Genomic DNA, 144,179 nt, shown 5'->3' with positions numbered 1-144,179 from the left:
AAAAATGCACTCACGAAAAAATGTTCTCTGAGCTCATGCAATCCTCCCACACTGAAAGAGCTCAGCAGAATGCATGGAGGCAGACACTGTCAGAGTGCAGGAAAGCACAAAATGAACACGAGGACATGTGGCAGGATCGGGATGATAGGTGGTGTCTGCGTGATGAGAGGAGGCAGGACACAATGCTGAGGCTATTAGAAGATCAAACTGATATTCTCTGGTGTATTGTTGAGGTGCAGAAAAGGCACAGGAGCACAGACTGCCGCTGTAGCCCCTGTGTAACTAACCACCCTCCTCCCAAAGTTCCATAGCCTCCTCACCCAGACGCCCAAGAACGTGAGGGAGGGGCCTCCGGGCTCCCAACCACTCCACTCCAAAGGACTGCCCAAGCAACAAAAGGCTGGCATTCAATACGTTTTAAAGTGCAGTGTGGCCTTGTCCTTCTCTCCTCCACCACCCCATTCGGTGCTTCCTTCCTCCCCCATCCTCCTGGGCTACCTTGGTAGTTATCCCCCCATTTGTGTGATGAAGTAATAAAGAGTGCATGAATTTGAAACAATGACTTTATTGTCTCTGCAAGTGGTGATCAAAGGGGGAAGGGGAAGGTGGTTGGCTTACAGGGAAGTAGAATGAACCAAGGGGGCGGGTTTTCATCAAGGATAAACAAACAGAACTTTCACACCGTAGCCTGGCCAGTCATGAAACTGGTTTTCAAAGCTTCTCTGATGTGCAGCGCGCCCTGCTGTGCTCTTCTAACCTCCCTGGTGTCTGGCTGCGTGTAATCAGCAGCCAAGCGATTTGCCTTGACCTCCTACCCGCCATAAACATCGCCCTCTTACTCTCACAGATATTGGTTTTGCTGAAGTCTAACTGAGCCAACGTGCTTTTAAACATCCAAAGGCACATTCTACCATCATTCTGCACTTGCTCAGCCTATAGTTGAACACCTCCTGACTACTGTCCAGGGTGCCTGTGTCATAAATACAAAGGAAGGGGTAACCACCTTCCTGTATACAGTATTATAAAATCCCTCCTGGCCAGAGGCACAAAATCCTTTTACCTGTAAAGGGTTAAGAAGCTCAGGTAACCTAGATGCCACCTGACCAAAAGGACCAATAAGGGGGCAAGATACTTTCAAATGTGGGGAGGAGGGAAAGGCTTTATTTTGTCTGTTCTTTGTCTGTCTGTTGTGTGTGCTTGCTGGAGACAAATCAAGAAGGCAAGCAATCCAACTCAGTTAGAATTAGTAAGTAATAATAAGGGAATGCGTTAGCTTACTTTTATTTTGGCTTGTGTTTTTCCTTGTCTAGAGGGAGGCTTATCCTGGATTTGTAACTTTAAGGTTTTATCTAGAGGGGAGATCCTCTATGTTCTTGAGTCTTTTGTTATTCTGTAAAGTACTTGCCATCCCGATTTTACAGACATAATTCTTTTACTTTTTCTTTAATTAAAATTCTTCTTTTAAGAACCTGATTGACTTTTTTCATTGTTTTAAAATCCAAGGGTTTCGGTTTGTGTTCACCTGTACCAATGAGTGAGGATATTATTCTCAGCCTCCCCAGGAAAAGAGGTGTAAGGGCTTGGGGGAATATTTGGAGAAGGTAGGGCTCCAAGTGGCACTCCCTAAATGTTTGTTTAAATTACTTGATGGTGGCAGCATTACTTAATCCAAGGAATAGGGGAGTTTTTAACCTAAGATGGTAGAAATAAGCTTAGGAGGTCTTCATGCGGGTTCCCATGTCTGTGCCCTAAAGTTCAGAGTGAGGAGGGAACCCTGACAGCCTGTGTATGGCTTCATGAGCCATGGCATTAAGGGGTAGGTTGGGTCCCCAAGGATAACTATAGGCATTTCAACATCCCCAATGGTTATTTTCTGGTCTGGAAAGTAAGTCCCTTGCTGCAGCAGTTCACACAGACCAGAGTTCCTAATGATGCGAGCGCCATGTACCTTTCCCGGCCATCCCACGCTGATGTTGGTGAAATGTCCCTTGTGATCCACTAGTGCTTGCAGCATCATTGAAAAGAACCCCTTGCGGTTTATGTACTGTTGCCTTGGTGCTCCGGTCCCAAGATAGGAATATGTGTTCCGTCTATTGCCCCACCACAGTTAGGGAATCCCACTGCAGTAAAGCTATCCACTATGACCTGCACATTTCCAAGCGTCACTACCCTTGATAGCAGCAGCTCAGTGATCGCGTTGGCTACTTGGATCACAGCAGCCCCCACAGTAGATTTTCCCACTCCAAATTGATTCCCAACTGACCAGAGCTGTCTGGCGTTGCAAGCTTCCAGAGGGCTATCGCCACTTGCTTGTGAACTGTGAGGGCTGCTCTCATCTTGGTATTCTTGCACTTCAGGGCAGGGGAAAGCAAGTCACAAAGTTCCATAAAAGTGCCCTTACACATGTGAAAGTTTCGCAGCCACTGGAAATCATCCCAGACCTGCAACACTATGCAGTTCCACCAGTCTGTGCTTGTTTCCCGGTCCCAGAATTGGCATTCTACAGCATGAACCTGCCCCATTACCACCATGATGTCCAAATTGCCAGGGCCCGTGCCTTGAGAGAAGTCCGTGTCCATGTCCTCATCACTCTCGTCACCATGCTGCCATTGCTCCTCGCCTGCTTTTGCAGGTTCTGGTGCTGCATACACTGCAGGATAATGCACGTGGTGTTTACAGTGCTCATAACTGAGCTGAGCGGGCTCCGTGTTTGCCGTGATATGGCGTCTGTGCAGAAAAAAGGCGAGAAACAATTCTCAGCCATTGCTCTCACTGAGGGAGGGGGGCCTGACGACATGTACCCAGAACCACCCATGACAATGTTTTTGCCCCATCAGGCATTGGGAGCTCAACCTAGAATTCCAGTGGGCAGCAGAGACTGCAGGAACTGTGGGATAGCTACCCACAGTGCACCGCTCCAAAAGTCAGCACTAGCCACAGTACTGTGGACGCACTCTGCCAACTTAATGCACAATCGACTGTATCAAATTGATTTCTAAAAAATCAACTTCTATTAAATCGACCTAATTTCATAGTGTAGACATACCCTCAATGTGCAGTATGCTACTGCAGGGTAACTTTACACCCCAGCTTGCCACAAACTAAATGTTTGTGTAGACAAGTCCTTAGACAGCCTGAGCTGTGGAACATTTTCCCTCCTTATAAAAAAAAGCCAGCAGAAGCCAGCATTTAGTCCCCCTGCTCCCTCCGAAAATAAAATAATAATGGCTTTAAAAAATGAATAAAAACTTCTCCAGTGCTGGAGAGAGGCTGCTATCATCACACTTTTCTTATTCTATAATACATAAATGAGATGCATGGGAACCAAAAAAAACATTAAAACTATTTTAAAATAGAGGTAATCAGACAATTCAGGCAGAAGGATGCTTTCACCAGTTGCCAAATAGCCGCCAAATAAATCTGTTGTACATTCACACCAGCAGTATGATGTTCGTATTCTCATTCACATGCTGTAACTCTGCTGAAACAATCCATTAGTAAATTACAGAATTTATGACCTAATCTTTATTAATAGGCTTAAATGTCACATTTAAAACCAATCAAACTATTAATGTGATATCACTCCAAAGCCTAATGTGAGAACCAAAGACTAAATGGGTGGAGGTGGTCAGGTTTTTAGGTAGACCAGCTAGTATACATCCAGGTCCTCAAGCATTGCCCCATGTTGCTTATTGAAAGAAATATAATTCATTATCTTTTAATAAAATTTATGAAAACTGTTAAACAAAATCAAGCAGATCGAGGGACATGATCATTCCCCTCTATTCGACACTGGGGAGGCCTCATCTGGAGTATTGTGTCCAGTTTTGGGCCCCACATTACAAGAAGGATGTGGAAAAATTGGAAAGAGTCCAGAGGAGGGCAACAAAAATGATTAGGGGGCTGGAGCACATGACTTATGAGGAGAGGCTGAGAGAACTGGGATTGTTTAGTCTGCAGAAGAGAAGAATAAGGGGGGATTTGATAGCTGCTTTCAACTACTTGAAAGGGGGTTCCAAAGAGGATGGATCTAGACTGTTCTCAGTGGTACCAGATGACAGAACAAGGAGCAATGGTCTCAAGTTGCAGTGCGGGAGGTCTAGGTTGGATATTAGGAAAAACTTTTTCACTAGGAGGGTGGTGAAGCACTGGAATGGGTTATCTAGGGAGGCGGTGGAATCTCCTTCCTTATAGGTTTTTAAGGTCAGGCTTGACAAAGCACTGTCTGGGATGATTTAGTCGCGGATTGGTCCTGCTTTGAGCAAGGGGTTGGACTAGATGACCTCCTGAGGTCTTTTTCAATCCTGATATTCTATGATTCTATGAAATGTACATTAACATTTGAAACTGGCCTGTAGATCAAATATCTCCTGAAGTTTCACCTTGATAGAGGGAAATTACTGTAAAGCTTCATTTAAATTATAAGATTGTCAATTTATATAGGGTCTTTATTCTCAGACAGGCTATTACTCTCACACTAGTGAGAATCAGGGCCCTCGTTATCCCAGGTGCTATAAAAAGACAGTCTAATTTGAAACAAGATGCAGCAGGAGTAAAGTGCGAGGAAATTCACGAGGATAACAGCAATAAGATCATGCAGTTATGGAACTCAGCTATATGCACAAGTGGATGGTTCTGAATTGCTTGAAAGTTATTTTAAAATAAATCAATAAATACCAGCTATCCCTGAGTGCTATTCAACCAAGCCATTATTAGTTGGTTGATTTCTGGTAGACCTCCCTACAGAAGTGGGTCTAGAGGAGGGATCTGAAGGAGAATATAGTGGCCCTGTGGATCAATTTAGGGAAAGTGTTCCAATGGACAGAATGGAAGAAAGAACAGATTAGTTTATGGAAGAAGCAGACAAATAGTTGTCAAAAGTCCAAAGAAGCAAAAATGGAAGCCTAGTGATTTCCATGAAAATCCGGAGTAAAGGAAAATGTAGCATTTCTTAAACGGTAAAAAGAGTTTATTGAAGGAATTGCACTGGCAGCTCCTTTCTGTGTGTGCAGCCCTTTCCTTTTTTTGTTTTGACTTCGGTGTTTGGGTTTGTTATATAGTTCAAGAAAAGCAATTTTGTAAACACAGATTTAAAAAAAATGTACCCAACCTTTCTGAGCTCAAAAAAGTTGAGTTCAAGGGACAGATGAAATTTTAGAATAGTTCTCACTAACTTCATCCAGACTGGCTAAGCCAAATGTTGCAATAGCCCTGGCGAAACCACATTGATCTTTAAAAATGTGGTTCTACTCTGAAATATGATTATATTTCTTCTTATTTTACTACTCCATTTGAAACATTACTATTTTTGCTTGTTAGCACTGTAGAGCCAATGCAGTGAATTAGATTCTACAGGCTCATGTCAACAGAATTGTTAAAGGCCCTAACTGAGCAAAGCAGCTAAGCTATACTTAACTTTATGTTTTCGTGGGTTACAGCTCACTTCATCGGATGCATGTAGTGGAAAATACAGAAGAAAGATATATATATACACACAGGGAACATGAAACAGTCCAGTTTTTGCTTACAGACAGCCCCCAAACCTGAAGCAAATACGCACCAGCAACCACACACCACACAACAAAAACACTAACCCATGAACCTATCCTTGCAACAAAGCGCGTTGCCAATTCTGTCCACATATCTATTCAGCGGATACCATCATAGGACCTAATCACATCAGCCACACTATCAGAGGCTCGTTCACCTGCACATCTACCAATGTGATATATGCCATCATGTGCCAGCAATGCCTCTCTGCCATGTACATTGGCCAAACCGGACAGTCTCTATATAAAAGAATAAATGGACACAAATCAGACGTCAAGAATTATAACATTCAAAAACCAGTTGGAGAACACTTCAGCCTCCCTGGTCACTCTATTACAGACCTAAAAGTCATGATATTACAACAAAAAAACTTCAAAAACAGACTCCAACGAGAGACTGCTGAATTGGAATTAATTTGCAAATTGGACACCATTAAATTAGGTTTGAATAAAGACTGAGAGACCATTACACAAAGTAAAACTATTTCCCCATGCTTATCTTTCCCCCCCACTCCTCCCCAGTTCCTTATATCTCCTTGTCAAGTGCTGGAAATGGGTCATTTCCATTACCACTACGAAAAGTTATTTTTCTCTCCTGCTGACAACAGCTCACCTTAACTGATCATTCTCCTTATAACGTGTATGGTAATACCCATTGTTTCATGTTCCCTGTGTATATACATATCTTCCTCCTGTATTTTCTACTACATGCATCCGATGAAGTGAGCTGTAGCCCACGAAAGCTTATGCTACAATAAATGTGTTAGTTTCTAAGGTGCCACAAGTACTCCTATTCTTTTTGCAGATACAGACTAACACGGCTGCTACTCTGAAACTTAACTTTGTGTATGTGCTTAAGTCCTTTTGAAGTCAATGGGACTTAAGTACGTGCTTAAATGCTTTGCTGAATCAAGAACTTTGGCCCCAATCCTGCAAAGACTTTCACATATACTTTAATTCAAGCACAAATAGTCCCATTTACTCCGCCTTTGTAGCATAAGTGTCTTTGTTCAGAATACAGAATTTTTTTGATGCTGATGCATGAGAAAAAAGAACCCGGCTTCACTTTCAAGCTCTAGTTTCAGCAAGCTGGCAATTAGAAAAAAATCTTATTTATAAGGTAAGTAAATTTGATATGGAGCTAGAGAGACAATACTACTACATTTACAAACCGGCTGTTCAGAGTAGAATTGTAGTTTAATAAAGATACTAAAACTGGCACTCCTAAGTCTTCAGTGCACACCACTGAGGATGTTCTTAAAAAGCGCTAAAACAGGTGTTGTACCATGTAAAATTATACACTTACTTTGTTAAATATCCAATGTATCTATTCTTAATCACCTGAGATTCCCAGTCCTGCTCACTGGAACTAGTGTGTCATTCTCTTTAACATGCACTCAACTAATTGATTTAGGCCCTGCACCACTACAATATTACAGCATTTCAGATTTTTTTTAACTCAAATTGAATCTTGATTAACATTTTTCTCCAGCATTACTGAACTGAAATATATATATTTACCTACCAAGCAGACATAGATGACCTATTAGGCCAGGGAATCAGATTTCATAGTAACATTTGTTACTATAGAGCATTTGTTAAATTTATGAAATGTTAATCCTTTAATAGTAATTTATAATTGTATTCTTTTATAGGCATTAGCTATGATCTACAACAGTAATAGAACCACTAAATCAGATAAAGTCTTGGACCTTGTCTACACTACAACTTATTGCGGTATAATTTATACCGATTTAAGCACGGGTGGAGACAGTGCTATATCAGTCAGAGAGCTTCTCCTGCTGACATAGCTACCGCTGCTCATGGGAGGTGGAGTAAGTAAGCCGACAGGAGAGCTCTCTCCCATTGGCTTAGAGTGTCTCCACCACAAGTGCTACAGTGGTGCAGCTACATCGGTGCAGCTGCACCACTGTAAGTGCTGTAGTGTAGATGTAGCAGTGTTGTGACAGAGTGCTGGGAATCAGCAACTGAACCAGCAGTCTGGTCGCTGGTTAACCAATTAGGCCCCAGGCAGGGCCCGATTAAGGAGAGGAGTTCCTAATCACCAGATTAGATTGGGACTAGGAAGCTAATGAACTAGTTAGCCCATTAACAAGGAGATTAGATAAAAGAGCACAGACAGGAAGTGAAAGAGGAAGGGGAAAGCAGGAGAGAGAGAGAATTTTCTGGGCAGAGACATGTTTACTCAATTGTGCTGGAACTAGGGATGTGGGGGTGCTGCTGCACACCCTAGCCTGCAGTAGTAATAACCCAAGTACATAGTTTCTGCCTTCAGCACCTCCACTACAAAAATTGTTCCAGCACCACTGCCTTTACCTTCCTTCCCCCAGACCCCCTTAAGGAGAAGGGGTAGTGAAGCTGGATAACATTGGAAATACTATAACTTTCGTAGTATGTAAAGGTGGTGGAGGGAAACACTATAAATAAACTGCACGGTGGTGTCTACCAAAAGGAAGATCTCTGAGCGGTCTGTGGGAAGCAGAGAAGACTGGAACAGTGGTGGCCCCCGGTTACACTTGTACCAATAGGTGGATTCTTTATTACTTTTCACCCTTAAAATGGTACTTTTTAGAAGCAGATGAATCAGTAAAGAATTTGAATATCTTCTTCCTGCACTATTGGTGAAAGGTTTTCAAGTACCTCACAGAATTTCTCTGCTCTAGCTTCTGAAGTTATAAAAGAAAAGGACAAAATCAGACCTAGAGGAAGATTACATTTAAAACATGCATTGTTTTCATTTTAGATTGCTGTAATTTACAAATATTTCATGCCTGATTAGTAAATGTTTACTGAAAATGATAACGAAATGCTTTATTAAGCAAAATGAACAGTGAGTATCTCCAGTATGGACTTGGGGATATGAAATAATTATGATTTATTTCATTTTAGATTCCCCTTACAGTTTTATTCCTAAGACACATCTATAATGAGATAACAAAATGCTATAAAATAAATACAGAATGCAGAAATCTAAAAATAATGTAAATATTTCTATATAAGTTTGCAAACAAGATATGATGTGGAAGTAGGAATTGAGCCAGAAGGCTTTCAATGAAATTAATAGTGATTGTGTGGCTAAGTCTCCATGGATTGCTTTGCAAACATATTCATTAAATTTATAATAAGCTATTAGAATGTACAAGGACTCAGTCACTGCTAGAACTTGAACTAACTGGATACTAAACAGCAACTCTGCCATTCGGGGTAATGGGAAGTCTCCCTCAGCTGTCAGAAGGAGCAGTAGCAGCTCATTCCCTTTCTACTAAAGGCTGAGAGAAGTCTATACCCCAACTTAGCAAGAGGCACAAGCTGAGAAGTTAAAGTAGAGCATTGTTTTGGGAACTCCCACAAAAGGAACTGCCACCCACCTGCCTCAACGAGTGGGGAACTTGGTGGGGCTAGCAATAAAAGGGGACAGTCCTGCAGTGAGGAAGGAGACACGTGCTGAGGGACACCAGACAGAGACTCTCAAGAGGATGGGGGAAGAGCTGGCACCCATTGGCCAGCTTGGGGAAGGGGTGCTGATTGGCCAGCATTCTCCAGCTCCAAGGATTTAACCTGGCACAGGGGCCATGTGGAGCTCTTTCATTAGTTAAGTCCTGGGGGGTAGATTGAGGAGACCCTAGCCTGAGTTACAGGTTATATGGTAAGAGCTCTGTATCCCCTGCTCTGGAACCAATAAGATGCCTGTTATAGGACAGTATGGGTGATAGGTATTTAGTGCCCCTCTCCTGGGATAAAGTTTACTAAAAGTTGCAGCCTGCCACTTAAATCCATCCATATGTCTGTCTTCATTTTGATGCTGTGTCTGCATCAAGGATGTAGGGATAAAAGGGAAAGAACCATTCCAGTGTTTACAGTCAGTTTCTGACCTCTAACACAAAGTACTTTACTGAAGTCTCTAGGAGTTGGCTTGAGTAAGGGCTTCAGCACTGAGTGACAAGTGTTTAAAAACTGTCCTTATTATAGTAGTTTACCTGGCAGCCTTTCCTCCTAAAGGATTTTGGACATTTCACTGGCTTATTTTCAGATCAGATACTATATACGTTCCACATCTCCTCTTTTTGGCCATATTCAGCAAACCACTTAAACATATGCTTAGATTTAAGCACATGAATAGTTCCACTGGAGTAATGCGACTGCTCATGTGACTACAGTACAATTCTAGAATCAGGACTTCTGATATTACACAGATTGTCACCCCATTGTAACACCCTCCAGAAGATCCATATTTCAACATATCTGTGTTTCACAAAAATGTATCAGTAATAGCACTTCTGTCCTAGGAGAGAGACTGGTCAGAAAACCAGGAATACAGAATTCTGAAGACAACAATTGTCTAGTCATCAGCTATTTACCTAGCATATTATTTTTCTGTCAGGCACAGTGTGGCGGGCTTGGCACCTTGCCGTCCCTTTGGGGCAAGGGTTAGGGGGATGGGGAGTTGGAACCTTGCCACTCCCAAGTTCACGTGCTCGCCTCTCTGTGGGCAGCCTGATATGTCCTGATGGTCTCCCTCCATGCAATCACCCTCTAGTCAGGGTAATAGGCCCTAGCAGCTGGAGTCCATATAACTCACTCCCAGCATCAGAGCAGTGTGGCCCAGTGGCCAGAGTCCATATAATCCCCCTCACAAGCAGGGCAGTGTGGCTTAGTGGCTGGAGTTCATATAATCACCCCTCACTGGCGGGGTAGCATGGCCTAGCAGCCAAATTCTTGTGATGATCCACCCTCCCGACCAGGGGAGGGGGCAAGTGACAGGGAGGCTAGGGAGACCCGGGTCTGCCCTCTCCACCAGGTCCCGACCCATGGCCATGGTTGTGGCAAGTTCCCCTTCCCACTGGCTAGGCGGGGATCCGCCCGAAACATGCCGAGCCCCTGTGCTGCTCTAACGCCATTTTCCTCTAAAGTTCATCTGAGTCACTTCTGGGCCCTCCGTGTCGAGGAGTCCTCTGCTCTGTTCCCCTGAGGCAAAATGCTCTGTCTGGGCATCGGAACGGGTCCCAGCTTAACTGGCTCCCAGATCCTGGAGCGTAGGCTGTCCTTCCCAAGGAGCTGGTGGTGTGCCTCCTTCCCCTCCGGTGGTCAGCCCCAACTAAGCAGATCCAAAGGCTTTTATACCTGTTCTCCAGTTGGAGCATGCCCAGCAAAGCCTCAGGGACAGGGCTTCCTCTGCTGGGAAGGAAGAGTTAACCCCTGCGGTACCAGTGTGGGGCCTCTCCACTCCTCCCTTTTAAAAAAAATACCAGGGCCGGCTGATCGTTGACCGTTCCCTCCCCTTCCTCTTCTCCTACTAGGGAAAAGAAGTCTGCATTCCTATGGGCCTCCCCTGGCCGATGTACCATGTGGAAGGAATAGGGTTGAAGGGATAGGTACCACTGCATGATTGGTGCATTTGTTTCCTTCATGCTATTAATCCATCTGAGGGTTGCCTGGTCAGTCACCAAGGAGAAGGGGTTCCCTAATAGGTAGCACCTCAGGGCATCGACCGCCCATTTTACCACAAGGGCCTCCCGCTCTGTAGTGGAATACTGGGTTTCTCGGGGGAACAGCTTAGGTAATAAATGGGGTGCTCTTCTCCTCCCACTTCTTGCGACAACACAACTCCCAGTCCGATCTCTGAGGTGTCAGTCTGGAGGATAAAGGGCTTTGTGAAGTTGGGCTGTGTAAGTATTGGCTCCTAGGTCAACCATTCCCACAGGGCGCAGAAGGCATTCTCACAGTCTTCCGACCACTGGACCTTCCTTGGCTGGGAGCATCTCGTCAGGTCTGTCAAGGGGGTGGCAAAAATAGCAAAATCAGGTACAAATCATTGATAGTATCCAGTTAGCCCTAAGAACTGCCATACTTGCCTTTCTGTCATGGGGGAAGGATAGTTCTTCAAGGCTTCCATCTTATCTACCAAAGGGCGTAGTTTCCCCAGTCCCACTGTATAGCCCAGGTAGGTCACTTCTCGTTGGCCCAAGTGACATTTAGATGGGTTTACAGTGTGACCTGCCTTGCCCAGAGCTTGTAGTACATTGGCAAGGTGCTGGAGATGTTCCTCCCAGTTGGCACTGTAAATGACGATGTCATCGATGTACGCCATGGCATACGAACTGTGGGGGCTCAGCACTTGATTCATGAACTACTGGAATGTAGCTGTAGCCTCATGCAACCGAAAAGGCATCATCGTGAATTGGTAGAGACCAAATGGTGTTGGAAAAGCTCTCTTTTCTCTGGAGGCAGGTGTCAAAGGGATTTGCCAATATCCCTTTGTCAGGTCTAGGGTGGAGATGGATTCTGCCTTGCCTAGTCGCTCCAGCAGCTCGTCCAGGGGCATGGGATAGGCATCAAAGCAAGAGACTGTGTTTACCGTACAGAAATCAATGCAGAACCTGACAGTTCTGTCCGGCTTGGGAACTAGCACTATCGGGCTCCGCCATTCATTCCTTGACTCTTTGACCACTCCCAGAGCCAAGATCACGGGGGGTGGTGGCAATATCATGGCTGGTCAGCATGGTTTTCCTTGGCTGGGATGACAAGACAGTGGGGAAGGCTGATATCAACTGTCATACCTGTTCCTGCTTTACTGGGCTGAGCTCTTGGCCTATGGCTGCCTCCCCTGGCTCCACCAGTTCACCAGCCAATGGCCCCAATTCAGGTTCTGGAGGGTACGAGGCAATTAGGCCTTCCCAGTCTCTCCAAGCCTTGAGAAGGTTCATGTGGTATACCTGAGTGTCTTTCCTTCGCCCCAACACCCAAACTTCCTAGTCAACAGGCCCTATTTGTCTGGTCACCTCGAAGGAGCCTTGCCACTTTGCTAACAACTTAGATTCGGAGGAAGGTAGCAACAAGATGACGCAGTCCCCAGGCTCAAACTCCTCATCTTCACACCCTTATTATACTGAGCCTCTTGACGACGTTGGGCCTGCACCAGGTTCTCTTGTGCCAAGGCTCCCAGCTCCTGGAGCCACTCTCACAGGTGGAGGATATATTGAATGGATCCTCTGATCTGGGTCTCCTGTTCTTCCCATGTTTCTCTTAGGAGATCTAAGATTCCCAGAGGTTTCCTCCTGTAGAAGAGTTCAAAGGGGGAGAACCCTGTGGAAGCCTGTGGCACCTCTTGCACAGCAAAGTGGAGTGCTGGAAGCAACTTATCCCAGTGTCAATGGTTGTCTTCCATGAATTTTCTCAGCATGGCTTTCAGGGTGCCATTAAGTCTCTCTACCAAACCATCCATCTGAGGGTGGTAGACTGAGGTGTTAAGAGTGTGGATATTTAACAGTCAGCATAGCTCCAACATCAGGCTAGAAGTTACGTTAGTCCTTTGGTCCATCAGTATCTCCTGTGGCAGACCAACACGGACAAAGATCTGCAGGAGCACCTTGGCAATGACTGGGGCCGTGGTGGTTCGTAAAGGTACTGCCTCTGGGTACTGCATGGCATAGTTGATCATGAAGAGGATGTACTCCAGGCCAATCCACTCAAAGAACCTTCCAATCAGTGGCAAGAGCACAAGGGGGGCTTTTGGTGCCCCTTTCAGATTGCCTTTCTGGCACTTGGAGCAAGAGGTGCAGTAATCCCACACCTCTTGATGGATGCCCGGCCAGAAGAACCTCTGGGCAATCCTTTGCAGTGTTTTCTCCCTCCCCATATGCCCTGCTCAAGGCACTGAGTGAGCCAAGTGGACTAAATTCCGCCAGAACCGCCATGGGACCAACAGTTGGTGCAGGTCTTCTTTCATTTGAGGATCCTGGGCCACCCGATAGAGTAAGTCGTTATGGATCTCAAAATGGGGGCTTTGCTGCTGGTGTTGGGGCAGGTCTCACTCCTCTGGGGAGCCCATCGCCTGCTCCCAGGCCCAGCTGAGGGTGGTGTCCCCCCTTTGTTCTTCCAGGAAATCAGCATCTACATCCAGTCATCCCTGGATCTCGCTTATGAATGCTTCAGCAGGCGCTCGGCCTCCTTCAGCTATCTCAGGATTCTCTGAGGGCCCTTCCAGGGGGTGGTCCAGCACTGGTTGGCCTAGTAATTCATGTCTCTCAGCCCACATCCCACTCTTCCTCCCAGGCCCAGGTACCCCACGCCTGCAGGAGCTCAGCGAAGCCCAGCCAATCGTGTCCCAGAATCACTGGGTAAGCTAACTTTGGGCAGCCCAAATAGGCACTGCCCGCCTTGCTGAGCAGCCTCAAGCTGCACCCAGATAGTGGGGTAGGGTTTCATGTCCCCATGAATATGCTGCAGGCACATGGGAGCCCCGGTGGGGCCAGTGGATTCTACCAGCCCAGCCCATATGACTGTCTGGCTACATCCTGAGTCCAGCAAGGCCATAGTAGACATCCCATCCACTTTCACTAGTACAATGATCTTACCCAGTTCCCACTTCCAGGAGCATTAACCAGCAGCCCACAAATACAATCCATGTATGGGCAATCCCTCCGGAAATGCCCTATCTGTCCACACTCCTAACACTGGTCTCACTTTCCTTCTCTGGGTGGGGTGTTTTGAGGGGTGGTCTGCATTCCTGACAAGTCATCTTGGCCCTGCGTGAGGTTTGCCCCTGTTGTTGGTGGGGTCCTCGATGGCTGGGTATACAAACGAGAGCTCCCCCCCACATCTACCTTGCATGCCCCCCTTGTGCCAGGGTTGGGTTCCGTTCACCCAAATTCCCCAATTTGGAGCCGGTCTTCTCCCCTCCCTCCACTGCCATGTAATCCTCCACTAGGGATGTCGTGTCGGCAAGGGTTCTCAGGTGGTGCCACTGCACCCACTCTTTCCCCCAGTAGGTAGGGTCTGAAGGAACTGCTCTAGGGCCAAGGTCTCGGCTACTTGAACACTTGTCCAGCATTCTAGTTCTAGCCACCACCAACAGAGGTTGCAGATTCGCTGTGCCACAGCTCATGGCCTGGCCCCTGGTGGGTATGGCTCTTGACGAAGTCGCTGGCAGTAAGTCTCAGGGTTGATGACTGTTTGGTCCAAGGTGTCTGCCTTGATCTTAGAGTACTCCAGTGCCTCCTGAGGCTCAAGGTTGCAATATGCAGATTGCACTGGGCCAGTTAAGTAAGGGGCTAAGATAGTGCCCCAATGTGCGGTGGGCCATTGGACGGCAATTTTGCAACCCACTCAAAAGTCACGAGAAAGGCCTCAGGGTTGTCCCCAGAACCCATCTTTGTTAGTCGCACTGGTAGTCCTCCAAGGCCATGCACAGCCCTGCCCTCAGCCGAGCATGGGCTTAGCAAAGTTGCTATCTGTTGAAATAGTCGCTCCTGGTTTGCTTGTTGGGCAGTCAGCTACTGAATCAGCTGCTGCTGCCGTTCTTGCACAGCGAGCTGTTGGAGCAACTGTGCTTGCCACTATTGTGCCGCCTGCTGCTGTTGATTGTCCAACAGCCATTTCATTAGCTTCTCTGACTCCATCTTGGGTGTCTGGGTCCTTATTTCAGGCCTTGATCATTACCCGCATTCTCCACCAGTTGTAGTGGGCCTGGCACCTTACCGCTTTTGTATATTGCCATTCCTAATATCTGACTTGTGTCCATTTATCCTTTTATGTAGGGACTGTCCAGTTTGGCCAATACACATAGCAGAGGGGCATTGCTGACACATGATGATGTATATTACATTGGTGGACACGCAGGTGAATCAACTGGTGATGTTGTGGCTGATCTGGTTAGGTCCTGAGATGGTGTCGCTGGTGTAGATATGTGGGCAGAGTTGGCATCAAAGTTTGTTCCATGGAAGCTGATAAAGGAGATACTAGGAGAACACTTCAATCTCCCTGGACACACAATAGCAGATTTAAAGGTAGCCATCCTGCAGCAAAAAAAACTTCAGGACCAGACTCCAAAGAGAAACTGCTGAGCTTCAGTTCATTTGCAAATTTGACACCATCAGCTCAGGATTGAACAAAGACTGTGAATGGTTAGCCAACTACAAAAGCAGTTTCTCCTCCCTAGGTGTTCACACCTCAACTGCTAGAAGAGGGCCTCATCCTCCCTGATTGAACTACCTCATTATCTCTAGACTGATTCTTGCCTGCATATTTATACCTGCCACTGGAAATTTCCACTACATGCGTCTGATGAAGTGAGTATTCACCCATGAAAGCTCATGCTCCAAAAAGTCTGTTAGTCTATAAGGTGCCACAGGACTCTTTGTCACTTATTATGTTTTGAGTATCTCCTGCCACTGTCCCTGATCTTGTTTCATAAAACAGTTCTTGAGTTACATACCTCTGAATTCCTGATTTATAAGAAAAAACAAACAAACCTAGCAACTAAGATGTACAAAGCCAGCTGGACAGTCGTTAGTGAATTATAGGTCTATTTTACCGTCTCTTCATTCTTACCTATTGTAACACAATTGGCTTCAATGGAGTTATTACTAATTTACATTGGTGTGAGAGAAAAAAATCAGACTTGTAAGTGTTAAAGTGACACTCTCAACCCTATACTTTATTTACGTTTGTTTTTTCTTCACACTCCTTTTGAATTAGTATCTCTAATCATTATTAATCTCTCTGTTTTGGGGCCTTATCTTCCTACCTATTATGATGCATGTATATTTAAATCTGAGTTTCAATAAAGGTATTTTGTTTCTTCTCTTAAAAAAATGAAATTTATATATTAAGGCCTTAATCCTGATCTCAGAGATATTATCATGTTACTTTTCAAAATGATGCCCACAAGTGCAGGAACTTAATTATATGAAATATGGGAAATATGCAAGCTCAGAGCTGAGGTCTAAAGAGAAGTTAATGAAGTTCACAAATCAAGTTGCGCAACCCTCTTAATAACTGGCCATCTGTATTTTGCAGGAACTGAGAGTGAAAGAGCACTCTCAGTTCCTGCAAAATACAGTCATGGCAGTGACATGAGTAGCCCAGCAATTACCTAAAAATGGCTACACACAAGAGTGAATAAGTGTTTCGGCATAATCTTAGTGGAGAGGGTACGACCAAGCTTTTGCAATATTGCATAAATGTTAATAGATGGCCATTAATGTGTCAGATAAATTGGTTTTAAAATATAAAATATTATCTGAGTGACTCCATGGGAATGAAGGCTGAATATATTTCAACATAAGTTACAAAATGACTCTATTTTACAGGAGTGAGTGAAGTTACATAGTAAATTAAGTCTTGGAATGCATTAAGATGTAGAATAATATTAGCAGTCCAGTTCTGCATGGTTGGGAAGCAATTCTGAAGACTAGCAACCAATGAGATGCCCCTTTTACCCAAACTAGAACTATGAGTCATTTGCACGAAGATGGAAATTCATCCCAAAGCTCTCAGTAAGGTTACCCCGGAGAAAGATGGAGAGCAAAGCAGGGCACTAGTGCAGTGTCTTAGATTTCATAGAATCATTTTCAGGACTTTTCTTCTTCAGGAAATCATTTGGCTATTCCTGAGAGATCAGACCATAAACACTGAATGATCTTTGGGTCAAAACCATAACTGTAAGCTATTCAACATTATGTCAAGGTTAGCAATACTAAAGGCAATTGAAATAACTGAAAGAAAAGGATGTCACATGACTATGAGTTAACTAATGCCAGTAACAAATCATTTGTAAAGCACTACAGTCAGTGCTACAGTATGTACACATAGGCAGTAGATGTCTAGGGCTAGAGAAGGCTCAGGCCCCCAAATCTATTTTCTGAGCCACTCTGCCAGCCCCATGTCTATTCACACTAGGGACAGGAAAGGAGTGGGGCTGAGGTAGGGCCCTACCTGTGCATTGATGCAAGGGTCAAGTGATGCTGCAATGGGGTCTTCCAAATCTGCAAGAGGCAAGAGTCAATGGGAGAGTGCAAGGCTGACTCAGCTCGCTGAAAGAATATTTTCACCAGCTGCCATTGTATATATACACATCAGAGGGATAAATACCAAGGAAGGAGAGGAGTATTTAAATTAAGTGCTGGCACCGTGCCTCAGTGGGTCACAACTGAGAAATTGCTCTAAGGACAAACGGCTGAGAAATAGGGCAGAAGTCAGAAAAGCAGTTTCCTTGGGTATTCTAGTCCTTGCATCACCACCAAAAACACTGGATTTAATGATCAGTGGTTCTTTAAAACCAATTTCATCAACCAAAGGCTTCTTCTGATCCCAAAGGACCAGCCACATACCCAAGTCAATATATAACTCAGATCTTACCCAATACTCACACGGTTGACAATCCTTTAGTAAAAAACAAACAAAGAAAGAAAGAGTTAAAATTGGTTAAACGAATCAAATATATACAATAAAGGCAAGGTTCTTGGATCAGGCTTGTAGCAGTGATGGAATAAACTGCTGGCTTGTTAAGTCTCTGGTTGCTTCCAGATCATTAGAAGGTCCTCAGTCCTTTGGTTAGTATAAGTCCATAATCCAGAGGTTGGAGCTGGAAAGAGGCAAAATGGAGATGTTTCCAGGGCCTTTTATAGCTTCTGCCAAGTGAAGGGAAACCCATTGTTCTAGTTTGTGGAAAATTACAGGTAACAAGATGGATTTTGGACTCACCTGGGCAAGTCACATGTCTTTGCCTGCTTCACGTAGTCATAGCAAAGGCCATCACCCATACTCTAGTTAGAATATTCACAGGAAAGTCCTTCGGGTGTGGATGGGCATCTTCCATGGTCCATTGAGAGTTTAAGTGTTCCCTTATGGGCCATTTAACTTGAATAGTCCCTTCACGATGTGCTGGCTAAATACCTTGTGGGTGTTACTACATGAGCAAACACATTCGAAATATAGGTATATAGTTAATATTCATAACTTCAGATACAAAAATGATACATGCATACAAATAGCATAATCATATTCAGCAAATCATATCCTTTCCATAGACACCTTATTTAATTATTTGTTGCAATTATATAACGGGGTAGCAACAATGATCTATATGCTCATATTTAACCTGATAATGTCACAAGTGCCAATCGGAACTCAAGAACAAATGGATATAAACCCACTCCAGAGCCCATACCCTCAGATGGAGCCCTCACTCCCTCCCACACCACAGCCCCCTGAGCCAGCCCATGAAAATGAGCCAGTAAATGAGGCTGGGGAGTGCAAACAATGGGGGGTAGGGGGAGGTGGCATGAGCGGGGCCTCAGAGGAGGGGTGAGGCATGGGTGTTTGGCTTTGTGTGAGTAGAAAGTTGGCAACATTAAATGTAGACATAGCCAAAGAGATACTCCCTTCCCCCAAAGAGTTGAAGAGCTTATAATCTAAATATGGCGGTGTTGGGGTGTTTGATGTCCAAGACCAGCAGTATCACCTAGCGGCGAGGGTCCATAGCCATAGCACCAAGCCATAGGGGATCCCTGGTGCTCCCTGCTTCACTGGGTTCCAACCCAAGGTACTATGACTGGCTGGTCAGACATGCAGCCTGAAGGGCAGACACCACCAAGCCTGTTCCCTGGGTCACTTCCTAGCACGTTCTCAGCCCCCTCCAAAGTCGCAACAGGGGCCAATTTATGAACTCACTGGGGTAGATCTCATTGACCCAGAGGTTCTTCTCTGTTAGTAACAGTCATCCATTCCTGGTCTCCACAAGGGTCAGTGGTAGCTCTGCAGCAGGGTCTGGTCTAGGCAGTGTGGAGCTCCAGCAGCCTTTCTGCAGGAGCTACCAGCATAGGAGTTCTGCCTTGCTCTGTCTACCCTGACTGAGATGGGCCACTCCCTTTTGAGCTCTGCCTCCACTGACAGTGTGCCCAGCAGGTGTGGCTGGGCGGGGCCTTACTAACCCTTGGTTCCCTAGTGTGAGGTCTATACAACCCATTACAGGTGGATACAACAGATTGATTCAGACAGCACAAGTTATACATAGATCATATAAGTTAAGGGTGCTAAGTATAACTGCTATGTTCTTGAATACAAAAATAAAACAAAATAAATAAATACCCAATGCAACATTGTGTTTGAGATTTTCCATGACTGCTAATTCATATTAATGGATATCAGATGAAACCAAACCAAATAAATGAGTACATTTATTTTAATGTGATTATTATTGTGTGTCATGTTGTCTGGAATGGCTCACCAGCATGACTGCCTATCTCAGGGCAGACTATCAAAAACAGGGCAGACATCCCCACACTAGTGGTATGTTCTATCTCTCTCTCTCATACATATATACACATACACATACATACACACATACATACATATACATACATATATATATACACACACACATAAATACATAGATATAGATATATAGATATATAGAAATATATAAAACAAAATGTGAACTCCTGGATCACTATAACAGTCTTACCATGGAGTCACAGACAATCCTGTTACACTCTCCAGTCTGTCTTGCCACCCAGGCAGCTGAACTTAGTGACAAATGATCACTTACACCAAAAATCACAAAACATTCAGGTTGCTCCAGCCCCAGGAGACTAGTTACTTACCCGAGATCAACTGATACCCTAGACCTTACACCAAAGACAACACCTGTAGCCAACTCTGTAATAAATTATCTAATGGTTTATTAACTAGGAAAATGAAATAAGAGAATTATTTACAGGTTAAAGCAAGCAAACATATATACACAATTTTGTAAAGATAAATTTGCTTATTTTTGATAAGATCTTTAAGGCATTGTGATGTTCACAAAGGGTGCTACTTTGCCAGGTATGCTGTGGAAGGAAATATTTCAACAGCAGACTGGAAATCAGTTTTTATGTATAATTAGTAAGAGCAATGCTTCACCCATTTACTGACAGTTAAAGACTGTGCAGGGTAATAAATAAATCTTTTTGATTTTTAAAATGAATCTTCACAAATGAATCACACAAGATTAAAGATTATCATGACACCTAAATTCAAATAGAAGTGTCTCGATTTTCAACAGTTCTTTATGTGTCTTGGCAATTTATTGGGTGCCAAATAGTGATGGCTGGAGAGTGAACTTCAAAAGGCTCAAGAACACATAACCAAATTACTTTGGCCTGGGGAAAAAAATCAATTTTTCAGATTAAATAAATATGATAAGAACAGATGCTCATACGGGATTTCCTATACATCCTAATGTTGAACAGGTAAGAACAATGATGACAATATCTTCTCCTGGTATTTAAAGATTGTCACTTCCTGTCCTATTTTACTCCAAGTAATGCAAAAGTTTCAAAAGCGTTTTTGAATAAAGTTTACTGAACTTTTTGGAATCTCAGAGAAAGGTATAGTTGGTCTGAGATTTATGTGAAAATTAATGCCAGCTCTTTTTATTAAAATCTGAACCAATTCAGCCATCCTGAGGTCCAAAGCACATAGGCAGTACTGCCAACCCCAAGTATTCAAAATTCATGAGTCAGGTCCTAAAAATCAAGAGCTTGGCAAACAAATCATGAGATCTTAAAGATAAATCATTTTCATTTCTTTTTATTTGCCTGCTGTTTTTTGAGCCTTTTGGAATAATGTTTTCAAGCTTTTTCTCTGCAGTCATAAAGGCTATAAAATTACCTTTTGAACAAAAAAAATGAAACCTGAAATTCTCACATAAACATAGGACTGAAGGAGCTGGCGCTTTAAGAAAAATACCAAATATTGTAAGACTTGGCAACACTGCATAGGATACTTGAATCAAGATCAACAATGTCTCAGCAACATTTGGGATATATATATATATAAGCTAGCATGGAAGATTTAAAATTAGTACAGTACAAACGGTCTGTGAGTTAGTGCAATATTCTCTCTCTCTAACATAGCCTCTAGGCATTCCAAGCTCTTATCTTGGAAGCAAGGAAAAGAGTATCTTCATTCTTGAATGGCAAAAAAAATAATCCCAAATAGCTGTAGGCTTCAAATACAAATGAGATAGAGGATTACATTGACTCAAAAGGAAGCCTTCCCAAGTGACTTTCACTGTTTCCTAAACTAACATGCAGAATCCTTTTCAGGTGTGCAGTAATATTTTGCAAATCTCTCTTTCATAATCCATCCTACAGTGAAAGTCTGGACCTACTGACAGGGGTGTGGGAACAATATTTATAGTGGGGGTGCTGATGATAGAAACCATGTATTTGGGGTTTGTTATTACTACTTCAAGCCTCAGGGTGCGGCAGCACCCCCAGCCCCCCTAGTTCCAGCACCACTGTCTACTGAGGTAAACAGGAGTTTTGCCAAAGTCCAGAGACTTCAGTGGGAGCCATAATTTTACCTCTAGGATGGAACGTGAAGTCAATGGCAACACACATTTATTTCAATAGGACCAGGATTTCAGTCCAGGTTTTTACATAGACCCAGTGATTCTGGGAAATGACTTCACGACTATCACTAGGTTTTATGTACTGGAGACTTCTAGCAAGAAGCAAGTGTTCAATAAAACAACTGTTTCTTTACATCACTGCTTAATCATATCATACTAATTCTAAATTCCCAGAAATCTGAGACAAAAAACTAAGCACCACAGGGTAAAACTGAAATAGCTCCTTATTAAGGCAAGACGCTATGAATTATCAGCTAAAGATCCAGAAGTATCTAAACTCAGCATAGAGTAGAGTATACTACTAGAAAAATAATGAACACAATTCATTACAAAAATACATCTCTTGGATTTATAGATGAAGAAACTTTCCAGTGAAAAGAAAACAAAAAGAAAAGCCTATTTTCTTGCACTCCAGCAACTTTTATTAATTCTGCCCAAGCTTCCTCCCTTGTCAGTTTCCTCTACTTCCATCTTTACCTCCATTTCCTCTTTACCAGCTAACAGGAGCAATCTCCCTGCTAGTTTGCACTAAATTCCTTTCGTTTCCTCTTTCAAGGAACAAACAAAAACCAACTTATTTCATGAAGTGTACAAGTTCTAAGGGCCAAATGCTTCTCTGTTTGCTCCATTTGTCTTCACTTGTATTCCTCATTTTCCAGCCCTTCAAGAACTTTCACTATTTTGTCCCATGTGCACTTATGGTGCTATATAAATGATTATTTCAATAATATTGGGATAAGGAGATAAAAGGTGGGTTTATATTATTTTGCGCCTACTATGGAAAGAATAGTTCTTAAGATTTGCAGAGAAAAAAGTAAGGCAAAGACTTGAAAAAAGAGGTTTTTCTATAGAACTCAACTTCTTACTATCTAAGCAAGAATTTTTTAGTAATACGAAATCAATTTAATCAGCACCCTGAAGCATATCAGGTTGGCATAATTGGTACATTTGCCAGGAAACAGATTCAATGTGTTATACAATGAATAAATTTCAGACATAGCCACTGCTTCACTAGGTAGCCCGTCTGCTCATCAGAAACAGTTTGCAAATAAGATGCTCCATGAGATATCTAGGATTTTGCTTTTAATTGGACCACTTCTATTTCCACCAAGGTCTGTGCCAATTAAGAGGATTCTAGTGTGAAGAAAGAAGGGACTACGTATGCAACAGATATGAGAAAAATGGATTACCTATCCAAAATGTGCAAGGATAGATAATTACAGAGCATATAGTTTCAGGTGAATCAGACCTCCATTGAGTCCTTCTACTGAATGTCTGGCTGCATATTTAATTACAGTTGCCATGGGAGTAACAGATTCATGGACAGATTAAAAGTATCTATAACTTTTGACATTTTGGGATTTTTGCTCACTAATTAGCTATAGGATGAGTTGGTGAGTGAACGTCCAGCCCTATAAGGGTCTGAGGTTGCATATTCTCACTGAAGCTGCAAATTTGGCATTTGATACTGCGATGGGATATACAAACCCCACAGTGGACAACAAAGGGTTAAGGAACTGCTCTGGGCTCAGCTAGCTCCATCTCACCACACCTGTAAAGCATGAATAGGGTAGGGGGAGGAGTTTAAAAGAGTATGCAGACCAGGGAAGAGAACAGACTAGGCCTTCAGTCCTCTGCTCCTGAGGAAAGGGCTGACTGAAGGCAGGAGCTTCCCAGACAATCACTGCCTGACAGCCCCTCCCTAAAGGAAGGGAAGGCCAGATCCTGATGGATCCTGAAAGGAAGTCATTCCCCTCTATCTCTTACTAACTCAGTTTGTGTTCATTCCTCTTGCTTTTTGTTCAAGATGGACTACCCTAGAAATGGAGAGACTTTGAAGTGACCCTGCCAGGCCTAGTTATAGGAAGAAGCAAGTCACTGCAGAAGTGGAGCAGCCACCGTCTGAAGACCCCAGCAGAGAGAGAGCTGCCACTCCACTCCTGACAATGAGGAGGCGCCAGCAATGAGTTAGCACTCTCACAGATACCCATTTGAGTGAAAAATGCCCAATTTGCAAATTGCTGAAATAAAATAGTCATAGAAAATGCATGTGGGCTTCAACTTTCTGAAAAGTATGCCCTCAATCTCTAACTAGTGGCCTGCTGAGACACTGCTAAGTTCACCCTGGAAATATAATGAAAGAGAAAAAGCATAATGTTTATAAGACACATGTGATGTAAAAGTCTGATATTCCCCCCACTTCCAAAGATAAAAACACTTTGCAGGAGCAGTACATTTTCCAATCACAGCTATGGGGCCAAAAAATTTCAGTTACTCAACATTTAAAATTCACACAGCCCTATGTATTACTATAATAATGCACTAGCAGCTCAACAAGAAGGTTGTAGAAAACAATTCAGAAGACAACAATATATATATCTATATATATCTATATCTCTCTCTCTCTCTCTCTCTCTATATATATATATATATATATCTGCCCCTGGAAATTTCCACTACATGCATCTGATGAAGTGGGTATTCACCCACGAAAGCTCATGCTCCAAAACGTCTGTTAGTCTATAAGGTGCCACAGGATTCTTTGCTGCTTTTACAGATCCAGACTAACACGGCTACCCCTCTGATAGAAGACAATAATGATACACATACCACATCCAGTTGACCACAAATCCAATCTGTATTCTTAATGTCAAATTCTTTTCATCATTAATAGCACCATTCACAAAGAGGCTTGAGATTTGTTTGCTGGTTTAATACACACTAATAATGTTGTTGTAGGAGGCTAGTGATTCATCAGCAATTTCTGTGCAAAAGAATATATGTGTAAGAACTGGAACTGACCGGAGGACAATAATTCTATTTCACAACTACTTCTGAGATTTCAAAATATGTTTTCTTTCCAGATTGAAACAAAAACATAACTTTTCAAAAGTTTTTGCAAAAATGGAATTGTGTTGAAATGTCCATCTTTGGACCAAAACTTGAACCATTTGATTTAGGAAGGGGTGTGTATATATGTACCCTAGTGGGTAGGCCGCTGGCAGAGGTTTTCATCTCAGATCAGTCTGAATCAGGCAGAACAGGGCTCTCTACAGCCCAGGTCAGTGCCTTCACCACCAAGCAATCAGTGACATGGAATCTCTCTCACACACTCTCCCTCCTCACCTCTCTCTCCTTAATGCAAACTTAGTTGAAACCAGTACATCTCTGTGAAAGGTTTCAGCTCTGATGAAACACCACATGTCTCAACCAGCTCTAAAGAGAACTTGTGAATTGTTCCATTTCAGATTGATTATAGCATTTAAACAAGCAGAAACAAAAAGGACAAATTAGTTAATCTAGTTGACACAGCAGTACATGAAAGTGTGATGGGTAAAACTCAGTGAGAGGATCATTAGAAATGTCTTTACAGATAGACAGGAAAGGAGCTCCGTTCATCTTAAAATAACAGAAGCCACAAGAACTTAGCAGAACAATGGGAACAAAGGCTATAAGACCTACAATTAGAAATTCTGCAAAGCCAAGCAATGCTCAACACCCAGACAGAGTCCATTTGGCCCAATGAACCCAAGAGCATAGCTGGATGCCTGGTGGAGTGACAAACAGAGTGGGGAGAAAAGAGGTTGTTAGATGGAACAGAAGGCAGGGTGGAAAGTCAGCCATGGGGTGAGCTCAGAGCACAGCATGCTGAGAGTGGTGAAGTAGCAACCTAAAGGCTGGGTGTGTGTGTGGGGAACAGGAGGGTGAATGGATTTGCTGATCTCTGATCTATGAGCAGCTCCAGCAGGCTACTGAAGTGGCATCTCCAGGTGAAAGAGTTAAATAACATCAACATTAATTGCAATTCATTTAAAACCAAACCAGAAATTTTTTAAAAGGTTCAATAATATAGGGGAAAGCACAGTGTGTCTGCTCTAATTTCTTGGTTTTACTCACAACTAGCCCAGTTTATTAAAACAAGGATTTGACAATATTATAAAATACAGCGCTGACCAAACATCAGAATCTCTGTCCCATGGGAAATTTGGATATGCTGACATTTGTTTTCATCTTGAATTGGGATGAACAGTTGAAATATTGACATTTTTCACTGAATAAAAAGTTCAAAACGTTTTGATTTGAAAATGTCAAAATACTTTGTTTAGGTATGGTTTGACACTAAACTGCATCCACCTGAGCCATTGCAATGTGTCACGAGTAAAGCTGCAAGTTTGTCACAGAGGTCACAGAAGTCATGGATTCTGTGACCTCTGTGACTTAAGCAGCAGAGGGCTTCGGGCAGCACCTACTTCGGGGGGGCTCCCTGGAGGCGGCGACATCTCTCAGCCCCTATGGGGAGGCACAGCCAGAGGGCTCTGCGCGCTGCCTCCACCTGCAGGCAGTGCAGTTCCCAGCCAATGGGACCTGCAGAACCTGCGCTCAAGGAGGAGGCAGCGTGCAGAGCTGCCTGGCCAGACATCCGCCGGAGCTGAGGGATGTTGCCACTTCCGTAGAGGCACAGAGCCGGGTGGGGAGCCTGCCAGCTCTGCCAACCGCACTTCCCCCAGCACCAGCACAGGTCCCTGGCCATATGCCACCACCACCCCCCCACACACAGCATCAGCAGGGGTCCCGCTTCCCCACCCCACCCCAAGCACTGGTGGTGCCCTGCCAGGCTGACGCCATCCCCAAGATTTAGTCAGGGGTATATAGTACAAGTCATGGACAGGTAACAGGCCACAAATTTTTGTTTACTGCCTATAACCTGTTCATGACTTTTACTAAAAATACCCTTGACTAAACATTGTAGGTTCGGTCCTTTCTGCCCTCATCTTCCCACTTGGACCAGGTTTCCCAGCCAGACTACATCTCCCAGATGCACTGCACACTCTCCTCTGGTTGAGCTTCTCTGTGTGGGCAATGCAGTCCAGCAAGGAAAACGGAGACAAGAAGCACCTAGACTGATAATGATTAATTTTGAATTGACCTGAAACAAAGCATTTGACTAGGTTTGCCAAACTGTAATGCTTTGATGTGGGTCAACATGACATAAAATATTTCATTTAAATATTTTCAGTGGAAAACTGAAAAATTTCAGGAAAATTAACATTTTCCTGCAGAAAATTTTAATTCTGCAGAAACCATATTAGACATCCAAATTTGGAAACTCTGACCAATATTACTAAATAATTTTAATAACATTAATAAGGCCAGTGTTCATGTTGATGTGAAATCAGGCACTGCATGATTAAAATACAATAATAAAAATAATAAAATACACAAGGTGAAATCAGACTAAGGACAATGGGAGTTTTACCAGGATTTCACCCATAAGCAGAACATTAAAAAGTCAAACAAAACAACACCATTAGAAACAGGGATCACAATAAATTATACCATTGTTTATTTAACACTCTTTCATAATCTTGGCTGGAGGCTTTGAGGCCTTACATTAGAATCTCTACCTTTTTTCATGGAGTAAGAGAGAGGGTGTAATTTTTGTTTAATATAAAAATAGCTCTAGTCTGAATCAAAGTCTCCTCTGGGTAAATCTGAGAAAAGTAGACAATACTTCATTTACTTCACAAAAATATAAGGAAAATAAAATAAAGTATTTGAAATTAAATCTTTGTAGGTAAATATCTTCTCTATTCAATTTTCTGTTCAAAATTTATAGCTAAAGGGTGAAATCCAGGCTTCAATGAAGTCAATAACAAAACTTCCCTTGACGTCAGTGGGGCCAGGATTTCACCTAAGATTTTTATTACAGTGAAAGAGTCTTATATTTTGAACAAGCAGCTTCTCTTTGTGCAATAATTGGCAGTTATTAGTGTCAGTGTGGCAGATACAATGTTGCATGGGTCTGTGTGAAATTTGTGCCTGCCAGACTGTCATGCTAAATTTAAACTTGCTGCATAATATGCAGCTTCATTGCCACACATATAACACAGCTAAAAATATCTACAGAGAGTTCTAGGGAATTTAATATTCATACAAAATAAAATAAAAGGTTCAAATGTGTCCTGGCCTTTGCCCCATAGAACAAAAAAGCAATAGTAAATTTGTGAGACACCCAGAAACCACAGCGATGGGCTCAGAATAAAAATGAGAGCAAGAAAGATAGGAGAAGAACAAAAAGGAACGCTCTACATGCCAGGCCGCTCTTAGTCCCAGCTGCACATACACAAGAGACTTCTGAAGAGCTCTGTAAAGTTCAGATGCTTTCCAGATTTCAAAACTGGGTACCCTGCCCCCTTCGTGTCTTCCTCCATCTCTGGCCCTTTTTCTAGGTACCTAACAAAACCTTGCTCTCACAAGATTTTCAGTGCTTTCTGTACTCGTGGGGCCAGTGAGACCCCATGGAGAAAACCTTTCTTGCATTTCAGCATTTTTGCTTCTGATCCCATGTAGGACCAGCAAACAGAGGCGCACACAAATAAAAACTGATTATGCAATGGTAGGTATGTTATCTATTACTTACACCTTTCCGACAAAGAAAAATTCACTTGAGTTCTAGATTAAAGTTCTGGTCAGTTCTTATTTCCAAACTCTTCACCTATCTCTAATTAAAAACCTGGATTAAATAAGAGAGTCTGATGAAGTCTTGTCTCTTTGACATTCAGCACTCCTGCTTATCCTTAAATGAAAACTTCCAGAAACATCAGGAGAGCAGTGAAAGAAGACAATAAGGTTTCTTTTTTCTGTTGTGAAGTTTCCTTTCTGTGATGGATCTGTGACAAGTAAAGAACATGCATGTACTACAAGAGGATCAGCAGCTGTACCACATGTACTGTATCACATATGTGACCACTTCTGATTTTGTATGTACCAGCTAAGCAGCCTCAGCCAATATTTTTTTGGAGGCTTGCACACGGATGAGAATACTTCACCTATGATCTTATATACATTCACTTCTCAAGCTATTGCTCTTGCTCCCTTGCCCACTTACTCTTGATATATTAACATAAATTAATTCAAAGTGGGCAAAGCTAGGTTGGAACCTACGCCTAATTCCCAAGTTGCATGCAGACCTTTTCCTACAATATAAGAAGTCCATTGAGTCTAGGACTGGCTGCTCGCCTTCAAGTTTTATGAATTCCTGGGCTTCTCCTGGGTCTGTGGGAGCTATGCTTTCTGACAAAAATATGAAAAAATAAAATAAAGTATTTAAAATTAAACCTTTGTAGGTAAATATCTTCCTGCAGTACTTCTGACCACGGGAAGTCCTAGATTACACTAGATCTGTATAGAAAAGTCAGTTACCAGCACTGAGAGCAACAGACCTGAGAAGCACCTAACATCATCACTAGGAAGATATCATTAAGCAAAAGCTAGTCAAAAAGTCCCAAAATTCAAGTTTTCAAGGAAACATTAAACTTGACATTTTTCAACAAAAATTTAGGCTAAAAATTTCATTTTTTCAACCAGCTCTTTTTTCACAATAGAAAAATTTATATTAAATTTTGAAAAACCAGTTAAAAAAAAACTTGAAAAATTCTTGTCAAATTTTTTACTTTTCCCCCCAGCTCTAGCCAAGAAACAGAAGCTGGGTAAGGACTACAAAAGAGGAGTTATATTTTCAGTGGTGAATCAGGGGCTCAGTACAGGTGAGGAGAAGGAATCTGGGAGGGTAAAAGTAACAAAAGGCTGAGATCGGGTTGGGAGAAGAACAATATACATAGGATAGGGAGAAGGATGAGAGGTAAATAAAGCAAACATTTTTAATAGTGAGAGTAATTAACCATGGGAACAATTTACTAAGGGTTGTGGTGGATTCTCCACCAGTGACAATTTTTAAATCAAGATTGAATGTGTTTTTTTTTTTTCTGAAATAGATGCTCTGAGAATTATTCTGAAGTTCTCTGGCCTGTGCTATACAGCAAGTTAGACTAGATTATCACAATGATCCCTTCTGGCCTTGTAATCTAGGAATAAGTGAAGTAGGGAGACCTGAAAAAATGTGGATAGGTTCCAAAGGAATACCTGAGCTTTGAGGGATTTATATAAAACGTTTAGGTTTGCCCGCCACTGAAAACAATGCCCCAAAAAAATGAGAAGTGTAAAAGTAGAGATGGTGATAGGAAGGAAGTACCTATTCTTCCTGGTCTGCCAGAGGAGCAGGTGGGCTGTAAAGGCAGTAAGTCACCAAAGGCTTCTGCTCAAATATTTATGGTTACTCCAAGATTGTCTTCCACTTTTAGGACGCATGCAGGTGGGTGATGTAGTCAAACTGTTATCACAGGTCCATTGTAGTGTAAGAAAATAAATGTCTTTTTTTTTTGCCTCATTGAGCTTCAGATCACTATTCAGATTAGGGTTGCCAACTTTCTAATTCCAGAAAACCGAACACACTTGCCCCACCAACTGCCCTGCCTTGCCCCTTCCCAAGGCCTCACCTCGCCTCCACTCACTCCATCCCCCTCCCTCTGTCACTTAGTCACCCTAGCTGCAGGAGACTTCCCATGCCTGCGGGCCCCTCGCCCAGGAGGCTGCAGCGCTGCTGTGCCCGCAGGGCCATCCTTAGGCATATGCAGCATACACAGCTGTGTAGGGCGCCAGAAAATTAGTGGCCACGCTCCGGCCTCTTCCTATCCCTGTTCTGACCCTTCCTGCGGGGTCAGAACAGGGATAGGAAGCTGGCTGCTACAGCCTAGTGAGTCTTCCTCAGGAGGGGATCTAGTACTTAAAAATGAAAAAGCCTTCCAGCCTGCAAGACCTATTAGCTCAACATTGAAAATGTTAATTCAAGTGGTAATGAAACTATTTAACAGGCATTTGTCAACCCCCAGGTATATACTGTCAGTTTCTGAATTTACTGACAAAAACAGTTGTGCATTATTGTAATATTTACTCAGAACATGTTAGCCTACAGGACCTTAGTTTAAAATTTGCTTTAAAAATATGTCATTAGTGTGTTGCTGAAGATTATAAAATCACATCTCTAAAAAATCCTTGCATAGATTTTTAGACGTACAATCTGAGTATTCATCTTTAGCCTTTAATGATTGGATCTTCAGACATATCGTTTTTTTAAATAAATCCTTCAAAACACCACTCTTATCTAAAATACACATGCGAGCCTGGGCTGCCCAGGCATAGGGGCCCCAGTTTAATAATACTGCCGGGCCAGGCCTGCCCCGACTCCCTGACATGGCCAAGCAGGTTCATCTCATTCTCCTCTCCTCCCCTCCAGCAGCCCCATTCCCAGCACTCAGAGACGGGGATACATACCTCGAACTCCTGGGTGCCGGCGATGGGGGCGACAGACTGCAGTTCACTGCAGGGCACGTGCCGCAGCTTGAGTCCAGCCACAGGAGGAGCGCGAGGGCCAGCAGCACTGGGAGAGGCACGTACCACAACCCTTCAATAGCTGCTGAGGGCTCACGAGTTGTGCTAGCTCGTCTCCTGCCCTGACCCAGACAATAGGAGCTGCGCCTGCTGGCGGAGCAGCACGCAGACTCCGCTGGCAGCCTCTAAGCCTAGGAGCCGGACATACCAGCTGCTTCCCAGAGCTACGTGGTGCAGAGGCTAGCAGGGAGCCTGCATGGCGCTGCCAACCAGACAGTCAACAGCGCTGACCGGAGCTACCAGGATCCCTTTTCAACCGGGTGTTTCAGTTGAAAACTGGACACCTGGTCACCCTAATTTCAGATTTGGAGATAAGGCTCTCAAGGTATTTTGTGTGAAATGTTACATTTTCGCTGGATATATACATTTTCATATGTATTTCCAGGCCCTATGTCTAATGTCTCAGTAGCTATTTTACATTCGCTTCCTTGAACATTGTAGAAAGAACTGTTTAACTGAATGAGCAATTTTGACAGAAGACTAAATCTTTCAACCCAAATCCAGGCTGCAGAAGGCTATGAGGTTCAGCTAGGGACCAGATCACAGAGAGGCTATATCTGAAGTCCCCGCCAGTGAGCCTGTAAAGAATGGGAATTTTCAGGGCAAGTCAGGGAGGCACGAATAGTGAGTGTGTAACTAGAACCTTGTTTATGCTAGGAAATAGTGCCATTTCCGCCAATGCTTGTCAGTAATTCATTCAGCTAAACAGGTACTGACTGCAGTTGAGCTTAGCTGATAAGCACAGACCATAGCCAATTACAGTGATTGCTCAAATTGTGCCATTTCTTGGTGTAGCTAAGACCTAAGAAAATCCACTGACTGAATCCCATATGTAGGGACTACACAGTGCAAGATGGACACTAATGCAGCTCGAGACTGATGTGATATCTCCAGAGGGACTCTGCAGGTAATTCATACCCAGCCCCAATTTGGGAGGAGTAGGAAGGATTCCATAAGCTCCCCTGTGCACAGCCCATGGAAACCAAATCCCTTTAGTGGGGTTTCCTTGTATTCTTCCTCATATGTAAGTTCCTTGTACTTGCCTTCCAGGCCCTGCAGAATTTAGCTGCTCACTTCCTCTCTACTCTCATCACTTTTCACCCATTCCCATCTCTCTGCCCAAGCTACTGGAATCATTGCCCCTTTGTTGTTCTCTCCCACTTCTGCCCATTCTTCCAAATGGATACATCTCCTTATAACTCCTCTTCCTGACCCAGCCTGGAAAAGTTCTCCTCCGCCAAGTTCCTTCTTAAAACAAGTTCCCTGAACATCTTCCTGAAGGCACAGACCCTAGCTCAACCCCATCAAAATTAACCAAATAGGTGGTGAGAAAAAAAAATCCAGCCACAAAAATTGTGGAATGAATACATTGCAAGAAAAGCACAATGCCTAATTACTTCACTGGCTGCTACTTCGTTCCCCTACTCCTCTGTACAGACTGTAAAGAAAAGTAATTTTTTCTTCATATCTTTCTGTTGAAGCTATATAAATACTAAATAATAATAATAGCCTACAAAGGCTGTGACCAGATACCAGGATTTGAGACACAGTAAACACTACTAATCTGACACACACATCACAGGAATACAAGTGGGATTACTTTAATGATTTTTCCTTACTAGCTATTTTACATATGTGTATAATTTTCTTAACACAACCAAATGGCTTTGAGTCTCCCTTTCACATTAAATATCTTGTGATTATTTCTGCTACAGGTGAAATAGCCTAAGCACATATTGCCAAATCCCCAGACCAAGTGAGAGCTGCAGAGAGCACTGATCTTAAAAGAACTAGTGCAGTTGCTCTGTGTAGTGCCAGCTGACAGCGCAAAGTCCTTGTGTCGACAAGCTGAGCTCTGCAACAGATCACGGAATGTAGAGTAGGGTTGAGGTATTGCCAGTGGATGAGCAACTATCTTGATTATGCCCAAATTTTTCTCCCTTTCCCTCTTTTGTCAAACACTATAATAGAACTGACTCTCCAGCCAGACCTCTTGGATACACACAAGATTGACAGTGCTATGGTAGAAGATAGTGTGACACAGCCCCTCTTCATAGGTGGAGAGCCTAATGTCATTTCCAAATGCAGGTTCTCCCTTGTGGCAACATGCTGTTCTACAACCAATTCACTGGAACTAAGTTCAGAGACTTTTAGTAGAGTCAGGAAATTATTTATGCAATTCCTTATTCTTTAATCGCTCATTTACAGTACTGAGCTGGAGATGCTGGGACCTGGGAGAAAGCACATTAGGTTTACAGGGCCTGGTTCTGATCACTCAATACTTTCACTAGTTTTACACTAGGTTAACTCCACTCCAGTGGAATTACTCCTGATTCACACCTGGCAAACCAGAGCAGAATCAGACACACATAATGTAAATTGCATTTAGATTTAGAATTACACAGGAGACGAATTTGAACCAGTACATTTTTTAAATGACGACGTCTAACTGCTTCTTTTTGCTACTCTTTCTGACCCTATCAATGTTTGTTCAAACTAACAATATTAAACTAAGCAAAGAGAAGATTAGCTTCAAAAGGTAGTATTAAGGGAAGAGAAATTACTCACCTGAAAGGCTTTTTAAACAATCTTGAGAAACGTAGCCACACTATAGAAACCTTTTTAATCCCTAGAGTACCAAATGACATGCCGTGCGGGGTCCATTCAGGCCTGACATACTAGTGAAATAAACTATTTTCCTATTGAAGACTACTTCCATAAATATCTATCGTATTTTCCAGCAGCAGCAATGGGCCTAAATCAGACAGCTTTCTGAAAATTAGTATTCAGAATTCAATATTTCATCTGTTTTGTTATTTGCCTCTTAGTGCTAACCCTAAATCAGCAGTTGGCAACCTTTCAGAAGTGCTGTGCCGAGTCTTCATTTATTCACTCTAATTTAAGGTTTCGCATGCCAGTAATACATTTTAACACTTTTAGAAGGTCTCTTTCTATAAGTCTATAATATATTAACTAAAATGTTGTATGTAAAGTAAATAAGGTTTTTAAAATGTTTAGGAAGCTCCATTTAAAATTAAACTAAAAAGCAGAGCCCCCCAGACTGGTGGCCAAGACCTGGGACATGTGAGTGCCACTGAAAATCAGTTTGCGTGCCGCCTTCAGCATGTGTGCCATAGGTTGCCTACCCCTGCCCTAAATAATGATAAGGAAAAGCACCTCTAGCCAGATAATTATAATCACAGCCACTAAGGGTGCCTATAATCTAATCTAGATATGAAGTAGGTGGGAGGAACTTAGGGTTCTAAAGCTCTCATCTGAGGAGCACTGCAGGCCAAGTATATTAAGTTTAGATGTTCAGACTGGTTCTTAATATCAAGATTCACCCACCCTTCACAAATATAGGACTGAGAAAAGTTGGGTTGGCTGTTGCCATTCTCCTGAGAGTTAGTGTTTGCTGCTTTGAGAAGAGTCAATAACTCATTTAGGATAATTTTTAGCAGATTAACTGAGTAGTTCATTGATCATTAGAAGCTAGATGGAGGGTGGAAGATGAATGTGTGTCTTCAGCACCTTGCACAATGGAGTTATGATCTCAACTGGGGCCTCTAGGCACCACTGCAATAAATAAAAATATAATAACAAAAGACAGAAGCTGATATGATGGCTTACTTTTCCCTCCAGATGTGGTGCTGTCAATCAAAGGGCAGAAGAGAGGAGGAAGGTGAAGGACTGAGAATGAAGACCATGGCTTCTTGGTTCCCCCAGACATTTCAGGGGTAGTGGTAATACCACTTAGCACAAAAATGTCTATTTCACCTCATTCTAATTGGCTCTAGCTGTCTGTATAATAAAGCCAACCTTTTGCTTGACAAGAAGTTGTTTGTCTCCCTGATTGCACCTGCCATTTCTATGACTGTTTCAATGTAGAAAGAGGCTTGAATGAGGGAGTAAATCTTTTTCTTGTCATCAATGATGAAGTTAGGCTGTTAAATATTGCTTTCTATATATAGTGGGGTTAATTAGCACTGGAGTTATAAGGCGTCCCTTTTCACTAGAAAGTCAGGCTTGTGTCCTGAATATGTTATTTTGCATAAAAGTACAGAGGAGGAATGGTCTTTTGGTAATGCAGCCTGCATGTCTAAAAAAAAAAAAATCCCTCACTTCTCTTTCTATCTCAAGACGCTTCTTGTACTTTACAAACTGCAAATCAATTGTTCCAGTAGCAACACTCAGAAGGAGTGACGGGATTTCTGAGAAATTATTACATTCTTACAGAAGGACAGTAACTTGGGGTCAAATCCTGACCTCACTGTAATGAATGGCAAAACTCCCACTGACTTCATGAAGCCCAGGATTTCATCTCTGATGAAGAAAATGTTTGAAAATTGCTGGCTTGCAAGGCACTCAGAATTAGCATCTGTTGCTATAGGCACTGGCAGGTATACATGATACCATATTTAATGGTAAATACATTTTTTGTCAGTGAATGTAATTTTCTACAGTATTTCTTAAGGGAGAGCCATTCTTCAAAGTGATACAGCACTTCTGGAGCAGACATCATAGAATTAGGCAATCGGTGGTGTTACTTTCAAAAGTGGAACTTCCCATAATGAAATTCTAAAAGCCATTAGTTCAGTTTTCAGGGAGTCAGATAACCACTCTGAACATTTGGATGATTTTCTAAATCAACACTTAAGGTTGGTTTTTCCAGGACCATTAAAATCAAGTATGAGACAGGAAAGATCTGGCAGAATTTACTGCAATTTTGCTGTCTTTAATCTGCTTTTCTCTTTCACTCTTGCTGATTATTAAGCAGTATGTATCATCATTCATCTATGAATGTGATTTGAAATTTCTTTCTTTCAAGTCCCCCTAAAGACTCTTCTTTTTGTTTCATTACAGAACACTAAGCTTAGCAATTCAAGAAATTCTCCAGGGAGCATAGAGGAAGAAGAAGGTGGAAGGAAACAAGTATGTAATAAATAACTTTAAGAATGGAGTCACATTCACTACTTAGTTGATAAGAACTTTAAGGCTACTTCTATTTCTGTTTAACAAATGATCTGGTATTCTGCAGGAAATTAATGGTGCTAAAATATTAATAATGAAAACTGAGAGCAAGGAAATGTATAAGGAGATATATATATTCAATCTTCCCTGGAGACTGTGTGTGTAGTCCATCGGTTCGACGATGATGTTTTCATACTCTCTCTTTTTGTGGATTCTGGAATGACTCTGAAGTCCAACCTGTGTCGCACATGCTCGTGAGCAGATTGGACAGACAAAGTCATTGGTGAGCGTCTTGGTAGCTATAGCAGTAGTATGACGCTTTCCCCTTGAAACTAACAATCGATGATTTCTGTCCTCTTCAAGGCTTGAAAAGCTCTGAGTGTTATGTGTTGCCATGCTGATCTATGTAATGCAGCCTTCTTGAGATCATTTGGTTTCATTGCAAACAAAGTGTATGCTGTTTCGTCCTTGTAGTGCTTTCTGGGGCAGCCTTGATTCCAGTGTTCTTATGCCAACTCTCCATAGAAAATTCTTCTGGGGAGTCGATATTCAGGCATCCTAATGATGTGTCCAACCCAGTGTAGTTGAGCTTTTATCAACATGACTTCAATGCTTATGGCATTTGACTTTTGACAAACCTCTAGGTTGGTAATTTTGTCCTGCCAGCAGATCCCCATAATGGCACACAAAGACCGCCTATGGAAAGCCTTTAGCTGTTTGATATGCCATTTGTATGGTGTCCAGGTCTCACAGTCGGGGAGACTAAGGTACCTCCAAATATGGGGGATTCAGAGGCACAATAAGGCACTAGACCACATGCTCTATTGGATACTATTTCTGAAAATGAGCCTTTCAAGTATATAGAGATTTGTTTCCTTTTCTAAACAGTGTCTGTGCCAGAAATTCAATAATGTGGCAGAAGTTTTGTTTTCAAACTTTACAGCTCCTTCAGGGCTGGAAACTATAGGGGTGTATCTCTCTGCAAACACCTATGGTCAGAGACATTCCATACCTTAGGCCACCTCTATTCTCTTTAATCTTGTTTTTTCCCCTTCTTTTACGTGTATGGGTGGATTTGATCCTTAGGAAGGAAGTTCACTGACAGAGTTTCCGCCACTCATAGCTCTGCCAATACCTCTCATTCCTCACTATATAGCAATACAGCTTTCCCAGGTGTCCCTCCCTCCCAAGCCTCTCCAGTTAGTATGATGGGCCTGTGGCTGCTGTGTACTCATGTGGCTGAGTGAAATGAGCTTTCTTCAGGGCAGGGAGAGGGGGCAGATTCTATTAAATTTGCTTACTGCAGTATTCCTTCTTCCTCTCTCTCATCTCCCTTCCCTCCTCCTTCTCTATAGCGAATGCCATGGTTGTTGCTGTGTTAAAGAGAAGTGATTATTTAAATTGAGGTGAGACATGAACAGTTACTTCTCCGAGTCAGTCTATACCACATACAGCCACCCAACTACTGAGGTTTTGGTGCCATCATGTGGTCATTCTAATTCTGCCCAAAGTTTTCTCTGTTTAGAATAACTGTGATTTATTTGGTTATGATCTTGTGACAACAAGGTAGGATCTAGCCTGTATTTGTGAGAAAAGGGCTGAGATATAGTGACTTAAATGGACCTATGTGGGCCTAACCAAAGCTGTATTTTAACATTTAAGGGCTTCTGTAGTGTAGGTAGGCACCTTTGCCCATGCCCAGTTGATCCCCCACTTGTGCCCTTTCTTCTCCACCCCTGAGGATAAGCAGATAGATGGAGACAGGTGTCCACACTGTATCCAAAATATAACCATTGTAACTGGCCCCCGATTGACAGTCTGAGGTGGGACAAAGACTAATGAATGAAGTCTGAATTACTCTCTCACCTCTAGAGGCTGTTGCTCCAGGTCAGGGTTGAGGGACAGTTTAGAGAAGCTGGTACAAACATAATGGCTGTGCTTTGGATAAACAGACTACCTCATTCTCCAGGACTATCAGTCACAGCACCCAGTAAAGATGGAGAAGACTGCCAGGTTTCAATAGATTTGAGTTTCGGAAGCAAGACAGTTTGGCTCCTATTCAATTTAGAGACACTACATTTTCCTTTAGGGTCTCTATGTAATAGAAATTAATTCTTTTTTTCTATTATACAGAAGTATGCTGTCCTAATCCTGTAAAAACACCCAAAATAAAGGGCGGGGGAAACCCTTGCACAACTTACATTATAAAAAAGATGGTTACTCACCTTGTAACTGTTGTCCTGCAAGATGCGTTGCTCATATCCATTCCAATTAGGTGTGTGCGTGCCGCGTGCATGATCATCGGAAGATTTTCACCCTTGCAACACTCGGTGGGTAGGCTGAGGCACCCCCTGGAATGGTGCCCTTATGGCGCCACATATATGCCCCTGATGACCCAGCGCCCCCTCAGTTCCTTGTTGCCGGCTACTCCGACAGTGGGGAAGGAGGGCGGGTTTGGAATGGATATGAGCAACACATCTCGAAGAACAACAGTTACAAAGGTGAGTAACTGTCTTTTCTTCTTCGAGTGCTTGCTCATATCAATTCCAATTAGGTGACTCTCAAGCCTTACGTAGGCGGTGGGGTCAGAGTGAGATGTCGCGGAGTGAAGGACCGCTGAACCAAATGCCGCATAATCCCTGGACTGCTGCACTATGACATAGTGGGAAGTGAAGGTATGCATGGATGAACAAATCACTGCCCTACAGATCTCCTGTATGGGCACATGAGCCAGAAAGGCAGAGGACAAAGCTTGAGCCCAAGTAGAATGGGCAATGAGGCGGGTAGTTGGGACATGAGCCAAGTCATAGCACGCATGGATGCATGATGTAATCTAAGACAAGATTTGCTGTGAGGAGACCGGGAGGCCCTTCATCCGGTCTGCCACCACTACGAACTGCTGGGATGTCTTTCTAAAAGGTTTTGTTCATTCGATGTAAAAGGCGAGAGCCCTACTAACATCTAGGGAATGTAGCTGTTGCTCTCGTCGCGAAGCGTGCAGCTTCGGAAAGAAGACCAGGAGGAAGATGGCTTGGTTGACATGGAAGGCAGACACCACCTTAGGGAGGAAGGCGGGGTGTGGTCGCAGCTGTACCTTGTCCTTATGGAACACAGTATATGGTGGGTCCATTGTGAGAGCCCGAAGTTCCGCTCCAATAGCCAGGAGCACCTGTACCTCCTGTAAGAGGAATTGCTTGTGAGAGAGGTCCCTGAAGAGGGACGGGGAAGGAGAGTGGGAATTGGGGGGTGAAACAAACTGAAGATGGTATCCAGTTTCCACTATGCGTGGGACCCAGCTATCTGACGTTATGCAAGACCACGTCGGGAGGAAATAGGAGAGATGGTTGAACAAAGGTGGGAAAGGATCCTGCAAGGAGACTGGTGCTCCATCCTCGAGTGCACCTTCAAAAGTTTTGCTTGGGCCCCGCCGATGGTTTTGGGGGGCCCTGATTCTGGCCTGATTGAAGACCAGATTGTCTCCTCCTATTACCACGGCCACGCCTTCTAGCGAAGTCTTGTCGCGTTCAAGGATTAGGGTAGGTGTGCTGTGACTGGGGCCAGAAAAGCCTGCGTTGCGTCACCGGGATATGCATGCCCAATGAGCACATGATGGCCCGGTTGTCCTTCAGACTCTGAAGTCTGGGATCAGTTTTATCTGAGAATAGCCCCTGGCCATCAAAGGGCAGGTCTTGAATCGTCTGCTGCAGCTCCGGTAGAAGACTGGACACTTGTAGCCATGAAATGCGGCGCATAGCCATGCCCGAGGCTAGAGTCCTAGCCGCTGAGTCCGCCACTTCTACAGACACTTGCAGGGATGTCCTCGCCACTTTCTTGACCTCTTCGAGCAAGGTCGGAAACTCCTCCCTGGACTCCTGGGGAACCAACTTCTTGAACTTCCCCATCAAGTTCCAGGTGTTATAATTATAACGGCTCAGGAGGGTCTGCTGGTTAGCTATCCTGAGCTGTAGGCCACTAGCTGAATAAATCTTGTGCCCGAATAAATCCAGGTGCCTAGTGTCCTTGGACTTAGGGGTGGGCGCTTGCTGGCCGTGTCTCTCCCTCTCATTCACAGACTGTACCACGAGGGAGCAAGGTTGGGGTTGAACATACAAATATTCATAGTCCTTAGAGGGCAACATGTATTTCCTCTCCACCCCTCTGGCTGTAGGAGGAATAGATGCTGGTGATTGCCAGATCGTATTGGCATTAGCCTGGATGGTCCGAATGAAGAGTATGGCTACACATGTGGGGGCATCGGCCAATAAGATGTCCACCACCGGATCCTCAACTTCCACCACCTCCTCTACCTGGAGGTTCATGTTCTGTGCCACCCTACATAGCAATTCCTGGTGTGCACGAAGATCTATAGGTGGTGGGCCAGAAGACGACGTGTCTGCTACGGCCTTGTCAGGTGAGGATGAGGAGGACACCCCTGGGACTAGCAGATCCTGGGGAAGATCTGGTTGAGGAGGGTCCAGTTGCCCTAGGTCCCCCACGCTAGTGGCATGGGCCTGATCTGGTGGCAAGGCAGTCGCCTCCGAGGCTACTGGGGGATGGTGGCTCACAGTGGCCTCAGGCATCCAAGGCTCCGAATGGGTAGATCGAGAAGCACCTGAGGAGACACCTTGGACTTGATGATATGCACAAGGATTCCAGAAGGACCATTGTGGGGGTCCCTGGTCAGGATCCTGTCCTTCATCTTGCCCCTGGCTAGCACCATCAGCGTCATAGCCCTGGATGTGGTAGCCACTCCCCACTTGGGACGACGTCGAATTTGTCATGAAGGCCAAGGCAGGGCCGAATGCAGATGCAGCGTTGCACCATCCCGCTCCGTCACTCTGCACCTGGGAGCTGGAGACCGGTGCCGTGATCTCGGGCGGTACCGCAATCGGGATCGGGACCAATGGTCATAACGGTGTCGGGAGGTCGATCTAGATCTCGATCAGGATCTACAGGCCGGGCGGTGCGGGGATCAGCTGCGAGACGATTAGTGCCAGGACCAGTGCCGGGAGCTGGATCGGTACCGATCATACCGGGAGGGAGAACTACATGAGGTGGAGCGGTGCCACGAGTACGACCAGTGCCGAGATGGGGATCAGTGCCAGGACTGCAAGCGGTGCCAAGTCCGGGACCATCGGCGGGATTGGGACAGCAATCTGGACCGGGACCGAGATCGGTGCCGAGCTGTCTCACTCTGCAAGGAAGGTCGCATGAAAGCGGGTTTCGCTATGGATGAAACAGTCCGCACCGATGGTGCCGGAGGGTGAGATGGCCCAGGCTCAGTCAGTGCAATCAGGTCACGAGCGGTGGAGAAGGTCTCCGGAGTGGACAGCAGGCCGAGCTCAACCACGGTGAGCACTGGGGAGCTTGTGTGCACTGGATTCAATGGCCCATGCGGCGCCGGAATCGACGGTGCCGGAGTTGGCGCCTTCGCGGGGCGGTCCGTCCTAGGCTGTTGCTCTAATGGGGGCACAGGCGGTGCCTGCCACTGCACAGGACCAGCAGGTGGTTTGTGCTGCTTCTTGGGCCGCAGAGACAGCGAGCGATGTTGCGTCTGTACCAGTGCCGGAGACATCCTGTGCCAAGAATCTTTGCTGGTGCCGGGTTGTTCCGGCGCTGGAGGCGCGTTTCGGACTGACAGCGCCTGGTCTGCGTGCAGTACCAAAGGTACCGGCTAAATGCCGCTTCCATTAGGAGCTGTTTTAAACAAAAGTCCCGCTCATTTTTAATTTGAGGCTTGACAGCCTTACAAATGCGACACTTATCTGGTTGATGGGCTTCCCCCAGGCACTTCAAGCAGGAGTCATGGGGGTCTCCTGTAGGCATCAGCTTGAGACAGGCCAAGCAAGGCTTGAAACCCGGAGACCTGGGCATGGGCCCTGGTACCAGGGAGGAGGAAAGGGGATAAACTCCCTTTCCTCCAAGTACTACTTTTAGATAATGTTTTCACCTCTACACTATGTACAAAACTTACTATTAACTACACTATAACTATTAAAACTATTAACAACTACACTAAATAACAATCTACAGTACAACAAGTAAAGAGCTAGGGAGATAGAGATCAGCTATGCTGCGCTCCACAGTTCCAACGACCGTCACGGATGGTAAGAAGGAACTGAGGGGGCGCTGGGTCGTCAGGGGCATATATCTGGCACTAAAAGGGTGCCACTCCAGAGGGTGCCTCAGCCAACCTACCGAGTGTTGCTAGGGTAAAAATCTTCCGACGATCCTGCATGTGGTGCGCACACACCTAATTGGAATAGATATGAGCAAGCACTCGAAGAAGAATTAAACTTCTGGGGCCAGATTGCTGCTGGTCCTGTATGGGGGAGGTAGGGCCCAAGGAGTCTTCTTCTCCCTCCACCCCTTCCTCTTTGCACACTTGCATTTCCCCCCAGATAGCAAGTGTGAGGGGTGGAGGGTATTGCCTCCAGTGATGGCCCCACCCTTTCTGTATTGTTACACCAAAACAGGCATGGAGGAAGTGTATTCTGCATCCTTTTGAAGGTTGCTGTAGTTGCCATTCTGGAACGCCTTCTCCCAGGGTTCCCAGGGGGAATTTTAACTGCCTGATACAGAATGAAGAAGTCACTTGTTTTCATTCCCATCCCTAATACTGCCTCTCCTATTACTGAGCTGGGGAGAAGAGAGAATAAGAATGCCTCTAAACCTGCTGCTAGCATAGACTCCCTCTTCCCTGTCTGTGCTAAAGCAGTAAAATCCCTAATGGACATTTTGCTAAGAGTCTCGATAGCCAAATTAGTCCTCCTGACTTTTAAATATTATTATAAAAGATGCTTCAAAATGAATACAGCATGGTTCAAATAAAGATCATTTTCCTGTTGCTTTTCTGTGGAAAGCAAAGGAATTAAATATGAGCTTCAACTTCATAAGCTCCATCCAGCCTACTCTATTAAGAAGAGCATGTGGTAGTTGCATATCTTACTTGGCTTTATTGTATGGATAGCCTTGTCAAAAACCAGACACTGGCTATGATATACCCACTCAATATCTTGCTTTCCCCCCTTCTTTCTGTGGCCTCTCTCTCTTTTTCATGTGTAATCATCCCTCATGTTTTTATACAAAAGAAGCGGATCTGGACATCAAAGCAAAACACACAAAGGAATCAAATCAGAGATGGTCCTCAGCTGTGAGATTTTTGAACCAGAGCAGGATCTGAGCTTTCCCAGAGCTTGGGGATGTTTCGATACAAGGTCTGAGGCTTGGTCTACACTACGCGTTTAAATCGATTTTAGCAGCGTTAAACCGATTTAACGCTGTACTCGTCCACACTACGAGGCCCTTTATATCGATATAAAAGGCTCTTTAAATTGGTTTCTGTACTCCTCCCCAACGAGAGGAGTAGCGCTAAAATCGGTATTACCATATCGGATTAGGGTTAATGTGGCCTCAAATCGACGGTATTGGCCTCCGGGCGCTATCCCACAGTGCACCACTGTGACCGCTCTGGACAGCAATCTGAACTTGGATGCACTGGCCAGGTAAACAGGAAAAGCCCTGCAAAATTTTGATTTTCATTTCCTGTTTGCCCAGCGTGGAGCTCTGATCAGCACGGGTGGCAATACAGTCCCAAATCCAAAAAGAGCTCCAGCATGGACCGTACGGGAGATATTGCATCTGATCGCTGTATGGGGAGACAAATCTATTGTATCAGAACTGCGTTCCAGAAGACAAAATGCCAAAGCGTTTGAAAAAAAAAATCTACAGGCTACACAGTGCTGCGTCAGAAGCGTAACGGGAAGCCAGAGACTCAAATGGACGCTCATGGAGGGAGGGAGGGGGTACTGAGGACTTCAGCTATCCCACAGTCCACAGAAGTCTCCGAAAAGTATTTGCACTCTTGGCTAAGCTGCCTGCTGGGGGCTTGTTGTGTTGTGTTGTGTTGTGTTGACTATCAGGCGTCAGGTGGGAAGGCCATGACTGATACAGAGGCAGCAGTGGAAGACACAATGAGGATGACTGGATGTGGAAGCTGCGGCATGTACATGATCCTGGAGGGGGGCCTGAAAAGAGCTTTGTCTGCATGAAGTGCTGCCTGATAGAGCTGACGGAAGAGGAGATCCGAGGACTGGAGATGCAGGTGCAAACTCTGGCTGAGTTCAGAAGGGGGTTTGAGCAGACGATGGAGCACAGACACGAGGGGGCTGAAGGGATAAGCTCAGATGTGCAGATGGAAGCAGGACCAAAGAATTCAGAGGAGAGACTGCTGGGGGAGGAAAGTGGATGGTGGATGCATGTGACTAAGAGAACCAGGCAGAGGAAAAGACGGGCCAGTGAAGGAGAAATAGAACTCAGGAACAGGTTTGCAGAGTTGGAAAATGAAGAAGGGGCACAGCAGGTGGTTGCTGAAGGAGAGAGGGAGAGGGAAAGGAAAAAGAGAAGAGATGATAGTCCTGCAAGAGGAGGGGAGGAGTCAATGGAGGCAACACCAAATATGAGCTCCAGGAGGATTGCAAGGGGGAATAGGAATCGAGAGGACTTGCAGCCGGTGGGTGCGGGAGATAGACTGGAGAAGCGCACTTTCACCAGGAAAAGGCAGGTCTACGTGATTGGAGACTCCTTACTGAGAAGAATAGACAGGCCTGTGACTAGAGCTGATCGGGAGAACAGAAGGGTGTGCTGTATGCCGGGTGCTAAGATACAGGATGTGGACCTGAGGCTGAAAAGGATACTAGCGGGAGCTGGGAAGAATCCGTTGATTGTCCTTCATGTGGGAACGAATGATACGGCTAGATACTCTCTGGAATGTATCAAGGGAGACTATGCCAGACTGGGGAAGACGCTTAAGGAAATCGAGGCTCAGGTGATCTTCAGTGGGATTCTGGTGGTTCCTAGAGAAGGGCGACAAAGGTGTGACAAGATTATGGCGATCAACAGATGGCTCAGACAGTGGTGCTATAAGGAGGGCTTTGGAATGTACGGCCATTGGGAAGCATTTACGGACAGAAGACTGTTCTCTCGGGATGGACTTCACCTGAGCAAGGAGGGAAATAGACTTCTAGGATGGCGGCTCGCCGACCTGATTAAGAGAGCTTTAAACTAGAAATTTGGGGGAGATGGTTGGGAGATGTTAGGGAGATCTCCACGGCAGAATTTAACCTTGAGAGGGAAGTAAACAAAGTAAGAGGGGATATAGCCGTGGACAGAAGAATTGGCATAAGGAGGAAGGTAGTGTAGATAATGTTGATTACAGATTGATCTCACCCCTCGCTCCACCGATATGGCCACCAGGTGCCCGTTATCTACCGGGTAATGAGCGTTGGAATAGGGCGGAGGTTCGATCACTGGATGCCCTGGGGGGGGGTGACAAGTGCCCAAGGGTAGTGACGGGGAGAACGCAAGCAATCAGTCGTAGTGTTAAAGATTGAGGATTTATTAAATGAGTCACAGATAAGGATAAGGGATAACACAATTAGTTACAGCTTGGGCTTACAATATAATACTAGAACAAATAACACAAACACTACAATTACAAATAGAAGCTGGCCCTGGTATTTTTCTAAATCCCAGTAATTATTCAGGTCGTCCCAGGGGTTAGTAAAAGTGATATTGGTGCTATTAGTACTCATAAATGCAGCAACTAATCTTAGTAGACACAAATTGCTAGGCTCAACTGGTCCCCCTTGCGTTCAAGGTTTCCTGGTCAACGGGTTTCCCCTAGCAGGAGCCTTGGGGCGGCTGGAACCAGTCTCTGCCTCTTATCTAACAACACAGATGTACAGATATCCTTAACAACTAATTATACTTACACATACAAACCACAAAAGTTTCATTACGGCCGGCAAGCAGTCAGGCTCTGGGGAACGCGTGAGCCAGGAGAGAGAGTTCCAGGTTGATCAAGCCTGGATACGGTTCGACGGGAATTCGAGTTCTCTCTGCCCGTCCCCGGGGGGGGGCCAACAATATATAACGAATTTTTCGTCATAATTTATAATAAGCCAATTGCAGGGTCGCGAGTGGCTCATGCCCATACAAGGGAGGCAATCGGCCCCCAGCATCTCTACTCAGGAAGCAACCGTCTGGGGGAAACTTCCCCTCCTCAGGTCGGCCGACCGCAAGGTGCTGTTTCCTGTTACAAGTTCTGCTTTCTGAGCAGCTATGTGATCAGTGGCAGTTCTGGGGGCTGGGGGAAAATTCCGTTGGGGGGTGGAGGCCGAAGCACTTGTTGTATGGCCCTGGGGCCAAACTTGGGGGTCTAACATGCCCCCATGCTCCGGCCGACAACGCCCAACATACCTAAACCTCAGTGTCCGAGTCAGCGTCCGCTCCTACGAGCGGACGCGTCTCAGTGGCCGAGGCAATAAGGGCACTTCCCACCATCCGCCGAACACAGGCCTTAACAAAAGCACACCCGAGGCAGAGGAGGCAGAGGCCCACCACAAGCGACACAAAAAGGGCCTGAAAATAAGACTTATAGGCTCCAAGGCCCAGCCACTCCAGCCATGACCAGAAGCGGAAGGTCTCTCTGGACTCACGCACAGCAGTTCCCAAGGCCTGAAGGTCATTAATCACTTCAGTTAAGTTTCCAGAAATAGAAGACAGAGAGATACAGCACTTATCTTTAAACTGTGGATACATAGATATGAGGGTTTCACAAAAATCCCGTGATTGCAACAAAAATTGTATCATTAAGCGATTCTGAAAAGAATAATCTGCTAATTCACCTAATCGCTGATTAACTAAGCTAAAGCCCTTTGCAGTGGTGTTGGCTAGCGTTTCTATAGCCAACGATTGAAATAATACTTGCTCACGCAATAACATATATCCCACGGGGTTAAATGAGACCACTGAAGATACTACAGAGGACAACGCACCCTTTGCCCTCTCCCACCATCCCCAAGAACGTCGAACCCGCCCGACTGAACTGGGCTGCCAGGTCTTAACGTAAATGCCACCTCCTTTTATTAAAATAGAACCAATGGTACATACACCTCTAGGATTGGGAGGAAGCACCGCATAGGCTGCCTTGCCACACAGCCAAAAGTGCCCGGGTCTGAGGAACCAAGGGGAAAAGGTTGAGTCCTGACAGGCCGAGCCTCCCTTAAAAACTAACTTCTTAATGTGGCTGTGGGATAGATATGTGTGTTTAAGGGGCTGATAGAAGTTTTTGCCGTTATAAGTGTTGCCGCCGGACCCAATTTTCCGGCCGCGGTTACTGCATAAAACGGGGGGTGGGGACGTACGATTGAAAATAGGGCTGCTGGCCGTCTCATTTCCATCTACCAGCTGCCACTGGGAACAATTGGGGTAAGCCCCAACCCAACTAGTTTCTGTTCGATTATGTCCCAAAAAGGCCCAACAGTGGGATGCCATGGGCCTTTCCCCAGGTGACAAGGGGAGTGGGCCCATACGACGTACCCTAATTTCATTAAAAATAGGAAAAACAAGGGGGGAAATGGGGTCAAAAAGATCATTTGTGCAACCTGTCCATTGTACGGTGGGGAGCCACTGAGCAAAGGGGGAAGAACAATTGAGGGGATTATTAATACTACTAAAGTTAAACACTAACGGCAATAAATCAAACAAAGGCCTATTTACAGACAGCCTGTTGGAACATGCAAGACAGTTATCAGAGGTCAGCGAAGATAAGTCGATGTTTCCTCCCAGGGCTTCCTGGATCCAATAGGCTGCGAACAGAAGCTGATGGATATTTTCGCCCACACGATACCGTCTCGGGTTCAGCAGAGGTGGGTCCCTCTGATCGTTGTTCTGGCCTCCCGCCGCTATGGCGAACTGTAAGACAGAACAGAAGGCGGCCTTATTGGCCCCCGTTAGTTCGTTCCTGATTCGGAACGCTTGCTTATCCAGTTATGATGGACCAAGGTGTGGGTGCCCCGGGCATCCACAATCGTGTAGGTGTTAGGATATTTACCTGCACTTACAATTTGGGCAGCGTAGGGTTCTCGGTGACCTGAGGCCTGTGGCTCAGCCACCCAGACTAGTTGGTCAGGCTGATATACGGGAGTCCAGGGGCCTCTAGGTCTGGGGCTGATTTCAGGCCAACGAGAATAGTTTGCATTGAGAGAGATTAGAACCTGCGGTAATAGTGCACTCCAACCCTTATAGTCAGCGTTGGGATTAACTGAACGTATCATGGTTTTCAGAACCCCGATTTTCCGCTCTACAACACCATTACTTTCGGGGTGATACTTCAAGTGAATATGGAGGGAAGCCCCCCATCCCAGCACTAATGCTTCAAAACGTTTGCTGGTAAACGGGGGTCCTCCATCTGCTTGAACTTCGGAGGGCACACCCCATGCTGCGGCTACCTGTTGCAGTGCCCCAGCCACAGCCGCAGCCGTGGTGGTATTCAGGGGAATACAGTGAGTTTGACGGGAGCCCAAATCTACCACTACCAGAGCCTTTGGGTGGCGACGGGCTCCAGGTAGGGGTCCCATTAAATCTATTTGCCACACCGCGCCAGGAGGGAAATACTCCGCAGCGTACGCCCACCGCTCATAACGCGGGCGGTTTTGGGACTTGATTTGTGCACACTTAAGGCAGGACTGCACGATTCTTTCACAGTCCTGTCGCCGTACCTCAGGTTTTCCCTGAGCACCTAGGGCTAACTGATTGTATAGGCGGCCGCTAGGCAAATGCCCCCAATCCTCATGAAGCCATTGGAGGAATGGGTCAGTGTTTAGCTGGGGCTGCTGCCCCAGGCACACTTGGGGGGCTTGAATTTCCCTCATTCTGTGATCCAATTCGGAGTGGAGGGGATTAGAGTCAGGACGATGTGACGGACAATGGGTTATAAACCAGGGCCGGGAAAACTTACGTACGAGGTCAAAAATAGTCTCCCACAGTGGCATGAACGCTGTGGGGTTAGCCTCTCCCGTGAGGATGCTGAGACAAAATTGTGAGTCTATACCCAATACGACCTGAGCAGAAACGGAATGGGCCTGGGTAACGTGCTGGGCAGCGAGAAGGACCCCATGGACTTCGCTATGCTGGGCCGATAAACCCGGGGGAAGGAGATCAACCTGGAAATGGTCGCATTTAGCACAGAGAACTCCTGCCCGGGGGGTCGGGGAAGTGCCCCCGTCGGACACAATCCAGGGGTCATATTTTGTTTCTATACACAAGGGCTCCGAGGCCGCTGGGAATCGGACATCGTTTGGCAGCGATTTAAGCGTCCATTCCCGCCACGTGATTTCCCCCAAATAACACAGCTGTTGCCACGTTAGGCTGGTCCCGTGAAAACTGGGAGGGGGCAGCCGCGTGAGCCATGGAATGAGGTGTACCTCGGGGCCGATCAGGGTCCCTTTACTAGATAGCGGGGCCCAAATGCGTGCCTCGCCTGCGGCTAGTAACATAAGTCCTATGGGTCCATATCGATACTGAGGACCCTTGAGCCGTCGGGCCCAGTTATAGACCGGTTGCCCGTCTTGTGATACCGAGTACCCATAGTGATGTTGTGTAAAGAACAGGGTAATGGTAAAAGGTGAATCCCTTTTATATCGCGCTAGCCGTGGGTTAGAGGCAAACCAGGTGGCTATTCGTTCCAAGCTCTTTTGGGCCTCAGGACTCCATATTTCCCGTTTCCGTTTGGACGAGAGGGGTTCCTGGATCGTTTCCAGGTCTACAAGGTGTTTATCTGGAATGAAGTGTCGGTGATAATTAATCAGGCCCAAAAGTCTCTGCAGTTGCTTTTTATTCTCGGGTGGGTCTTTAACCCAAGGGTCTAAAATCCCCGAGGTGGGTTGGCCACAGTTATAGGGGTCATAATGTTGGCCTAAGAAGGAAAAGCTTTGAGAGGGCACGAGGTGGCTTTTTCTCTCATTAATTCGCCACCCATTGGCCCTTAGTTCAGCTACCACGGAGTTAGTTACGTGTTGGACGATGTGTTCGTTGGGCCCAATTATAATTATATCGTCCACATAGGCTAGAATGGTGGTGCCCCCAGTGGCTTCTACCCCCTTTAAGGTTTTTGCAAGAGCGGCCGTGGCCAAGGCGGGGGAATTACAGAACCCTTGAGGGCACACCTTCCACTGATACTGTGCGCCCTGGAAAGCAAAATTTAGGATTTGGGGTTTGTCCTCCAACGGGATTTGATAGAACATATCCTTTAAATCTAGGGTGCAGGCCCACCTCCCACTGGCATCGCTTAGCTGTTGCCGTATTTCTGGAATGGTGGCTGGGCCTGCGAATGGGAGGTGTCGGACTCGGCTATTTGCCTGCCTATAGTCAATGACCAGTCGAAATTCAGAGGGGTTGCCGGGCTTGGGGATACCCCAGCCGGGAGATAGATAATTTGACGCGGTCGCCTGTGCTATCCGTCCCTCCTTTAATAATTGATCGAGGAGTTGCTTAATCAGGGGGATGCCTTCAGGCTTCGTGGGAATGGGAGAGAATTTCCATGAACTGTTATTAACAAGCTCGGGGCAATAAGGGGGGGGGGCTTCGGGCGACAGGGTGACAGGCAGAACCTGACAGACTTGTTTTTGTAATCGCAGTCGTTTGATATCCCCAACCCCCAGCAAATTTGTTCCTCCCAACAAAGCCTTAACTTTTCGCTTATACCCCTTATGAATCAAAGTAAAGCTGACTACAGGCTTTTCTTCAATACTGTTAAGACCCTGAATAAACATAGTAGAACTTGTGGGTACATGAGGCACATCGGATTTTATAACAGAGATTTGAGCTCCGGTGTCCAACAAAAAAGATACAGGGGTGTAAGGGGGTTTAGGACCGGCTACCAATAGGGTGTGATATGGTCGATCATCCCAAGTGTCTGTGGAGGCCGGGGCGCACCCGGCCTCTACTCGTTTTTTGTCCTCAAATAGTCATCCCAGTCCTTCCATCCTAACTGTTTCCCCAAATCTTGCTGCTGGGAAGTGGACATCTTCCGCAGTGCTTCCTTGGGGATCCCCTTATGTAACAGGAACCCAAAAAGTGCTCTTTCAGCCTTGGTTCGTTCAGGGTGTTTAGGCTGACCCTTGTTAACAGGGCTCTCAGCTGGAAGGGCTGAAATGGGGTTCTTCGGGGCTGGTGGCATTCGGAGCCGGGACACGGCCTCATATAAGGTAATAAGGGGTTGCCCAACCCAACCATGCAACAGCAGGAGTCCCCCTGTGTCAATCGGTGGAGCGCCATCTACGGCCAAGTCCACCGCGTCCCGTTGGACCGGAATTTGAGTGGGATCTGTGACATAAATAAAGGGGACACCTGACTGAACCTGTTGCTGGTCTAAATTTAACGGTACCACTTGTGGGTTCCACACTATGATGGACGCTCCGGCAATAGCCCAGATGATCTCATGGGGTGTATTTACGCTGCCGGGAGGTACATACAGTCCCTTAAAACTGCCTTTCATGGCCAAGACGGCCGCGGCCGGGGTGGTGAGCGGCCATACCTCATTTCCCAAGAGATGATGACCCGGGAACCCCGACGCCCAATTGGACGTTTTGGCCAGAACAGCGGCTTCCTCCCTATCTACCATCTCTGCCCCGTGATCCAGGGCCAGACGACCCAGCCACACTAGGGGTGCCTCGCCCTCCCTGCGCCTTGTGTCTGCTAAAAATTCCTTCATCTCCGCCTTGGTGCGAGTTCGGTACTCGGTAGTCGTAACTGTCTGACCTGTATAATAATCCACCTTACTTTTGGTGATAGCAACAGGCATGGCCTCCATCTGCCCCCTCTTCTCAGGCGCAGGTGGGGCTGAGGGGAGTGCGGGATAAATTAAAGGGCAAGGGGGGGCTTCATAAGGGGGTGGTCTCCCATCCTCCTGCTCTTTGCCACTTATCTCACACTCTGCGCTGTCGGTGTCGTTAGCAGCGGCTTGTTTAGCAGCAAACATAGTGCTTCCATGAAGGACCGCACAGAGGTCCAGCGTTTTGTTTAATGCGCTGAACAAGACCGTGGACACGTCTTCCAACTTATACTCGTCTGGTCTAAGTTTCCTTGTCCGCCTGGTCTGTTCCAATTCCTTCACTAAGTGGACTAACAACCCGTGGGCTGGATCACCCGGCTGTACCCGGGGCGGGAGTATGAGTTTGGGAACGGTGGCCCCGGATCTTTTTATGATACGGCTACACTCGTTCCAAATGCCAGACGGTGTCTCGGTCCGACTAGTCTCCGCAACCCCCGTGCACTGGGATTGCAGGGAACTATCGGCCGGCTGACATTTAAAGGTGGGATGGCAATGGAGGAGACATCCTACGGCAGGCAGGGTTAATGAGGTTGTATAGCTTTTTGACCCTGACCCTGATTCTATAATACAAATCCAATCTAGGGTGGGCTTAGCAGACTGTCTGCTGGCCACTTGGTGAAATTGCAGGTGTTGAAATTGCTCGAGCTCAGATTGTTCACGGTCCCCACTACACCACGGGCACTGACCCTCCCGAAGGCATCCTGTTCGTGACGCCATGTTGATTACAGATTGATCTCACCCCTCGCTCCACCGATATGGCCACCAGGTGCCCGTTATCTACCGGGTAATGAGCGTTGGAATAGGGCGGAGGTTCGATCACTGGATGCCCTGGGGGGGGTGACAAGTGCCCAAGGGTAGTGACGGGGAGAACGCAAGCAATCAGTCGTAGTGTTAAAGATTGAGGATTTATTAAATGAGTCACAGATAAGGATAAGGGATAACACAATTAGTTACAGCTTGGGCTTACAATATAATACTAGAACAAATAACACAAACACTACAATTACAAATAGAAGCTGGCCCTGGTATTTTTCTAAATCCCAGTAATTATTCAGGTCGTCCCAGGGGTTAGTAAAAGTGATATTGGTGCTATTAGTACTCATAAATGCAGCAACTAATCTTAGTAGACACAAATTGCTAGGCTCAACTGGTCCCCCTTGCGTTCAAGGTTTCCTGGTCAACGGGTTTCCCCTAGCAGGAGCCTTGGGGCGGCTGGAACCAGTCTCTGCCTCTTATCTAACAACACAGATGTACAGATATCCTTAACAACTAATTATACTTACACATACAAACCACAAAAGTTTCATTACGGCCGGCAAGCAGTCAGGCTCTGGGGAACGCGTGAGCCAGGAGAGAGAGTTCCAGGTTGATCAAGCCTGGATACGGTTCGACGGGAATTCGAGTTCTCTCTGCCCGTCCCCGGGGGGGGGCCAACAATATATAACGAATTTTTCGTCATAATTTATAATAAGCCAATTGCAGGGTCGCGAGTGGCTCATGCCCATACAAGGGAGGCAATCGGCCCCCAGCATCTCTACTCAGGAAGCAACCGTCTGGGGGAAACTTCCCCTCCTCAGGTCGGCCGACCGCAAGGTGCTGTTTCCTGTTACAAGTTCTGCTTTCTGAGCAGCTATGTGATCAGTGGCAGTTCTGGGGGCTGGGGGAAAATTCCGTTGGGGGGTGGAGGCCGAAGCACTTGTTGTATGGCCCTGGGGCCAAACTTGGGGGTCTAACAGATAACAGACTTACAGGTGATGTTGGTGGTAGAATGTCCATGGCTAACAGGGTACAGAATGTGAGTGAAGCCGAACGGCAAAAATTAAGATGTCTGTACACTAATGCGAGGAGCCTAGGGAACAAAATGGAGGAACTAGAGCTACTGGTGCAGGAAGTGAAACCAGATATTATAGGGATAACAGAAACGTGGTGGAATAGTAGTCATGACTGGAGTACAGGTATTGAAGGCTATGTGCTGTTTAGGAAAGATAGAAATAAAGGCAAAGGTGGTAGAGTAGCATTGTACATCAATGAGGAGGTTAACTGTAAAGAAATAAGAAGTGATGGAATGGACAAGACAGAGTCTATCTGGGCAAAAATCACACTGGGAAAGAAAGCTACTAAAGCCTACCCTAAGATAGTGCTTGGGGTGTGCTACAGACTGCCAGGATCTGATTTGGATATGGATAGAGACCTCTTTAATGTTTTTAAGGAAGTAAACACTAATGAGAAATGTGTGATCATGGGAGACTTTAACTTCCCAGATATAGACTGGAGTACAAGTGCTAGCAAGAATAGTAGGGATCAGATTTTTCTGGATGTGATAGCTGATGGATTCCTTCACCAAGTAGTTGAAGAACCAACAAGAGGGGATGCCATTTTAGATTTGGTTTTGGTGAGCAGTGAGGACCTCATAGAAGAAATGGTTGTAGGGGACAACCTTGGTTCGAGTGATCATGAGCTAATTCAGTTCAAACTAGATGGAAGGATAAACAAAAATAGATCTGGGACTAGGGTTTTTTATTTCAAAAGGGCTAACTTTAAAGAATTAAGGAAATTAGTTAGGGAAGTGGATTGGACTGAAGAACTTGTGGATCTAAATGCAGAAGAGGCCTGGAATTACTTTAAGTCGCAGCTGCAGAAACTATCGGAAGCCTGCATTCCAAGAAAGGGGAAAAAAAACATAGGCAGGAGTTGTAGACCAAGCTGGATGAGCAAGCATCTCAGAGAGGTGATTAAGAAAAAGCAGAAAGCCTACAAGGAGTGGAAGAAGGGTAGGATTAGCGAGGAAAGCTATCTTAGTGAGGTCAGAACATGTAGGGATAAAGTGAGAAAGGCTAAAAGCCAAGTAGAGTTGAACCTTGCAAAGGGAATTAAAACCAATAGTAAAACGTTCTATAGCCATATAAATAAGAAGAAAACAAAGAAAGAAGAAGTGGGACCACTACACACTGAGGATGGAAAGGAGGTTAAGGATAACCTAGGCATGGCCCAATATCTAAATAAGTACTTTGCCTCAGTCTTTAATAAGGCTAATGGGGAGCTTAGGGGTAATGGAAGGATGACGAATGGGAATGAGGATATGGAGGTGGATATTACCACATCTGAGGTAGAAGCCATACTTGAACAGCTTAATGGGACAAAATCGGAGGGCCCGGACAATCTTCATCCAAGACTATTAAAGGAACTGGTGCATGAAATTGCAAGCCCGTTAGCGAGAATTTTTAATGAATCAGTAAACTCAGGGGTTGTACCGTACGACTGGAGAATTGCTAACGTAGTTCCGATCTTTAAGAAAGGGAGAAAGAGTGATCCGAGTAACTATAGGCCTGTTAGTTTGACATCTGTAGTATGTAAGGTCTTGGAAAAAATTTTGAAGGAGAAAGTAGTTAAGGACATTGAGGTCAATGGTAATTGAGACAAAGTACAACATGGTTTTACTAAAGGTAGATCGTGCCAAACCAACCTGATCTCCTTCTTTGAGAAGGTGACAGACTATTTAGACAAAGGAAATGCGGTAGACCTAATTTACCTCGATTTCAGTAAGGCATTTGACACGGTTCCACATGCGGAATTATTAGTCAAATTGGAAAAGATAGGGATCAATATGAGAATTGAAAGGTGGATAAGGAACTGGTTAAAGGGGAGACTACAATGGGTCGTACTGAAGGGTGAACTGTCAGGCTGGAAGGAGGTTACTAGTGGAGTTCCTCAAGGATCGGTTCTGGGACCAATCTTATTTAACCTTTTTATTACCGACCTTGGCACAAAAAGCGGGAATCTGCTAATAAAGTTCGCGGATGACACAAAGCTGGGGGGTATTGCTAACACGGAGAAGGACCGGAATATCATACAGGAAGATCTGGACGACCTTGTAAACTGGAGTAATAGTAATAGGATGAAATTTAATAGTGAAAAGTGCAAGGTCATGCACTTAGGGATTAATAAGAAGAACTTTAGATATAGATTGGGGACACATCAGTTGGAAGCAACAGAGGAGGAGAAGGACTTTGGGGTATTGGTAGATCACAGGATGACTATGAGCCGCCAATGTGATATGGCCGTTAAAAAAGTTAATGCACTTTTAGGATGTATCAGGCGAGGTATTTCCAGCAAAGATAAGGAGGTGTTAGTACTGTTACATAAGGCACTGGTGAGACCCCACCTGGAATACTGTGTGCAGTTCTGGTCTCCCATGTTTAAGAAGGATGAATTCAAACTGGAACAGGTTCAGAGACGGGCTACTAGGATGATCCGAGGAATGGAAAACCGGTCATATGAAAGGAGACTCAAAGAGCTTGGCTTGTTTAGTCTAGCCAAAAGAAGGCTGAGGGGGGATATGCTTGATCTTTATAAATATATCAGAGGGATTAATATTAGGGAGGGAGAGGAATTATTTAAGCTTAGTACCAATGTAGATACAAGAACAAATGGGTATAAACTGGACACTAGGAAGTTTAGACTTGAAATTAGACGAAGGTTTCTAACCATTAGAGGAGTGAAGTTCTGGAACAGCCTTCCAAGGGGAGTAGTGGGGGCAAAAGACATATCTGGCTTTAAGATTAAGCTTGATAAGTTTATGGAAGGGATGGTATGATGGGAGAGCCTAATTTTGGCAAATTGATCTTTGATTATCGCCAGATAAGTATGCCCAGTGGTTGGTGATGGGATGTTGGATGGGATGGGATCTGAGTTACTGCAGAGAATTCTTTTCTGAGTGCTGGCTGGTGAGTCTTGCCCACATGCTCAGGGTTTAGCTGATCGACATATTTGGGGTCAGGAGGGAATTTTCCTCCAGGGCAGATTGGCAGAGGCCCTGGAGGTTTTTCACCTTCTCCTGCAGCGTGGGGCATGGGTCACTTGCTGGTGGATTCTCTGCAGCTTGAGGTCTTCAAACCACAATTTGAAGACTTCAATAACTCAGGCACAGGTTAGGGGTTTGTTATAGAAGTGGATGGGTAGGATTCTGTGGCCTGCTTTGTGCAGGGGGTCGGACTAGATGATCACATTGGTCCCTTCTGACCCTAGAATCTATGACTCTATGAATCAATGCCTGTAGGTTCAAACACATTGTCCAGCATGGTTCAGGGAATAGCTCGTCAATTTACTCCCTCCACGTGAAAGAAAAGGGAAAGAAATCGTTTCTTGACTTCTTTCAATGTCACCCTATGTCTACTGAATACTGCTGGTAGACGCGATGCTGCAGCAGTGAAGAGCAGTATCTGTTCCTCTTCCCTCCCCGGTGGTAGATGGTACAATATGACTGATATCAGTCATCACCATCAGCCCATGAGTGCTCCTGGCTTGCCTCAGGTGAGGTTGGCCGGGGGCGCCTGGGTAAAAATAGGAATGATTCCTGGTCATTCCCAGTAGATGGGACAGAACGGCTGGTAACTGTCCTCATCATTGCAACTGGTGGCTGAGCTCCATCAGCCCCTTCCCTTTCCTGTATAAAGAAAAGATTCTGTACTGCCTGGACTATCATAGCAGCGAGATGCTGGGCTCCTCTCCTCTGCACCACTTAATGTCCTGCCTGGACTGCCTTCCTCTCATTTTATCTCACTAACAAGTCACGGTTTCTTATTCCTGCATTCTTTATAACTTCATGACACAAATGGGGGGGACACTGCCACGGTAGCCCAGGAAGGTTGGGGGAGGAGGGAAGCAACGGGTGGCGTTGTTGCAGGGGCACCCCCCCGAATGGCATGTAGCTCATCATTTCTGCGGGATCCGACACGGAGCAGCTGTGCTCTCTGATACACTGGTTCTCTAGTACACTTGCCCCAAATTCTAGGCAGGACTGACTCTATTTTTAGAAACCATAAAGAAGAGATTGACTCGGGGAGTCATTCCCAGTCTCAGCCAGGGGCACCCATGATAGCAGCAGACAGTGCAGAAGGACAGATAATCGTCATCTCATTGCTAATTTACACCAGCAGCAGACGGTACAGAACGATTGGTAACCGTCTCTGCTATCATGCAAAAGCAAATGAATGCTGCTGTGTAGCGCTGGAGTATCGCCTCTGTCCATGGCATCCAGTACACATACGGTGACTGTAAAGAAAAAGTGCTGAATGGGATCCTTGGTTGCCGTGCTATGGCATCTGCCAGGGCAATCCAGGGAAAAAGGGCGCGAAATTATTGTCTGCCGTTGCTTTCCCGGAGGAAGGAATGACTGATGACATTTACCCAGAACCATCCCCGACAATGATTTTTGCCCCATCAGCCACTGGGCTCTCAACCCAGAATTCTAAGGGACGGGGGAGACTGCGGGAACTATGGGATGGCTACGGAATAGCTACCCACAGTGCAACGCTCCGGAAATCGATGCTAGCCTTGGACCATGGACGCACACCGCCGAATTAATGTGCTTAGTGTGGCCGCGTGCACTCGACTTTATACAATCTGTTTTATAAAACCGGTTTACGTAAAATCGGAGTAATCCCATAGTGTAGATGTACCCTGAGCCTAGCCATGGCAAATATCTAAAGTAAACTGGAATGACTGAGAAGCTTCCCTCCTCTTGTAGCCAGATGTCTACAACTGAACTGACTCCTATCCTGAACAGCTGAGATAGTGGAGTTTAGTTGACTAGGTATGGGACAGAGGACAAAGAACTCATTGCATTTATTCCCAGCTCTGATTCAGACTCCTTCATCGAGTCCCCTTATAAGTCACCTTGCAGTCTGTAAAGTGTAGGTAATAATGTTAACCCCACAGCATGGATGGGAAGAACGTTGTAAAGAGTAAGTATTCATATTTGTAAAATTCACAGAAAAGCACATAGACCCTCTCCTGTTACTGGCAAAGTAGCAGTGTCAAGATCTCATCTTCGTTGGCCAAGCATTCATTTTAAAGCTTTTAAATGCTGGCACCAATGCAATGAACCCAGCATAAGTTCCCTCTGTGCCACCCTCCCATCCCACTCCATTCCAGGGACTCCCTGAAGCACCCGCCCTCCCTCATACTCAGGGCTCTCTGTACTCCCCATACTAGAATCTCCCATTCTCCCTCCCTCCATGGCAAGGGCTCTGTATGTCCCCCATTCCACTATGGCAGGGGCTCTATGTGCTCTGAGTGTGCCCCCTATTCTCTTCTTCCCCCTGCCATTCATTTCTTTTCCTTCTATCTGAGAGATATTTTAAACTGTATGGGCAGATCTAAAACTGGCAATACTGTTATGCTGCAATGTGTTAATGGCTACCATCAACCAGTTATTTCACCTACCTAGAGACAACTACTGAGGTGGTTAAAATGGATGGGTCTAACAACCAGATGGCAGGGACTCTGTATGTCCCCCACTTCCCCATTCTGGTTTTCCAATTTTCACCAAAACCAATAGAGTTCTGCCCACAGATGTCTAGAATATTCCCTGAGATTTTGGAATTGATTGGATGTGGAGTTCAAATATTATCCTATTATATAGGGACAAAAGCCATCAAGTTGAGTATAAGGCCTTACTTGCTTGGCCAATAACTCACTTCTTGTGGGGTTCATGGGAGAAGGGTTTTGGAGGGGTTTGAATGAGGTGGTGGCGGCTCCCCTTTAACTCTTAAAATAGTTGACAGGGTTATTTATTCTTTTAGAAGCTCTTTCTGAACTAACCACCTGGAAACTTTATATTATAATTTTATATCAAATCAGTGGCAAGAGTACCAACAGAGCTTCCAAAAATCAGTAAGTCATTTACTTTTGCTTTCCTCAGCAAACTGGATTATTTTGATAATTTGTTTTCTAAAAATAAATTGTGCTCCTAGGATAATGGTAATGCCATATTTCAGCCCAGAGCAAATTTTGATAGAGTTCTGAACCCATGAAAACAGGAAGTTATAATGGAAACCCTGACAGATCACTGTCTATACTAATGGCAATATGACTTACATGCAGTTAGTGGAGAAAAAAAATTAACCTGACATTTTCTGATATCCTGATGCTGACATTATGGTGAAACTGTAAAATTATAATAGTTAATTTCTAGATTTTCAGCTATTTAACATCAACTCCTTTAAAAAATTATAAAATCTGTATCACAAACCATTCCTCTCTTTTTCGGTTACTCTTAACTTTTGTATTTTCAGTGTTTTTTATACACATACATCTTTATTCAACCCCTTTCATGTAGTCCTATTTTCACCTTTTGCTGCAACAGTCTTCTATATTACCAGCTGGTATTCCTGTATATTAGTTGTCACCATAAAATTATTGTGCCTCCTACGCAGAGACACTGAGATTCCAAGGAATGGATACTGACACATTTCTTTACAGTTCACTGACTGCTAGCAGAAGATAGGTTTTCTAGCAGGCTAAAATTAATTGCCACTGTTACAGAAGTTGGAATGATGTCTACTGCCTTGGCAGAATCTATTATATGCTTTGCTTGGGTTATGCAATTGCTTTCATCTATGTTTCTTATCGCAGTGATGCTATTCTCAGAAATCAATAAGGACCCTATTTTCTTCTCAAAGAGAAGACTGAAGTGTATAGCTAAAATGTAATACAGAGAACTCGTTATTCCTCATTCATACAGAGAACTCGATGCACATTAAGTTCAGAGTGCTTTCCATCAGGGCCAGCTTTAGGCCGATTCCACCGATTCCGGGGAATCGGGCCCCGCGCCTAAGAGGGCCCCGCGCCTTAGGCACCTTTTTAATTTTTTTTTAACTTACCCTGGTCCCCGGCTGCGGTCTGCTCCAGGGTCTTCCATGGTCCCGCTCCTTTGAGCGAAGCGCCAATGGGAGAGCGCCGCGGCCCCGCTCTCCCAGCTAGAGCTCCAGCTGGGAGAGCGGGGCTTGCCGCGCTCCGGCCGGGGCTCCAGCCAGGGCTCTAGCCGGGAGAGCGGGGCGGTGGGGCTTGCTGCGCTCTGGCCGGGGCTCCAGCCAGGAGAGCAGGGCGGTGGGGCTTGTGGTGCTCTGGCTGGGGCTCCAGCAGGGAGACCGGGGCGGCGGGGCTTGCCGTGCTCCAGCCACAGCGTGGCAAGCCCCGCGACCCCGGCTGGAGCTCCAGCCACAGCGTGGCAAGCCCCGCGACCCCGGCTGAAGCTCTGGGCCCTTTAAATAGCCCCCAGAGCCCTGAGGCAGTGAGGGGCTCTGGGGGCTATTTAAAGGGCCCGGGGCTCCAGCTGCCTTTGCCACCCCGGTCCTTTAAATAGCTGCCAGAGCCCTGCCGCCCCCATGCATTCCCCAGGGCTCCCGCTGCTATTTAAAAGGTCCGGGGCAGGGTAAAAGGGGGTTTGGGGGCTACTTAAAGGGCTGGGGTTCCAGCTGTCTCTGCTGCATCCCCTGACCTGCCCACACCAGTCTGGCTCCCCCCTGCCTGCAGCCAGCTCTGCACCCCGTGCCCACAGCCAGCCCCTGCCAAACCCCCTGTCCTGTCTCGAGCCAACCCCTGCCACACACCCCTGCAGCCCTGCCCAAAGCCAGCCAACCAGCCCCCACACACTGCTGCCCGCACCAGCCCTGCACACCCTGCCCAGCCTGCACCCTCTGCCCTGTCTCCAGTCAACCCCTGCTGCACCCCACTGCCTGAAGCCAGCCAGTTCCACACTCTGCTGTCTCCAGACCTGCAAACCCCTGCTGCACCCCCCTGCGGCCCTACCTGAAGCCAGCCTGCCCCACACCCCCTGTCTCCAACCAGCCCCACACCCCTTGCCCTGCCTGCAGCCAGACCCTGCCTCCAGCCAGCCCCATGTCCACTGCTGCCCTGCAGTTTCCAGGGCAATAACCCTGCACACGTGCTTCAATGAGCGGGGCAGGGAGCAGCTGGGACCAACACATGTGCACACCCCCAGGGAGTGGCGGGGACCCACACATGTGAAATGGCGGTCATTAATAGCCAATCATCAGCATATATGATGCAATGTATCTAATATATAATTTTATTATTCATATAGTTATGGAAAGTAAATAATACATGAAAGAAATGAAAGGCTTTTTTTTCCACTTTTTTTTTTAAGTCATCCCTGCCAGGGCCCCGCACTTCCTAAAGCTGGCCCTGCTTTCCATGTAGGTAGAAATATCCAGTACAAACCCAACAAAGTGATATTTTGTCACAATTCTCTATGTCTGGCAAATGCAAACTGCAACCTCCATATATTTTACTTTGCAAAATCTAGCTAGCTAGCTTAGGTACTTATCTGGCCCCGATTACCATAGTATCTGAGCACCTCACAATCTTTAATGTTTTATCCTCTATTACATCCATTTTACAAATGGGGAATTGAAGCACTGAAACATTAAGTGTGGGATCCATGAAAGGACTGAAGTGTTCCAATGCTAAGCATCATGGAAGTGCCTAGAAAATCACAGGAACAAAGCTGAGTCCAGTGCTTAGGCTCCCCATACAGTGCTTGGGGAGAGATGGGTGCCTAAAATGGGATCCACAAAAGCCAGCATGCTAGGAGGGGAGCCACCTAAACTAGACAATGGAGAGGTCAACAACAAGGATGCCTCTCAAAGGCAGGCACCTAGTTCCAGAGTGCCAGGAGGCACCTATGTCCACTTAGTGATCCATGAACTGGAATCAGATGTCTGGAGTCAGGCAGCTTAGGCACAAAGTGTGCCTTGTGGGAAAGAGTTAGGAACCTGCCTCACTCCACACAAAATGGTTGTGGTAAAGGGAGGGGAACTAGTACCTGCCTGTGACGGGGCAGAGTGGCCCCGCACTGCTACTTCAGAGGTTAACCCTTCCTTACTAGCAAAGGAAGCCACGCGCCAGAAGCTCTGCTGGGCATGCTCCAACTGGAGAACAGATATAAAAGCCTGCAGACCAGCTCAGTCTAGGCTGACCACTGGAGAAGGACACATGCTGCTAGCCCCAAAGGAAGGAGAGCCTGCGTACCATGATCTGTGAGTCAGCCAAGCCAAGACACTCCCTGAGACCCTGCCGGTGGATGTCCCAGGAGGGGAAGAGATTGAAGGACCCCCCACAGCTGATGACCTGGCATTCATGGTAGGAAATGACCCAGGGGAACTTTAGAGACAAATGACATTAGAGCTGCATTGACACTTGGTGTGTTGCAGGTGGATCCCTGCTGAGAGAGTGGCAAGGGGAGCTTGCTACTACCAGGGCGCTGGGCTGGGGATTGGTGAAGGTGGGCCCGAGTCCCCCTACCACCTCACCCCTGAACCATGAGGAATACTATACACTCCGGCTGCTAGGCCATGCTTCCCTGCTTGTAAGGGGGGTTGTATGGACTCTCTGGCCGCTAGGCTGCACTACCCTGCTCGTAAGGGGGGGGTTATGGACTCTGGCCACTAGGCTGCACTACCCTGCTCGTAAGGGGGGTTGTATGGACTCCAGCTGCTAGGCTGTGCTACCATGCCAGACTGGAGTGATAGTGGGGAAGAAGGCCAAGAGGCTGTAACAGATCGCCCACAGAGAGGTGGATGCAAGGACTCAAGAGTGGTGAGGTGCTGACACCCCATCCTACCCCTGACACAAAGGGGTGCTGCGGTGCCAAGTCTGCCACACTACCTTATAACTATTAGCCCAGGGGTTAGAGCACTCATCTGAGATGTGGGAGACTCAGATTCAATTCTCCTTAATAGAGGGGGAAAAGGGCCTGGAATAGTGGTCTCCTACTACTCAGGAAATGGCTCCTACCACTGGACCTCAGAGTCAGTCTCACATGTGCTCTTTCTCAAGCCCAGTGTCTGTTTTGCTGTGAATAGTCATTTGGCCAGACAAAGGAAGAGATAATGATTCTATAGGCCAGCGGTTAGAGCTCCTGGGTCCAGTCTCCCTGCTCCCATTACATTTTCATTAGTTATGCAATGGTGGAACAGTTTCACTGAGAGAGACCAAGGGAGCCCCATTCAGAATATTTCAGAGCTCAGTGATTGGAGCACTTTCCTGAGACGTGAGAGACCCTTGTTCAAATCCTTTCTCAGACTCAGGCAGAGTGGGGGCAACTGAATCCAGGTCTCCAATATCCCAAGCATGTGCTCTAACCACTGGGCTAAAAGTTATAAGGTGGGCAGCACCACCTCCCCTGCCCAGATTTTGAATAGGACCCATTCGAGTAGGTGGTGCCTAAGCATGTCTACTGGATTTGCCCCACACTCAACTTAGGCGGCCAAATGCCTATCTTCCTCTGGTTTGTGAATTGCTGTGGGGCTGAAGTGGGAGACAGGTGGCTGGTTGCCTAAAGTCAGGGGCAGCTCTAGCTGTTTTGCCGCCCCAAGCACGGCAGTCAGGCAGCCTTTGGTGGCTTGCCCGCAGGAGGTCCCTGGTCCCTCGGATTCAGTGGCTTGCCTGCAGGAGGTCCACCAGTCCTGCAGATTTGGCATACCCACTGCCGAATTGTCGTCAAATCCACGGGACCGGGGACCTCCCGCAGGCATGCCGCCAAAGGCCACCTGACTGCTGCCCTCACAGGGACCGGCAGGGCGCCTCCCGTGGCTTGCTGCCCCAGGCTGGTGCTTGGAGCACTGGTGCCTGGACCCACCACAGTAGTATGCATGCCCAGACAGGGGCACTGGAACAATTTGTATAGTGGAGGGTGCTGAGAGCCATTGAACCAAACTGTGAACCCTGTACATGATGAAATCACTTCAACCCAGGGGGTGCAGCAGCACCCCTGGCACCTTTAGCTCTAGTACCTACGTGCCCAGAGGCTGAAACTTCACACCTATGGAACTTTCACTCTGAAAACATAGGTGTTGAGCAAGTTTAAGTGCTTACAGAGTTTGGAAGGAGTTTTGTGGACTGGAGTGGAGCTAGACCTGACACCTAAGCACAAGAAGAGCAAGGAATTGAACCCCAGCATTCTAAGGCCCAGCCTAGCACCTTAACCACTGAACCATCCTTCCTGTTCTAGTCTACAAAAGGAAGCTGGGGTGGAGCACTGGAAATCCACTGAATGTAGACAATCCAGAAAAACTAGTCTGATCAGGCTTTTTCCCCTTCCCCTAAAAAACAATTAATGGTTCACTCTCTGCAGCACAAAAAGCCATTCCACTTGTTTTATGAAAGCATTTAACACCATGTATCTCCCAACTATCTGCAGCTTTATGTTCCAAGCTATTTTTATTATTTGTATTGCTGTAAAATCATACACAGCTTTGAGACTAAAGCTGACTAAATACAGCAAGAAGTTTTTCTTTTCCAAATAGCAAGATACAATGGTAACAATATTTAAACAGGCAGGGAAGGAAATAAGAGACAGACGATGGAAAAAGAAAAGGAGGCGGCAAAAGGGAGCTTCCCTGTTTACTCAGTCTCTCTTTGGTATCAAAACTGCAACACGTCTTTTCCCCTTCAGAACAGAGGGGAGCATGTACTGCAGAACGAAGTCCTGCCCTTTGTTGTGGTGTGGGTTAATGAAGGTCATAGCAAGTTATCCCTTCATATAGGAACAAGGTAGGAACTCTCCATATAGTGTTCAAGAGACAGAAAGAGGGCTCTTGTACCAGGCAGGTTCAACTCTGACCCTGCATGGTTTCCTAACAGAAGGGCAGGGTTTTGTCCTAGAAATGGGAATTCCTTTGGCAGGGATCATTGATGCCATTATCTTATTTTTCCAACAACAGTTAATATAAACCTTACCAAGTAAAAAATTTCACACTGAACAAATCTGCACTACATCGAACCTACTAGTAAATTTGTACCATCCGTTATTTCATATTGATCTAAACATCAGTCAGCCCCAAGAGAATGTTGTGAATTTTGTCCTATCCAAAAATCCATTCCTGCAGGATAGATATTTTTTTATCAGACTTCAAAAGCAAATGCAACTTCTTATACCCTTTATCATGTAGATTTCCCCTTTATGGCTTAATTTCAATGCACTACAATCCATTCCCCCAAAATATTTCAACAAATATATATATTTACATCCTCTGACAATCTTCAAATCCACTTCTGGTTTCATTGAAATGGATATAAACTTAAGACTACTTCAAAGAGAATTGGAAACTAACAACTTTTCTTTTTGCCTTCCAACAGGCAGCTTTATTTCCAATGGTTGAGACACTGCTGTAACATGACGAAGAATCTGTTCCACTCTCCCATGAAATGGTAATGAATCTGCCAGTGAATTGCCTGTATAACAGATTTCATTGTTTTGAATTAAGTGCCCCAGTGGTTTGCGGAGCAACCTTAAGGTTCCCCATGATCAGAATGATACACAATAAAAATATTTTAATCTACACTACAAAAAAATCCATGTTACTTGAACCCATCTTAAAAAACAAAGTGCACCGGCCAAAGAGTGAGTAATTAGGGACTTGAAAATAGTTTTACAGAATGGTCAGAGGGAAAAGCATGCTAATACCAATCAAAGCATTGTAAACACATTTTAGGCTGAATATGCTTTTCAAAAATTGATTCACCCAACATGATTTTTTTGTATTGTTTAGAGGGACTAAAAGTAAAATTAAGCAAGGAGATCCCAATGCACTATTAAACAGGTGTAATTGTTTTAATAATTGTCAGTTAAAGCTCTGATTCTGCCATCTTTACTCATATGAGTAGTATTTACTCAGCTAAGTATTCCTTTTGACACAGTGGGATCATGCATAGGAATAGGTTTTCTTTGGGGGAAAAAAACTTAAATTCACTAATTGGGAATCCCTTTCTCCAAATACCTTAAGTTAAATTCTTGTCTTAAGTACACTTCTACCACTTGGAGACTACGAATACTGATAACAGCCTTCCTGCACCTTACTTGGTTTTGTTATTTGAGGCTAATAAAAAAAATACAAACATTAACAACAGCTACACAGCATCTACCCCAACCATTTTATTCATTCACAAAAATTCACCCATTTTACTCATACTTACAGTAAGAAAACAGTATTTCTTCTTTTTGCATATTCAGGATATGGATGCATGAGTCCAAGAAAGGAGTCATAAAAGCACACCTGTGCCATAATGAAGAGAAAATCCAATTCAAATTTAAATTTCACCTACAGAGTTCATGTGCATATCCAATCCAAGCTGCAAAATTCTCTCTCCAGTGTTGTGGGGCAGGCAGTGTGAATGTTTTGATGCAGTTAACAAAAATGCAAATTAAATTAACTTTAAATTTAGTTCTGGAGTGTGTTTTTTCTCTAATGTATCACACCATTTTAAACCAGTAATTAAAAGATGGAAGTCACACACATAAAACTATTAATAACATACTCCAGAATGTATTGCAATGTTTTTATATTTAAACTCCAAATCCTAGGTTATTTAATCCTATATTAATAGAGTGCTTGTTTTGGTTTAAGAGAAAGCATTCTGCTCTAGAAAAGTTAATCCATTTATTCACTTCTTAGTTTAGTAACACAAAGAAATCTATTTGCCCTTCTATGCACGCAAGTATCCTAGTAAAACAACCATTAGCACTTTGTCAGTGGTCAGTTGATTGGGTAGAAGTTGCAAAGAGATAATTCAGAACAAGTTCATTTAAAAGTGCATAAAATGAAAAATTTATTAACAGAAATAAAATACATATGGGTTACAACTTTCCAAAAATCTGGGCCATTGCGACAGGCTTTTTCAAATTAACTCTTTTATGGGTATCACATGCTGTACTAGTAGTAGGTACTAATATATTTGATTTATTTGTTCCTGTCTTCTGTGGTATGCAACCCAGATCCTTGTTTGGTTGGGTTTTTTTCTTGCTACTATTAGATAATTCCCCAAACTCTCTTCTCGTTAGTATTCAATTGCACTTTTTGATCAGTATATATTACCTCTTGCATTTTTGTATTCATTCATCCCTTTTGGACTGCATTTCTCCATACTTGCTCAGCTACTGAAATCTAATTCTCTCTGCATCTCTATTTAATAAAGGGAGAAAATGTAAAGATCATATTGTTCAGTAGTATAATTTAAGACATATGAGACTATAAAAATATGATTTAAAAGTAATAAATAAAAATAATATAATATAAAAATGAGAATTTATGATCCTGTTAATCCTTGTTATATCCCACTGGTAATCTGTTTCCAGCATTAAAATGTTTTCACAGCAGGGGCAGGCAAACTTTTTGGCCTGAGCGCCGCACTGGGTTTCCAAAATTGTATCGAGGGTCAGTTAGGGGAGGCTGTGCCTCCCCACAGTCAGGCATGGCCCGGCCCCCACCCCCATCCAACCCCTCCTGCTTCTCACCCCCTGACGGACCTCTGGTACCTCTGCCCCATCCAACCACCCCTTCCTCCCTGTCCCCTGACCGTCCCAGGAATCCCTGCCCCTGACTGTCCTCTGGTGCCCCATCCAACTTCCCTGGGAACCCTTGCCCCATTCAATCCCCCTGTTCCCTGTCCTGTCACCGCCCTGACCCCTAGCCACACCCCTGCCCGTCTGACCACTACCTGGAACTCCCCTGCCCTCTATCCATGCCCCCCTGCCCCCTTACCGCACTGCCTGGAGCATCGGTGGCTGGTGGCGCTAAAGCTGCGCCACCCAGAGCACCAGGACAGGCAGCCATGCCACCTGGCTGGAGCCAGCCACACCACCACGCAGCACAGAGCACTGGGTCAGGCTGGGCTCTGCAGCAGCCCTGCCCCAGGAGCTCGCAGCTCTGCTGCCCAGAGCATTGCACCAGTGGTGGGGCGAGCTGAGGCTGCAGGGGAAGGGAAACAGTAGGGGAGGGTGTCATAAACAGATAGCTAAGGGTTAATGTCTCTTTCACCTGAAGCACCTGACCAGAGGACCAATCAGGAAACCGGATTTTTTCAACTTTGGGTGGAGGGAATTTTGTGTCTGAGGTCTTTGTCTGCCTGCTTTCTCTGAGCTTTGGAGAAGTAGTTTCTGTTTTCTAATCTTCTGTTTCTAAGTGTAAGGACAAAGAGATCAGATAGTAAGTTATATGGTTTCTTTTCTTTGGTATTTGCATGAATATAAGTGCTGGAGTGCTTTGATTTGTATTCTTTTTGAATAAGGCTGTTTATTCAATATTCTTTTAAGCAATTGACCCTGTATTTTGTCACCTTAATACAGAGAGACCATTTGTATGTATTTTTTCTTTCTTTTTTATATAAAGCTTTCTTTTAAGACCTGTTGGAGTTTTCTTGACTGGGAAATTTCAGGGAAATTGAGTCTGTACTCACCAGGGAATTGGTGGGAGGAAGAAATCAGGGGGAGATCTGTGTGTGTTGGATTTGCTAGCCTGATTTTGCATTCCCTCTGGGTGAAGAGGAAAGTGCTTTTGGTTTCCAGGACTGGGAACGGAGAGGGGGAGTCACTCTGTTTGGATTCACAGAGCTTGTGTCTGTGTATCTCTCCAGGAGCACCTGGAGGGGGGAAGGGAAAAAGGATTATTTCCCTTTGTTGTGAGACTCAAGGGATTTGGGTCTTGGGGGACCAGAGTGCCCCAAAACACTCTAATTTTTTGGGTGGTGGCAGCAAGTACCAGGTCCAAGCTGGTAACTAAGCTTGGAGGTTTTCATGCTAACCCCCATATTTTGGACGCTAAGGTCCAAATCTGGGACTAAGTTATGACAGAGGGGCTGGGGGGCTAGCCTCCTGGGCCAGGAGCTCAGGGGCTGAGCAGGAGGGTCCCATGGGCTGGATGTGTCCCATGGGCTGTAGTTTGCCCACCTCTGTTTTACAGTATGGCTACCCTATATTTCCTGCATTTTAAACCCAGCATGCTAATCCTGCTTCATTTGCACAGATCTAAGGCTTAGATTTGAATTTCCAACCAGAAATCTTGTGAAATGTCTTAATATACAGAACAGTTGAAGTCCACCTTTCCCGCCATCACCTCACTCATGGGTGCTGCAACTTTTATAGAGGGGGGTGCTGAGAGCCATTGAACCAAATTGTAAACCCTGTATATAATGGAAACTACTTCAAGCCGAGGAGTGTGGCAGCACCCCCAGCACTCGTAGTTCCAGCACCCATGGCCTCACTTACCATGACAGCAATATTCTGAAAGACTAGCAAAGAACTAGGTAACTAGGATGCCCGCTGATGCTACCAGGAGACAGACTAGGGGCTTGTCTAAACTTTCAGTGCTGCAGCAGCACAGCTGCATCACTGCAGTTGTGCCACTATAGTGCTTAATGAGTACATTACCTATGCCCATGGGAGGTAGGAGCTTCTCCCGTTGACATAGGTACTCCATCTCCCCAAGAGGTGGTAGTTATGTCAACAAGAGAAGCCCTCCCACCAACATAGTGTTGTCTAGGTCGGTATGACTACATTGCTCAGGGATGTGAATTTTCCACACCCCTGAGCAACATAGCTACACAGACACAAGTTTGTTGTTTAGACAATCCTTTGTCTTTCAGTTGTACCTTCCCAAAATGCTCCCTACCAGACCCTATAAAAGAGTATTAAAAAAGTCAGTTCCTAAGTCTAACTCTAGTCTCAATCTCTCACCCGCACTTTTTCTCTTAGTTATATATATATGTTTTCCTCCTTCCCCCTTTTTAAGTACTATTGTTTCCTGAAAGATTGTGTTTGGCTTCCCAATTTTGAATGGCTTTATTCTCCATCCTTTGATTGCTACAGCTGTCAGTACTAACCACCTTTTCCTTTCTGCATAGTTTATTCAGATCTCAAGTGTCATGTTTTGATGAGATCCACCTACTAGTCCAGACCAAAACTTTGGAACAACTAAACAGACTACTCCCTCAAGATTCTATTCCAGTTTTTTATGTAAGCCCAGCACATGCTCGGACAGGAGGCTGTAAAAGGACCAAACAGAAGGGGATCTGAAAAATGTCACCATGGCCAAACAGCAGCATAAAAGACGCAGTTAGAGGTAAAAAAAGCATCCTCTAAAAACTGGAAGTCAAAATCAACTGAGCAAAACAAAAGTGCAGACTCTGACAAGTCAAGTGTAAAAGTATAATTAAGCAGGCCACAAAAATGTGACAAACAACTAGCAAAAGACACAACAAATAAGAGCACTCTCTTTCTAAGTACTTCAGAAGCAGGCAGCACGTGAAAAAATCAGTGGGGTCACTGAATGATCAAGGAGCACTCAAGGAAGACAAGACCATAAGGAGAAGTTAAATGAGTCTTCACTGCAGAGGATCTGAGGGAGATTCCCATACCTGAGCCACCATTCTTTTTAGATGACAAATCTGAGGAACTGTCCCAGATTGAGGGGGTCAATAGAGGTGGTTTTGGAACAAATTGATAAATTAAACAGTGATAAGTCACCAGGACCAGATAGTATTCACTCAAGAGTTCTAAAATATTAAATTGCAGAACTACTAACTGTTGCTTAAATCAGCATCTGCAGATGACTGGAAAACTGCTAATGTAATGCTGATTTCTTTTTTTAAAGACTCAAGAAGCGATCCTGGCAATTACAGGCTGGTAAGCCTAACTTCAGTACCAGGCAAACTGTTGAAACTAAAGAACAAAATTATCAGACACATAGATAAACATGATAGGCGGGAAGAGTCAACATGGTTTTTGTAAAGGGAAATCATGCCTCACCAATCTATTGAATTCTTTGAGCATCTCGACGAGCATGTGGACAACAGTGTGTGATCAGTCACAGAGACCTCCTTGGGACTGTCATTTGACACGCTGAAACTACCTCTGAGCCTGTTTTCCCTTCCAGCTTGGGACTCCAGAACCCTATCTTGTTGAGTCAGACATGCTACTCCACTGCAACACAGACCCAGGTCTGGTCCACACCCGCAAAGCTGCAGACTTTAACCAAAAACTGCTCAGCAAGTTACTTATCTCCAGCACCCAGACACCCAGCTCCCACTGCGATCCAAACCCCAAATAAATCCATTGTACTCTGTATAAAGCTTATACAGGGTAAACTCATAAATTGTCTGCTCTCTAGAACATTGATAGAGATACATGCATAGTTGTTTGTTCTCCCTGGTATTAATCATTTACTCTGGGTTAATTAATAAACAAAAGTGATTTTATTAAGTATAAAAAGTAGGATTTAAGTGGTTTCAAGTAATAACAGACAGAACAAACTAAGTTACCAAGCAAAACACACAGAGCTAAGCCTAATACATTTTTTAAACTGAATACAGGTAAATCTCCCCCTCAGATGTTCCAATAAGCTTCTTGCACAAACTAGACTCCTTCCTAGTCTGGGCCCAATCCTTTCCCTTGGTGCAGTCCTTGTTACCTCCTGCTCAGGTAGTAACTAGAGGATTTCTCATGACTGGCAGTCCCCTTGTTCCATTCCACTACCTTTTATAGCTTTGGCACAAGGCGGGAATCCTTTGTCTCTCTCTGGGTTCCCACCCTTCCTTCTAAATGGAAAAGCACCAGGTTTAAGATGGATTCCAGTACCAAGTGATATGGTCACATGTCCTGTGAGACCCCAAGCCTCCATTCTTTCCAGCCTGACTCACAGGAAGGCTTACAAGTAAACAACCATTTACAACTAATTGTTCTAGTTAATGGGAGCCACCAAGATCCTAAGCCACCATTAATGGCCACACTTTGCATAGTTACAATAGGACTTCAGAGTAATACTTCATATTTCTAGCTTTAGATACAAGAATGATACAATTATACAAATAGGATGAATACACTCAGTAGATTATAAGCTATGTAATGACACCTTACAAGAGACCTTTTGCATAAAGCATATTCCAGTTGCATTATATTTACACTCAAACATATTTCCATAAAACATATGGAGTGCAACATCACAGGGTGATCCACTTAATACAGTGTACTTGGACTTTCAGAGAGTCTTTGACTAGGTTCCACACCAAAGGCTCTTAAGCAAAGTAAGCACTCATGGGATAAGAGGGAAGGTACTCTCATGGATCAGTAACTGGTTAAAAGATGGAAAACAGAGTAGGAATAAGTGGTCAGTTTTCACAATAGAATGTGGTCAATAGCAGACCCCTAGGGCTCTGAACTGGGACCTGTGCTGTTCAACATATTCATAAATGACCTGGAAAAGGGGGTGAACAATGAGATGACAAATAGATGATACTAAATTATTCAACATAGTTAAGTCCAAAGCTCACTGTGAAGCTACAAAGCGACTTCAGAAAATTGTGTGACTAGGCAACAAAACAGCATATGAAATTCAATGTTAAGTGCAAAGCAATGTATATTGGGGAAAAAAATCCCAACTATACCTACAAAATAATGAGGCCCAATTACCTGTTACCACTCAAGAAAGAGATTTTGGAGTAATTGAGGATAGTTTCTGAAAACATCTGCTTAATGTGGAGTAGTAATTAAAAAAAATTAAAAATGTTAGGAACCATGTCAAAAAAGATAATAAAACAGAAAATATAATTCCACTCTATAAATGTATGGTACATCTATACCTTGAATACTGCATGCAGTTCTGCATGCCCCATTTCATTAAAGATATTTAGAACTGGAAAAAGTACAGAGAAGGACAACAAAAATAATTAGGGGTATGGAACAGCTTCCATGAGAGGAAACATTAAAAAGACTAGAACTGTTCATCCTAGAAAAGAGACAACTATTATGGGAGATATGATAGAGGTCACAAAAAATCATGAATGGTGTGGAGAAAGTAAATAAGGAAGTGTTATTTACTCTTCACATAACACAAGAACCAGGGGTCATTCAATTAAATTAATAGGCAGCAGATTTAAAAAAAACATAATGAAGTTCTTGTTCACACAATGCACTCAGCTGGTGGAACTCATTGCTGGGGGATGTTGTGAAGGCCAAAAGTATAATTGGGTTCAGAAAAGAATTAGATAAGTTCATGGAGGATGTATCCATCAATGGCTATTAGCCAAGATAGTCAGGAACACAGCTTTATGCTCTGGGTGTCCCTATACCTCCAACTGCCAGAAGCTGGGTCTGGAAAACAGGGAATGGATCACTCAGATAATTGCCCTGTTTTGTTCGTTCCCTTTGAAGCATCTAAAATTTCAGACAATGACTTGTTTATACTGCTATATATATTATACAGTGAAATGTAAGTATAATTTATATTCCAATTGATTTATTTTATAACGATATGGTAAAAATGAGACTCTAAGCAATTTTTCAATAATAGTGTGCTGTGACACTTTTGTATTTTTAAGTCTGATTTTATAAGCAAGTAGTTTTTAAGTGAGGTGTAACTGGGGGATATACAAGACAAATCGACTCCTGAAAGGGGTACAGTAGTCTGGAAAGGTTGAGAGCCACTGGGCTATATGGACCATTACTCTGATCCAGTATGGCCATTCTTATGTCTTATGTTCTTCTTATGAGCATTATCAGTGCTGTGTGAATACTCCTGAAGTGCAGAAGTGGAGACATGATCAATAAAGCTCCTATAATTATGTACCTCTTCATCAAGTCTCACTGCCTGGATTTAAGGTGCTTCCAGTAACACACTGCAGAAGAAATGATAAATTCTATAGCAAAGGTGAGAAGAAGAGGAGCTACAAGATAGAGAAACTTTTGAACATTATCTGTGTGGAAAAGTCTATAAGTCTACAATATTTGGAAAAACAATGTCAGGGAGGAAAGACACAGCTGCAAATGTAGCAGGTACCAAGTGGGGACAGTTCATTAATATAACTTGTACCATCATCTTAGAGTCATCAATTCCCACACAGTATACAGAGATCCGGCTTTTGAATGGGCCCCCTTCAGCTTGTATAAACATTTCTAAGTAATTTTAGTGCCATGAGTATATAAAAGAGCTACCCCAAGTAAGTAAAAAGGCAGTGATCAATGTGTTACTAGTATTGGCATAATGTGGGTATCCTTGCACTATACTTACAACTTTTGCTTTAAAACACAACTTTCACATTTGCATCTATCAGATTTTGACACTTATTGTAAGCCCCTTATGGCAGGGATGCTATTTTGTTCTGTGTTTGTGCAGCACCTAGCACAATGAGGTCCCGGTCAATTACTAGGTTCCTAAGTACTATGGTAATACAAATAATATGCAATTCAATGTTATTTTTTCAGCAGTATCTTGTATTGTTCACCATTAACACTTCTTAAAAATTGTACAACTAATCATGTTCGGACCCCCATCTTTTTCCCTTTACTGTTAAATATTGTCTATCCTCATATAGCACTCTTTATCTCCCCATAAATTAGTTATCCATAACTTGACATGGTGCATAACTGTAGCTGTAAGAATCAATATAACTTTCATTAGGATCCATGTTTTCATCCATTAACTAGCAGTCTGGATAGGTCACAGTAACTGAAAGGGAACCTGGCTTCTGTTCCCAGTTCCAGTAATGTTCTCAATTATGTAAGCTTGGCTCAAGTCACTTATCTTTTCTGTACTGCAGTTTCCCTATCACCAAACCAAATAGGGATGATACTTACTACTATAAAGCACACGGAGATCTATTAAAAAAGCATGCTATGTAATTCCTAAAATAAAAATATTCTGTAGGCTAGCACAAAGATGTATTCAGAGAGAGATGTATTCAGGAGACCATGAGTTCAAGCCTTCGTTTTCAACGACTGCTCTTAATAGTTCTGTGCACTTAACAGTCCTTTTATACATATCATTGAGGCCAAAAGCTTAACATGATTCAAAAAAGGACTGGACATTTATATCTATCTAGAATTATAATAGTAAATATTTTTAAAAAGATTTGGAAGATACATAAACCCTGATGGTTTATATCATATGCAAATCTCATTTTGTCTATCCCGTAACCGCTGCACACCATATCATAACTGTAGTCCCAGATTTGGACCTTAGCGTCCAAAATATGGGGGTTAGCATGAAAACCTCCAAGCTTAGTTACCAGCTTGGACCTGGTACTTGCTGCCACCACCCAAAAAATTAGAGTGTTTTGGGGCACTCTGGTCCCCCTGAAAAACCTTCCCTGGGGACCCCAAGACCCAAATCCCTTGAGTCTCACAACAAAGGGAAATAATCCTTTTTCCCTTCCCCCCTCCAGGTGCTCCTGGAGAGATACACAGACACAAGCTCTGTGAATCCAAACAGAGTGACTCCCCCTCTCCGTTTCCAGTCCTGGAAACAAAAGCACTTTCCTCTTCACCCAGAGGAAATGCAAAATCAGGCTAGCAAATCCAACACACACAGATCTCCCCCTGATTTCTTCCTCCCACCAATTCCCTGGTGAGTACAGACTCAATTTCCCTGAAATTTCCCTGAAAAGAAAACTCCAACAGGTCTCAAAAAGAAAGCTTTATATAAAAAGAAAGAAAATACATACAAATGGTCTCTCTGTATTAAGGTGACAAAATACAGGGTCAATTGCTTAGAAGAAATATGAATAAACAGCCTTATTCAAAAAGAATACAAATCAAAGCACTCCAGCACTTATATTCATGCAAATACCAAAGAAAAGAAACCATATAACTTACTATCTGATCTCTTTGTCCTTACACTTAGAAACAGAAGACTAGAAAGCAGAAACTACTTCTCCAAAGCTCAGAGAAAGCAGGCAGACAGACAACAAAGACCTCAGACACAAAATTCCCTCCACCCAAAGTTGAAAAAATCTGGTTTCCTGATTGGTCCTCTGGTCAGGTGCTTCAGGTGAAAGAGACATTAACCCTTAGCTATCTGTTTATGACAGGCTCAAGTCACTTATCTTTTCTGTACTGCAGTTTCCCTATCACCAAACCAAATAGGGATGATACTTACTACTATAAAGCACACGGAGATCTATTGAAAAAGCATGCTATGTAATTCCTAAAATAAAAATATTCTGTAGGCTAGCACAAAGATGTATTCAGAGAGAGATGTATTCAGGAGACCATGAGTTCAAGCCTTCGTTTTCAACGACTGCTCTTAATAGTTCTGTGCACTTAACAGTCCTTTTATACATATCATTGAGGCCAAAAGCTTAACATGATTCAAAAAAGGACTGGACATTTATATCTATCTAGAATTATAATAGTAAATATTTTAAAAAAAGATTTGGAAGATACATAAACCCTGATGGTTTATATCATATGCAAATCTCTAAGAACTAGGAGTGGAGGGAGGGAGAAATTTTCCCTATAACAGCCTACTGCACGATTTTGTGCACCTTGCCCCAGAGCAGCTGGTACTGGCCACTGCTGGAGACAGGATTGGACTAGATGGACCACTTTTCTGATCCAACAAGAAAGTTCTACCTTATTATATGGCATTATAGCACAACAGAAGGACAAATTTCCATCTGTCTTTGAGTGAGATTGTTTAACCTTATGTCTTCATTTACTAAATTAAATAGATACCCACATGTATAACCAGAGTAATTTCATCTTGATGAAGGTCTTTGAATTCAAACCTTGTACTAATGATGTGAGGAGCAAGTGTAAAAAAAGTTTCTAAGGTAAATATATTTCTGTGTGAAATTTTATATTTGATTCATTTTTAACAGAACAACTAAGTTGTTTATAAACTGACAGATTCAAAATGATGTTACCAGGTAAGAGATGCAGCAGCTATAAATTCAGCACTTCATTTCATTTGAATTCAGTGCATCAAAAAAACCTCTCTTAATGAAGTTAAAGGAACCCTGTCAAGATAAACATGACATATTATTAGAAAACAGAAGCTGCGTTCCTATGCACCCTGACTTGCAAGGTGCTGAACTCACTTAACACCCATGGATTTCAATGGCAATATATCCCACATTAACAGCACAGGTCAGTAAAACTGAATTTTGAAAATATAATTTACTTTTCACTATTTATGCTATATACCTTTGCATATCACTTATCATGGAAAATTAAAATAGATGAGTCAGTGACAGACAGGATCTGGAATATCTGAACTGCAAACAGGGTAGGGGAATTTTTATTTATTTTAAATCTTTCTATTAAAATTTAAAACAAAATCAGGATTACCAATACATATAAAGAAAACACAAAACCATCATGCTTTCAAATCAAATACATTTCTGTTCACTGTTAAATCCTTTGAGGAAAAGGCAATTCAGCTGAGTCTACTTCTTTGATGTTGCAAAAGATATAGCACTGATGTAAATAAAGTCCTCAATTTTGACAGATTCCCCCTCACTTAGAAAAGCTGAAATAGGTTTATTTTTCTGTCTAACTGAGCCACATCTTTACCAAACCATTTGCAAGAACAATTCCATTTAGATTCTACTTTTACATGACCTAAAAAAAAAAAAAGAGCTGTTGTTTTTTTTAACAGTGGTATGTACTTTTGAATATCAATATAAAAGATTTTAGAGCATTTCCAACTTTAATACCTTTCTTTTTAAAATAAGACATTCCTAATTAAAGTGCTGAATTTGGTATTTCAAAGTTCTGCATAACCAGAAATAATGCAAACAGTATCTTAAAGGGGAGAATGAGATGAACAGGGTTGTTGATCAAACAGGAATTGTAATATTAAGGACTAAATCCTGCCAAGTGCAGAGCATCCTAACCTCCCAGTGAAGTGAATGAAATCAAAGAAAGCACTTAGCATTTGCAAGATCAGACTCTAAAAGAGCAATACTCATTCTTTTGTAGTCTGAAGGATAAATAGGTAAGCGCTGTAAGACTTGGGAAAAAAAAAGCAAGTCTCCAATGTGACTGAATAAAAAGGGATGTGGTTCGTGTAAAAAGTGTTACAGTACAACAAAACATAATGAAGTCCACAAATCATTTTTCAGGGCATTTACCAATTTGCATTTGTAGTATTTACACACACATACACATTGTAAGTTAAACATTGGCAAAGCACAGTGTTGCATTACTACCACCAAAGCCAAATGAATTAGTGAGAGCAATGCGTCGTTTTTCACCTTTCCAGTCTAGGGCTGTTAGCGGAACATAATTGAGATCAAACTCCGGCTCGGTTCTATCCAGGTTGAGAGTAGGTGGTAAAATTCCATGGTAACAGGACAGGGCAGTAAAAGCTGCCTCTATAGCCCCTGCAGCCCCCAGGAGATGTCCTGTTGCTCCCTTTGTTGAGGAAACTGCAAGAGTGTATGCATGCTCTTTAAAAAGTCTCTTGATGGCTCGATTCTCAGCAGCATCTCCTAGTGGCGTAGAAGTGGCATGTGCATTGACATATGTTATATCCTCAGGACATATTCCAGAATCTTTTATTGCTGCAGACATACATCTAAGGAAAAAGAAAAAGAGAGAGCTTGATTTCCCGCTGTCTTTTGTAGCACTGTTACCTGTTCAGAGCGGAAATGGCTGTTAAATGCTAAAATCAGAATGGTTGCATTTCACAGGCACTTTGCTCCAATATAAATGACTACACAAGATGCAAGGCAGAGCAGAATGAGACTCATTCACTTTATCAGCAACAGAAGAATAATATACACACTTAGATCTTGGTCATCTTAAATATTTTATTCTTCTATAGAATATATTGACTGGAATTAAAGTCTACAGTGGAAAAACTGTTATACCACAGGTTGAAAAAAGGGATATAATGAATGAAGCCACAGGTCACAGATATAATTGTCCATTAGAGGTCTGTTTTTAGTTCAGAGGTCAATCATTCTCCTTCTAAAATAAAGTTTTATTATCTTAAAAATTATTTTCCCCCAACTATTTTACAACTTCAATTACCCGCTGCTGAATTTTCTCTAGTTTAGCCACCAGGTCAAAAGCAGAGTTCCCTCAGTGATTATAGCAATCATCTTGATCATAATAAATTAACCAAAAATGTCCTAATTTTTACATTTTCTGTCCCTCATGTTTATATTATTCCCTTTTGCTCACAACATCCCTAGACGCATCCTCACCACTGTTCAGAACCTGAGTGCAAATTGCTTTCTCCCCTGGAAAAAATCCAGAGGGGCAGGAAAATCTCACAGAAACTATATGCCCTTGACATTATATAAATTGGGAAGCAAATAACTGATATACAGTAATAAGTGTAATGTATACATTTCAGATTTCTTTGCTAAGGTAAAACATATAACAATTCATAATTTAAAATGTTTAATATAAAATTATCTATTTCCTGTTGTGAATTTAATTCATATTCTACCACAATTATAAGATGCATATAGGAAAACTGTGTTACAAATGTATGATCGTGTCAGCTCAGTGGTGAAAAAAAATCTGTAATTTGAGAGAAAGTTCATGGTTAATCTCAGTATCTCATCATAAATGTCTTAAATTCTAAATAAATGTCTAAAGCAATTAAGTATGAATCAACTGCTATAAAGAGAAAACTGGTAAATTAGTCTTCTACTTTAAAATCTGTTAACCAAGCAAAGATATGGTATTAAACACAGACATCAGAACAACATAAAATATAGAGAACCACCTATTTGGTCATTTAGTCCATTTCCTTGCCAGGGCAGTTCTTCCTTACAAAGGAAAAAATCCTGGGAGGCATGGTATATTAAGAACAGAAGAACTGAACTGACTTTGAACTATTACTACAATAATAATTCTAATGGGGTCAGTGCAATGCACTGGCTCATATAGACACACTCAGCAAACCCAGATTATCGACAAATAGGTTTAGCTTTGATTAGGTGCCACTGTCATCCATGCTTTCACTTTTTATTTAGTCTGTATTCTTGGATTGTTTTACCATATTTGCTTTTTCTTTGACCATTTCATATGGTAACAACAATATGATAAACACAAAGGGCATCCCAGCTGCTATGAAAACCATTACTTTGAACTGATATGTATACACACAATATTACAGTAAGCTATGAAGGCCAGTAAAACTACTACGGTACCTGTGATCTTTAGCAATGACCTATAGTCGGCCTACACAAGGCTCTCATGCAGCGTGTGTGTATAATATATATATATATATATATATATATATTATACACACACACACATATAAATTGTTTCATTGATAATTTAATTAATTATAGGGTATTTACACTATATACACAACATAAATATAAAATGTTGAAGCAGTAAAAAGGTATAAACTGTGTATAAACTAGTTTCATAAAGAAGATTTTCTATTTCAGTAATGGATAGAGCAACATGCCTTCTTTTCCACAGATATCCTATGTAAAAGCAGGCTTATTTTAAGACCGGCAAAAGATTGCTGAAAAATGGCACTATCCTATAAAAAATAAGACATTTAGTCAGCCTACAGCATGAAAATATCTTAATTCTAGGCAAAGATCTGAGGACATATCAAAGTGAAAATCCAAAGTGCATTTCTGCTGTCTACGTCCACCAGCTCTAACCTTTTCCACCAATACCACACTGAAGGCACTGAGTCTGTATTAAGATCCCAACAAAGCAAGATATTTAAAACGTCTCTGTTTTAACCATGTGCTTTGCATAGACACATCTACGGAACTTTTTCAAACCAAGTCCTAAATCTTTTTGAGAGCATTTTAACTATTCACACTGATAATATCTAAGGTAATTATTCTGGGAAGTGACATTCTCCAACTACTACACAATTGCTAATGTACTATTTGGGAGTTCAATGTGGGCTAATTAAATAGCATTCCTAAATAACACAGGTAGCAGCATTACCTGCTTTCATAGCTGAATGTCTCTCCTCTTAAATATAGAGGTTCAAAAGTTTTTTTTATATTCAGAGAGCCTTTAACATCTGGCTGTAGTTGGGAGTCATTTATGGTGTGAACAGCTGTGTACATTAAAAATGAAATATTTTCCACATTGAATAAAGCTTCCATAATATTACATAAGAAGGCTGAATCTAGTGAGACTACCTTCCCACAAGAAAAATAAGATAAAACCTTTAAAAAATCTTCCATTGTTTAGATTAAGCTTTCAGGCCTTTTGAAAATCTGCATACCAATGTATTTTAAACACTCCCACATCAGTAAAAAGATATGTGGATGGTATTCATACTGAGGTGCAAAATATTTCTCTAGGCAAATTTACAGAGAATACTGACCAACAGAAAATAATAGTTTAATAATTTATCTGTCAAATTAATCTACAAATTCTTACCTAAAAGCACCATCTCCATCTGGATTAGGTGCTGTTATGTGGAAAGCATCACCAGAGAGTCCATAACCTAAAATTTCTGCATAGATCCTGGCTTCTCTTTGCATAGCATGTTCATATTCTTCTAACACCAACACAGCTGCACCCTCTCCCATTACAAATCCTTCTCTTTGTGAATGGAACGGTCGACATGCCAGTTTAGGGCTTGAGTTAAAGTTAGTGCTGAGTGCCCGAGCTCTTGCAAATGCAGCTATAGACAAGGGGCTAATAGAAGCCTCTGTTCCTCCAGCCAACATCACATCAGCATCACCATGGCCTATAAATCTAATGGAATCTCCAACAGCATGTGCTCCTGTGGTACAAGCGGTTGAAACAGCATGATTGGGCCCCTTCAGCTGGTGTCTAATGCTGATCTGACCTGCTGCCATATTGATTAAGATCTTAGGGATAAAGAATGGGCTGACTTTGTTATAACCTTTTGTTTTAAACGTCAAGCCTGTATTGAAAATATCTTCCAGTGGAACCATTCCCATTCCAATTGCCACACCAGCAGTTAAGTGATCCAGTTCAGACTGTGGATGCCAGCCAGAGTCTTTTATTGCTAGCTCTGCAGCACCCAAGGCCATGATAGTGGCCGAAGACATGGATTTGCTTTCTGATTTTGACACAAAGTTTTCTTCACTGAACTGACCCTTGCCATTTCCTCTTGGCACACAAGCAGCCACTCTACATGGAACACTTGTATATTCTTCCCCATCCAGAGAGATAATCCCACTTTCTCCTTGGAGAAGGCGATTCCACACAAATTGAGTCCCAACGCCAAGAGGAGACACTAAACCAATACCTGTGACAACTACTCGCCTTTGACGTTTGGAAAGTGACTTGGTGCTGAAACCATTTTTGCTACTTCTTAAACATTGATGTAATTTGGGACTCCGGTGATGAAAATTTACAATTTTAAAGAAATCTGGTAAGCACTGTGAGATCATGGTGGAGACCAGGGTAACCTGAAATATGTTTCTGTAACAGGTAAAAAAGGTAACAATGAAATAGCTGATGTAAAAAGCATTTAAGGTACAGTAAAATTAGGCCTTGCCTTTTAAATGCATGTGTTTTCCAAATTGCAGAGAACGGTGTTTCCTGTGTGACTAGTGCCCTATCATGGCTATTTATTACAGTAAATTAAGGACCTCATCATAACCTTTATGGGAGACAGCATAGTCTAGGGGATGGGGCACTAGACTGGGAGTTAGGAGACTTGGATTCTGTTTCCAGCTATACCACAGATCTGATCTGACACCTTGGCAAGTCACTTCACCTCTCTATGCCTCTTTACCCTCACACCTCGTCTGTCTTGTTTATTTAGACTGTTAGATCTCTGGGACAGGGACAGGGATCTCTTACAATGTGTTCGTACAGCTATTACACTTGGGCCTCAATCTCGGATGGTATCGTATCACAAATAAATAAGAGCCATCACTTGGGTATCCCTTACTTTGCACTTTTATAGAGATTTATACTTTCAATATGCTGTAAAAATATTAACTAATCCTTTGATTGCCCTGAATGTTAGTTTAACATTGTATTTGAATGAATATCCATTTATATTGTGCAAAAATTGCTTTGCTCTATCAAGCCATTTTTGATTTAACAACTTAATAAAATCAGATTTTTCACATTTGAGATAGTTTTTTGATTAAACTTTAACCATAAATTTAGATAATGAAATTCTATAAATTAGACCCTAATTTAAACTACATTGTTGCTAACTGGGGAAAAACGTTATTTAAAGTCATATAGTATATATCAAAATACTGTGGAACATATGAAGTAGTTAATTTACATTTATTAAAAATGTAGTACAGTTGCAATTTAGAAAGCCATGAAATATGGCCATTTGCTCTTTTTAAGCAATTATTTGAAGTGTCTCCAAAACACCGTATGTCACACAATCAAATGTATTGGCCTTCATCATATGACATCTATGCCATTAGTTGTATTGGTATAGTGAAAATAAATGCACTGGAATATAATGCTGTTACAGGATTAATAGCTCTCACTTTGAAAATAACCATATCTAGCATCATAAAACATTGCATTATTATATTAATGTCTAGTACACCTTCAGCTGAAGAATCTGGTATTGATCACTGTTAAAGAATTAGATACTAGATTACTGGTCTGATCTGGTTTGGCAATTTGTATTTCTGTCGTGCAGATATTCATGAGGGTATTATTTGGCTTGCAGGAACTTCATTACCTATGATGATACACAAGAAAGAAATAACCCAACTTGACTATTAAGTGTCCAAGTAGAGTTTGCAGGGCTTCCAATTAGAAAATAACCATTTTCTCTTCTAAATGGAACAAATTTGGTTTGACATCCATGAGAAACAAATAAACTTGGAACCCCCCACTATCCCATTTTTTTACCAAATAATTTTTCTGAGGGGAACTGCACTTGGAGATAATATCGCTGTAATAGAATGCTGTTACCTACTCCTGCTGCTAGATATAAAGAGTTGGATGGTTATTTTTGAACAGAGAGTTTTAATCCTGTGACAGCATTTGGTTCTAGTGCCTTTATTTCTATTGTGCCAAATGTTCAATGGTATGATGTTATTTTATATGAGTAAAAACATGTGATTGTATAACACTAGATATTTTGGATGTTGGCCTTGCTGTTGTTTTTGCCACGGACAAGTACTAGCAGAACTTTTCTCACTTTTTTCTTATAAAGTTTCCCCTTCATACATATGGTCAAAGGGAAAAACAAAGAGCACTGAAAGGATAGGGAAATCTATTTTATATTTTTTATGTAGCTTCTTCAAGTTTGATGAATATCTTTTCCAGTTGGAATGAGTGGGAAGAAAAACTAAAAGTAGGGTAATTTTATTCCCCTTGACAACAGGCTGCAAAACACTATTGGTTTTAAATTCACAAGAGCAACATGTTGTATCTTTAAGGCTGCTGCTTTCATTTTTATATTCTGCTGTGGGTCAACAGTCAGCATATTTGGCAGCCAGACTTCAGGATGTGGCATAATACGCTGTGTTTCTCAAACTTCATTGCACCGCAACCCCCTTCTGGTAACAAAAATTACATTACCCCATAAGCAGGGACTGAGCTTTCCCAAGCCCTGCTGTCCCAGGTGGGGGGCCAAGGCCAAAGCAGGAGCCCCACCGCCCCAGCAGAGAGGGAGGGGGCCTGTATCCTAAGCCCCGCTGCTCAGAGCTGAAGCTGTTGGGCTTTGGCTTTGGCCCAGGCAGTTGGGCTCAGGCTTTGGCTCCAGACCCCAGCAAGCCTAAGCCAGCTCCAGTGACCGGGGTCACAACCGACCCACAGTTTGAGAACCACTGAATATATTGTCAGAATAAACCTTATAAGAAGATGTGTTCTGAAAAAACTACCTTCATTTAATGGCTATTAATGTTCCATAAAAAGAAATAAACGTTAAACTAACATTAAGGGCAATCACAGGATTCGTTAATATTTTTTACAGCATACTGAAAGCATAAATCTGTATAAAAGTGCAAAGTGAGGGATACCCAAGTGAAGGCTCTTATTTGTGTTACAATACCAACAAGTTTCTAGCCCTTCTGGCTTTGGAGCTTCAAAATGTGACACACACCCTCCCAGTGCACCCTAAAGGCTCATAAAGCAGAACACACACAAAAAACAAACACCAAAGCTATTATTTTACTTAATCTCGTGATTTTAAAGCCAATATCATGATTTTGGTGCACATGACTCATGCTCTTTTTTAACATTTGGGGTTGACACTACTGCTAGAGTAGCTGAGATTACATAGAATACTATTTTGTTACCTTATAGACTAATATCTGTATAGATGTTAGTCTATAAGGTGCCACAGGATTCTTTGCTGCTTTTACAGATCCAGACTAACACAGCAACCCCTCTGATATTTTGTTACAGTGTGCAAACCTCAACAATTCACAAAAGGAATGGAGCCCTCCAAACTGAATATACTAGGGGATATTCTACTGTTTTGCTCCCTCCCTTGGCTCCACTGCCAGCCCCTAGGCACAGCACTGAAAATAGGGTTACCAGCCCTCTAGGATTGTCCTGGAGTCTCCAGGAATACAAAATTAATCTTTAATTAAAGTTTATGCCATGGGATGAAAACCTCCAGGAATGCACCCAACCAAAATCAGCAACCCTATTTGAAAAAAAAAAACAGTGGATTTTCAAGCCTCACGCCTGTAAACACCTGGGGGCTAGGGAAGCGGTTACACCGCCTAGTTCGTGGAGGCCTCTCTCCAGTGACTCTAGCTCAAGCTCTAACGCTGCCTGCGCAGCCTAGCGGGCAGAGGGGCCTGGCAAGCACAGGAGACACTAGGACCGCGCCTCCCGCACCAGCAATGGCAGAACTCGGGTGGGGGGCGCCGCTCAGCCACGCAGCTTGTCCCTGGCTGTGAGTACAACCCCACAGGGTGCGGCAGCACCGCCCCTATTCTCTAGAAGAGGGGGAAACAGCCCCGGCCCATTTCCGGGGGGGGCAGGATCTCTCCCTCCCCCCCGCGCCCTTCCCGAACCTCCCTCTTTCATTCCATCTCATCCCTCAGATCGGCGCGGAAACAGACCCATTCCTCAGATGTCTGTATCTCACCTCCCCCTCTCCTCTGTGGTCAACTCTGTCTCCCTGCCTTTCTCCAATGGCGGTGGGCTAAACCACGTGAGGAAAAAGGGGGGGAGGGCTTCAAACCTCGACAACCTGATAATCGACTGCCGATTCCTCGATTGGTCAGAAGCGCCGGCACCAATCGAGAAATCGGCGCTGGATTGGTAGGGTATGTGACCTACTGCTTCCTTGGCTTCTGCCTATTTATCTGTGAGGCTGGGGGAGGGTAAGATGAGGGGTGAGTTTATCTCGCATTCTCTGCTTGCGACACCAGTTAGAATCCCACCCATGACAATAAGTAGAGTCTTTCTTCACTCTGCTCTTAGGTGATGGAAATATTTTCCCTACTTATCTTAGAGCACAGCCTGAGCAGAATCCAAGAGCTATTAGGGTTATCTACAGAGACCAAAAAGGAGTCAGAACAAACACAACGAGGCAGATCCCTAGAAGGAGGAGCCATAAAGATTTTAAAAAGACACACAGAATAAAGTTATATTAAAAAGGAAATTAATTAAAAAAAGCCAAGCACTCTTGAAAAAGTCACACCCAGAAATAGAAAACATGTAAAAGAGCACCAAGAACTCAAAAATTCACTTTCACTCACTTTATTTTTTTCACATCATCTTATTTAGTATTACACACATAAAACTATATTAAAAAGAACATTAGGGTTACAAATTCTGAAGTTAGGAAATGCTAAAATATTGCTTGTCACAAAAAAAGTCTTTTATCACACAGTTAAAGTATATGCACAAGGGGGACCAAATTCAGGTTGTACAGCATGTCTGTGCCCCCAGTCTCATTTTAACATGCCACACCTGCATCAGATCCTCATTCCAGTCCCAGTTCCTTGAGCATCACATCTCAGTCCTCTTCCACCCCCACGCTCTCGACTTCATGGGCCTTTGTCCATCCCTCCCAAAAATCAGACTTACCAAAAAAAAAAATCAACTCACTTGGATTGGCAATTTATTCCTCTATATTCCAGTCAGATAGCTAAGCTTCCTCCTCCTCCTCCTCTCTGCCTGGATGCCAGAAGGGGGGCATTAAAAGCACGGGAAAGACAAGATCCTTGCTCTCAGTTCTCCTGCCTGGCACTTCAGCAATCTCCAGCTGTTTTTTTTTTTTTTTTAAAGATTAGGATTGGAAGGGACCTCAGGAGGTGATCTAGTCCAACCCCCTGCTCAAAGCAGGACTAATCCCCAACTATTTCTTTGCCCCAGATCCCTGAATGGCCCCCTCAAGGATTGAACTCACAATGCTAAGTTTAGCAGACTGATGCTCAAACCACTGAGCTATCTCTCCCTCCCACTTAGGAGGACCAACTGAGAAAATCCTGCTCAGCCTCTGCATCCCTCTGGTGGAGTCTGCCCACAGCAGATAGAATCTTCAGAGAAGTGAGTTTCCAAACTCCCCTGAGCATGTGTAAACTGAGATTTTTCAGAGGCTCATAAATTTACCAAATGTGGGCAGATTTTCATGGGGATTGCAAAAAGGCACATCCCTGACACGAGGGCAACCTGCCCCTGTTAAATTTCATGTCCTTACTCCAAAGTATGGAGGCACTAGAGTTTCTCATCAAAATGGTCATAAGATTTTTTTTTTAACACGGGCAAAACATTTTTCCATAAAATTTTGTTCTGAGAAACAACAGAATTGTTTTTGCTGAAATTTTCCAAAAAAAGTTCAGCATGAGGCTGGCACCCCAGCATGGAAAATTTCAGCCCAAATGGTTACATTTGGCAAAGTTATAAGCAACTGAAAACAGGGTCTTATAATGGAAAGTGTACAGGTGATGAGTTTGCCTTGATGGCTCTGTTTTGCTTAGCAAGGCCTAGTTCTGCTTAGCAACCCAGTTCAGCTTAGCAACTGATCAAGGCCTACTGAAAAATTTACTGGCTGGGGTAGACAGGCCAGCTGTGTGACCTTGCTAGATAAGAGAATGCTTATAGAGGTGGGGAAAAATGCTTGCAGACACTTTTTGAAGTAACATGTATTCTTTTTTGTACTAACCATGAAGTTATCAGGACATAACAGTTGTTCTTTGTTCCTCTCATGTATGCTGGGAACATATGCTAGGAAGGTAGAGTGATGACGCGATGAAGTCGCTAACAAAAAACAGTTTGCATCTGCGGGAGGGGGGAGCTGGTTCTGTATAGAGTGAGATGGGCAGTTCTCTGTTGTGTGACATGCCACAATAAAGAACTTGATAGTTGGATTCTTGCTGGTCGTTGCCTGTCTCTTTGCGGTCAGACAACGAAACCTGAGCCGTCTGGGATAAGAGATATCCCCGACAAGGCAATATTAAAATGATGGATGTTGCTATCTGCGTTGCCTATAATAAACTCACTGACTCACCCTGTGCTCTTGCCTCAGTTTATTCATCTATAAAATGGGGATCACTTTACCTCACAGGGGTGCTAAGGATTAATAAAACAAGCTGTGTTTATAAAATACTATGAGATTCTTGGATAAAAGCACCTGTAAATGCACATTATTTGGTAGGAGGAAGTTTCTCAGGTGTGTAAATGAGCTGCTCTAGTTCAAAGACCCTGGTGATCTTTGGCTTTCTGAGAGAAGAAACTGAAGAAACTTGTGTGTACAACTATCCCTAGAGAGGCGTGGCCAACCTGAGCCTGTACATTGGCAAAGAGCCAAAGTAATACTCAGCAGCTCCCCCGCTGCCAGTGCCTTCCCTCCCCGCACTTCCTGATCAGCTGTTTCATGGTGTGCAAGAGCCTGGGGGGGCGGGAGCGGGAGAAGTGAGGGCACTGCAGGCTCAGAGGAGGGGGCGGGAAGAGGTGGAGAGGGGACAGGGCCTGTGGCAGAGCCAGGAGTTGAGCAGGGAGCATCCCCTGGCCCAATGGAAAGTTGGTGCCTGTAGCTCCAGCCCCAAAGTTGGTGCCTATACAAAGAGTCACATGTGGCTCCGGAGCCACAAGTTGGCCACCCCCTGCCCTAGAGGTTCACTGCAAGCAGTCAAAAGTGAAATATACATTGTTGGTACTGGCAAAAGTTATTAAATGGGGTGCCATACTGATGGGAGGTCATCTAGTCCAACCCCCTGCTCAAAACAGGACCAACCCCAGCTAAATCATCCCAGTCAAGGCTTAGTCAGGGTACTTGCACATTTTACATACTCCTTGTGAAATGGGATGGATCTGTCCTTGCATGGTAAAAGATCCATTTTAGGGCTTTATAGAACCACAGTATTAGAAAAGGATAAGCAGCTTCAAAATTACTTTACAAGCAAAGCAATCAGACCACACCATGTAGAAACTGACCAAGAGAAATTATTTTGTACACTACATACACCAAGGGCTCAATTTTTAGAGGCTACACACCACAACCTCAAGGGAAACTGCACAAGGTTAGTACATCTGAAAATCAGACCCATAAAATACATTTTTAGCTAAAGGGGTAAAAAAAATTAAAAAAAAAAGGTGAGACTCACCAGGATATATTTTTAAGGACCCATTTTTTTATTAAATGTAACTCAATCTAACAGATTTATTTGAAAATTCTCAGAAAATTCAAAATTCACTCCGATTACGTTCGGTAAATTTGGGGAAAGAGGCACTATATTTGTCATAGAAAACAAGGACGTTGAATCCTAGAGTTAAGTGAAAAACTCAAAGCAATTTAGCTATGGAGGCACTGACTGTGATACTCTTGAAACTGAAAGGGAAACTTGCCCGCCCGCTCCACGTTCAGCCGCTGGGTGGGCCAGCAGGTCCCGGATCTGGGAGCGGGCGGGCGCGCGCACGCTAGACGGCAGCGCCCGCTCACGGGGGAGGACACCCTCCCATCCCCCGCTCCCAGGAAAGGAGCACGATGGCGGGCGCGGGGGGTCCCTCCGCGCCACCGCACTCTCGAGCCGTGAGTGAGCTCTGCCAGAACGCCCGAGACACCTTCCTGGAGGCCTCGCGGCTGCTGCTCACCTACGCGGACAATATCCTCAGGTGAGCAGGGCGGGCGGGCCCGCGAAGCTGCGGCGGACGCGCCGAGCTGGGTCAGTCAAGTCACCGTCCCAGTGGCGGGTATAAATCTTCTGACTCACGATCTGCGGGCTGGCGCGGTGCGCCCGACCTGAGCTTGGGTAGGGCACCCAGCGGGAAGAGCTGCTGTCTCAGCAGGGGAGGAGGCGGCGGTGGCGGCTTAGCCCAGCCTGTGCCGAGTCGCTGACCGCAGAACTCTGCCCCCCGTTGGGTCAGTGGCACCCGCTTTTCCCTACGAGAGCGGAGCTCCCACTGGGGGGGCAGAGCTTCCCCTTCCGAGCCCACGCGGTGTCGGCCCAAGCAGCGTGTCGCTGCCACCTCCTGCTGGGCCTAGGCCCGGCCTTGTGACCTGCCTCCGCCCCCCTGCCCGGCACCGGCGTGGACGGGCCCCCCTGGCAGCCCTTTACTCCCATCTCCTGGGGCTGGACAGGGTGAGGGTTTAATGACGTTTAATGAGTCAGTTGCATTTCCCACAATAAGGGTGCAGGTCTCGTGCATTTCACACCTGTCCCCCAAGTGCGCACACAGTCTGTGAGCAGTTTGGGTGTTTAAACCGTGCCTATCACCGGGGTATTCTAGCATCATGGTATTCATGTATTTCACAGTACAGTAAACGGCCGTTCATCCCAAGTCAGTCAGTCATTGAGTAGGACCCTATTATGCTAGGTGTTGTACAAACACACACAAAAAGAAGGCCCCTAGCCCAGAGAGTACAACTGTAAATGTAAGACAGATGGACACAGACAGATTGGGGAGGACGAGGAAACAGTGACAGAATATGAGTCAGTATTATGACCACTGATGTCTGCACAGCAGTAGCCTAACCTTTTGTCAAGTTTTTTGTAGGATGTAGATTTAGAAATGATCTTTCATGGGCTGCCTACACTCTGTACATAAAAGCAAGTCTAAGTTTCTTAGCTTCTGAAAAATCCAGTGAGAGGTGTCACTACCCACACTGTAAGTTTCCAAGTTTTTTAGCTGATGACATAATTGTTTTAGTTTTTTTTGTTCCTATCAGGCACCCAAATGAAGAAAAATATAGGTCTATTCGGATTGGAAATCCAGCGTTTTCTACTCGGTTGTTACCTGTCAGAGGAGCAGTTGAATGTTTGTTTGAAATGGGATTTGAAGAGGTGAGTATGATAGATGTTTGTCTTCCATGTTTGTTTTATCCTGTTATAACTTCAGCAGTGTTCCATCTATAGTATAATAGGTGATTTGTCCTCCTTCTGGTTCATGCTTAAATTTACAATTGCAAGGCTACAGGGCCTTCTCTAGGGCTGCACCTTAACATGGTGGAAAGGCTTGTGTGTTCCAGTGACCCTGAGAGCTGTGCTGTAGTAGTTTAAGTCCTGGTAGAGCCTCTCCAACTGGACAAAAGGTAGACATCAGACAAAAAGTCCATTATTGGGATTAATCAGACCCCTTAGCCCTGGTAGGCAGCTAGTCTAAGGAGAAGGTGTAGTCTGTATTCAAACTGAGGTTGTCTGACATGCTAGCCAATCATGGCCCATGGACTTCAACGGAGCAGCTGCTTTCTGCTTCAATTTGCAGTGGCATTAGCAAGCTATCTTTGGCACAGCTGTACAGCTTGGTCATTGGGCTGTGGTCACTTTGGCCTTCAGTGGGTTCTGCAAGCAATTTTCTCAATTTTGTTTCACATACACCTTGCAAAGACCTGTGTTGTCAATCCACACAGTGCAGTCTTCTCCACCAGTGGACAAAATAGCCAACGAGGACTACAAAAGTGATTTTTTCCTCCCTTGGCATTCACCCCTTGTCAACTGTTGAGAATAGCCCACTTCAACCTTAATTGAATTGTCTCGTTAGCACTGACCCCCCCCACACACACCTGGTAAGGCAACTCCCATCTTTTCATGTGCTGTGTATTTATACCTGCCTACTGTATTTTCCACTCCATGAATCTGCTGAAGTGGATTTTAGCCCACGAAAGCTCATGCTCAAATAAATTGGTTAGATGCCACAAGGACTCCTCATTGTTTTTAAGGACAGGAGAATGTGACTGGTCATGCACAACCTAGTACCACTTTAAACAATTCTTTGTGCATGTCTGTAGTCCTTATTCCATGCTCTCTCTTCACTCATTCTGTTCTTTGAAAGTCCTGTGGTGATGGGAACGGGGGGGCCCTAGTCACAAACCTGCAGTTAGGCAGAGCCAGTGTGATAGTTGTTTATTGTTGACTTGGAGTGATCTTGGAATCCATATCCTTCTTATGCGACAGATCAGCCCTCTTTAAAGATAGTGCTGCTCTCCCTAATGCAGGGAAGGGGCAGAAATGGATCCCTAAATATCGCTCACTCCATTAACAGTTTACTAGTATACCATGATGAGCTGGTCAAGCAGCATATGGTTAAAAAGCAGCATCACACACAGAACGCTGACCTTTGCAGCTTGGAAATGTCTGCACTCTTTCTGATGTTGTTGGTGGGCTTGGAAAGTACACTGCAGTCCTTGTAAGATATAGCTGCAGTAAGTGAGACACATCTCCCAGGCAAGTCCCATCTTGAAGAGGTCTGTGCTGGATACACATTTACTGGATAGGCAAGTCTGCAGAAGAGTGGAGACTATTGGGAGTGAGCTTTGCTATTTGAATGTCTCTTGCGCGTGCACGCCTGATTGTGTCCCAAAAGGAATAAATGATCACCTGATTTTCCTTCACCTCAGCTTGACATCTGCATGTCATGTAACAGTTAGTGCGCATGTACTGATGGTGACATGTTCTGACATTGTCAAAGTCTTCATAAACTTTTTCTTTGACAATGCCATAAACTCAGCTCATCACTGTGACAAATTAATCATCCTAGGCAATTTTAACATCCAAGTTGGTTGCAATCACAAGGCTTTACCTAAAATAAATGGGTGAACGAGGTGTGGATACAAATGGCACACTGTTCCTCACAAAAGTACATGGAGAATTAGCTAGTCGTCAGAAACTTGATATTTCAACAAGCAGCAAAGTGCAAAACAACATGGATGGATCCCCTATTGTATACCAATGCAATCATTGGGATGTCATAATCACCTGTGCAATGCAAGGAGCTGCATGCAGTCTGATCATCAGCTCATGAGATGTAAAGCAACACTCATCCTCCAGTTGAAAGAGCGCAGATGTTGTCAGTTTCCAATATCCACGCTCAATGTGCACGTGTTGAAATCTGAGCTCATGTGTACAAAGCTTGTTTTAAAAACTTCATGAAGTTCTCATCACACTTTGAGTCAGACTCTGTCTGGTCATCTTTTCAGGAAACAGTGTTCAATGCATCTAAAGAAGGAGCATCAGGAATGATTTGACAAAAATGATGCTGAGATAAAGCAACTCTTGAGATCCATGCATGCTCTTCACACATGGATAAATTATAAAAAACTCATCTATTAAAAAGATGGCTTATTCACATACAAAGTGTAATGTGCAAGCTGACCTTCGCACATGAAGGATAGCTAGTGGAAAATGAAAGCCAACCACTTTCAATCAGTGGCAGACAAGACTCTAAACAGGTTTTTGATGAGTTGAAGACTGTATGGCAAGGATTCTCAACGTGATGCCCACTGGCGCCATGGTGCCCACCGGGGCATCTAAGTGCACCCGCGTATTGGCTGGCGGACAAACACCTGCCGAAATGCCGCCAACAAGCCGCATCATCCAGAAGCGTCACCGCCAAAATGCTGCTGATTTTCAGCGGTATTTCAGAGGCAACACCTCTGGATGACGCTACTTGTCGGGGCATTTCGGCGGCGACACCTATTGATATTGCCGCTTGGTGGTGTTTCGGCGGATGCTCGTCTGCCACCATAGTCCTCCGTGGCTCATTGAAAAAGGTTGGAGACCACTGCTGTATAGCTGGCAATCTAAGGGCGACCCCCATCGGAAATATAAACGATTCACTGCCACTGAGTGATCGTGGACAAATTCTGTAATGATGAGGCGAACACTTTAATAAGGCTCTGAACTGCCCATACACCAGGTTAGCATCAGCACCTGATGATCTTGAACAACTTCCAATTCAAGACCAACTCTCAGTTCCACCAAATATATCTGAAGTATGGAAAGCTGTCAAGCAAATGTGAAACAGCAACGGATCATGTACAGATGGTATTCCTGCAGAGATCTTCAAATGTGAGGCACATAGAATTGTCGGACTAGAAGGGAGCTGATCAGGAAGCTCACTGGCCTTTGCTTAAAGTTTTGGGAACTGGAGGCTATGTCACAGGAGCTGAAAGATGCCAGCATTATCCACTTTTTCAAAAGGAAAGCAGTCATGCTTCTTGCAATAACCATCGTGGCGTCTCACTTCTTGTCACTGCAGGAAAGATACTCGCCTGAATCATGCTAAACTAACTAACCGATCAACTTGCAGAGAAAATTGGCCTTTAGGCACTACGTGGCTTCTGTCCTGGGCATGGTATTTTAGACATGATTTTTTCACTCCAGCAAATACAGGAGAAATGTTGTGAACAGAATCAAGACCTATATGTAGATTTTGTCAATCTTATTAAGACCTTTGACTCTGTAAATTGAGATGGCTTGTGGACATGAGTTCAGTTTTCCCCCTATAAGTTTGTTAGTATTATTAACTCTTTTCATGCAGGAATTCAGGTTCATGCCCTTGACCAATGCTGCTTCTCAGCTTCCTCTGTTGTCACCAAAAGAGTAAAACAAGGCTGTGTTCTTACCCCAATATTGTTTAGCGTCATGTTTGCAGCTGTTCTAATAGATGCATTCAGAGACATTGATTGTAGTTTTTATATGAAGTACCATATGGATGGAGGTGTCTTAAATCTCTATTGCCTGTGTGTAAAGACAAAAGTTATGAAGATAACTATTCATGAATAGTTATCACTGATGATTGTTCTTTAGTGGCCCATAACCTCAGGGACATTCAATTGCTCAGTGATTGCTTGGTGTGTGCAGCCAAATATTTTGACTTAGCAATCAGCCTAAAGAATACAGAAGTGACCGTCCAGGCTGCACTGGTAAATACTGCAACTGCTCCTGTTGCCTATTAACTATGTACCACTCAAGGTTGTTGATAAATTTTGCTACCTACACAGTGTTTGCTTTTTGAAATACAGTGATGACAACATCATTACAATGATGATAACACCATTGGTGCAGCCAGTGATGCCTTCAGAGAATTTTAGCGTTTTCTCTGGCTTGAACACCGTGTCAAGCTGCAAACCATAACTGATATTTACCACTATGTATCATCACTACTACTCTCCTCTATGGCTGCAATACATGGACAACTTATCAATGCCACATAAAATGCTTGGACAAATTCCCTCTACAATTTCTATAGCGGATAACTGGAATTAAATGACAAGATTTGATTCCAGACACCAAGGTCTTTGAGTGTTGCAACATCAAACATTTAAGCTTTTATAGTGAGAGCACAGCTGAGATGATGTGGTCATATGGTCCGTATGTCTGACAGTAGAATACCAAAGGCTGTCTTTTACAGAGAATTGCAGACTGGAACACATTTTAGAAGCAACCAAGAAAGTGTTAAGAAAACACTGGAAGGGGCCAAATTCCAATTTTGCAGAGTTGACCTCAACATCTGGGAGCTTTTAGCCCATGATCTGAATTGCTGCAAGCAAGGAGAAATGGGTGAGGCATAAAGCTAAAAGTAGTGCATGTTCATCTACAATTGCCTTCACCGGTGGCACTTACAGATGGAGCTGCAGATCCAGAATTGGTTTATGGTCTTGTTGTGGGGCCTGAAACCAGTGATTAGCTCATCCGTTGAGCTTGACTGAAGACTCCATCAGATTCTGCTTTCTAGCCATTTACAGTTTAAGGAGCACTTTTCCTTTCATTTTGCATATCTTCACTTTGTCCATAAATATCTAGTGCCAAATAACATGAAAGTTAAGGAAAGCATCATCATAAATCTGTAGAGTTAAGGTAAAAGAACATTCTGAGTGAAATCTTGGCCCTATTGCAGTCAGTGGGAGTTTTACCACTGATTTCAGCGGAGCCAGGATTTCATCCTTTGTGTGCTAAGATGGCCCCATCACTGTAGCAGAAATAGAAGTAGAAAGAAATTCCAGTTTTAATTTGTGTATGGAATATTTGAGGGAAAGCTAAGCTGAAAAAACAGGTTTTGCTTTCAGAGCTGAATTTGGCTAGTTCCAGTGTCACTCTTATCTCGTATGGGGTTGAGTTCTCTAATCTAGGTCCAGTGGTGGTGGGAGTTCTGTCTTTTGCACTTCTGAGCCTCCTCTATTGGTCACACATTATAACTGCCCTGATGGAAAGTAGCTGTCATGGCACAGTATTAAATGGAGAATCTGGGTAGATAACTGCACTCCAGAGTGATTGTGTTTGGGAACTGGTGTTACTGGGCAAACTGCTGCTGTATTTTATATGAGTTAGAGCTTTGAGATTACGCTGCTTCATCTCTATACAAGTTGTGGTCATCAAGGTTGGAGGTCACAAACTTATTTTCAGTAGCCATCTGCAGGGTGGTTATGTTCCAGCTGTGTATACTAGTCCATCTTTCTCAGGTGTTTGGAGAGGGGAAGAAATCCGAGTTACAGTTACCCCATCTCGCTTCGGCTATTCTAGCTCAGCTCTCTCCATGTTTGCGCCATGGTCATTTCACTGCTTCTGGGATTCCTTTCAGGCTTGGCAGTTTCCTTTCCAGCCTTCCCATTGCACAACTGCTGCACGAGACCTTGCTTAGAGGAGGAACTGGACACTTCCCCTTACTTCTGGAGTAATAAGAGAAAAATAAAAACATGAGGCCCTTTTCCTCCTTCTCTTTTAATTCAAGCTGAAGATAGGCAAATACGTTTAGAAACATTGAGATCTTGTTCCAGTTTTCCTGGTTCTCTATGGATAAGGAAGCCTCTTCTCTCTGCAGCAAGGCCAGCAGAGAAATGGTTAAATTGCATTGTTCTATTTGCATGCACTAAATACAGAAAAAATAACTTTTCTATGTTTTTTACATTTCAGGGAGAAACTCATCTGGTTTTTCCTAAGGAAACCTCAACTGAACAACTCCACAAAATCCGAGATCTGATTGCTGGAGAGAGAAATGTCAGATTAAGTGAATCAAGTCAAACCCAAAGATCAGGATCTTCTCAAACTGTAACCAGTATGCAGCCTATTGTACCTCAGTCTTCAACAGCTGCTGACTCAACCCCAATCCCTGTCAGTAGGCAACTACAAACATCAACTGCACAATCTGCTGCAATGGTAAGCAACTTTTAAAACCCTCTTATAATACCTATCCTCTAAAAGGGATTGTAGTTATAAGACTTGGAAAAACTTTCATGAGGGCAGAAGTCGAAACAACAACTAGACTACTGGGGACAACTGAAGATTTGATTCCCTTGATAACTTTCTTGGGAACATCTTTTCCCATTACCTTAATAAGGTTATGGAAGTTCTTTGTCTATATCCAGCCTTAAAGCTGAATGTGCCATGGGCCCAGCATGAACAAATGACAGAACAGAAAAGGTCTTTGAGTGTGCAATTTCCAGAACAGGATTCACTGAATGTATGTTTTTTAGATGGAAAACTTTTCCAAAGTAACAGTAGAATTTACACAAATCAACAGTCCATCCAGCTCAGTAACTTTTAGCCAAGAATGACCTATGCAGAATAGTTCAGAAGAAAACTCAATTTTTTAAAAAAATCCTGTTTGTGATAGGCAGGAAATTCTCAGCTTTTTCATAGTCTGGACCCGTCTTATTATTTTATGGGTCAATTTCCCTAGCATTTGCATTCATAACATTCGTTTGGTAATAAATACATAATTATGTACAGCAGTTACATCAAGAAGTAAGTATTAAGACGGTATTATGTATTTAACTGGTTTGTATGTGATATATACCAGCGGGAAATGAAGGCAGCCAACATCATGTGATCAGCCAGCTCTCTACTGATCACCAGTGAATTCCACAAGTTGGTTATATTGTGGAAGTGTACCCTGTAGGGTTATATATTGTGGAAGTGTACCCTGTAGGGTTTTTTTTATGCTTTGCCCTGGGATATTACAATGTCTAAGACTAACTGTTAAGAAGTTAACATTAGTGGAATCAGTATGGAGGGTGCTTAGCTTTTCAGCTAATCTTGTTTTTTTTAACTTCAGTTCTTTAAAAATCCATATCCCCATTCTTTAAATTTCAGTTACGCTTCCTGAATTAACTCAAGTCTGTTTCTAAGAACTGTGTTGAGAATAGCTTCTCTGCTTGTATGCTTCAGAACAAGCTGTCCAAAGAAAACTTTTTTCCAAACGGTGTTTATAAGTGATGTTTCAACCATTGTATGATATTGGGTTGGCTGGATATTGTTACTGTTGTGGATTTTAGTGCCTCTTTAAACTGTCTTAAACGTCATCATTGCTGCTCTAATCTAGAGACTGAAAATTAAGGTTAAGATTTTGTCACATGTATTTTTAGTAGAAGTCATGGATATGTCGGAGGCAATAAACAAAAATTCACTGAAACCTGTGACCTGTCCCTGACTTTTTTACTAAAAATACCAGGGGATAGGAGGAGAAACACAGGAACTAACCGTCTGAGTCCCGTCAGCTGCTGCTCCAGTCCTGGGGGGCTGCGGTGGGGACAGTAGTCACGGAGGTTCGTTAAAGTCACAGAATTCATGACTTCCGTAACAAAATCATATCCTTACCTGATAGTATACCCCCACTATTGTATTCATATTTTTAAGATCTTTCATATATAGCCATATATGGTTTTACTTCAGGATCTTTTTCAGGAAAACAACCTAACCATCCTTTCTTTGTATAGTTTTGAAGCACTGATGGTTCTTATTCCACCATTTTTTCAAAAGTATCAGTTATGTAGAGGTCCTTTCCCCAATGCCAAACATTTTAGTTCATTCATTTTCGCTTTTAAGCTTCTCATTGTAAATGAACAGACTCATGGTATCTATTTGTAAATATGTGCTTATTTTAATATATATCTAGTTTTGCTAAAATTGCTCCTAGTTTCGCTCCTTCCCTTTTCTCTGTTGCAACTGTTTGTCACTAACTGATTCCCATGCTGCTGAATGTGTAATGTGACTTCTGCTTATTAAAATTTTATTCTGTTTTCCAATCTTCTCTAATAAATTTCTTCCCACCATCCTTTTTTATCTTCATTGCCAGCAGTCTGGTTAAGATGGAAACCTTCCCTAAAAGTTTTCCAGTGCCTGAAATCAAAGCCTCTTTTCCATCTCATTTTTTCTCATTCATACATTGAGACTAAGTCCCCCCGTCCCCGCCTCCCCCCGAAGGCTTTTCTGGGATATGATTCAAATGTTGAACATAGCCCATTTCACTTTCACAACAACCTACTCTTGAGCAGTTTCCTTCAGACAAAGTGAATCCAACTTTTGCATGTGAAATTAAGAGGATGGACCATAATTGTCCAAATTGTCTTTATTCTCATTCTTGACATTCAAACGTTCAGGGAACGTCTACTGATTTAGAAACTTCTTCATGAGATAATTAAAAGCAATCCAGAAAAGATCATTTACGGTCCTGGTTTTCAGAAGTGCTGAGCAGCCACAAATCCATCTGAAGTAAATGGAAGCTACAGGTGAAAATCAGATCTTTAAGCTTTATTAGTCAGTGTATGCCTAATGTCCATTCACATGGCAAGCAGTCAATTTGACTATAGTTAGAAAATGCACCAGGGATGTGCAAAACTCAGTGCTTCTGTAAAAAGTTTAATGATCGTTAATAGTATAGCTCATTTCAGTTTATTTTGTTTTATAAATGTTAATTAAACCTTATAATATGCTAGTATATAAAGGATTATATCTATTTACAAATAAAAAACTAGAAGCCCAGTGTGGGTTAAGTAACTTACTGAAGTTCACCCAATGGTAGAACCAAACCCAAGAAGTCTTGACTTTAGCTTTTCAGTTCTACCTTATTTACAAAAGAGACGTAGATAATTTAAGTACAAAATGGCTTAATTCTCCAAGACAGTAGGTAATATACAAAGAACTATCTACTTATCTGCCTTAGGGTTTTATACTGCCTCCCATTGGTGTAGGATCCGAACATCTTCCACGTAAAATCATTAGCAAAGTCTCTAGTAGATTCATGGGTTTTATTTCTCTTCACCCTTTATACAGTGAGAACTCTGTTTTGGGTAGGCTTTTTTTGGTGGAATTTATGGGAGGGAAGGAGTTGATGGGGGTGTTCAACTTGCAAGTGTCACTTACGGTGCAAAAGCTTCCTCTCTGAGAGAGCATTCCTATCATGTTGGGATGGGATACATACCCATGCCTCCAGAGGACGCTGCAACCTGAACACAGCATCTTATATTACTCAGATACCCCGATGACCTGTGGCATGGGCATTCAGCTACCTGTCGTTGGAGAGGGCAGTGCTCAGCTGAAGTCAAGGTCTGCTCCCTCAGGAGATGGTCAGACACTAGATTGCCTGATCTCTGCAAGATTGTTCCATAGCCTGGTCCTCTCAGAGAATGCTTTGTCCCCAGCTCTCAAATGCTTCATCCTGATTTGGGACAACGTAGATTATAAAGAAGAGTGCAGCTTTTGCTATGTTTCATAGATCGACATTTGGTCTTTGATGTAGCTGCTGCTTCATCTGTTGATTGTTTTGAAAATTAGGATCAAGGCCTTTAAACTGGCATCAAAAGCTGACTGGGAGCCAGTTTAATGACATGAGCACAGGCCTGGGTGTACTCACAGTGTCTTAATCCATGGAGAAGGTGGGAAAATGCATTCTGTACCAGCTGGAGCCTGTGCACAGCCTTCACATTCAGATTCAGCTGCAGCGAGTTACAGGAATTCTACGTGAAGTGATAGATAGATGGATTACTGTGGCTAGGTACTCATCAGGGAAGAAGGGACGATGTTTTCTAGCAAGCTGGGGGTGAAAGAAGGCATTTCTGGAAATTGTGATGTTATCTGATCATCCAGGCTTAACAAGGAGTCAAACAAGAGCTGAAGACTCGTATGTCCATGGCCATGAAGAAATCATCTTTTAGTGCCAGAAGAGCAGTTTATGCTCTGCCTTGGTCTGAACCTGATTGTGAGGCATCCAAGATGTTGACACTTGGTAGTTACTACTTTCTTAATTATTTTGCTCAGGAACAGGAGGTTGGGGATATGATGGTGGTTTGAGAGATCTTCAGGGATGAGTGTTGCTTCTTGAGGATTGGGTGAGCTATTGTATTTTTTCCAGGAGCTTGGTTGATGTTTCTCTGAAGGAGGCTTGACTATTTCCATAAGGAGGGATATGGATCCATTTCACAGATTGTGGCTCTAATATTTCTTAGGAATTCTTGAGCTTTGTCTTGAGTGATGGAGCCAAAGTCAAGGGTAGTGGGGTAGGTAATGTTCTCTGGTCAGAGTGGAATTTTTTCCCAGTTAGCTCCATACACATTTGATTGATTTTTTGTCAGTGGAATACACTGAGAGCTCTTCACAGTGGTCAGTTCTGGGTCTGATGTCTGGGCTGTGCTGTATGAGTTGATTAGACAGTTCGCTGCAAAATAGCTCTGTTGGTTGTGGTTCTGTTGTACTCATTGCAGAAAAGTGGATGGCTTGTTTTGCCTCCTTTACTGCAGTAGCACAGTCCTGTGACTGTTGTTTGTGCAGCTGCCAAACAGGTTCAGAATGATTTTTGTGCCTCTCGCATCTTAGCTTTCTGCTTCTGCACTTCACCTGCCATAGTTCTTGGTGATCTTCACGGTCTGTGTGGGGAAAAATGGATGGTTTGGAGCCAGGGTAGTGGACGACAAGTGATTGTTTTGGTGTACTCACTCATCAGCACCCTTGCCTTGTGTTTGGGTGGCTTGTTTTCCTAGGATGAGTTGAAAACCTCTGGACTTCAGGAATTCTCAGGGGTAGAATAGTTTTAGTTGCTCACTCCCCTAGTGGGAAAGCGGGATGGCTCTGATCTCTGTCTAGATGAGGTGATGATCATACCAAAAGAGTGGTATGTTGATGCCTCCAGTACCAAATCCTAGGTTTAAGATAGGATCCAGCATATTTCCAGTTGCATATTTAGGTTCAGGGAATGCCTGTGAAAATCCAAGTGTTTCCACATAGGCCCTGAGATCAAGTGCTACTGTATTACTGAGGTGGTCTGTAATGGTTGGTCACTTGTAAACATGGAATCTGGGGATTCCAGAACTAGGGTGGGAAGCAGCAGTTCTGTTAGTACCTATAGGAAAGTTGACTATGTTTCCATCTGGAAATCTGTACGCTGCCAGGAGTCCTAGATTCCTTTTGTCCTTCACGTCACAGTGCATATGATTATATTTAAATGTTTGTTTCTGGGATGGAACATCTGAATACAATAATAAAATATTCAATAAATTATAAATGAAGATTTTTCAAAAACTTTACAATATTTGACCATTTACAGACTGTAACAGGCTTTTTGAAATAAGTTATTATAAGCCTTTTAATGAGGCCATGAGGTGGGGGTACAGGGTTGGCAATTTCCTAGGGGAAACTAGTTTAGGCCAGGACACTGGTAAAATCAGCTTGAACAGGGAATCGGATGCAGTTATTTTTCCAATGTCCAGCAAGTTCAGCAAGTATAGAACAAATCTTTTCAAATGTTGGATACATCCATTTAAAACTGAGGAATAGGCTTGGCCTATCTACTACATCAAAGTTGGTCTTCTGCTGCAAACTGCTATGTGGCCAAATGAACCTGGACTGGTAGTCTGCAACTCTGGCTGCTTCTGATTGCTTAGAGTTTCAAGCCTACAACGCAGCATTGTTGTCATTTTCATATAATGACTTTTGTTTATATAATACTGCAAACTGAAATGAGTCATGACATGTAACTTCCTGGAGAAAATACCAAACTAAAATGCATACAGACATTCAGATGTTCAGTATTAGTTACATAAATTAGTATTACGCCCCCTGCCATTTTACTTATTTGTGTAACCATAAATTAATCTATGAATCTGCTGCTTTATGTCACCACAATATGACTATATAGCTAAAACTAAGTGTAGTGTGGTGTGCATTAATTAAACCGTTTTTAAAATAGAAAATGCTTTAAACTGGGACTAACTAATTTTTCCCAGGGTGGTAAAAAACATGATTTTACAGATTGCACACTGTCTCTGGTAAATACCATGCCATCCCTGGGAGGGAGGAGAATACATGCTTCCCAAATTCTACCATGACTTATGCTCCATGCAACTGCATTGAGGTGAATCAGGGCAGAGTTTGGCCCATTATATTAAATCAGTTACCTACAGCTGATGAGCTCCAGGAAGAGCGAAACCAGTTCCGCCCTGTTTCAATAGTTATGAAAAGTTCGGACTGGTCCTGTAGTACTGTCCTGCAGCAAAAGGGTCACTCTTGAGTTTAAGAATAAGGCTATGAAGGAAGCTATCTTCCTAGGATTCTCCTGCCCACCTACAATGTCACATTATTTCTTCGTCTCCCTACTTTACTCCTGGGGAATTCTGCGCCCCGAGCAATGCAGAATTTTGCAGAAATTAATGTATTTTGTGCAGAATTTCCTTTCCCACACAGAAATGGGCTGCAGTGCTGCTGGCTGCCACTAGGGGCTGCTATACCTGGCAGAGCCCAGCTTGCACGTAGAAGACACTGCTGGGGAGAGAGCTAGAGGGTTCCTGGCAGCTGCAATTCCACGCACGCCCTGTGGGAAGGAGACAGCCGTGTGCAGGAAACTCTTTGCAAGCCAGGGACCCAGCATCAGGCTGTTTCTCCCTCTAGATCCGTGGGGCAGCCATGACTGGGCTGGGGGGAGGGGAGTGCAGGTATCTGGGATAGGGCGCCCCTGCAGCTGGACTCTGAGGGAGAGGGGTACAGGAATCTGGGATGGGGGGCCATGGCTGGGCTCAGGGATGGAGGAGGCAGAGAAGCAGGAAGTATGTTATCACAAGGGTTTCTTTAATTCTCTACTCCTGGGGGAATTTTTTTGTGTCTCTGTATCGTTACAGATATACTTGCTGACAGGTATTTTGAAGTAAATTACCAAAATAAGTGAAACTGGTGTGATTATGTAGTGTTATTTTGACAAAATATGCAGAATTTTAAAATATTGTGCGCAGAATTTTTCTGTGCAGAATTCCCCTAGGAGTACATATATAGGGGTCTTAGTGCTAATGAAAAATGCTAGATTAACACCACTGTAGAATGTTCTAGTCTCAGAAAATATTCAGCAGTAGTGTTGCATGCTTCCCTGAGTGACTTAAGCATATTCTGGAAGGACAGCCTCTAGCATAAGTTTAGTTTTCATGCCCAGACATGAAACTTTAGCTATTGCAGAGGCTCTTCATGTGGCCACAAATTTTATATAGCTCCTCATATAACTATCAAATAGTAATCACTTCATACCAGGAAAAAGTCTATTGGCTGAAAACTGGAGCAGCCAAAAATCTGGTCTGGACAAGCGAAAACTGAATGACTTGCAGCCTGCTGGACAGCCTTTAACTTAATTCTCCCATCTCTCTTTCCTTGTCCTGCTATGCCAAATGGGAGGGCAGGGAATGCTTTTGTCTGCTCAGCTACTACTCTGTTAATTTCCCCAGCTAATTACCTTAGGCTTCGTCTATACTACCTGCTGGGTCGGCGGATAGTGTTCGATGTATCAGGGATCAATTTATCACGTCTTGTCTGGACATGATAAATCGATCCGCTAATCAATGCCCGTACTCCACCTTGGCAGGAGAGTAAGCGCAGTTGACGGGAGTGCTGTGGCAGTCGACTCGCTGCCGTGAGGACGGCCAGGTAAGTCAAACCAAGAACATGAGAACATGACCTATGAAGGAAGGCTGAAAGAATTGGGTTTGTTTAGTTTGGAAAAGAGAAGACTGAGAGGGGACATGATAGCAGTTTTCAGGTATCTAAAAGGGTGTCATAAGGAGGAGGGAGAAAACTTGTTCACTTTAGCCTCTAAGGATAGAACAAGAAGCAATGGGCTTAAACTGCAGCAAGGGAGGTTTAAGTTGGACATTAGGAAGAAGTTCCTAACTGTCAGAGTAGTTAAACACTGGAATAAATTGATTAGGGAGGTTGTGGAATATCCATCTCTGGAGATATTTAAGAGTAGGTTAGATAAATGTCTGTCAGGGATGGTCTAGACAGTATTTCGTCCTGCCATGAGGGCAGGGGACTGGACTCGATGACCTCTCCCTTCTAGTCCTAGAATCTATGAATCTATAAGATTGCGTATCTTACTTTGACCAACCCCCCCACCCCCAGTGTAGACCAGCCCTTAGAAAAGAAGTTGCCATCAGTGTAGCGGGGTGTAATTGCTGTTAGGTGGTACTTAGCAAAACTGACTGAGGAAGACCAATTCCCATCTTCATTGATTATATTTATAAGGCACCATTGTGATCATCTAGTCCAAGGGTAGGCAACTTATGACGTGTGCCGAAGGCAGCAAATGAACTGATTTTCAGTGGCACTCACACTGCCCGGGTCCTGGCCATCGGTCTGGGGGCCTCTGCATTTTAATTTAATTTTAAATGAAGCTTCTTAAATATTTAAAAAACCTTATTTACTTTACATACAACAATCGTTTTGTTATATATTATACACCAATAGAAAGAGACCTTCTAAAAACGTTAAAATGTATTACCAGCACGCGAAACCATAAATCAGAGTGAAGAAATGAAGACTTGGCACACCATTTCTGAAAGGTTGCTGACTCCTAATCTAGTCTAACCTCCTCAATAGCACAGGCCTAAATTAGTTCCTGTTTGGTTAGATATGCTACTGAAAAAAAAAAAATTCCTGGGTGCACTCATTAAGTATATGTCAGAGCAGCAGCTGCCTTTAGAAGGAAGGAAGGAAGGAACATACAAGAATCTTCCTTGCATCCAGATATCAGGTTGGTTTTAGATGACAGCCAGCAGCAGCCTGCCATCCTCTCCTACTTTCACCTCTGATCTCAATACCAAAAAACTCTCCATCTTTCCTTATTAGAGTAGGAGGTTCACCAAAAAACACATCTTGGTCCTCTGTCTAGTTAGCTATAACATCACACTCTGTTTATTACAAGGTGCAACATTTTGAGAACCTAGAATGTTACTGACAAGCTTTCAGAAATGGAGGAGAGCCAGTGACTAACTCGGGTCGGCAATCTTTCAGACATGGTGTGCCGAGTCTTCATTTATTCACTCTAATTTAAGGTTTCGTGTGCCAGTAATACATGTTAACGTTTTTAGAAGGTCTCTTTCTATAAGTCTATAATATATAATTAAACTATTGTTGTATGTAAAGTAAATAAGGTTTTTAAAATGTTTAAGAAGTTTCATTTTAAATTAAATTAAATTAAAATGCAGAGCCTCCCCCGGACTGGTGGCCAGGACCCGGGCAGTGTGAGTGCCACTAAAAAGCACTCGTGTGCTGCCTTTGGCAAGCATGCCAGAAGTTGCCTACACCTGGACTAATTGAAAAAACATACATACAATGTCAGACAAGTGGGGCATACACATAGCTTTAAAAAGTGGAAAAGCATTGTATTAGACAACCATACTTGATGAGCAAGTACAGGGGAGTCGCATCTTACACGGGGGTTAGGTTTTGAAGTCAGCGCGTAAGGCGAAAATTGCATATAGTCAAACACTCATTGAGTGGAAGGGCAAGCGGACTCATCCGCACTACAGGTACAGTATTTAAATTATTTTTCTCTTTTTTTGTTTTGTTTTGCCAAGCGCATATAGTTAAAATCGTATAAGTTAAATGTGCCTATGATGTGACTCCACTGTAGGTAGTGTGAAAGTAGAATGAATTATATTGTAAAAATAAGAATGAATTAAAGAAATGCTCTATGTACCTTTAAGCAGAAATAAGAAATGTTTAAAATACAGATGTGAAGAAAAGAAACATTAAGGCGCAAACAATGAGTCCACTTAAGCTAATGGTAAAACATTAACTGGAGATTGGTAAAAGTTAGTAAGAAAATTAACTATGTATGTCTAGCCTCAGGTGAACTTGTCAATTCTGCTTCCTTTGTTATCTTGTTAAGTTCGTGCCCTTTTATCTGTATAAATAAGATAGTTTATGTCTTGCATGGTGCTCACATTATCTGGGTGTTATTAGCAGAGCGCTGTGCTAATAAAACAGAGTGGTCTGACAAATTGTGAGTCCTGAGTCTGACTTTGACAGTAGTCCATGGACAACTCAGTTAACAACCTTTCTTAGCCTGAAAAACATTTCATCACTGCCCATTTAGGCAGTTTTTGACTAGTGAATGGTAAAAGGTTCCATACTTCATTACTAAGCCTCCCCTTAGCAAATGTGTGACAAACAGCTGAAATGTGAAATGTATATTTTGTTGATTCCCACCATAATTTATAGATTGAATTTAAGTACTAAGTTAAAAGAAGTCTTTTCGCTTTGTGAACCACACAGTGCCATCTGCCATTATAAATCAGCTGCAGGCTTTGAACCCCTTGATCTGCAAATTGCTGTCTTAGGCCAATTCAGTGGCTAATAATTGCTAGCTACTTTGTGGATTAGCCACTGAATGAGAACTTGACATGCTTTCTGAGTGGCTGAGACAACTGTTTGCTAGTCAGCAGTAGAATATTGATCAGGAATCCTGGATTCTGTACTTGGCTCTGAAAAGTGTAGACCTGGCTTGACATGACTAAGGCCTGGTCTACACTACGCGTTTATACCGAATTTAGCAGCATTAAACCGATTTAACCCTGCACTTGTCCACACAACGAAGCCCTTTATATCGATATAAGGGCTCTTAAAACCGATTTCTGTACTCCTCCCCGACGAGGGGAGTAGCACTGAAATCGGTATTGCCATGTCGGATTAGGGTTAGTGTGGCCGCAATTCGACTGTATTGGCCTCCGGCCGGTATCCCACAGTGCACCATTGTGACCGCTCTGAAAAGCAATCTGAACTGGGATGCACTGACCAGGTAGACAGGAAAAGCCCCGCAAACCTTTGAATTTCATTTGTTTGCCCAGCATAGAGCTCTGATCAGCACGGGTGGCGATGCAGTCCCAAATCCAAATAGAGCTCCAGCATGGACCGTACGGGAGATACTGGATCTGATCGCTGTATGGGGAGACAGATCTGTTCTATGAGAGCTCTGTTACAGAAGATGAAATGCCAAAGCATTTGAAAAAAATCTCCAGGCTATGATAGACAGAGGCCACAGCAGGGACTCAGCACAGTGCTGTGTGACAAGCGTAACGAAAAGCCAAAGAATCAAATGGACGCTCATGGAGGGAGGGGGGACTGAGGATTCCAGCTATCCCACAGTCCCCGCAGTCTCCGAAAAGCATGTACCTTCTTGGCTGAGCTCCCAATGCCTGAAGGGTCAAAAACATTTTCTCGGGTGTTTCGGGGTATATCTTGTCAATTTACACACACACACCCCCGAAAGAAAAGGGAAAAAAATCGTTTCTCACCTTTTTTCAATGTCACCCTATGTCTACTGCATGCTGCTGATAGATGGGGTGCTGCAGTGCTGAACAGCAGCATCCCCTCCCCTCCTCGGTGACAGACGGTGCAAAATGACTGATATCCGTCCTCATCATCATCCCGTGAGTGCTCCTGGCTGGCCTCGGTGAGGTCGGCCGGGGGTGCCTGGGCAAAAATGGGAATGACTCCCTGTTATTCCCGGCAGATGGTACAGAAGGATTGAAAACCATCCTCATCATAACAACTGGAGGCTGAGCGCCTCTCCCCTCCCCCTTTCAAGTCTAATGAAGATTCTGTACTGCCTGGACTATCATAGCAGCGGGAGGCTGCCTTCCCCTCATTTTATCTCACTAAAAAGTCAGTGTTTCTTATTCCTGCATTCTTTATTACTTCATCACACAAATGGGGGGATAACTGCCATAGTAGCCCAGGAGGGGTGTGGGAGGAGGGAAGCAACGGGTGGGGTTGTTGCAGGGGCACCCCCTAGAATGGCATGCAGCTCATCATTCCTGCGGGATATCTGGGGCTCTGACCTGGAGCGGCTGTGCTATCTGGTTCTCTAGTAAACTTGCCCCATGTTCTAGGCAGGACTGACTCTATTTTTGGACAAAACATAAAGAAGGGAATAACCTGAGGAGTCATTCCCATTTTTGTCCATGCGCCCCCAGCCGACCTCAGCGAGGCCAGCCAGGAGCACCATGACAGCAGCAGACAGTACAAAAGGATTGATAACCGTCATCGCCAATTTCCAATTGCAGACAGTGATATAGGGCTGGTAACTGTCGCTGCTACCTTGCAAAGGCGAATGAATGCTGCTGTGTAGCACTGCAGTACCGCGTCTATCAGCAGCATCCAGTACACATACGGTGACAGTGACAAAAGGCAAAACAGGCTCCATGGTTGCCATGCTATGGCATCTGCCAGGGCAATCCAGGGAAAAAGGGTGCGAAATGATTGTCTGCTGTTGCTTTCACGGAGGAAGGACTGAGTGACGATATTTACCCAGAATCACCCGTGACACTGTTTTTGCCCCATCATGCATTGGGATCGCAACCCAGAATTCCAATGGGCGGAGGAGACTGCAGGAACTATGGGATAGCTACCCACAGTGCAACGCTCTGAAAATCGACGCTAGCCTTGGTACATGGACGCACGCCGCCGAATTAATGTGCTTAGTGTGGCCGCGTGCACTCGACTTTATACAATCTGTTTTGTAAAACCGGTTTCTGTAACATCGGAATAATCCCATAGGGTAGACATTGGACGTGGGTGAGGCTTCGTTTTTTGGGAGACAGGATTAGGATCAGTGGGCTGAAAGCAGAATGTCTGTACTAGCTAAAACAAGGGGAACCTCAGGAAACCATTTATAATGGATAAAATAACTAACTAAAATGAGCCTGGAATATAAGATGAGGTAAAGAGTAAGTCATATGGACAATGTGTGCTGTACAGGGATTGTTTCCTAGAATGTGACCAAGCCAGTCCAAAAATATATGATGCAATGTATAGTAAATGCAATATAATGTGTAAATGTATATAAAGAAAGAGATTTGCAGTGTAACTTTGGATGTGTGGTATACCCTATACTGGAGCTGCTGGAGGCAGTACAGGCCAAGGGACATACTGGCCGCCACTTCGAGCAGCTCCCATTGGCCTGGAGCAGTGAACCGCGGCCAGTGGGAGCCGCGATCGGACGGACCTGTGGATACAGCAGATAAACAAACCGGCCTGACCCGCCAGGGACTTCCCATAAACAAGTGGCATCCCAAGTTTGGGAAACACTGCCCTATACTAACCCGCTACGCTTGAGTGTGATCATCTCAGCGTAGCTTTGCTGTATACCAACTAAAAATATGAGTGACACAATCTGAAGTATCAGAGGGGAAGCCGTGTTAGTCTGGATCTGTAAAAGCAGCAAAGAGTCTTGTGGCACCGTATAGACTAACAGAAGTATTGGAGCTTGAGCTTTCGTGGGTAAATACCCACTTCGTCAGATGCAATCTGAAGCTGAACTAAGTTCTAGGAAAGCTGATTGGAAGAAGGTCTCAGAGGGAATCCCAACTAGAGGGGAGTGCAATTATAGTGGTTAGAAATACAGTAACCAAAACTGGTTTAGTCAATCTGAAAGGCAGTGTGCTACAGTGAACAAGCTGAGAGTGGGAGATCTGGGATTAGAATCCAGCTCTCCTCAGTTTCATTCCAGCACTCAGGTTCTTATAAGAAGAAGTGCTTAGAAGCCTTAATAGGCATCACTACATCCAGTAAAGGTTTTTCAGCAGCTCTTTGCTGGTTGTGACTTGCATAAAAATGCAAAGAACAGTTAGCTTTAAACCCTTGGTCTCCTCCTTCCTAGGTTAGGGAATTATCCCCTTGGTTGTAGAGGTATGCTAACTCTCTGTCTTTCACCCCAGTATTTGTGCCAGGTCTGCTAGGTTGTCAAATTCAGCAGCTTCAGCTTGACACGTACATTTTCCATTATGGCTAAAAAGTTATAAAGCGTTCTCTAGTCAAGCACAGCTCTGTATAACTGGTACTCTTGGAATCAGCACATGAAGAGCAACAATATGCACGAAGGACAGATCCCACAATCTGAGTATATTAGATTCCTGGGAATGGCATCCAAAGAAAAGTGAGACAATCCAGTGAAAAATTGCCAAAAGGATTAATTTTTGAGTTCTTACTTCTCTCTGTATCAGTCCATTTTTCAATCACACCATCATGAAAAATTCAAATAGTGCCCAAAGTTTACATTCTGTATTTTAATTTTAGCCATGTTATTCATATTTTTACGTTTAAAACTCCTTTTAACTGAAATCTATAATGCAACCTTAACTATGGAGTCATGATCAGAAACTCTGTAATAAATATACAAACAAGATTACACATTAATGAACCAAGACCAGATGTTTTGAAATCATCCAATTACTAGAAAATGGTTTGCATAGATTGTAATAATATCTATATTTTTTCTATATTAGGAGGCTGAAACAATCTTCTTTAAAACCCTTCAATCAAACTTTCAGCATGTGCAAGTGTATGAAAACCAGTCTCTTCAGAAGAAAGCATTGGCTTCTATTCCAGTTCAAGCATTGAAAGAGAGAGCTCAAGAAAAGTTAGCACAAGCCAAAAAAGTGGATGGAGGTATTAGTTCTGACAATTTACGAGACACTAAATACTAGGCTAAACATTTGGTAATAATGTGCATGTTTATTGACTAGGGTTGTCATCATATTTTTGTGAGTTCAGAATACTAGTTTTAAACTACACTAGTATTCAGAATGTGTGTAGTATGCCATATTATTCAATTAGTTTATCTTCTTTGTCAAAAACGAAAAGTGCTTGGAGAATTAATGCTAATTCTTAGTTTAGGTTTGTTCTCTCTGTTTAAAATCATATTAGATGAAATTTTGAGGCTCACATTTCTTCTGTCCTTCAGGTTAACCTGTTGAGTACCAGCACATCATATGGATTCAAAATTTGTGTGCACAGGGCTGAAGCAAAGTACTGTATTCTGTACAGATGGGGCTTTGAGAGGTTTCATAAATTCAGTACAGCTGAACCATTCCTTAAATTTATTAACCCTCTGTCCTGTCTTCCATTCTCATCTGTCCTCTCCTCATCCACTGTGCACTGATATCTTTAAATTTTGTATTTTCTCTTCCTGTCCATGCTTTTCTTTTATGTCCATCTGCTGTCCATATGTTCATGGCTGGGGAAGGGAGGAGGAATGAGAAAGCAAAGGAAATTTACGGTACTTGAATCCAGATTTCTGAACTAGCAGCAAATAGCATTGGAGGCAGCAGGATATTGCTTTTCTGCTTGCATCTGGAGTAGAATGAAGATAGTAAATGTATGTTTTTAAGGAAAGGCAGAGCAATTTAAATCAGTGATTAAGATCACTGTTTTGTTTTGTTTTTTAAATCATTGATTCAGGTCATCTTAAGACAGTGTAAAATTAATTTCAAAACTTGTACTGTTTTAACTTTACTTTAAAAATGTATAATGAACTAAATTACAAATGCTGTTTCTTTTTAAAACACCACTTTTGGTAGTTTGTCTTTGCTAAATGTTATAGAAATACAATAGGCAAAAACCAAAAAAATGGAAGTTAAGGCCTTGATCCTGCAAACAAGTATGTAACTTCATTCACATGAATAATCCTTTTGATTACATGCCTAAAGTGAAGCACATGCATAAGTGTTTACAGCATCAGGATCTAAAACTGCATTTTTAATAAAAACTACTCTGTGACATAAAATCTTTCTCACTTCAATACAAAATTGCTTCACTTTTAACAGTGAAAAGTTAGACTTTCAAGATGTTAAGAAATTTATTTTGAATTTTTATGCACACAAGCCAAAAAGTTCCAAAAGAAAGGAGTGTAAAATTAGCCTTCCATACCCAGATTTAGGCACCAAAAGGTGGGATTTTCAAAAGTACCATAGTGACTTATGTTCCTAAGTCCTATTGACTTCAAACTGCATACCCTGATGGAAGAGTATCAGAGAATTTCAGCTTTCTTTACTTGTGGAAGTTCAGTATATTACAAGGTTATGATGGTTACAAATACATAGGGCCCTACCAAATTCATGGCCACAAAAAATGCCTCACAGACTGTAAAATCTGGTCTCCTCCCCCTGAAATCTGGTCTTTTGTGTGCTTTTACCCTATACTATAGATTTCATGGGGGAGACCGGTGTTTCTCGTATAGGAAGTTCTGACCCAAAAGGGAGTTGCAGGGGGGGCATGGTATTGCCACCCTTATTTCTGCATTGCCTTCAGAGCTGGGCGACCAGAGAGCGGCAGAGGTTGGCTGGGCACCCAACTCTGAAGGCAGCTCTGCCAGCAGCAGTGCAGACATAAGGTTGGCAATATCATACCATACCATGCCATCCTTCTTTCTGCACTGCTGCTGATGGCAGTTCTACCTTCAGAGATGGGCTCGCAGCCAGCAGCCGCTGCTCTCCAGCTGCCCAGCTCTGAAGGCAGCAACGCCACCAGCGGCAGTGTAGAAGTAAGGATAGCAGTACCACAATCCCCCCTACAATAACTTTGCGATCCCCTCCCATTTTTGGGACCCCTAAAATTACACCATCAAAGTTCAGATTTAAATCCTATGAGCGTGAAATTGACCAAAATGGAGCATGAATTTGGTAGGGCCCTACAAATACAGGATAGAGTATTCACTTATCAGTTTTTTATATTTGAGATTGTGTTCTCATAATAATATTACTAAAATGTTTTCACTGAGCATTTAAAGTATGGAATTACCTAAAAGAGAGAAATCACCAAGTAAAATATGAAATTTTTCTAACAATTAGGAAACTAAAAAATTATTACAAAACATCCACTATAGCAATTTGAGACTAAAATGGAGGGAAAGAACTAGTAACATGTAAACAAGAAATATTATTTAACTTTTAAAAGTTGATTTAAACAAAAAATTGATGATTTTGATTTTTTTTTAAATAATGATTTTTATCCACTCTACTTTAAGGGGGATGGGGCTTGTGTTCATGTGACCCCAGCTTCTACAACTGAAGTGTCCAAAGCAGCACTCAAGGTTTCAGACCTTGCACCTTAAACTCAGGTGTAAAAGAGTCCGAGGAAAAGGTTGCCATTTGTTAGGCAATGACAACTTAAAAGCAGAGGTAGCGGGTTAACTTTAATTTTAAAAGCTGTACGGAAAGATAGACTCCATTGAAAATGAGCTGTATGGAAGGGAGTAGCTACTGTTGCTGAGAAATAATCTACCCTTCCTGTTTCCTGGTAAATCTGTCACTGTTGTATTAAGACAGCCACCTGGAGAAATTACCATTGCTGTTAGAGAACAGTTATTACAAGCAGATCCAGACAATCTTTGGGATTTTGAAGAACAAGTAAAAGTCATAGGCATTTTGGCTCATAAAGACTACTCTGATAAAGTTATGGTCATTTGAACAAGAGATTACAATGCTTGTCTTTATCCTCATTGGCCACTTGCCATTAGCAATGTAAATTGACCAGAATTGTGTATACTTTTAACTTTTGTGATATCTGGGTATTTTCAAACAATCATTTCTTGTTGAAACAGATCATATTTGTCATTATTTTTATGCAGGATTTACTTTATGACCCAGAGAAGAATATTTATGTAATAGTAGCAATTTTCTTTCCACCACTAACCAACAGAAAGAAAAATTGTCCTTTGATTGAAATTACCTCATTTAGTTTCTGACAAACAGCTCAGAGAAAAAGTAGCACTAAAATAGACTCAAAGCATATCCAGTATATAAGCAGTAGATGCTATTTCTGTTGAATCGTTTATGGAACATTTTTAATTTGTATAATACTAAAAAGGTTCAGTATCCTGTCTTCCGACAGTAGCCAGTACCAGGGGCCCCAGAGGGGATGAACAGAACAGGTAATCATCAAGTGATCCATCCCTGTCACCTATCCCCAGCTTCTGGCAAAGAGAGGTTAGGGACACCATCCCTGCCCATCCTGGCTAATAGCCACTGATGGACCTATCCTCCATGAATATGTCTCGTACTTTTTTGAACCCTGTTATAGTCTTGGCCTTCAGAACATCCTCTTGCAAGAAATTCCACAGGTTGACTGTGTGTTGTGTGAAGAAATACTTCCTTTTGTTTGTTTTAAATCTACATATTAATTTCATTTGGTGACCCCTAGTTCTCGTGTTATAATAACACTTCCTTATTTACTTTCTCCACACCAGTCATGATTTTATTAGACTTCTGTCATATCCCCCCTTAGTCATCTCTTTTCCAAACTGAAAAGTCCCAGTCTTATTAATCTCTCCTCATATGGAACTGTTCCATACCGCTAATCATTTTTGTTTCCCTTTTCTGAACCTTTTCCAATGCCAATATATCTTTTTGAGATGAGGCAACTGCATCTGCATGCAGTATTCAAGATGTGAGTGTACCACGGATTCATACAGAGGCGATATGATATTTTCTGTATTATCTATCCCTTTCTTAATGATTCATAGAATCACGGAAGATTAGGATTGGAAGAGACCTCAGGAGGTCATCCAGTCCAACTCCCTGCTCAGAGCAGGACCAACCCCAACTAAATCATCCCAGCCAGGATTTTGTCAAGCTGCGCCTTAAAAACCTCTAAGGATGGAGATTCTGCCACCTCCATAGGTAGCCCATTCCAGTGCTTCACCACTCTCCTAGTGAAATAGTTTTTCCTAATATCCAACCTAGACCTCCCACACTGCAACTTGAGACGGTTGCTCCTTGTTCTGTCATCTGCCACCCCTGAGAACAGCCTAGCTCCATCCTCTTTGGAACCCCCCTTCAGGTAGTTGAAGGCTGCTATCAAATTCCCTCTCAGTCTTCTCTTCTGCAGACTAAATAAGCACAGTTCCCTCAGCCTCTCCTCATAAGTCATGCGCTTCAGGCCCCTAATCATTTTTGTTGCCCTCTGCTAGACTCTCTCCAATTTGTCCACCTCCTTTCTGTAGTGGGGGGCCCAAAACTGGAGGCAATACTCCAGATGTGGCCTCCCCAGTGCCGAATTGAGGGGAATAATCACTTCCCTCGATCTTATGGCAATGCTCCTACTAATGCAGCCCAATATGCTGTTAGCCTTCTTGGCAACAAGGGCACACTGTTGACTCAGTGGCATAGCCAGGTGGAGGGAAGAGGGAGAGTGGGGAAAAAAAGGCGCTTTTACTGACAGGGCAGCACTGTGGGTCTTCAGCAGCACCTCAGCGGCGGGACCTTCACTCGCTCTTCAGGTCTTCTGCGGCATTTTGGCGATGAAGCTTCAGTGCCACCGAAGACACCTGAAGCGAGTGAAGGTCCCGAAGACCCAGAGCGCCACTCCCTCAGTAAAAGAGCCACAGCAGGTGGCGCCTTTTTTTCACTCTCAGGTGAGTAAAATTAAAAAGGTGCCACTTGTACTCGCTGGGGGAGCAGCTGCTCCTCTGCTCCCCCCTAGCTACGCTACTGCGTTGACTCATTTCCAGCTTCTCAGTCACTGTAACCCCCAGGTCCTTTTCTGCAGGACTGCCGCTTAGCCAGTCGGTCCCCAACCTGTAGGAGTGCATGGGATTCTTTCATTCTAAGTGCAGGACTTTGCACTTGTCCTTGTTGAACCTCATCAGATTTCTTTTAGCCCAATCCTCCATTTTGTTTACGTCACTCGGGAACCTATCTACCTCTCCCCCCAGCTTAGTGTCATCCGCAAACTTGGTCAGGGTGCAATCCATACCATCATCCAGATCATTAATGAAGATGTTGAACAAAACCAGCGCCAGGACCAACCCCTGGGGCACTCCGCTCGATACCAGCTGCCAACTAGACATCGAGCCATTGATCACTACCTGTTGAGCCTGACAATCTAGCCAGCTTCCTATCCACCTTATAGTCCATTCATCCAAATCCATACTACTTTAACTTGCTGGCAAAAATACTGTGGGAGATCGAATCAAAAGCTTTGTTAAAGTCAGGGTATATCACGTCCACCGTTTTCCCCATATTCCCAGAGCCAGTTATCTCATCATAGAAGGCAATCAAGTTGGTCACGCATGACTTGCCCATGGTGAATCCATGTTGACTGTTCCTGATCACCTTCCTCTCCTTCAAGTGCTTCAAAATGGATTCCTTGAGGACCTGCTTCATGATTTTCCAGGGAGTGAGGTGAGGCTGACCAGTCTGTAGTTCCCCAGATTCTCCTTCTTCCCTTTTTTAAAGATGGGTACTATATCTGCCTTTTTCTAGTCATCTGGGATCTCCCCCGATTACCACCAGTTTTCAAAGATCAGGGTATGGAAATTGTATGGCAGGCCATGAATGCTCACGAAATTGGGGGTAGTGGTGTGGGAGGGGGTGAGGGCTCTGGCTGGGGGTGCAGGCTCTGGGGTGGGGCCAGGAATGAGGAGTTCATGGTGCAGGAGGAGGCTCTGGGCTGGGGCAGAGGGTTGGAGTACTGAGGGTGAGGGCTCCAGCTGAGGTGCAGGCTGTTGGGTAGGGCTGGGGATGAGGGGGTTGGGGTGCAGGAGGATGCTCTAGGCTGGGACTGAGGGGTTCAGAGGGTGGGTGGGGGATCAGTGCTGGGGCAGGGGGCCAGGATACGTGGTGGGGGGGTGTGAAGGCTCCAACTGGGGGTGCGGCCTCTGGGGTGGGCTGGGGATGAGGTGTTTGGGGTGGAAGAGGGTGCTCCACGCTGGGACCAAGGGGTTCAGAGGGCGGGAGGGGGATCAGGGCAGAGGATTGGGGTGCAGGGGAGCCTCGGTTGTAGGCTCCAGCCGGCGCTTACCTCAGGCAGCACTCAGAAGCGTGTCCCCCATCCGGCTCCTACGTGGAGGCGCAGCCAGGCAGCTCTACACATTGCTCCGTCTGCAGGGGCTGCTCCCACAGCTCCCATTGGCTGGGAACTGTGGCCAATGGGAGCTGTGGGGGCAGTGCCTGCAGATGGGGCACAATATAGAGCCCCCTGGCCGTTACTCCGCGTACTGTGTAGGAGCCGAAAGGAAGTCATGCCGGCTGCTTCCTGGGAGTTGCACTGGAGTGCCAGAGCGGGGTAAGCGCCTGACCCCGCTCCCTGACGGGAGCTGAGGGCCAGATTAAAAGGTCTTATGGGCTGGATGTGGCCCGCAGGCTGTAGTTTGCCCACTCCTGCTTTAACCAGGAGGCTGCTCACCTCCTCCCCATACTGTGCTGCCCAGTGCAGCAGTCTGAGAGCTGACCTTGTCTGTGAAGATGGAGGCAAAAAAAGCATTGAGTACTTCAGCTTTTTCCACATTATCTGTCACTAGGTTGCTTCCCCCATTCAGTAAGGGTCCCACGTTTTCCCTGACCACCTTCTTGATGCTAACATACCTGTAGAAACCCTTCTTGTTACCCTTCACATCCCTTGCTAGCTGCGACTCCAATTGTGATTACACCTCGGCATGCTCGAGGAATATATTTATACTTCTAGTCATCTGTCCAAGTTGCTATTTCTTGTAAGCTTCCCGTTTGTGTTTAAGATCACCGAAGATTTCTCTGTTAAGCCAAGCTGGTCACCTGTTTGCTATTCTTTCTGCACACGAAGGTGGTTTGATTCTGCACTCTCAATAAGCCTTCTTTAAAATAAAGCCAGCTCTTCTGAACTCCTTTCCCCCTCATATTAGCCTTCCAGGGGATCCTACCCATCAGTTCCCTGAGGGAATCAAAGTCTGCTTTTCTGAAGTCCAAGCTCCATATTTTGCTGCTCTCCTTTCTTCCTTCCCAATATTGTTAGCTTTTTTGATGGCCACTGCACATGGAGTGGATGTTTTCAGAGTACTACAATATACATTACTTTGCATTTATCAACATTAAATTTTATCTGCCATTTTGTTGTCCAGTCACCTAGTTTGGTTAGATCCCTTTGTAGCTCTTTGCAGTCTTCTTTGGACTTAACTATCTTCAGTAGTTTTGTATGATCTGTAAATTTTGTCACCTCACTGTTTACCCCTTTTCCAGAGCATTTATGAATATGTTGAATACTACTGGTCCCAGTACAGACCGCTGGGGGACACTACTATTTACCTCTCTCCATTCTGAAAACTGACCATTTATTCCTACCCTTTGTTTCCTATCTTTTAACCAGTTGCCAATCCTTCCCTCTTATCCCCTGACAGCTTACTTTGCTTAAGAGCCTTTGGTGAGGGACCTTGTCAAAGGCTTTCTGAAAATCTAAGTACACTATATCCACTGGATGCCCTTTGGCCAAATTCTTGAAGACCCTCTCAAAGAATTCTAGTAGATTGGTGAGGCATGATTTCCCTTTACAAAAACCCTATTGACTCTTCCCCAACAATTATGTTCCCCTATGTATCTGACAATTCTGCCCTTTACTATAGATTCAACCAATTTGCCTGGTATCGAAGTCAGGCTTACTGGCCTGTAATTGCCAGGATCACCTCTGGAGCCCTTTTTAAAAGTTGGTGTCACATTCACTATCCTCCAGTCATTTGGTACAGAAGCTGATTTAAATGATAGGTTACAAACTACAGTAAATAGTTCTGCAGTTTCACATTTGAGTTCCTTCAGAACTCTTGAGTGAATACTATCTGGTCCTGGTGACTTATTACCGTTTAATTTATCAATTTGTTCCAAAACCTCCTCTAATGACACCTCAATCTGGGACAGTTCCTCAGATTTGTCACCTAAAAAGAATGGCTTACGTTTGGGAATCCTCAGCTGTGAAGACCGATGCCAAGAATTAATTTAGTTTCTCAGCAATGACCTTATCATTTTTGAGTGCTCCTTCAGCATCTCGATTGGCCAGTGGCCCCACTGGTTGTTTAGCAGGCGTCCTGCTTCTGATGTACTTAAAAAAATTACTTTGAGTCTTTGGCTAGCGGTTCTTCAAATTCTTTTTTGGACTTCCTAATTATATTTTTACACTTCACTTGCCAGAGTTCATGCTCCTTCCTGTTTTCCTCACTAGGATTTAACTTCCACTTTTTAATGAATGATTTTTTGCCTTTCACGGCTTCTTTTACTTTGTTGTTTAGCCACAGTGGCACTTTTCTGGTTCTCTTACTATGTTTTTTAATTTCGGGTATACATTTAAATTGAGCCTCTATTATGGTGTTTTTCAAAAGTTTTCATGCAGCTTGCAGGGATTTCACTTTTGGCACTGTACCTTTTAATTTCTGTTTTAACTAACTTTCCCGTCACAGGGATATTGCATTTAATTATATTATGGTCACTATTACCAAGCAGTCCAGCTATAGTCAGCTCTTGGACCAGATCCTGTGCTCCACTTAGGACTGAATCAAGAATTGTCTCTCCTCTTGTGGGTTCCAAGAAGCAGTCATTTAAGATGTCAAGAAACTTCATCTCTGCATCCTGTCCTGAGGTGACATGTACACAGTCAATATGAGGATAGGTGAAATCCCCCATTATTACTGAGCTTTTCACAGTCACTATCACCATCTTGGTCAGGCGGTTGGTAGTATATCCCTACTGCTATATTCTTATTATTCGAGCATAGAATTACTATCCATATAGATTCTATGGTACATTCTATTGTACAGTTTTTCATGTAAGGTTTTTACTTTATTTGATTCTACGCTTTCTTTCACATATAGTGCTACTCCCCCACCAGCACAGCCTATTGTGTCCTTCTGATATATCTTGTACCCTGGTATTACTGTGTCCCATTGATTATCCTCATTCCACCAGTTTCTGGGATGCCTATTATATCAATATCCTAATTTAATACGAGTCACTCTAGTACACCAACCTGGATCATCTCTGCACACCACATCTTTTTCTTCAGAATGTTGAAAATAGAGTGCAAGTTTGGTTTTGTATAGCATCTTTTTTATAAAAATATATTACAGTTAGTCCAATTTGTAAATGCAAACAAGCAAAACAGATTATTTTATAGGCATTAACGTCTGTGACTGTGATGTGATCTAGGTTATGAAGGAGCAAATGTCAGATTTATGGAGAACATTTATGAATGGGGGACAGAGGAAGATTCGGCATAGTATTCAAAATATGTTTAAGCTAAAGATGGTGAGGAATCAGAACAAAGAAGAGATGGGTCTCAAAATTCACACCTGGGCCTAGATGGCTTTCCAGTATGATCTCTGGATCACAGAATTGTAGAATGTCAAGGTTGGAAGGGACCTCGGGAGGTCATGTAGTCCAACCTCTTGCTCAAAGCAGGACCAATCCTCAGACAGATTTTTGCCCCAGATCCCTAAATTGCCCACTCAAGGATTGAACTCACAACCCTGGATTTAGCAGGCCAATGCTCAAACCACTGAGCTCTCCCTCCCTCGATCCTTCCCATTTCACCTTCTCATTCCATCTATCCCCTTTCTACCGTGCCTGGGTCCTCCGCATGGTAGAGAGGGGATATGCCATCCAATTCTATACCCCCCGAACCCCCTTCCCTATCCCTCTTCAGGGACCCCTCTCACGAGCAACTTCTAATTCAAGAAGTGCAGTCCCTCCTCTCGGTAGGGGCAGTGGAGGAGGTTCCTCAGGAGCGAAGGAGCAAGGGTTTCTACTCCCAGTATTTCCTAATACCGAAGGCCAAGGGGGGCCTCAGACCCATCCTGGACCTGTGACAGCTCAACAAGCATGTCCACTCCAGTCTTGGCTAGTGTCAGTGTATCGGCCAGCTCGAGACGCTCTGGACTGCACTGTAACCCTGCCCTGCCCTGTGTTGGACTTCCTTCTGTGGTGGCTCGACCCCCGAGTAGTTTGCATGAGAGTGCCCTTTGCCAGCCCTCAGCCCTCTCTCTGGTGACTGATGTCTTGGATCTGGGCTGGGGAGCTCACCTGGGGGACCTCAGGACTCAAGGCCTCTGGTCTCAGATGGACCTCGCTCTACACATCAGTGTCAAAGAGCTGAGAGCAGTGTGTCTGGCATGGTACGCTTTCACAGCCCACATAATGGGCAGGTGTGTCAGTCCTCACAGACAACACCGTGGCGATGTTCTATATCAACAAATAGGGGGGTGCATGCTCCTCTCCCCTGTGCCGGGAAGCCCTCGCGCTGTGGGACTTCTGCATAGAACACCCAATCCACCTACAGGCATCATACCTCCCAGGGGTTCAGAACGCACTGGCAGACAGCCTTAGCTGGACATTCCAGGGCCACAAGTGATCCCTTCGACCAGATGTGGTGAACTCAATCTTCCAGTCCTGGGGCTCTCCCCAGATAGACCTTTTCGCCACTCGTGGCAACAGAAAGTGTCAGGCGTTCTGCTCCTCAGGAGTCACAGCCCTGGATCCATCAGGGATACCTTCCTTCTCTCTTGGGTGAGCCATCTGCTGTATGCTTTTCCAACTATCCTGGTGATCCACAAGGTGCTCCTCAAGATCCACAGGGACTGGGCTCAAGTTATACTCACAGCGCCAGCGTGGCCACGCCAACACTGGTTCATCTCGCACCTGGAAATGTCTATAGCGGCTCCACTCACTTTACCGCTGTTCCTGGACTTAATCACACAGGACCATGGCTGACTTCGGCACCCAAATCTGGAGTCCCTTCACCTCACAGCCAGGATGCTCCATGGCTAAGTGCCGTGGAGCTGTCATGTTCGAACCGGGTCAGGCAAGTCATCCTGGGTAGTAGAAAGCCTTCCACTAGAGCAATGTAGCTTGCCATGTGGAAACGATTCTCCATCTGGGCGGAGCAACGCCATCAGTTGCCTCTCCTCACCCCCATACCATTCATACTGGACTACCTCCTGCACCTAAAACATCAAGGTCTGTCTCTGTCATCAATAAGGGTCCATTTAGCTGCCATCTCTGCCTTCCATCCGGGCTCAGATGGGTTCTTGATTTTTGCAAACCCTATAGTTAGTCCCTTCCTCAAGGATTTGGACTGGCTCTTCCCGCACACTCGTCAGCCTGCCCTGGCCTGGGACCTCAATCTAGTCCTGTCCAGACTTAAGGGCCCCGCATTTGAACCACTGGCCACCTGCTCTTTCTTGTATCTCTCGTTCAAGGTTGCCTTCCTTGTAGCAATTGCCTTGGCTTGGAGGGTTTCAGCGCTCAAGTCCCTCATGTCTGAGCCCCCTTACACAGTTTTTCATAAGGACAAGGTCCAACTTAGATGTCACCCTGCTTTCCTCCCTAAGGTTGTTTCCCAATTTTACATGGCCCAGGACATTTTCCTCCCAGTCTTTTACCCGAAGCCACACTCCTCCGATAGGGAGCGCTGACTGTACTCACTGGACATATGTGGAGCCTTAGCCTTCTATATAGAAAGAACTAAGCTGTTTCGGAAGTCTGTCCAGCTTTTTGTGGCCATGGCGGACAAAATGAAAGGTCTTCTTGTATCCTCTCAGCAAATCTCGTTGTGGATCACATCTTGCATTAGGGAGTGTGACGGCCTGGCAAAGGTGTCCACCCCGCTGACTACTACCCACTCCACAAGGGCACAGGCCTCCTCGGTGGTGTTCCTGGCGCAAGTCCCCACTCAGGAAATTTACAGGGCAGCTATGTGGTCCTCGATACAAGCGTTTACGATGCGCTATGCAATTACACAACAGGCCACAGACAATGCGGCCTTTGGGCAGGCCGTGCTTCAATCTGTACATGACTCCGACCCCACTTCCTGAGCTTTGGCTTGTGAATGGACATGAACAATCACTCGAAGAAGAAAAAATGGTTACTCACTTTCTCGTAACTGTTGTTCTTCATGTCCATTCCAATACCTACCCTCCTTCCCCTCTGTCGGAGTAGCCAGCAAGAAGGAACTGAGGGGGTGGAAGGTCGGCAGGGCCCTATATTGGGCGCTATGAAGGCCCCACTCCAGGGGGCACCCAGGCCGATCCTATGGATGCTGCTAGGGGAAAACCTTCCAGCTGGCGTGCACGCAACACACACACACACCTGCTTGGAATGGACATGAACAACACATCTCAAAGAACAACAGTTATGAGCAAGTGAGTAACCATTTTTTCCATACCTTTGGAAAAATATAAGAGTTATTACGTTCTATGCTAAATTTCTCTGTGTTCAATCCTTTTCTGTTCAATTCCTTATTATAATTTCTTTTTGGCTGTTTGTCTTTTTAAAAAACATTTACCATTATTAAGTCTTTAAAATCTAATTTTTTAAAAAATACTATCTATATAATAATTTCTTGGTTGATACTTCAACTCTGAGTTATCATAAAGGTCCAGATATCGTAATTATGTAGATATTGGAAAGGTCAAATGAATCTGAACTTCGTTAATGTTGTTTGAATTACTGTGTTTTAATGTTATAGGAGCCCATGTGAATGAAGATGATTTTTTGTTGTTGGAGCTCTTGCAGTGGTTTAAGGGTGAATTTTTCCAATGGGTGAATAACCTTCCTTGCAGCAAGTGTGGTGGTCAGACAGAATCGAAAGGTATCTTATCACCTAACGATGAAGATCTGAGATGGAATGCGAGCAGAGTTGAAAATCATCACTGTAACCAGTGCAAGTTCAGCAATAGATTCCCAAGGTAAGCATAACCTTGGATTTTCTAAAATGCTACTTTGTGTTTGTGTATTTTGTAAATTATTGGGAGATTGTTGCTTGTATTTTGTTTTACATAGATTGAAAACCCCTACTATAATACATACATAGATCATTTTAAGCAGTACCATGGGGTTGTTGTGGACTCTAATATTTATATTTTATCACCAATCAGCCTAGAATGCTTAATTTTAAACAAATTATTGCATTTAAAAAGCGGGCCCTGTTTTTATACTGAATATTTGACTGATCTTACCAAGTGCATTTTCTGTATATAATGATTGTAATTAATAAATGCCATTATCAAAATGGTTTTTAAAAAGAAACACATAAACCATTGCACTTTTTTCGGGAGCCCACAAAAGAGGGCATCCTTCTGCTGACTGTAGCAGCAGATATGTACTAATTTCAGAATTGTCCTGACATCTGTCAATAAGGTTAGGGTACAAAAATCCTCCTTACGCTGAGTTTTTTAAAATAAGAACAGTCATGTAAATTTTCTCTCTCTCAGAAACAAGGAGATGGTCAGCCAAATGTTAATTTTGTCCAGTACAACAGTCATCTTCAGCAACTAGTGTGAACTCAATGGCACTAAGAACAGATATCCTGTTAATCAAGAGGACTACAGTAGAACCTCAGAATTATGAACACCTCGGGAATGGAGGTTGTTCATAACTCTGAACAAAATGTTTCAAAAGTTTACACCTGCACATTGACTTAATACAACTTTGAAACTTTACCGTGCAGAAGAAAAATGCTGTTTTTAACCATCTTAATTTAAATGAAACACACAAAAACAGTTTCCTTAGCTTGTCAAATCTTTTTTTTAAAACTTTTCATTTATTTCTAGTAGTTCACGTTTAACACAGTACTGTACTGTATTTTCTTTTTCTTTTTGTCTCTGCTGCGGTCTGATTGCATACTTCCAGTTCCAAATGAGGTGTGGGTTTACCAGTCAGTTCGTAACTCTCGTGTACATAACTCTGAGATTCTACTATATAATGGTTCAAAGATTTGGAAGGGGGAAATATATATTCCTGTTCAAGTCCATTAATGTGTACAAAGCACATAATTTACAATGAATAAAGTTTAATTTTTCTAGGTATAATAATCCTGAGAAACTTCTGGAAACAAGATGTGGGCGTTGTGGAGAGTGGGCTAACTGTTTTACACTGTGCTGCAGAGCTATAGGATTTGAAGCTAGATATGTCTGGGATTCAACAGGTATCAGTGCTCTAGAACACCTTAAACTTAGTATAAGCATGCATAAAAATGGGACTTACACCCATTAGATGTGTGTGTTCTTGTTAGCTAACTGGTAACCTCTGAAGTTTCACAGTATCTTATGAACAAAATCTAGGTTAAATTTCCATCTTGTCTGATTACATGAAATATTCTAAAAATGAAGTTAGACTGCTGTTTTCAACGTGATGAAATCTTTATATCTTACATTACATATTACATTCAGGTTCTCCTACTTTCAATACAAATAAGCAGAATTCATCGTTTGTGCTTTCACATTTAAAAGGAGATATTTCTGAAGGAATAAGAAGAGAAAATGCATTTTTCCCTTTTCACAGTTCCATGATATTACTCCTGGGTGAATTCTGTGCTCAGAATTCATGTCCCCTGCAGATTTCTTTGCTTCCCTGCAGAAAAATGACACTGACAGGGAAGCAAAAGGAAGCTGCAAGAGCAGTCACGCACCACTCCCTAGCTGTGCAGGTACATTGGTACATTGTTGCAGGCACCCGGAGCAGCAGCAGGGGAGGGGTCATTGTACAGGGAGTTGCTCCCCCATCCACCCAACCCCTGTGCATCCAAACCTCCTATACCCAGACATCCCCCACCAAGTCTCACCTCATACATCCAGACCCTCTGCCTTTGAACCCCCACCCCTGTACCCAGACCACCCTTGACTGAGCTCCCTGCACTTAATCCTCTACTCTGAAGAGCCCCACCCCCTGTACCCTGACATGCAGACCCCCATGCCACTGACCCCCACCACAACAAGCCCCACTTCCCCAGAACCCAGACCTCCCTGATGAGACCTCCACACTCAGACCCCTCTGCTGAACCCCAACCACTTTCACCTAACGCCCCTGCAGAGTCCTATTGCCATGGCACCTGGAAACCCCCACAATGAGACTCTGTGTATCCAGATCCCCCATTGAGCTGCCTACACCCAGATTGTCCCACACAGAATCCTCTCACTCCACACCTGGATACCCCCACACTGAGCCCCTCCACACTTAGATCCTGCCTGGTTGAGCCTGCCTGCCCCACACCTGGTGTGCCTCACGCAGAGTGGCAGGGCCTCAGGGTGTTTCTGGGGCAGGCTCAGGCCTTATGCTGTGTCAGGGTTGGGTGCAGCCTCACAGCTAAGTGCCTGTCCCCAGGGTAGGGAGCGGGGAGGCTGCAGGATGATCTCCCACCTTTGCGCAGCCTGTAGCCGGTGCTCCCCACTGCTATGCTGGAGACTCTGCATTTATTTATTGACACATTGCAGAATTTTAAAATACTGTGCACAGAACTTAATTTTTTTTAATGCAGAATTTAATGTTTTGGCACAGAATGCCCTCAAGAGTAATGTTATGCTCCACATTTAATTGATTTGGAAGAGTTTAAATATCTCAAACTGTAAAAATAGAAAACTTATCTGAAACATTCAGTGTTTTCCTCGGCCTGTCTCTCATGCAGATCATGTGTGGACTGAGGTATATTCTTCATCCCAGCAGAGATGGCTTCATTGTGACCCTTGTGAAAATGTCTGTGATAAACCTCTTCTCTATGAGATTGGCTGGGGAAAGAAGCTCTCCTATGTAATTGCATTCTCCAAGGATGAGGTAGGGGTAGGGATAATAATATACTGTGAAATAAAAATACAAATTTGCCTTAAGACACTGTGCATCATATACCATTTTAATGGGATCTGCTAGATCGGGGTGGGCAAACTATGGCCCATGGGCCAGGACAGTCCTGCCCGGCCCCTGAGCTCCTAGCCCGGGAGGATTGCCCCCAGCCCCTCCCCTACTGTCCCCCCCGCCCCCGCAGCCTCAGCTCACTCGCTCCGCAGCCAGCGCAATGGTCTGGGCAGCGGGGCTGTGAGCTCCTGGGGCAGCACAGCTGCAGAGCCTAGCCTGACCCAGTGCTCTGTGCTGCGTGGTGGTGGAGGTGGTGGCGGCGGCGTGGCCTGGCTGCAGCCGGGCGACGTGGCTGTAGCGCCGCCAGCCACCAGTGCTCCAGGCAGCGTGTTAAGGGGGCACGGAGAGGGGGGGATTGGATAGAGGGCAGGGGAGTTCGGGATGGTCGTGAGGGGGCAGGGGTGTGGATAGGAGTTGGTGCGGTTGGGGAGGGAATAGGGGATTGAATGGAGGCAGGGGTTCCAGGGGGCAGTCAGGAAGGAGGGGGGATTGGATGGGGGGGCAGGGGGCAGTTAGGGGCAGGGGTTCCAAGGGCAGTTGGGGACAGGGAGAAGGGGTGGTTGGATGGGGCAGGGGTCGGGGGGGGCCATCAGGAATGAGAGGAGGGGTTGAATGGGGTGGTCAGGGGACAGGGAGCGGGAGTGTGTGGATGGGGACAGGGGTCCTGGGGGTGGGGGAAGGTGTCAGGGAACAGGGAGGTTTGAATGGGGCAGGAGTCCTGGGGGGAGTGCAGATAGGAGTTGGGGGCTGGGCCATGACCCCCTGCCCTAACCGGCCCTCCATACAATTTCCGAAACCTGATGCAGCCCTCAGGCCAAAAAGTTTGCCGCCCTTGTGCTAGATTATTGTAAGGGAAGACAGTCCCTTGATCACATTGTCTATTTAAAATACACACATTTAAGAGGCAGAGTATATATGTATTTTTTTAACTTCTGCAACTTATACTTGAGGTTGTTGATGTCACCTGGAGATATTCCTGTAAACACGAAGAAATACTTTCTAGAAGGACACAGGTCAAAGAAGCAGCATTGCGTGAAACCATAGAGAGGCTTAATAAACTGGTACGTAGCTTTACCTCAACTGATTTGTTAAAATGACATGTATTGGAAACAGACTATGTAAATTCTTTGGACAAGGGAGCCCAGTCTTGATAAAGGTCTCTGTGTACTACAAAGAATTTAAAAATTGCTATTTATATGTTATTTGATTTTACATAAGACCACTTCAGGACTAGTCACAGTATAGCAATTTTGTCAGTTGAGAATTCTTAAAATGAAGTTCTCCTCTGTGAAGTAACTGTAAAAGTGTCACCTACTTATTCCAGTCTGTTCTCTGCATAGTCAGTCATATTTCCTTACTTTGACTGGGGGAAAGGAAATTATTACCTTTTACTCCTGTTGGCTCTGCAGAGAAAGTAAGCTGGATTCTATTCTCTCTTGTGCATCAACAGATACGTCAAACATATTTTAATTAAATTATACCTGTGCAAACAGTTGAGATGCACAACTTCAATGAGACCATAAGGTTGTATAGCTGTAAGAGAGGGCCTAATTCACTTTGCAGAACTTTTTTTTTACTAGCTGTGAGGGAAGAACTCTGCCTGACAACTCTCAGGCTGCTTGCGGGACTGTCCGTGAAGAAATAAGAAGTGTTACATGTCATCTTAGCATATTTGACATGGAAATCATTGAGACAAAAATAGACTCTCAATCCAATGCATCTTAAAGTCACTTTATTAAGAAAACCCAGCCTTTTAAATCATATGGTAAGAGTATGGTATATAATTCTTGCTCTGCATACAAGACTTTTTAGGCTCACTTGATTTATCTTGAAATGTAATGGTATGATTTTACTCAGTTCTATTGCTTCTTAAAAATATGCAACTCATACTGCATTTGTAATTGCATTCATCAATGTGAATCTACTCTTTCAGGCATTATATGATTTTTATGCTTAGACTTATTCACCAAACCAAGACTTCTGGTAACCAGAACAGTCCACGATGTAGAAGATATGATTATTGGGTCAAGCCTGTTTTTTTTCTATTCCCAGACAAAAAAATACATTAAGATTGAGAGTACATATCAGTAATTTAGAATAAAATACATTACAAGGATGTTTTAATGATGCAAAAACATGCATGATTACCATGAAATTCAATTAGAGTTTACTTTAAAAGAAATCCAAACAGATTAAGGTATGGACATATGCAGTTAGACACGCAAACATTTTTTAAAGTCACTGCATGATGCCATGCAGTAATTATGCAATTAGGATTGAGGCATATTAATGCATGTGATCCCAGTTTAATTTTTTAACAATCAGTTTAAATCTAGATTTTTTCATGTTTATTTCTGTATAGTATCATTCCAGGACTGAGATACAGTTGGAACTAATCTGAAAGATTATTTTTTCTTTGAGGTTTTTTGCACCCTTTTAAATTATTACAGAGACAGCAAATCTTGTCAGAAAGCAGAAAGAGAGTGCTCCTGGAGAGGATAATTGTGGAACTTGTTGAGTTCATTTCTCCCAAAACTCCTAAACCTGGTGAACTTGGTGGAAGGATATCTGGTTCAATGGCTTGGAGAGTAGCCAGAGATGAAATTGGTTCAGAGGTATTTAATTTGTGAACTGCTAATCATTTTAAGGGTGTCTAAATTGTTTGTCTCTTAATTATAGGCTCATGGCTGACATTCTTTTGATTAAAGCTACAACATAACAAAAGCAGGAAATTTAAGAAAACTGAAATTAAGATGTTTGGGAAATCAACACATTAAGTTGATGACAATTGCCTCAAGAATTCTGGGGAATCTAATTAAGCTTGAGAGCAGTTCTGTGTGTGTGTGTGTGTGTGTGTAATGTAAATCAGGGCCCACTGTGAATGTGTAACTGCAACTCCCACAAAATGAGTTTAATTAATGTTTACATAATCCTCCCTAACCTCAAGGTTCTTGGTTAAGTGGAGTTTTTTATGTTCTTAATTCCTTATGTTGAGAGACAGAATTTCCTAAAAACAATCTCTCTAGATAGGCCAGTATGCAAAGGTATCATTTATTCCTGTCATTTTGCACATCCTTTTCTGAGTGATCTTTGTCATCCTTTTTACATCAAATGACGACAATCTAAATACTGAATTAGAGCTAGTTAAGTGGAACTAATGGATTTCATAGCAATGCTCAGATTTGAGATACTAGTGTTTATTTCAACTATACATATTTTAGGGGACTTTATTTCTGTCTTACTGAATCTCATGATATGAAGGATGATTAAAAACCTATTTTTAAGTGCGTATACTCCATTTTCCCTTGTTTTCTGATTATCTTTATGAAATTCACACTTAACCTTAATTTTGAAAGCCCACCTTTATTTTTGTTTCCCTATCAGATTTAGAAAGGCATTGTTCTGTAAATTGCTACAGTTAGCTGCAAATTTCAGCATTAGTCATTGAGCTATGCTTGCTCTCTTAATATAGCTTAATAATTTGCTTTTTTGTCACTGTTAAATCTGAACAACACACCTAATTCCTGCAGCCCTGTGTCATACAGGAGCATGAAAAATCTTTTGTAAACAACTGTTTACTGTAGACAGACTCATGGTATCAGTTTTAAATTTAAAATAAATTACTTCCTCTTTCTCTGTAGAAGATTTATATTTATTCTAGCAAAGTAGTGTAAAATTTCAAAGTTGGGGCAAACATTTTTCAATGGCAAAAACAATTCTAGTATTTTTAAATTGGCTGCTGTACAGTTTTTCATAAAGAACTGTGAACCTCTTTGATATACTGCTTATATGATACATTATCAAATATATATATTTGCCAGATGTTTATGCTAAACAAAAAGCAAAAATAAAATTAGCCTGAGCCCTTCAAATATATCGCAAAACACCAATGTATAGTTTTTGGTTTTATTCAGATGAGAAAAGAAGTCATTTTTATTCCAACTGGGAAAGAGAAGACGTCTAAACTCTTCCACCTCAGTTACAATATAGTGGAAGATAGCTATACACGAGTTTCCAATAATAATGAAAAAATCACTGGCTGGGATAAAGGTGTGTGGAAGACCGAGTCTCTATGGAGAAAGGTTGAAACGGATTGGAAAATGGTAAGGATTGCAATTAAAGAAATTTCTGTAGAATTTTCTAGATTATTAATAGTCCCAATAAAGTCTAAAATTACTAAGCATATTTTGCATCAAATTTCTCTTAATGCTTAAGGATTCAGTTGGAGTTGCCAAATTTTACTGTCCCACTTCAGATAAGATTGTTAACTGATATGAGAAATTGGAAATAAAGTCAGCTTGCCTTTCAGAATGCGATGACTGACTTCTCTGCAGATAACAAGAACCCTGCTGGAACACTAAAGTTTATGCCCTACCTTCCCCCTGTGTTCGCATAGACACACACACTACTGCACATATTAATAAGGAATACTTCTTTTCAAAGAGTCTAAATTGTTTTTTCAGCAATGGTGAAATAGCTTTGTAGTATATCATATCTCTTCATTGCACAGACAAAAAGGAAGAAATTCCTTATGCTAAATGTTACAGCTCCATCTGCAAGAGGGGAAAAAGTTGTCAGTTAGTTACCCAGATTATTGAAGACCCTGCCTAAACCCTTCCCATCTGCTGACACACTGAGCAACAGAAGGATCATGCACTCCAAATCTAAAGAGGGAGAGGAATTAAGGCTAAACTGGGGAAGGAGACATTTACTAGCAAACAACCACCAAGTAGTGACTATTGTTTTGCTCTCCCTAGCATGGTTAGCCTGACAGCTCCCTCTGTCCAGTCATACCACCAACTTAGGCCAGGCTTTGCCTCCTATCCACAATGGAAAGTGAAGCTTACCAGAGAAGTTAATTTCACTCTGAAATTTTCTGTGCTGGCCCTGCACATAACAGCCTGTCAGAGCACCCTAGGAGAACAGAATGGGGAAGTGCACAAAGAGGAAAGGAGGGAAAACAGCTAGAGGGTAAGATGAAAGGTAAAAGAAGATGCAGCAGAGTGGGATAGTGGAGGAAGAAGAACAGGGAAGGGTAAGAGATCAGACTGGACGCTCCCTAGCCTTCCCACGTCTCCTGACAGCGTGGCTATACCTCACACCTTCAAATACTCATATGATCAGCCTTCCCATTTTTGCCAGAAACATATGGGCCCGGTCAAAAAAACAGCCACTAATCAGGGGAGTGCTCTGTTCAAAGACATATATCTGCTCTTTTGCTCAGCTCTCTACCCTGGGTATATATAACAAGTGGAGTAGGGAGCACTGATTTGCGTGACTGAGCAAGAAGAGTTTACCAGCAGTAAGGAGCTCTTCCATGAAGTTGGAAGAATTGGGGGTGGGTAGGAGAACTGACAGCAGATACCCCTCAGGCTTGTAGCTGTGATATGGCACATCTATAGAATGCCACCTTGTGGAATGTTCAGTCTTTTAACTTGAGCAGATGTACAGCTTAAGAAGTTGGAGTCCAGCTAAACAGCTGTCCAGGAAAGTCTTCAGCCAGAGAAGGCTTCATAAAAAAAATAAAGAAAAGAAATAGGTTCATCTTTTAATTTGGAATGAAGGGAGAGGAAACCAACAAAGGCTACTGTCATAACCTAGTCCCAGATTTGGACCTTGGCGTCCAAAATATGGGGGTTAGCATGAAAACCTCCAAGCTTAGTTACCAGCTTGGACCTGGTAAAGCTGCCACCACCCAAAAATTTAGAGTGTTTTGGGGCACTCTGGTCCCCCCAAAACCTTCCCTGGGGACCCCAAGACCCAAATCCCTTGAGTCTCACAACAAAGGGAAATAAACCTTTTCCCTTCCCCCCTCCAGGGGTTCCTGGAGAGATACACAGAAGCAAGCTCCGTGAATCTAAACAGAGGGATTCCACCCTCTCTATTTCCAGTCCTGGAAACAGAAGTACTTCCCTCTTCACCCAGAGGGTATGCAAAGTCAGGCTAGTAAATCTAACACACACAGATTTCCCCCTGACTTCTTCCTCCCACCAATTCCCTGGTGAGCACAGACTCAATTCCCTGGAGTTCCCCACTAAAGAAAAACTCCAACAGGTCTTAAAAAGAAAGCTTTTTGTAAAACAAAAAAAAAATACATAAAAATGGTCTCTCTGTATTAAGGTGACAAATACAGGGTCAATTGCTTAAAAGAAATATGAATAAACAGCCTTATTCAAAAAGAATACAATTCAAAGCACTCCAGCAACTACACACATGTAAATACAAAAAAAAAAAACAACATATAAATCACTATCTGATCTTTTGTACTTACAACTGGGAAACAGAAGATTAGAAAGGCAGGAAACAGAGATCCTCTCATAGCCGAGAGAGAGAGATAGGCACCAGACCAGAACAAAGGACTCTCACACAAACTTCCCTCCACCCAGATTTGAAAAAGTCTTGTTTCCTGATTGGTCCTCTGGTCAGGTGTTTCAGGTTACTTCTTTCCAGGTGAAAGAGACATTAACCCTTAGCTATCTGTTTATGACAGCTACCCAAAAGGTAAAGTTCCTCTTCCAGATGTGTTGCACATGTCCATTCCAATTTAAGTGTGCAAGCACCCTGAGCACAGCTGTCGGAGATTTTTTTCCTAGTGGTATCTGTCAGCTCGGCACTGGCGCCCCCTGGTGCCACATGCTCATAGCGCCGGTGTAAGGGGCCCCCGCCAAGCCCACACTCCTCGGTTCCTTCTGACTGCCCGTGCAGCTGTTGGAACTTCCCCTCTTTCTCTTGAGCAAAGTGTTTTAGTGGTTTCCACTATTTTTCATAGTTAGATTTTGAAAGTTTAGTAGTTTCAGTACATTTAAGTAGTCATAGTTTAGGACTGGGACTCCTCTCCATGCTCGGAGATGCACTCTGTCCCTCCCCCGGTACTGGGGCATGCCTCAGGCATCAGAGTTTAAACAGTGCTCTTCATGTGGCAAGCCTATGCCTATTAGTGACCCTAACTTGAGTTGTCTCAAGTGTTTGGGAGAGGGTCACAGGAAAGAGTGCTGCAACATCTTCTGGGAATTTAAGCACACATGCAGAAAGTCAGAGCAGCAAGGTTGAAAGTCCTACTGATGGAGGCGGTGCTGAGACCAGCCTTGGAGAAGAGATCAGACTTGGCACCGAGTATTTCAGCATCAGTACAAAGTGCTCCACTGGCAGCTAAGAGCTCTTGGCACTGGTCCTCCTCATTGATACTGAAGAAGAAACATCGAGGCCACCAGGAGAAGACTTCCTTGCCGGCAATGAAGGGAGACAAGCAAGCAGATCGGGACAGAGCGAGATCCCTGCTGGGCCGTTCTCTCTCCCTGGCACTGTGGCAACCACTGGCAGAGGCACCAGCGTCACAGAACCCAGTAGCACCCAACCAACCAGCTGGTTGGCACCAGGTGAACCAGTTTGCAGTGCTTTTGACCCCAGAAGCCTACATGGCTGCTAGTGAGCTGATGACTTTATCAATACTGAGCCCAGAGAGGAGACAGGACACAACACCAGGGGCGCTACACAATGGCACCATGGCATCTACCACCTTTAAGCCAGTTTCAAGACAAGCCTCCAGGGGGAAACCCCCTTCATTGCCTTGCCAGAGATGTCTCCACAGCACCGATCTCCAGCACTGGGAGGATCGGTCCAGCCATGGTCCTCCACCTCCATGTCATCATCTTCATCGAGTTCGGACTCGGGATCTGACTATTCAAACACTGGCACCAAAGGGAGACACTGCGTCAGTTCCCACAGACAGTGCTACCATTGGGAATGCTGGGAGCAGGGATGACCCAAGGCGCCAGGCCTGTGGTGTCCGGCACCCCTACAATGGAGCTTTTGGAACCTGCGGGGGCTTCCCCTAGGCCAAGGGACCAGCTCATGTTGCTCCTACTTGGAGCACTCAGAGACTGTTATGGCAACAGGGGCACACAGGAAAACTCTGGAGCCAACGCCCTGTACCCATCCTGATGCTGGAGCAGGGATACTCCCTGGTACTGATGGGTACTGGTATTGGTTCCAGTACTGACAAGTTCTTATGCCTCAGGAAGAGGCTGCAGTGGATGCTATGGCAGTGCACACCTCTTCCTCATCGTCTCAAGAGGCCGAGCTCATGCTCAAGGGGCTTTCTCCACTGCAGGACGACATAAGGGCCCACCAAGACTTGTTAAAGTGGGTAGCCTCTGACCTTGGAAGGCAGAGGTTGTCAAGGAACCATCAGATGGGTTCCTAGACATTCTGCTGGCCACAGCCCCTGCGAAGGTGGTCTGCCCTTACACAAATCCATTTTGGGACATATTAAGGCCATTTGGCAGACTCCTGCCTCCATTCCACCCACAGCAAAGAGAACAGAAGGAAAATACTTTTTGCCTGCAAAAGGCTGTGAGTTCTTGTTCTCTCATCACCCTCTGGGGTCCCTCATTGTTGTGGCTGCCAACAAAAAGGACCACCAAGGTCAGACGGGGTTTACCCCCAATCCAAAGGAGTCCAGGAAAATGGACCTTCTAAGTAGGAAGGCCTATTTGATGGGGGGACTCCAGTTGAGGATAGCGAAACAGCAGGCATTGCTGGGTCATTATGATTACAACACGTGGGAAATAATGAATAAAGTCAAAGACAAAGACAGATTTCCCCAGGCTTGGTGGGGGTCCCTTATACCAGTGCTATGAGCATGCTGCACTAGGGGACACCAGTGCCAAGCCGATGGACACCACTGGGGGGGAAATCTCTGACAGCTGTGATCGGAGCACTTGCACACCTAAATAAGAATGGACATGTGCAACACATCGCGAAGAACAACAGTTACAAAAGGTAGGTAACTGTTTTTTATCCTAAAGCTAACTATGGATCTCAGTCCACAAGCTGTAGAGAAGAAATATCAACTGCAGTGCAAAGCAGTAGAGAAGAAATACCAACTGCAGTGCAAAGCAGAAAGATAAGAAAGGCAAACTGATGCAGGTAAAGTGGATTTGCTGATCCTCTAGCTAGTATCCCAATTAGCAGTAATCACCATCTTATTTATATACGGCAGTGCTGTAAACGAACATGTCCCTGAGGTAAAACTTCATAGAATTAGATCCTAGAACCAGCTGAAGAAAACTAGAATTTAATAGGCCAAATTCCCCTAGAACTATCTGCATCACATGGTGCTAATAAGCACAATGTAAGGAGCAACCTAAGAACTTGTTCATCTAAAATCATCGGATTTTTAAAACCTTGTATCCTCAGGTTCTCTCTTACAGTCTACACTAACCATCTTCCAAAAAAAAAATTGCACTCATGGGTGAGAATGTAAACTGGATTTTATCCTTCTAGATTCAGACTGCTTGCAGTTCCTTCAGTAAAGAGTAGCAGTATATATAGGTAGCACAAATAAGAAGGCTATGTAATATAGGCAGGAAATTTCAGGTCTACTCAAGGTATGCCAGCTGCTGATGGCCCCAGAAGGATCATTACAGCGATTGAGATCGCTGGAATGTAGTGGACTCTAGTCATCCCCTCTCTGACTCCTGGCATGCCAAGGCCTAGAAAGGGTGGCACAAAGCCAGCTGCACAAATTGAGGAGTCCTACACATCTTTGTTACACAGGCTTTCCTAGCCCATTTGCACTACCATAGAAGGGCAAAGGAGCCAGAACAGGGTGGAAAATCTGGCCCATTGTATTTACTTAAAAGCAGAACCTTACATACTTAAAACAGTATGAGTCTATGTTGCTAAAATACCACGCAGCACATTAAAGATCTTCCCCTACTATTTCAATGAAGTAAACTTCACTGAAAATGTGCACCTACCCAATATCACTATAAAAACAGGAATAAGGTATTAGAAGGAGATTCTGTGCAAAGTTTTATTGTGTACAAACTTATTTTTCAATGATTTAATAAAGACTAAATTTTTTTATGCCAAGGTTTAGTGCCCTTATACAACAGTTAAAGACATTTCATTTGATCTGTGCTCAGCATCCATCTTTCAGTACCTTAACCATGATGTTTTTCCATTTAGGTTTATTTAGCCCGAAAAGAAGGGTCATCCTCTGCTTACATCTGCTGGAAGTTTGAGTGTGGGTCAGTTGGTCTAAAAATAGAAAACATTTCCATTCGAACGAACAGTCAGACATTTCACAGTGGAAGAATAAGGTGGCGATTGCGCTCCAACATAGCAGAAGTTGATCTGACTGGAGGTAGGTGTGAAATCTGATTGATTTTATTTTTTAAATCATGAAGTATAAGTGCTAATGCAAATCCAGTGCACTAGTATGCAGGGAAGTGGAGGTGGGAGAAACAATGTAAGCAATAAAGAAAGTTAAAATGCAATTAGATTTTAACCTTTTCCCACTCAGGCTTTTTGCCAGGGATAAGGAAATATGTGAGAACAATCAATATATAACTCCAACCTGCCACATTTTTCCATATTTGGGGAAAATAAAATTAGGATCCAGCAAAACCTGATGTGGCTACAGGAGATATATGGGATCTTCAAAGCAGGGATTGTTTTTATATTTGTACATGATGTAGCAGAATGGGGCACCCAATCCTGTCTGGAGACTACCACAATACAAATATTAATTTGATTATCTGCAAGTCGGACACTTTAATGTTCATTACAAATTGCCTCTTGAACATGTATTCTAGCAATATAAATTATCTGTGGCAGAACTTTAATTGTTTGGGGGTTTTTTCTCCCCCAACAGATAAAATTCTTCGCTCTTATTCAGATTTCTCTGATGCAACAGAAGTTATTTTGGAAGCTGAACTAAGTGGAGGGGATGGTGATATTGCATGGCAGCACACCCAGCTGTTTAGAGAGAGCTTAAGTAACTATGGAGAAAATTGTTTGGAGATAATTATAAAACTCATTGGTTTCTGAGAATCTAAACAGAGGAGAAATGCTATTGGCAACAAGGATTTATTATATATAAAATGCTGTGGATACAATGTGAGGACTTGATTGTCAATTACCAGGGTTCATACTGCTATCTTTTTTCTTCCCATTTGCCAGTTTTAATTTGGCCATCATGAAAATAATAAATATTATACTATGGACCATAGAGAAACATTGGAATTTTGCAGGTTTTATTCTTGTGTAAACTTATAGCAAATATGGAAATGTCAAAGTAAAAACATGTTTCATCCAAAACACAGAAATTAAGGTATTCAGAGTTACAATTGTTGCTCCATCCTGAACTTGCTTCATAGTGAGAGGAGGAAATAATGATGGGAAAGCAAAACTGGGTGAGGAATATACAGCAGTTTTAACTTTGAATTTGTGGGCTGGTTTGTTTCACAATCTCTGCTGTTATTTGGAGTTAAAATTTGCACTTAGGTGTCTGGTAGGCAGCATGTGTTATGTTGTTTTTAATTTTAAAAGACTTGTATAAAGGATAATATTAACCCCTAACATCTCCTGTGATTAAATCTACATACTATTTAGGCCTTTTAAAAGATGCAGTATTATTTTACATGATATACTAGAACAGGAGCTTTGGGTAAATATTAAGGCAGTTTTTAAAGATGGCCTAGATATATGCGTGTATTGGTCTAGGTAATAAACATATTTTGGAGTATAATAGTATATTGGGTAAATATATTTATGTGAATGTCATGTTCAACATGTACCTAGAAATTCTGTTATGGTCTATCATGTAAAATAGAGATTTTAAATTGAGTAAAAACAAATAATTTTTATCCTGGAAAATGCCTAGTTTGTTATACATATTTTTGTACTGTATAAATCCAGATTTATCCCCCTTTTTATTATGTTGCTTATTGACCAGATGGATCATAATCACTTTTTAAGAAGCTATTATCTTATGTCAGTCTGAGTCATGTGCACCAGATTTGGTGCTAGAAGTACACAAGGTGCTTTTATTGACCCCCTTGATGCGTAAAAAAATTCAGACCATAGAATTCAGTTTTTAACTTTTTGCCCCAAACACAACCAACACTACAATCCAGGAGATCAGACTTCGTTTTCCAGCCTGGTCTAGCTCCATGGCCTGTCGTGGGCTGGGAGTGCTGTGGATGCAGTATAATGAGCCACTGGAGAGTGATTGCTTGGTTACAACAGCCTCCATGAACTATTAAGAAATTATGTAACTCTGTCTCCTTCTCCCCTCCCTCCCCAAACACAATCAAACAAACATCTGAGGGACGGTGTTGGGATTTTTAAAAGTGTTGGACTACCTTATTACCTGTGTAGTTATGCAAACTAAGAAGAGATTCAGGATTTAAACTGATCATTTGTGGGGGATTAGGAAGAAATACTCTGCACTCCCTATGTAGAGAACACTTGAGTAACACAACACAAGTGAAATGCACAGAATTGCACCAAACAAAACAATGTTAATATACACACATATACTCCCATGCACACCTAGTACAATGTGACATCATGCCTTGATTAACCTGTAGCTTCAAAGAAAAAAAAATCAAAAAGTTCTAATAGTGAGGAATAAAATATGAGACAGAGCTAAAGGGTCAGGAAATAGTCCATGTAGAAAAAGGGGTTGTGCAGAAGATAGGAGAATTTGAAAGAACTAGTTATGAAGTAGAATCAATTGAAAATACTCAAAAGAAGAAGGAATAAACTGAGAGTAGAATATTCTACATTCTGCTTGAACAGCAGGAGCAGCAAGAATTACAAAGGTTTGAGGAAAACTAGTAGGATTGAGGATCTTAAAGCAATACACAGTAAAGAGGGGAAATAAATTGATTAAGTTTGTGGACATGTTACAAGACCATTTCTCTAGAAATTATGGGCTTCAACTCCCATTGAAATCAGTGGCAAAGCTCCCGTTGACTTTAATGGCACTGAACCAGGGCTGCTTATAAGGAAAATTGAAAAGAGTTTGCAATGTTTGGTAACACAAAAGATGACTGGTGATATAGAAGTGAGGAAGCATCCCTATATCAGTAACTAATTGTCAAGGTTCCTTCCCCACTCTGAACTCTAGGGTACAGATGTGGGGACCTGCATGAGAACCTCTAAGCTTAACTACCAGCTTAGATCTGGTTTTGCTGCAACCACCCAAATTATTTATGAGTTATTTGAGAAACTCTGTCTACCCCCCCCCCCCCCCCCGAATATTTTCCTCCCAAGTACTATAACCCTTCCCTGAGTAGCCGTGAGAGACTTCTCCACCAAGTTTCTAGTGAACACTGATCCAAACCCTTGGATCTTAAAACAAGGATAAATTAACCATTTCTTCTCCTTTCTCCCCCACCAATTCCTGATGAGTCCAGATCCATCCTCCTTGGATCTTAAAACAAGGAAAAATCAATCAGGTTCTTAAAAAGAAGGCTTTTAATTAAAGAAAGTTAAAAATCATTTCTGTAAAATCAGGATGGAAAATAACTTCACAGGGTAATCAGATTCAAAGAGCCCAGAGGTACCCCCTCTAGCCTTAGGTTCAAAGTTACAGCAAAAAGAGGTAAACCCTTTAACAAAAGGAACATTTACAAGTTGAGATAACAAAGATAAAACTAACACGCCTTGTCTGGCTGTTACTTACAAGTTTGAAGTATGAGAGACTGGTTTAGAAAGATTTGGAGAGCATGGATTGATGGTCTGGTCCCTTTTAGTCACAAGAGCGAACAACCCCCAAAACAAAAAGCACACAAACAAAAGCCTTCCCCCCCCCCACCAAGATTTGAAAGTATCTTGTCCCCTTATTGATCCTTTGGGTCAGGTGTCAGCCAGGTTACCTGAGCTTCTTAACCCTTTACAGGTAAAAGGATTTTGGTATCTCTGGCCAGGAGGAATTTTATAGTATTGTACACAGGAGGGCCGTTACCGTTCCCTTTATAGTTATGACACTAATAAAAAGCAGAAATATTCCTTTACTGCAGGATGATGCTCAGGCAAACCAAAAATCAGTTTCCTATAAAACAGACCCATAACAAAATGGGTTTGGAGGACCAAGTGTTTTTGGAGGGAGCAAAACCTCACAACCTCCTTCATCTATGGAGGCACACATAATCCGCAGAAGACTGCATACTCCTCTGCAAGTCTCCATTCCCCTGGCGAGCAAAGTGTCACTCACAAAGGGCACACACCAGGAGTTAATGTTGAGTTACAAGAAAATCCTCAGGTTTCCCTGATGTCGTCATGTTTTTAAACAACCTTAAAGAGACTTGCAATCACAGGAGTTAGTAACTCTGACCTTGGAACCTATTGCTGCTTAGCCCTGCATTTAGTTCACATTTAACAAAGCTTTTTCTCTAGAGGCATTAGTAAGAGGAGTAGCCTTCTCCCCACACAAAAGTTTTAAGATTGAGCTCATTGTGATTGTTAGCCAAAATGGCTGCCTTGGTACTTCTGTGAAAATTTTGGAATAATCTCAATAATAAAATGTATAGCTAGATGTGGATTTCACAACCTAATTTAAATTTTGGAGCTCTTAAAAATCCCAAACATCTCCTTATTTTTACAGAAAAAATAATGTGAAGACTCAACTAGTGCAAAAATTAATTGGCAAAATTGTTTGCAGTGTTGTAACCATGTAAATTTAGTCAGTTTCTACCAGATCTTAGTTATGAGATTTGAGGATAAAACAGGGAAAGAAAATGTTCAGGCCATATATTCTACTAGAAGTCAATAAGCAAGAAAAGACTATCTAATGATACTGGACAATAAAACTCTTACTACTCTGTAATCTTTGCTGCCTTGATAGGGTTGTTATTACAAGTCAGAAATTGATACACAGTCCTCTCTTTTCAGTATCCTAAATTTTATATCTATACCTGTAGAGATAGATCATTAGATTACTGCAAAGAGAGGGTTATTAGGAATTCCAGAAAACCCTAACCTTATTTGGTAATTGGGTAAGCAGATAGTGGATCAAATTTAATATTAGTAAGATGAAAGTAATGCCTGCTCAATTTTCACACACAATTTTGGACTCTGGGTTGGCCAGACCATCTCAGGTTAAAAACCGTGGCTATGGATAGCTCAATAAAGTCATCCACTCAAAGCAATGCAGCAGTTAATGTGCACTATTAAAAAGTTTGAATGAAATGAGGAGATTTAAAATATTGCAGTCCTTGTAAATCAACAATACATTTGCAACTCAAGTATTACTTTCATTTTGATTATAGCAATAGCAATCAGTAGAAATACTTATTTTAGGAAAGACTTGATGAGGGAAACCCAAAGATTAAATACAAGTAAAATCCAAAAGTTATATTGAACTCCCTCTTGTGTCCCTGAAGTGCCCTTTGTAAGGCAGAATAGTTTGAACTCTAGCAACTAAATTCTATAAAATGACCTCTTTTTCTGATCTCCATTTCAGTGCAGATCAATTTTTATTAAAAAGGCAATTTTTTTTTTTACTTAAATGCCAGTTTCTTCCTGTGACAGCACTTGCTTTCTTTCATCAATGATTCCTTGACAAAACCTTATGCTAGAGTGAACTTAAAATATTGCAAGGTAAAAAGGTTCCATGCTATGAAGTGCTTCAAAAGTATGGGTATCAATCTGTGACGACTGTGGTGTGTGTTCTTGATTGAATTAAATGGGGAAATTGTTAGGCCATGTGTAGATGGAAGTCACCACTTACATGGCTTTTTAAGAGTTTGGGGGTGAACAGAAAAAAAAATACAGGTTCCAATGCTGCAAGGCCAAATCATAATATATGTGGGACCTCAGCCTATTACAGACTGTATGTAATTGTGTACAAAAATGAATATATAGCTACAGGGCGTATCCACACTTCCTTCAAAGCATCATGGAAATGTAACAAAAGTAATCTTTTCAAACAGGTTCTTCTGATAAGCACAAAAATAGCCAAATTAACACTTGCAATATAATTTTAAATGCCGTTAATACTCAAAGAGTTACATGAGCAACCTGAATAGAAAGTCCCTTGCTCTTGGATAGAATTTGCCTTATTGGTATGACGTGCCTCTTTACAGCCGATCATAATATGTCTTTTTGTGTTAAAATACAATATTAACAAGGTTGGGCTGTGGAATTACCAGTCGCTTGTGGCCACCAAAGAAATAACAAAAAGTAATATCTTGCACCCCTGTAAGTTTCTAGGATACCTGCATCTGATCCATGATCCGAAAACATGGTCCATGGATATCCACAACCGCCAATGTGGATATCCGCAGATTTGCAGGGCTCTACTTGTCTGATTTAAAAGCCAGGGGCACTGTATGTGAAGGGAGCCCTTTGCAGGCAATAAGATGATAAGAATCTCCACACTGGCTCAGACCAATGGTCCATCTAGTCAGTCTCCGACAGTGGCCAGAACCAGATGCTTCAGAGAGAATGAAGAGAACAGGGCAATTTTCAATGATCCATTTCTTATTATCCAGCACCAGCTTTAGTCAGTTGAAGGTTGCGTCCCTGACCATGTCAGCTAATAGCCACTGATGGACCTATCCTCCATGAGGTTATTTAATTATTTTTGAACCCACTTATACTTAGGCTGTCTGTGCATTGTGTGAAGAAGTACTTCTTTTTGTTTGTTTTAAACACACTGCCTATTATTTCATTGGCTGACCGCAGTTTCTTGTGTTATGTGAAGGGGTAAATAACACTTCCTTATTCACTTTATCAATACCATGCATGATTTTGTAGACTTCTATATCATTCACCCTTAGTTGTCTCTTTTCTAAGATGGACAGCCTAAATCTTGTTAATCTCTCCTAGCTGTTCTATACTCCTAATCATTTTTGTTGCCCTTCCCTGTACCCTTTCCAATTCTAATATATCTTTTTGAGATGGGGTGACTAGAACTGCATGCAGTATTCAAGGTGTGAGTGTACCATGAATTTAATGGGGGCATTATGATATTTTCTGATTTACTTTCTATTAGTTTTTTTGACTGCCACTGCATATTTTTCAGAGGACTGTCC

At 43.4% G+C, this 144,179-nt stretch overlaps 2 protein-coding genes across 5 annotated transcripts; one reads left to right on the top strand and one right to left on the bottom strand.

Moving 5' to 3' along the window:
- Nucleotides 1-77,296: 77,296 nt before the first annotated feature.
- On the bottom strand, nucleotides 77,297-86,143 carry OXSM (3-oxoacyl-ACP synthase, mitochondrial). 3 transcript variants are annotated; one of them, XM_050938484.1, is made up of 3 exons: nucleotides 86,047-86,143; nucleotides 81,420-82,436; nucleotides 77,297-78,615 (listed from the first exon to the last, which is right to left on the bottom strand). In XM_050938484.1, exons 2-3 carry the CDS (start codon nucleotides 82,403-82,405, stop codon nucleotides 78,213-78,215), a joined length of 1,389 nt encoding a protein of 462 aa, XP_050794441.1. In that variant the 5' UTR covers nucleotides 82,406-82,436; nucleotides 86,047-86,143; the 3' UTR covers nucleotides 77,297-78,212. The 3 variants fall into 3 exon arrangements, with proteins under 3 accessions (XP_050794441.1, XP_050794442.1, XP_050794440.1); XM_050938485.1 differs by having other exon boundaries at nucleotides 86,021-86,131; XM_050938483.1 differs by having other exon boundaries at nucleotides 85,973-86,122.
- A 3,659-nt stretch (nucleotides 86,144-89,802) lies between these two features.
- On the top strand, nucleotides 89,803-138,370 carry NGLY1 (N-glycanase 1). Of its 2 annotated transcripts, XM_050938405.1 has the most exons (12): nucleotides 89,803-90,020; nucleotides 91,075-91,189; nucleotides 97,037-97,279; nucleotides 111,439-111,601; nucleotides 124,190-124,409; nucleotides 125,526-125,647; nucleotides 127,124-127,269; nucleotides 128,298-128,408; nucleotides 129,798-129,962; nucleotides 131,262-131,450; nucleotides 137,320-137,497; nucleotides 138,008-138,370. In XM_050938405.1, the coding sequence occupies exons 1-12, from the start codon at nucleotides 89,893-89,895 to the stop codon at nucleotides 138,181-138,183; spliced, it is 1,956 nt and encodes a 651-aa protein (XP_050794362.1). In that variant the 5' UTR covers nucleotides 89,803-89,892; the 3' UTR covers nucleotides 138,184-138,370. The 2 variants fall into 2 exon arrangements, with proteins under 2 accessions (XP_050794362.1, XP_050794363.1); XM_050938406.1 differs by lacking the exon at nucleotides 129,798-129,962.
- The last annotated feature ends 5,809 nt before the right edge of the window (nucleotides 138,371-144,179 follow it).

This window comes from Gopherus flavomarginatus, chromosome 2, assembly GCF_025201925.1.
Source record: "Gopherus flavomarginatus isolate rGopFla2 chromosome 2, rGopFla2.mat.asm, whole genome shotgun sequence".
NCBI classification, from domain to species: domain Eukaryota; kingdom Metazoa; phylum Chordata; order Testudines; family Testudinidae; genus Gopherus; species Gopherus flavomarginatus.
This window is presented reverse-complemented; position numbering and strand designations above follow the sequence as displayed.

Coding starts and splice junctions, on each gene's coding strand:
- OXSM (XM_050938483.1), bottom strand. CDS start 85,995: ATGAGATGGAATGAAAGAGGGAG. Junction 82,437..85,972: donor AGATGGAATGAAAGAGGGAG/GTTCGGGAAGGG, acceptor TACCTGTTACAG/AAACATATTTCAGGTTACCC. Junction 78,616..81,419: donor GATGGAGATGGTGCTTTTAG/GTAAGAATTTGT, acceptor CTTTTTCCTTAG/ATGTATGTCTGCAGCAATAA.
- NGLY1 (XM_050938405.1), top strand. CDS start 89,893: ATGGCGGGCGCGGGGGGTCCCTCCGCGCCACCGCACTCTCGAGCCGTG. Junction 129,963..131,261: donor GAGATGAAATTGGTTCAGAG/GTATTTAATTTG, acceptor GGTTTTATTCAG/ATGAGAAAAGAAGTCATTTT. Junction 137,498..138,007: donor AGAAGTTGATCTGACTGGAG/GTAGGTGTGAAA, acceptor CTCCCCCAACAG/ATAAAATTCTTCGCTCTTAT.